Below are 112,382 nucleotides of genomic sequence, written 5' to 3'. Positions count from 1 at the left end.
TGAAGACATTATAAACCCACTAGCGAATGATCTGTCCTCAGTGACTGTGAGACTTGCTGTTCCTCGTCTTGACCGCAGTTCTTATGAATGGGCAATTACTAGGCCTAAAAATACTGTTTTCAAAACTAGGCTTGGTATTCATCCTTACTGTAATGTTTGATTGACATTCACACACATTTTCAGAATATGCTAAAAGATTTTGTGACAGAATGAAATATAATTAAGTCAGTACTGTACATGTACTGGTATGTCTCCATGTATAAAGACAGACATAGCAATAAACCAGCCCATAACTTTACTCCAGTGATAGTATCATTACTTTACTATATAACTTTACTCCAGTGATAGCACCATTATTGTACCATATAACTTTACTCCACTGAAAGCACCATTACTGTACTATATAACTTTACTCCAGTGAAAGAACCATTACTGCACTATATAACTTTACTCCAGTGAGAGCACCATTACTGTACTATATGACCTTATTCTAGTGACAGTACCATTACTGTACTATATAACATTACTCCAGTGACAGTACCATTACTGTACTATATAACTTTACTCCAGTGATAGTACCATTACTGTACTATATAACTTTATTCCAGTGACAGTACCATTACTGTACTATATGACCTTATTACAGTGACAGTACCATTACTGTACTATATAACTTTACTCCAGTGACAGCACCATTACTGTACTAAATGACCTTATTCCAGTGACAGTACCATTACTGCACTATATGACCTTATTCTAGTGACAGCACCATTATCGTACCTTATTCCAGTGACAGCACCATTACTGTACTATATCACTTTATTCCAGTGACAGCAGCATTACTGTACTATATCTCTTTATTCCAGTGACAGTATCATTACAGTGCTATATGACCTTATTCCAGTGACAGCACCATTACTGTACTATATAACTTTACTCCAGTGACAGCATCATTACTGTACTATATGACCTTATTACAGTGACAGTACCATTACTGTACTATATAACTATATTCCAGTGACAGTACCATTACTGTACTATATAACTTTACTCCAGTGACAGTACCATTTCTGTACTATATAACCTTACTCCAGTGACAGTACCATTACTGTACTATATAACTTTATTCCAGTGACAGTACCATTTCTGTAGTATATAACCTTACTCCAGTGACAGTACCATTACTGTACTATATGACCTTATTCTAGTGACAGCACCATTACCGTACCTTATTCCAGTGACAGCACCATTACTGTACTATATAACTTTACTACAGTGACAGTACCATTACTGTACTATATAACTTTACTCCAGTGACAGTACCATTACTGTACTATATAACTTTATTCCAGTGACAGTACCATTACTGTACTATACAACCTTACTCCAGTGACAGCACCATTACTGTACTATATAACTTTATTCCAGTGACAGTACCATTACTGTACTATATAACCTTACTCCAGTGACAGTAATATTACTGTAATATATAACTTTATTCCAGTGACAGTACCATTACTGTAATATATAACCTTACTCCAGTGACAGTAATATTACTGTAATATATAACTTTACTCCAGTGACAGTACCATTACTGTACTATATAACTTTACTCCAGTGACAGTACCATTACTGTACTATATGACCTTATTCCAGTGACAGTACCATTACTGTACTATATGACCTTATTCTAGTGACAGCACCATTACCGTACCTTATTCCAGTGACAGCACCATTACTGTACTATATCTCTTTATTCCAGTGACAGCACCATTACTGTACTATATAACTTTATTCCAGTGACAGTACCATTACTGTACTATATAACGTTACTCCAGTGACAGTACCATTACCGTACCTTATTCCAGTGACGGCACCATTACTGTACTATATCTCTTTATTCCAGTGACAGTACCATTACTGTACTATATAACGTTACTCCAGTCACAGTACCATTTCTGTAGTATATAACATTATTCCAGTGACAGTACCATTACTGTACTATATGACCTTATTCTAGTGACAGCACCATTACCGTACTTTATTCCAGTGACAGTACCATTACTGTACTATATGACTTTACTCCAGTGACAGTACCATTACTGTACTATATAACTTTATTCCAGTGACAGTACCATTACTGTACTATATAACTTTATTCCAGTGACAGCACCATTACTGTACTACATAACTTTACTCCAGTGACAGCACCATTACTGTACTATATAACTTTATTCCAGTGACAGCACCATTACTGTACTATATCACTTTACTCCAGTGACAGTACGATTACTGTACTATATGACCTTACTCCAGTGACAGTACCATTACTGTACTATATAACCTTACTCAAGTGACAGTACCATCACTGTACTATACAACCTTACTCCAGTGACAGTACCATTACTGTACTATATAACCTTACTCCAGTGACAGTACCATTACTGTACTATATCACTTTACTCCAGTGACAGTACCATTACTGTACTATATGACCTTATTCCAGTGACAGTACCATTACTGTACTATATAACTTTACTCCAGTGACAGTACCATTACTGTACTATATGACCTTATTCTAGTGACAGCACCAGTACCATTACTGTACTATATAACTTTACTCCAGTGACAGTACCATTACTGTACTATATGACCTTATTCCAGTGACAGTACCATTACTGTACTATATAACTTTACTCCAGTGACAGTACAATTACTGTACTATATGACCTTATTCTAGTGACAGCACCATTACTGTACTATATAACTTTATTCCAGTGACAGTACCATTACTGTACTATATAACTTTACTCCAGTGACTATACCAATACCGTACCTTATTCCATTGACAGCACCATTACTGTACTATATCTCTTTATTCCAGTGACAGCACCATTACTGTACTATATAACTTTATTCCAGTGACAGTACCATTACTGTACTATATAACTTTATTCCAGTGACAGTACCATTACTGTACTATATAACCTTACTCTAGTGACAGTAACATTACTGTACTATAAAACTTTATTCCAGTGACAGTACCATTACTGTACTATATAACCTTACTCCAGTGACAGCACCATTACTGTACTATATAACTTTATTCCAGTGACAGTACCATTACTGTACTATATAACTTTATTCCAGTGACAGTACCATTACTGTACTATGTAACTTTATTCCAGTGACAGTACCATTACAGTACTATATGACCTTATTCCAGTGACAGTACCATTACCGTACCTTATTCCAGTGACGGCACCATTACTGTACTATATCTCTTTATTCCAGTGACAGTACCATTACTGTACTATATAACTTTATTCCAGTGACAGTACCATTTCTGTAGTATATAACCTTACTCCAGTGACAGTACCATTACTGTACTATATGACCTTATTCTAGTGACAGCACCATTACCTTACCTTATTCCGGTGACAGTACCATTACTGTACTATATAACTTTACTCCAGTGACAGTACCATTACTGTACTATATAACTTTACTCCAGTGACAGTACCATTACTGTACTATATAACTTTACTCCAGTGACAGCACCATTACTGTACTATATAACTTTATTCCAGTGACAGTACCATTACTGTACTATACAACCTTACTCCAGTGACAGCACCATTACTGTACTATATAACTTTATTCCAGTGACAGTACCATTACTGTACTATATAACCTTACTCCAGTGACAGTAATATTACTGTAATATATAACCTTACTCCAGTGACAGTACCATTACTCTACTATATAACTTTACTCCAGTGACAGTACCATTACTGTACTATATGACCTTATTCCAGTGACAGTACCATTACTGTACTATATGACCTTATTCTAGTGACAGCACCATTACCGTACCTTATTCCAGTGACAGCACCATTACTGTACTATATCTCTTTATTCCAGTGACAGCACCATTACTGTACTATATAACTTTATTCCAGTGACAGTACCATTACTGTACTATATAACTTTACTCCAGTGACTATACCAATACCGTACCTTATTCCATTGACAGCACCATTACTGTACTATATCTCTTTATTCCAGTGACAGTACCATTACTGTACTATATAACTTTACTCCAGTGACAGTACCATTTCTGTAGTATATAACATTATTCCAGTGACAGTACCATTACTGTACTATATGACCTTATTCTAGTGACAGCACCATTACCGTACCTTATTCCAGTGACAGTACCATTACTGTACTATATGACTTTACTCCAGTGACAGTACCATTACTGTACTATATAACTTTATTCCAGTGACAGTACCATTACTGTACTATATAACTTTATTCCAGTGACAGCACCATTACTGTACTATATAACTTTACTCCAGTGACAGCACCATTACTGTACTATATAACTTTATTCCAGTGACAGCACCATTACTGTACTATATCACTTTACTCCAGTGACAGTACCATTACTGTACTATATGACCTTACTCCAGTGACAGTACCATTACTGTACTATATAACCTTACTCCAGTGACAGTACCATCACTGTACTATACAACCTTACTCCAGTGACAGTACCATTACTGTACTATATAACTTTACTTCAGTGACAGTACCATTACTGTACTATATAACTTTACTCCAGTGACAGTACCATTACTGTACTATATGACCTTATTCCAGTGACAGTACCATTACTGTACCATATAACTTTACTCCAGTGACAGTACCATTACTGTACTATATGACCTTTTTCTAGTGACAGCACCATTACCGTACCTTATTCCAGTGACAGCACCATTACTGTACTATATCTCTTTATTCCAGTGACAGCACCATTACTGTACTATATAACTTTATTCCAGTGACAGTACCATTACTGTACTATATAACTTTATTCCAGTGACAGTACCATTACTGTACTATATAACTTTATTCCAGTGACAGTACCATTACTGTACTATATAACCTTACTCTACTGACAGTACCATTACTGTACTATAAAACTTTATTCCAGTGACAGTACCATTACTGTACTATATAACCTTACTCCAGTGACAGCACCATTACTGTACTATATAACTTTATTCCAGTGACAGTACCATTACTGTACTATATAACTTTATTCCAGTGACAGTACCATTACTGTACTATGTAACTTTATTCCAATGACAGTACCATTACTGTACTATATGACCTTATTCCAGTGACAGTACCATTACTGTACTATATGACCTTATTCTAGTGACAGCACCATTACCGTACCTTATTCCAGTGACAGCACCATTACTGTACTATATCTCTTTATTCCAGTAACAGCACCATTACTGTACTAAATGACCTTATTACAGTGACAGCACCATTACTGTACTATATGACCTTATTACAGTGACAGTACCATTACTGTACTATATAACTTTACTCCAGTGACAGCGCACCATTACTCTACTATATAACTATATTCCAGTGACAATACCATTACTGTACTATATAACCTTACTCCAGTGACAGTACCATTACTGTACTATATAACTTTACTCTAGTGACAGTACCATTACTGTACTATATAACTTTGCTCCAGTGACAGTACCATTACTGTACTATATGACCTTATTCTAGTGACAGCACCATTACCGTACCTTATTCCAGTGACAGCACCATTACTGTACTATATCTCTTTATTCCAGTGACAGCACCATTACTGTACTATATAACTTTACTCCAGTGACAGTACCATTACTGTACTATATAACTTTACTCCAGTGACAGTACCATTACTGTACTATAGAACTTTACTCCAGTGACAGTACCATTACTGTACTATAGAACTTTACTCCAGTGACAGTACCATTACTGTACTATACAACCTTACTCCTGTGACAGTACCATTACTGTACTATATAACTTTACTCCAGTGACAGTACCATTACTGTACTATATCTCTTTATTCCAGTGACAGCACCATTACTGTACTATATCTCTTTATTCCAGTGACAGCACCATTACTGTACTATATAACTTTATTCCAGTGACAGTACCATTACTGTACTATATAACCTAACTCTAGTGACAGTACCATTGCTGTACTATATAACCTTACTCCAGTGACAGCACCATTGCTGTACTATATCACTTTATTCCCGTGACAGTACCGTTACTGTACTATATCACTTTATTCCAGTGACAGTACCATTACTGTACTATATGACCTTATTCCAGTGACAGTACCATTACTGTACTATATGACCTTATTCTAGTGACAGCACCATTACCGTGCCTTATTCCAGTGACAGCACCATTACTGTACTATATCTCTTTATTCCAGTGACAGCACCATTACTGTACTATATGACCTTATTACAGTGACAGCACCATTACTGTACTATATGACCTTATTACAGTGACAGTACCATTACTGTACTATATAACTTTACTCCAGTGACAGCGCACCATTACTCTACTATATAACTATATTCCAGTGACAGTACAATTACTGTACTATATAACCTTACTCCAGTGACAGTACCATTACTGTACTATATAACTTTACTCCAGTGACAGTACCATTACTGTACTATATAACTTTACTCCAGTGACAGTACCATTACTGTACTATATATCTTTACTCCAGTGACAGTACCATTACTGTACTATACAACCTTACTCCAGTGACAGTACCATTACTGTACTATATAACTTTACTCCAGTGACAGTACCATTACTGTACTATACAACCTTACTCCAGTGACAGTACCATTTCTGTAGTATACAACCTTACTCCAGTGACAGTACCATTACTGTACTATATAACTTTACTCCAGTGACAGTACCATTACTGTACTATATAACTTTATTCCAGTGACAGCACCATTACTGTACTATTTGACCTTATTACAGTGACAGTACCATTACTGTACTTTATAACTTTACTCCAGTGACAGCACCATTACTGTACTAAATGACCTTATTCCAGTGACAGTACCATTACTGTACTATATGACCTTATTCTAGAGACAGCACCATTATCGTACCTTATTCCAGTGACAGCACCATTACTGTACTATATCACTTTATTCCAGTGACAGCAGCATTACTGTACTATATCTCTTTATTCCAGTGACAGTATCATTACAGTACTATTTGACCTTATTCCAGTGACAGCACCATTACTGTACTATATAACTTTACTCCAGTGACAGCACCATTACTGTACTATATGACCTTATTACAGTGACAGTACCATTACTGTACTATATAACTTTACTCCAGTGACAGCGCACCATTACTCTACTATATAACTATATTCCAGTGACAGTACCATTACTGTACTATATAACTTTACTCCAGTGACAGTACCATTACTGTACTATATAACTTTACTCCAGTGACAGTACCATTACTGTACTATATCACTTTACTCCAGTGACAGTACCATTACTGTACTATATCACCTTACTCCAGTGACAGTACCATTTCTGTCGTATATAACCTTACTCCAGTGACAGTACCATTACTGTACTATATAACTTTACTCCAGTGACAGTACCATTACTGTACTATATAACCTTACTCTAGTGACAGTACCATTACTGTACTATATAACTTTACTCCAGTGACAGTACCATTACTGTACTATATAACCTTACTCTAGTGACAGTACAATTACTGTACTATATAACTTTACTCCAGTTACAGTACCATTACTGTACTATACAACCTTACTCCAGTGACAGTACCATTACTGTACTATACAACCTTACTCCAGTGACAGTACCATTACTGTACTATATGACCTTATTACAGTGACAGTACCATTACTGTACTAAATAACTTTACTCCAGTGACAGCACCATTACTGTACTAAATGACCTTATTCCAGTGAGAGTACCATTACTGTATTATATAACTTTACTCCAGTGATAGTACCATTACTGTACTGTATAACTTTATTCCAGTGACAGTACCATTACTGTACTATATGACCTTATTACAGTGACAGTACCATTACTGTACTATAAAACTTTACTCCAGTGACAGCACCATTACTGTACTAAATGACCTTACTCCAGTGACAGTACCATTACTGTACTATATGACCTTATTCTAGTGACAGCACCATTATCGTACCTTATTCCAGTGACAGCACCATTACTGTACTATATCACTTTATTCCAGTGACAGCAGCATTACTGTACTATATCTCTTTATTCCGGTGACAGTATCATTACAGTACTATATGACCTTTTTCCAGTGACAGCACCATTACTGTACTATATAACTTTACTCCAGTGACAGCACCATTACTGTACTATGACCTTATTACAGTGACAGTACCATTACTGTACTATATAACTTTACTCCAGTGACAGCGCACCATTACTCTACTATATAACTATATTCCAATGACATTACCATTACTGTACTATATAACTTTACTCCAGTGACAGTACCATTACTGTACTATATAACCTTACTCCAGTGACAGTACCATTACTGTACTATATAACCTTACTCCAGTGACAGTACCATTACTGTACTATACAACCTTACTCAAGTGACAGTACGATTACTGTACTATACAACCTTACTCCAGTGACAGTACCATTACTGTACTATATAACTTTACTCTACTGACAGTACCATTACTGTAATTTATAACCTTACTGTAGTGACAGTACCATTACTGTACTATATAACCTTACTCCAGTGACAGTACCATTACTGTACTATATAACCTTACTCCAGTGACAGTACCATTACTGTACTATATAACCGTACTATATAACTTTACTCCAGTGACAGTACCATTACTGTACTATATAACCTTACTCTAGTGACAGTACCATTACTGTACTATACAACCTTACTCCAGTGACAGTACCATTACTGTACTATATAACTTTATTCCAGTGACAGTACCATTACTGTACTATATAACTTTATTCCAGTGACAGTACCATTACTGTACTATATAACTTTACTCCAGTGACAGTACCATTACTGTACTATACAACCTTACTCCAGTGACAGTACCATTACTGTGCTATATAACTTTACTCCAGTGACAGTACCATTACTGTACTATACAACCTTACTCCAGTGACAGTACCATTACTGTGCTATACAACTTTACTCCAGTGACAGTACCATTACTGTACTATACAACCTTACTCCAGTGACAGTACCATTACTGTACTATACAACCTTACTCCAGTGACAGTACCATTACTGTACTATATAACTTTATTCCAGTGACAGTACCATTACTGTACTATATAACCTTACTCTATGGACAGTACCATTACTGTACTATATAACTTTACTCCAGTGACAGTACCATTACTGTACTATATAACCTTACTCTTGTGACAGTACCGTTACTGTACTATACAACCTTACTCCAGTGACAGTACCATTACTGTACTATACAACTTTATTCCAGTGACAGTACCATTACTGTACTATATAACTTTATTCCAGTGACAGTACCATTACTGTAGTATACAACCTTACTCCAGTGACAATTCCATTACTGTACTATATAACCTTACTCCAGTGACAGTACCATTACTGTACTATACAACCTTACTCCAGTGACAGTACCATTACTGTACTATATAACCTTACTCCAGTGACAGTACCATTACTGTACTATATAACTTTACTCCAGTATTACTGTACTATATAACCTTACTCCAGTGACAGCACCATTACTGTACTATATAACTTTACTCCAGTGACAGCACCATTACTGTTCTATATAACTTTACTCCAGTGACAGCACCATTACTGTACTATATAACCTTACTCCAGTGACAGCACCATTACTGTACTATATAACCTTACTCAAGTGACAGCACCATTACTGTACTATATAACCTTACTCCAGTGACAGCACCATTACTGTACTATATCACTTTACTCCAGTGACAGTACCATTACTGTACTATATGACTTTACTCCAGTGACAGTACCATTACTGTACTATATGACCTTACTCCAGTGACAGTACCATTACTGTACTATATAACCTTACTCCAGTGACAGTACCATTACTGTAATATATAACTTTACTCCATTGACAGTACCAGTACCATTACTGTACTATATAACCTTACTCCAGTGACAGTACCATTACTGTACTATATAACTTTACTCCAGTGACAGTACCAGTACCATTACTGTACTATATAACCTTACTCCAGTGACAGTACCATTACTGTACTATATAACTTTACTCCAGTGACAGTACCAGTACCATTACTGTACTATATAACCTTACTCCAGTGCCAGTACCATTACTGTACTATATAACCTTACTCCAGTGACAGTACCATTACTGTACTATACAACCTTACTCCAGTGACAGTACCATTACTGTACTATATAACCTTACTCTAGTGTCAGTACCAGTACCATTACTGTACTATATAACCTTACTCCAGTGACAGTACCAGTACCATTACTGTACTATATAACCTTACTCCAGTGACAGTACCATTACTGTACTATATAACTTTACTCCAGTGACAGTACCAGTACCATTACTGTACTATACAACCTTACTCCAGTGACAGTACCATTACTGAACTATACAACTTTACTCCAGTGACAGTACCATTACTGTACTATACAACCTTACTCCAGTGACAGTACCATTACTGTACTATATAACTTTACTCCAGTGACAGTACCATTACTGTACTATATAACTTTACTCCAGTGACAGTACCATTACTGTACTATATAACTTTACTCCAGTGATAGTACCATTACTGTACTATATAACTTTACTCCAGTACCAGTACCATTACTGTACTATACAACCTTACTCCAGTGACAGTACCATTACTGTACTATATAACTTTACTCCAGTGACAGTACCATTACTGTACTATACAACCTTACTCCAGTGACAGTACCATTACTGTACTATACAACCTTACTCCAGTGACAGTACCATTACTGTACTATATAACCTTACTCCAGTGTCAATAGGTGGCAGTAGGAATCTTTTGTAAAGTTCAGTTTTTTTGGACAAAAGAAGTTATTTTCATAATTCAAACTCTCTGCATTTTCTTTCTTTTCGTAATTTTATCAAATTACTATACTTCATAATACATGTATATACTTCCATAGTCTGAATGTTCGATTTTTATAAAGTGACAAAATGAAGTCATAAATGCTGTTGTGCCAAAGAATGGCTAAAATTGGCAAATGGAAATTTTTTTTTTAATTAAACTGTTCCTGCATCATCTACCTTATTATTCATTAATTATAATTAAATATGTATAATATAAATGGCATTGTGAAATATTTTAAGAGAAATCAAGCCGAAAGGTGAATCAAACACCTATATACTATGTAACATGTCTCATGAAAATATAACCCAACAACACTGTTCATATAAAATTGTAAGTTTATTATACAATATTACAGACGATTAAAATAAATGGCAAAGCATTATAATCTACAGTTCAATTGTACAACTATAGAGAAGAAAAGATTTAGTACAGAATTGTTTATCTTACATTCATCAATAATTGTATAACAATCAAAATCATTAATTGTTCTATACAAGTGGAACAATGCCTAACTTCAATGACATAATCTGTATTATGGTGTACCACCATTCTGTACAACAACATTCTGTACTTCTTGTCCCAGATGTCTAGAACCTGCTACAATATTTTTCAAATAGTTTTTGCACATCAGTTTTACATACAGTAGAACCTTTCTGAACCCAGATCCCCGAAAACTGAGTAAAACATCTTACAGTAAATGATTTACTAAAATCTAAATTTTATTTAGTACCAAGAACCCCTAGAAATAAGCCTCTGTACCAGAGGTATCTTTTCGGACTGGGCCTGTACTAGAGGTATCCTTTGTTCGGCTTGTGCCTGATCAACTCAGAAAGATTCCTCTGTATTTAACCTTATTTATTTAATGTTACAGTAGTATTGTTCATAAAAGTTTCTAGACAGTTTCTTATACATTTCAATTACCATTGTCTTCTGTTGCTTCTTTTTCCAGAAGAAATCAAAATTTTTATATCGTGTTACAATGTCAAGTGTGCTAAATAGTCAGTTAAATTAATAAAATGAAATTCCCAAAAGATGTAAATGAAGAAATTTCAATACAGTCTACGATGAAATGGTAAATTTTCTGGATAACACAGTAATATTACTGTTATATAACTCACAGATTTGAATCAAATTCAAAATTTGAAACCTGTAAGATAATATATATATATTATATGTGTACATATGTCCACAAACTATGTAGGTATTCAGTAACAAAATTAAAATTCTCGCATAGGCTAAACAGCTTTATGTGCTTTTAATATATGATAAAAGTTTTAAAGCTAGATAATCCTGTTCCACCTATTATTTCCATACCTGACTCTTCTCTATTAGATAAGTTTCATAATGAAATCGCCCGCTACATTAAGACATGGGTGTAAGGATAAATGAAATCCAAAAAATCTTCTCATGTGAAAATCATTCATGGAAAATAAATAAAATATGTACAAGAATGGTCAGAGTCACAAATATTACTTGATGCTTAACAATAAATATCAGACGTGAGTGTTCTATCAGTGTCCTTTCCTCTCACAATATAGATTAAGCTGTTTTTAGCCTATGTAAATGGCAACTCTGAAGAGCACATGTCATCTATAAAACAAATGTTTCTCAATGAATTTACCTCTATACAGCAACAACTTGTGCACAAGTATTGAGTTCCCCCAAGGGTGTTACACTGCAGAGTTGCACTGTATTCATATCCAGATAAATATACAATACATAAACATAATATGTAAACAAGGGTAACTTAACAAAAAAACTACAATGAAAGATTGATCTCAAAGTTTACAAAAGATAACAACTGTAACATGTGAACTATAACAAAAAATTGTCTAAAATTGGCAGCTTACTTCATTATTATAATGGTATGTATGTTTACTTGCCAATTAGACTATCATAGACCTGATAAGGCCCTGTGTATCATTCAATTATTAAGTCCAGATAGACAAGACCTGATAATAAAATTATTTGAACTCAAATTATTTTTGTTCAAAAATTTCGTGTCAATTTTCTGAAAAAAGTTTTAGGCCTTGAAATTTGAAATGATTAAAAGTATGTTTAAATTCAATCAAGATCCAGGTCCTACCACTGAAGACTAAGACATACAGCGTATATTTAGGACAATGTAAACTTATATCTTGAGAATCTGATGAGAAAAATCCAGGTATTAACTGTAATTTGTTTTGTAAGTAAAACATAAATGAAAAGACAGTACACACTTACCATGGCCTTAGCACATTTACACATAAAATGGGTCATTGTACAGATGAATACTGTATATATAAAGTTACTGAACACAAAAAGGAATGCTACAAACACTGAGCAAATTATGCCATAAAACATAAATTTAAAGGCGCTAACGCATAATGAAGAATTTTTCCTCCTATAAAAAAAAACAAAGTTAGGGTATACTCTACTTCATTTATACAGGGGCACCTTCATGTGCACAATTATGTAATTATAAGTATAATACCTTACAAAAAAATTTCTCTGTCATAAAATGCTCCATTCAAGGTATAACTGAACCGTTCTGCAGCAAAATGGCATCTAAAGGCAATTCTGACTGGGCACTGTTGCGATTAAAAAAAATTCTTCAATGGTCAGAATTTTTATAAGCCATTTTTGATTCACTGACCCTGTGATTTATCAGTACAATCCTAATCAACAGACAAAACATTAAACATAAACATAGCATAACATGTATCAGAATATCACACTGGGCTAAATCTTGCAAACTGACACCTATGGTGAAGTACCCCTTTACTCCATACAGATACAATAGTATTGATTATTGATACCCAATACACTCAGTTGCATTATCTGTACACTATCTCCATACAGGTTATTGGAGAAAAATGCAAAATTTATACCTGTGTTACTCAGATCAAAATTAGTTTATGAATACTTGTTTTAACCATTTAGCATCCAACATAATTTATTTTTAGAATTAAATTTCCTTTCTGATGGTATAATTTTCATAATTTTGTGATAAATATTTTTCACAATAGAAAGCTACAAACCTAAGACTTTAGAATATTATTATAATTTAGCTGTTTTATGCATGTGATACAACAGAAAAGAAATATTTTTACTGTTACAAATGCACAATTTTATTAATTGAAGGTAAATGAAAGACTAGAAAGGTCTGTATTAAGTGATTTTCAAAATAAGCAAACCCATTTAATTATAATCATTAAAATCTACACCCTACCAAACTTACAGAACTTCATAGATCATAAAATTAATTAATTACATAATGTTTTGATAAGAAGCACTGATCAAAGACACTTTCTATAAAATTTGTTGATCCACATCATAAATAATGATGCAAACAACACCCTAATTGCTTTGTTTTGACAGCTGTGCACAATAAACACACTTCCAAGGGGTCCAGGTCAATTAGCATAAATTCCATATGTTGACAAGTGATCTATGGATTTTAATGGTTGTTATGGTAACCACACCTTTTATTACACCAATCTTATGTCTCATTTTTACATAATTTGCCATAGTTGAATGATAGAATGCAAATAATAACTTGTTTTTGGGTCACCTATGTACTTTTCCATCCATCAATAGCTGTCCTAATATATATAAAGTCAGTGTGATTTTCAGAAAATGCCACCTGAATTAAAAGTGATAATTATCAATAAATTACAATTATAACCACAAGATTTTCTGAAACTGATCTTTTATTAACAGTTTAAACTTCACAAATATGCTTTTGTGGGCTTCATTGCCAATATATTTTATTGGTATTTTGCATTTAAACTATCAGTGTAGTAGAATGCGATAAAATGCGTATCTATGGAGTAATGCATAGATGCGTTAAAAGGAGTATCTATGGAGTAATGCATAGATGCGTTAAAATGCGTATCTATGGAGTAAAGGGGTACAATTTACTTTTTCAAGATGGTCAATAATGCTGGTGAACATAAACAGAAAGTACAGGCACCAATTTCACGAAAATACTCAAGTACATTATTGTATGTTAATTGACTAAAGTATGTTAATTTGCTTAAGTTTTTACTTTTCTTAAATTAACGTACTTAAGTCAATTAACAAACAAGTGTTTTCGTGAAATGGGGCAAGAAGTTGGCAGGTTTTTAATTTTTCTTTTTTATGTAATAGTTCTTTTCCTTTATACAGACTGGTCCTCAAACATTAAGGGAATCCCACAGCCCTCCGTCTTATTTATCATCCTGCATTACATATAAATCTAAAGATGTGCTCAAAAAGAGAATTCAGTTTCAGCTGGGGTTTTTTTAATCTGATATTATTTTAAAATTTGTATTCATCAGCATAAATAGATTCATATTTGAAATGGGAACTATAATCTCCAACTACTAGTCAGAAAACAAGGTTCATTTACAGATGTTTAGCTTATTTTGTAACAAGAGATCACAGAGTGATCTTGGCGCCCACCATTTAGCCATTTTTGAATGTTCCAAATTTCAAGACTAATATAAAAATCTCTCATATCAGAGATACACTAAAAATAAATACAAAAAAGTGTCTTACAGACACATGTGACGACAGAAAAATATATTTACTTTTTACATAGGACTTATAATAAGAAAGTTAGAAAAATGCCTAAAATATTGAAAATCTAAAAATAGAATTTCTAAAAAAAGACTAATTCTTGGAATTTAAAGGGAAGTAACTCAGTACAAAAGTTAACAAAAGAGATGACACCATTAATGAGTTATGTGCATTTTTTTTTTCTTATTACAGAAACAGAGAATGCACATATAATTATTTATTTTATAACTAATAATTAAACCCATACCCTAAACAAGAGAGATGACATCATTAATGAGTTATATGCAATTCTTATTTTTTTCTTATTATGGAAACAAAGAATGCACATAAAATTATATTATATCTAATAATTATACCCAGAAATTTCAGTACTAAACAAATTAATTATCAATCTACTAGGGTAGTCCATTCACTGCTGAGTTGTAATAGGAAAATAATGGACAACTTGAATCATTATCTCATTAGTGTCTGCAGACTTTATGACCCTTCTACAGGTAAGGCTATAAAAAACCAATTAACTACTTGGAGGGCCACTGGATATAAAATTATATTAGAAATCAAAATAAACAAAGGGCCATAACTCTAGTCTGATTTTTATGGGGACACAACTAGGGTACCAATACATCATTCTGACAAAGTTTGGTCAAATCCGCCCAGTAGTTTCTGAGGAGATGCGATAACGAGAAATTGTTAACGGACGGAATGACGGACGGACGGACGAACCACGGACACAGAGTGATTTGAATAGCCCACCATGTGAGGATGGTGGGCTAAATATGCCAATAACTATTTCTAACTCTTAAATATCATTTACAACATTCCTATTTACAAAATTAGTTTGGTTATTTAATATGCATATTAAGTTTTCAAATGATTCACTTAGAGATAAAAACTGTTTTTTAACACACGGCAATGTCAATTTAACCCAAAGTTGTTTTTTTTACATCCTGATATAAACTGATGTCAGTGACCTTTCTCTGCCAATATTACTTTTTCTACGAAAACAGTGTATTTAAAAGTCTAGGCAAAATAAAGCAACAAAACAAGTGACCAATGAATGGATTAGCTATTAACAAAGCTATGAAATAAATGAAAATATCTATACATAAATGCTAACAAAAGGAAAATGTATCTGTTTTCAACATGACATCATTTTTGCAGTAAGGAAAATTCTATAGCAGCTGCGATTTGAACTACCAAAGAAAAAAAAAACACTATAAAACCTTTTTAAAAGGTTGAACAAAATAGCAGCTAGTTATGTACAACTGAAACTGTATATGATATTTGTCAAGGATTCAACACAAAACTTATGTACTTTAATAGAAAGGAGAAAAAAAAAACTTCTTTGACTTTCTATTTTTGATAATGTTTTACTCATCATCAGTATTTTAATGATAACAAAGCTTGAATATAAAATTGTTGAGCATAGCTAGATAGAGGAAGTAAAATGATAGTGATATTTCACTAAAAACATCAAATATCCTAACACAAGTGTTAATCATCAAAAGGAAATTTCAAAAAATATGGATAACAATATTGTTGCTGTTCAGAAAGAAAAAAAAGAGTAGAATTTGATTTGTAGGGTTGTAGCCAAATAGGAAATAGCAATGAAAAGGGACCACATAGTTTGTATTTTACAGATTCTTAGAAACAAACTGTAACAGTTGCCTTGAAGTGCCTCAGCCGACATACTATTATTTTCACACAAGCAATGTGCCTCAGCTTAGCTATTGTTTTGGCATGCAACTGTGCAACATAATATGTGTATTATGGGTAAAATGACACAATGACAAAAATCCTTGTAGAGTTTTTGAAATTAGACATGAGCATTATGTTGAATCCTTAACAAGCCATACAGACCTTCAAACAAGTAGAATGAAGATGAAACAATCAAAAGGCATGTATGTTAATGTGAGGTAAACTATTACACATAATTATACACATGGTCATCCACATCTATGAATAGCTAAAATTTTCGACTGTTGCAAAATGGTTTCAAATGTAGGTTCTTTCATACAATTTTAAAGGCTTTTATAGCTTTACTGAGCAAGTTACCACTTCCATAAAACAAGAGCTGTCGGAGGGCAGCAACGCTCCACTATTCAACTGCCTTGTCAATTGAATGAATACAAAAGTCGAAAAAGGGGCATAATTTTGTAAAAATGCAAAACAGTGTTATGAAACCTGCACAGTGCTTATCAGCTAAGTTGAAAAAGGGGCATAATTTTGAAAAAAAAAAGCAAAGTAGAGTTATGGGACCTGCACAGTACATGTCAAATCATGACAGAGAACAAGTGTGTGAAGTTTCAATTCATTCCTATAAGTGGATACTGAGATACCAGCTTACATACAAAAACTTAACCAAACACTGTTAAGTGGAAAAAAGGGGCATAATTCTATGTATATTCGAGCTAATTACTTACAACTTCATGGACTTTTTTATGTCTAATTCTACATTATAAGCATATTTCTTGGTTCTGGCTTATGGTTAAAAGGGAAATGCCTTTACCCAGGGTGTAAGCAAGCTGGTATATGTGCATGTATAGAGAAAAAGATGCGTTTCATAATATAATTACACAGAAAAACTTGTGACCATGGCTGCTTGCAAGTCTTCACATGTATATAGTCGAAACTAAAGAACTCACTGCCATTTGTTCAATGTGACATAATTACATATTTTTCTGTAATAGCATGAAAAGAACAACTAATTGAGCTTTCCTAGTAAATAAAATTGCATCTGCTTTGGTTATCTGAAAGACTGAAAAACATCCCATGCCTGGACAGGCTACAAGACATCCCATGCCTAGACAGGCTACAAGACATCCCATGCCTGGACAGGCTACAAGACATCCCATGCCTGGACAGGCTACAAGAAATCACACCTGGACATGTTAAAGACAAATGGCTGTGTAGAAAATGGTAAAGAAAAAGAAAATATTAAACAGAATTCAAAAGAAAGTTGAGAAAGAAAATGTAGATAATAATACACATTTACTTTGAGAATATATACACTTAACAGAATGAAACAGAAATTATATCTCATTCAAATTCTTCTTTACTAGTCTGAACACCTTGAAATTATTATTATTGTTGGAGAATACTTTTGTGGATTTGCTAGTTGCATCAGCATGAAATTAAATGCCAGTAAACAAGGATGTGTCCAATCTGTGTTATCTTTAAATTATAGCAATGAATTCTTGTCCTAAGGAAACTGAATTCTTTTACGATTAATATTTTCATTGTTAACCACATACGAATTACCATTTTGTTTTAAAAAAAATCCAAGTTTTTTCTATCCCTATGTCAGCAAAACAAAATCTACACATACATAGAATTGCACATCTGTATAACAAGCACTTACATACCTAGAAATAAATGACTGAAAATGATAACTTTACCACAAATGATGTAAAAATAGTATGGCAATTCATGTAAGAGGATAAACATAAACAAAAAAGGTATAAAGAAAATGATATAATGAAAATTATACCATAGAAAATTGTAACAGTTCATTTTTAAAAAAGATAAACATACAAGTGAGCAAAAAACAAAAACTGACATTCAGTCGAAATCTTAAACTGCCAGTATTTGAAATAAATATAAGTCATACAACAGACTGTTATGTGACGTTAACGAAATGTACTCTCTATAGGATTTTTTAAAAAAAAATGACAATGCATCCATGAAGTCTATATTGTGTCCTTTTCTAAGGAGTACATTTCAAGCATCCATTCCCAGGAAGTATTTTGAGAAAGCTTCGTAAAAAAGACTGTTGCAGCTTGTTTTCTTTTTTATTGCAATTAGTTGTAACAGATTTCTATTACTGGTATATCCTGTCTCGCCGTGCACTTGTGAAGACTTTTTATTCTCATATCAAAATCATAGTCTTTGCCATCAGGGCTGTAACAGTATTTATATCTTATCATAAAAACCGTTAACTTGTAAATACTGCATATATTCTATTTTTAGCACATTTATTAGAGATCAAAAGTGATAGTAAACTAACAGAAACACAATATCTGAAAAACAAAGTACTCCATGCAATAAAGAATTGTATTACTATTTTATTTCTGTGTCAAAATATCATATAAAAAACAATTTAAATGCTAAAAACTCAATGGTTTTAAGTAATTGTACTAAGCTGAATAAATCATTCATTATTCTTTTCTTCTTGTGAATATTCAAAGTTGATTTTTCATAACTCAGAGGATACATTAAGCTCTTCAAACAGTTACACTATCAAAAGCACCCAAGTATTATTTCTAAAGAGAAAAACGTTTTAAAAGTACACTATGAAAGTTGCTAATTATAAAGGTCTGTAAATTACATGTAGCAATAATTATCTAAAAATGACACTGACTTTCCCAATAGAAGAACAAGAGCTGTCTGATGACAGCGCGCTCGACTATTCGAAGAATTGATTGAAGAATGGGGTCAAAATATTTCCACGGATATTCAGACAAAAGAAATAAATAGATTAGACAAACAATGTTCCTGTATTACTTTTGATGTCTTGCACCAAATGGCAATATATGAGCCAATTTCAAAGTCCAAAAAGGGCCATAATTCAGTCAAAATAGTTATGTACTCTTGCTACAGATGTAAATCATAATGATAAGCAAGTGTTCAAAGTTTAAAAGCCATATGTCAAATAGTTTTGACAAAACATGGACTTGTATGAAAACAGAACCAATTTCAAAGTCCAAAAAGGGCCATAATTCAGCCAAAATAGATGACAGAGTTAATATGTTCTCTTTCCTACAGATAGAGACTATTATACTAAACAAGTGATAAAAGTTTCAAAGCCATATGTCAAAGCTTTACAAAAAATATGAACTGGTACGAAAAACTTAACCAAGATTTCTAAGTCAAAAGGGGCCATATAATTCAGCCAAAATCCTTGATGGAGTTATGTACTCTTGCCTATAACTGGACATGGTGATGGTAAACAAGTGTTGAAAGTTTCAAAGCTTTATCTCAAAAGACTTTGTCAAAATATGAACTGGTACGAAAAACTTAACCATGATTTCTAAGTCGAAAGGGGCCATAATTCAGCCAAAATCTTTGATGGAGTTATGTGCTCTTGCCTATAACTGGACATGGTGATGGTAAACAAGTGTTGAAAGTTTCAAAGCTTTATCTCAAAAGACTTTGTCAAAATATGAACTGGTACGAAATATTAACCCAGATTTCTAAGTCAAAAGGGGCCATAATTCAGCCAAAATCCTTGATGGAGTTATGTGCTCTTGCCTATAACTGGACATGGTGATGGTAAACAAGTGTTGAAAGTTTCAAAGCTTTATCTTAAAAGACTTTGTCAAAATATGAACTGGTACGAAAAACTTAACCATGATTTCTAAGTCGAAAGGGGCCATAATTCAGCCAAAATCCTTGATGGAGTTATCTACTCTTGCCTATAACTGGACATGGTGATGGTAAACAAGTGTTGAAAGTTTAAAAGCTTTATCTCAAAAGACTTTGTCAAAATATGAACTGGTACGAAAAACTTAACCATGATTTCTAAGTCAAAAGGGGCCATAATTCAGCCAAAATCCTTGATGGAGTTATGTGCTCTTGCCTATAACTGGCCATGATGATGGTAAACAAGTGTTGAAAGTTTCAAAGCTTTATCTCAAAAGACTTTGTCAAAATGTGGACTGGTACGAAAAACTTAACCAAGGTGTGACGCCGACGCCGACGCCGTGGTGAGTAGGATAGCTCTACTTATTCTTCGAATAGTCGAGCTAAAAACCTATCGCAATTTGTGATTATGCTATATATCATATTTGGTCAACATTAAATAATTTCATTATGAAATTAATGACTTTCATTTATTTACAACAGATAATGTTTAATGTCTAATTTATAATTTTAGGTTTTAATTTGAAAAATCACTACATAATAAAGGCCCTCAATGCTTTCTCAATATCAATCTTAATGTAGCAACTATTCAAGGTAACTAAAAACTTGGTGCATAAAAAAATGAGCAAAAATAAAGTGCACATAACTCATGCACACAAAATAATTTACATAATCATCTTATATTAAATAATATATTTTAATACTTTGCACCAGTTAACATCAGCTTCTGATATGATATAATTCTGATTGGCTAAAAAGAAAGCAATCTGTAATTTGATTGGTGAATTTTGAATTTCACCATCATTTGGAAGACTTCTGATCTCTTTGTTCAAACTGCACTGTGTAGAAAAGATCTCAGCTGCACAGTCAGTATCTTCCAAGGATAAACATGTTCCCATGTGAAATGCTACAATCATGTGGAAGTCTATCGTACTATTCTTAAAGATTCCTATCTCGCAGAGTCTCGTATTGCTGAAAAAAGTGAAAAGTAAAGTTAGTCAGGTGAAGGAGTAATGAATTAGGATCAGTCAATACTACATTTCTAATGATAATATTGCTGTTGCTTGACGAATGTTAATATTGCTGTTGCTCGACTATGAAGGCTTTGTAATAAGAGCTGTCTGTAAAACACATATACCCTGATGATTCGTGTAAAATTTTCTCTATTAAGTATGCTTGATCTTATCAGGGTCATTTACTGAAAACAGACTATCATACTAAGTTTAATAGAAATAGGCCTAAGCCTTTAACAGTTAAATATCATAAACCATTAAGAGTCACAAGGTCACAATGACCTTGACCTTTAACCACTTAACCCCTAATACAACATGAGTTGTCTTTTTACCACTGGCTTTCATACTAGGTATCCCCCAGATTTCTGAAGCTATTGATTAGAAATAAATTTTAGTATGATAGTTACTGTGACTTTCACTTTTGACTTACTGCCCTTCAAAGAATAGGGGTTTCATATTGATGACCTTGACATTTGAACTTCTGATCCCCAAAACCAAAGATAAATATCATATGAGGTTTGACAGTCCAAGACCACAGCATTCTTTCAGTTATTAACCCAAAACCATTTTCAGTCTTAGGGTAACTGTGACCTTGGCCTTTGATCAACATAACCCTTATACAAACAAGAGCTGTCTGCTGACAGCGCGCTTGACTATTCCAAGCATTGATAGAAGTATAGGGTCAAAATATTACCCGAGATTTTCAGACAAAAGAAAAGGAACAGATAACAAACAATGTACCTGCATTTGTGGATTTGGTTGGGTCTTGCACTATATGGCAATGTGTGACCATGTTGGTAAGCAAGTGTTCAAAGTTTGAAAGCCATATATCAAACAGCTAATAGACAAAATATTGAATGGTATGCAAAAACTAACTAATTTCTTTGTCCAAACAAGGGCCATAACTGAGCTAAAGTCCTTGTCCTAGGTAAGTAGACTATGAAGGTAAAAATGTGGTCAAAGTTTCAAAGTCATATGACAAATACTTAGGCAAAATACACACTAGTACGAAAAACTTAACAGATTCCAAGCTAAAAAGGGCCATAATTAAGCCAAAATAGTTGACAGAGTTATGTACTTTTGCCTACAGATGGGAACTATGATGATAAACAAGTGTTAAAAATTTCAAAGCCACAGGTCAAATAGCTTAAACAAAAAGTTGAGTTATATGAAAACTGAACCAATTTCCAAGTCCAAATAGGGCCATAATTAAGCCAAAATAGTTGACAGAGTTATGTACTCTTACCTACAGATGGAAATCAAGATGATAACCAAGTGTTCAAAGTTTCAAAGCAATATGTCAAATAGTTTTGACAAAACATGGACTTGTACGAAAACTGAACAAATTTCAAAGTCCAAAAAGGGCCATAATTCAGCCAAAATAGTTGACAGAGTTATGTACTCTTGCCTACAAATATAAATCATGATGATAAACAATTGTTCAAACTTTCAAAGCCACATGTCAAATAGTTTTGACAAAACATGGACTTGTACAAAAATTGTACCAATTTCCAAGTCCAAAAAGGGCCATAATTCTGCCAAAATACTTGACAGAGTTATGTTCTCTTGCCTACAGATAGAGACTGTTATAATAAACAAGTGATAAAAGTTTCAAAGCCATATGTCAAACACTTTACACAAAATGTGACCTGGTACGAAAAACTTAACTAAGTTTTCTAAGTTAAAAGGGGCCATATTTCAGCAAAATCCTCGATGGAGTTATGCACACTTGCCTAAAACTGGACATGGTGATGGTAAACAAGTGTTGAAAGTTTCAAAGCTTTATCTCAAAAGACTTAGTCAAAAAGTGGACTGGTATGAAAAACTTAACCAAGGTGTGACGCCGATGCCGATGCCGTGGTGAGTTGGATAGCTCTACTTTTTCTTCGAATAGTCAAGCTAAAAATGTCATTTACTCACTACAGTCAAAAATCCTATAAGTTTGAGCTCTGTAAGCCCAAGCCTTTTCAAGCTATTGAACAGAAGCTGTTTTCAGCTTTAATATTGGCCTTTCAACTGTTGACCACCGAAATGATCAGATTCTACTGACCACACTTAATCATCCCTTGATGCTTGATGAGTGTAGGCTAGTCTGTGTTCAGACCCCATGTTTTGTTCACAGGAGGTAACTCCTGAGGCTATTCAAATTTTTTATAATTATGTCCCTTTTCTTCTCAAAACATTGGATAATCAGAGCCAAGAAAGACTGGTCAAAATACATGAGAAAAATTTAAAAAGATAAAATAAAAATGATTATCTAGTCTGTAGCCAGACTAAGTGTAGGCAACAGTGTTCTCTACTTATTGATTGGAAACCAAGTTACCTGCTGACAACCTTCAAAAGGGTTATCTTAGTAGCAATCTCACTGTTCTTTAAGCTCTTTTTCTAGCCACAATCAGAAACTTTGTCCATATACTAGTATGTTATCAAAGTCAAAGCAGAATTTTGCACTTGAAAACTTTCTAACCCAGCATTTACTTGTAAAGGAAGAGCCCAATTTGTTATTATTTCTATCAAACTAGGACACCTGACTTAGAACAGTGTATGTCACCATGACATTGTGTTAATCACTTAAAGAAGTTTATTATATTTCATTATTTCTTTTAAAACAAGAGCACCGCCTTGCGGATGCTGACGCTCATCTGATTTTTTTTGTGTAATAGAAATATTGTCCTACCCATGATTTTCTAAGTCTAAAAAGGGCCATCATTCTTGCAAAAAGCAGGATAGAGTTATGTTTCTTGATGTACAGTGTCCACTTATGATGGTGAAAAACTGTTGCAAGTTTTAAAGCAATAGCTTTAATAGTTTATGAGAAAAGTTGACTTAAACATAATACTCAACCAAGAAAATGATTTTCTAAGTCCAAAAGGGGCAATAATTATTGCAAAAAGCAGGATGGAGTTATGTTGCTTGCTGTACAGGGTCAGCTTATGATGGTGAACAAGTGTTGCAAGTTTCAAAGCAATAGCTTTGATAGTTTAAGAGAAAAAGTTGACCTAAACATAAAACTTAACCAAGAAATCTGATATTTTCTAAGTCAAAAAGGGGCCATAAATCTTGCAAAAAGCAGGACGGAGTTATGTTTCTTGCTATACAGGGTCAACTTATGATGGTAAACAAGTGTTGCAAGTTTTAAAGCAATAGCTTTGATAGTTTAGGATAAAAGCTGACCTAAACATAAAACTTAACCAAGAAAACTGATTTTCTAAGTCCAAAAGGGGCAATAAATCTTGCAAAAAGCAAGATGGAGTTATGATTCTTGACGTACAGGGTCTGCTTATGATGGTGAACAAGTATTCCAAGTTTCAAAGCAATAGCTTTGATAGTTTAGGAGAAAAGTTGACCTAAACATAAAACTTAACCAAGAAATCTGATATTTTCAAAGTACAAAAGGGGCCATAAATCTTGCAAAAAGCAAGATGGAGTTATGTTTCTTGCTATACAGGGTCAGCTTATGATGGTGAACAAGTATTCCAAGTTTCAAAGCAATAGCTTTGATAGTTTAGGAGAAAAGCTGACCTAAACATAAAACTTAACCAGGCAACGCCGACGCAGACGCCGACGCCGACGCCGACGCCGACGCCGACAACCGCTCAAGTGATGACAATAACTCATCATTTTTTTTCAAAAAATCAGATGAGCTAAAAATCATACCTTCTAATAATTCTTGTTTCATTTTATTCATTTCTTTCCTCATTTCTGTCAGTATTTCTTGTTTTAAAGCTTCTAAGTCACTGTTACTGATTGCACTGGCCTCTGTAGTTCCTCCTATATGTTCTTGTCCAGTTAGAGATGGATTACGCCTGTAATTGAGAGACGGCATACGTCAGTGCATCAAGAACAGCTTACAGCAGAAAACATGACAAACTAAACTTTGCAAAAATCTCTTATTTAGATGTTTGCCTTAATTGAATGCACATGTACTAAGTATTCAAATATCAGCTGCAGCTGTGAAATATTTTATTTAAGAATATATGTTCAAGTAATCCAAGCACCTTTAAGTTTACTGTAACATCTTAAAAATCACATAAATATTTGCAATTCAGGTGTGATACAAAGATATAATATGCCATTTCTTTATTTAAATAAAGCTGAAAAGCCTTAATAAGTTTGCAAAGCTAATACATTTCTAAAGCTTTCCAAAGGCTGCTGTGGTATCAATATTTTGTAAATAGGAAGAGAAATAGCAAAATTCCTGTACTTGTAAATGGTATGCAAAGAAGTTAAAATATTCCAAATAAATATCAAATCAACACCTACTCCTATTTCCTCCTTTAAATACCAACACCATTAAACATGCAAGGCTAAAGCCAATGCCAATGTATGGTGCTTTAACCCTTACCATGCTGGACACAATTGGTTCGGCCTTTGTAACCAGTGTAGATCATGATCAGCCTGCACATCTGTGCAGTCTTATCATGATCTGCACAGTTTGCTCTTCAGCCAGTATTTTTTTGGTATGCACCCTTTTTAACAGTTAATGGTACTGTCCAAATTGAAAGATGGACAAGTTCATTATAGAAATTTAGCAGGGTAAAGGTTAAGGTAGCGGACAGTTTATGACAGTGGGAAATTTTCATTGGATTATGTATTCTCCTAATGAGAGATTGGATTTTCCACTGGTACTGAAAGCCATGTGCTCATATGAGCTTTATATAATGTTAGAGAATGTCAAAACGCCATCTGAGAAAATGAAATTACATGTAAACTTCTTATCACCGTTACTACTTCATGATCTTAATCATATTAACAGCATGCTTTCATCTTTTACTCTCAAAATCTGAGTATAAAAATAATTCAAGGCTTACTTCTCTTCAACAACCTGCATGCTACACACAGGAAAAACAACAGAGGTAAAATCACTGTGTCTATTGCACATGCTTCCCCCTAAAAGGAACAGTCTGTTGATACCTGACAGGTCTGCGCATTTTACAGTACAGCACAGAACCCATGTCTTGTTGACACTGTTGTGTTATTTAACTTTAAGGTAGTTCTGCACATCTGATAAACCAGAAGTAATGGAGTAACATCATTTATCCGGAAAACTTGTGTGAGGTCCTAATTTTCCAAATCAGCCTAGCAAAAAATCAAGCACACGATCCCCATCTTTTTTATGTGCTGAATTTTCTAAGTATATTCTGAGGTTTTGAAAAATCAAAGTTAAATCAAATTCTACATTAAAGAAAAAATTTTGATCTGAACGTGCAGAACTACCTTAACTTAAATATTTTTAACAAAAGGCCATATTAATGCTTAGGATAATGATCCCTTTGAAAATTTCCTTTTTTATGTACATGTACACATCATGGAAGGCTATCTCGGAAAGTTTCTACAATATACAAATTTTACTCTATAACCTGTCATGAGTTTTACATAATTATACATATTATGCACTGACCGACAAGGACAAATCTATATCACCTTGCAGGGTACAAAGGTACAGGGGCATTTTAGATCCTTAAAGCAATACAATTTGTTAGTATCCTGCACGAAGAGTAGGAAAGTGCTTATTGCATTTGTGTGAAAGGGTACATGAACAAACAATATTTTCACGCTACTTCAGTTACTGCACACCATCTATACCTGTGAAGGGCTGGTGAACTGTGAATAAAAAATACAACAATAACTCTTGCAGTAATTGAATAAAACTGGTGCCAATTCTTAAATTGTGGGAAACATTGAGTTTCTCAAGTTCTTAAAATAATTTTACCCACAGGCTAACATGAATTTTTCAGTTCATTAGTTTAAACAATTACATCTCATCAGTTTTTAAATTTAATCAGCATTCATAAATAAAAGAAAGGCATTAATTGTCATAATATCAATAAAATTGTTTCTATTGAAAAGCAGATGCAAATATTCACATGCTGAGTAGTCAAGACTGCTTGATCTTACCTGTTGGAAAAATCAATTTTCTTTTAATTGAAAGTCTTTTCAATGTTATCACACTTTTACTTGCACCATGAGACAAAATTACAAGGGAAAATGTTGTGACTTCACAATGTTTATGTTTATTTTTTGATCTTTTAAGAATATAGAGTATATCTAAAGCTTTATTTAAGTATATTGTTGACAACTGACAGAAACTTCCTTGAACTATTACTCCTGTCCATACCCGCTAAACTCACTGAAAACATCTTTCACTGACATCTGATTCACAGAGTGTAACATTACAACATTTCCTGGAAAAGTCATAAAATGTCTAGTCTCTTATTTCCTTGCAAATAAATATTTATGTTTTTTTCAGTTTAATTATACACACTTTTAAAGGGATAACTAATGTTGAAAATACATGAAAGTCTAAAGGAAAATTCATAAAAGCTGTAAATAACACAACAAAAAATGTCAGCAGAGTAATTTTCCTAAATACTGTACATGCAATGCGTATTTGTTTTTTGCTTCCCTAATTCAGTATTTAATATATTAACTAGACGATGCTTTTTAGAAAAGCGCATATCTCCCCCAATGCATAGTCATATAGGCAAGAAGTCAATAGGAGAGAGGAGCAAAAGTCAAAGAGACACTGATGGTTGGCTGCAATAGGGATCATGTTGGCTACAATAGGGATCATGTACTTGGCATGTCCAATCATCCCACTCAAGTTATTGATTGCAAACGGTTTTCCATGTTCAGCTTCCTGTGACCTAGACCTTTAACAGAGTGACCCCAAAATCTTTAGGAGTCATCTACTCTGCATGACCAATCATCCTATGAAGTTTCAATGTTCCAGCTAAAGTGATTCTCAAGTTATTGATCGGAAATGGTTTTCCATGTTCAGGCCCTGTGACCTTGACCTTTGATGGAGTGACCCCAAAACAATAGGGGTCATCTACTCCATAAGCCTGCCAACCTATGAAGTTTGAAGGTTCCAGGTCAAATGGTTCTCCAGTTATTGATCAGAAATGAAGTGTGACGAAAGAACGAATGGACAGGGCAAAAACAATATGTCTCCCCCAGAGACAAAACAATAAAATACAAACTCCTGATCAATTAAATCAACATTTAACACTAGAGGTGATACTGAACAAAACTGGCAATCCTGAAAATATACAAGTGGGGGAGGGGGGAGTTGGGGAGGGGGCAGAATAGGGTGGTCCACAGAATTTTCTATTATTCATAACTCATATTCTTTCACAGTCAAATGTAGTTTTGTACCAATGAAAAATAAAAATGATATAATTATTCACTGTTTGAAACTGAAAATATCAATTTAATTTCACTGATAAATTTCAGTATTTCATTGAAAAGCATAAAATATTAAAATAAGAAATAATTTAAGGAAATGAGTGAACATATGTTCAAATCTTCACTTTTTCTTTTGATTTTAAATACATCATTTCTGTGCTGTTGTTTCTTCATTTATTTTGCTCATATAATAATTTTACTTGTGCATAATCAATAATACATCCACGTTAAATTTAGCGATAACAGAAAAAATTGTCTTCAGTAGTCTCTTTACATCTTCATTGTATAAGATACTCAAACCTTCAATTTAAAACTATAATCAATTTTTAAATTCAAATAAATAACAAGAAACTATATACTTTTGGAAAAATGTACATGCACTCCCCCCATACAGCTTCATTTAGATGGAGGTGGTAACTGATATGTAATATCTGGGTAAATGTTCAAATTTTCTATAAGCTATATGTTATAGGTCCAGACAGGGAAAAAACCCTATTGACCTTTGACTTTCATGTGACCTTGATCTTTGAGCTAGGGGTCTGACTGTTGTGCATAACATGTTGTCTCATTCTGGGAAATATTTGTGCCCAAAAATATTAAAATCCCCTGATGGATGGCAAAGTTATGGAATGCACAGGAAATAAACCTATTGAATACTGGTCTCTAAGTGTGACCTTGACCTTTGAGTTGGGGATCAGGGTGTAGCACATGACATATTCTCTCATTATAGGGGAAAATTTGTGTCCAAAAACAAATAAAAAATTAAAGATTAAAATAAAATATACTGTACTGGCCTTCTACAAAAATATTAATATCACTCTTTCACAGAAAAAGTAAACCATGACTGCATACTTGATATAGGGCAATACATATCCCATGCATAAAATGCCTCATGCCTGTTTCTAGCAAGTGATAGGAAAAATGAAGAAGTCATCAAACTAGCTGGAAATATATTGAATTTGTTTTAAAAAGTACTGGTAGCTATTTAATTTTTCCCTCATCTATTTTTCATTTTATCCTTTCACAGCAGAATTTTAAATACATTTTTAAAATTGTAGCTACAAAAATGGAGCTTATAATAAGAACTGTCAGAGGACAGCAACATTTGACTATTCAAAAGCCATGTCAACAGCAAAAAGGGGCATAATTTTGTATAAAAATATAACAGTGTAATGGAACCTGAGCATTGCATGTCAGTTCTTCACATTAAATAAGTATCTCAAGCTTCAATCCATTCCCGCAAGTGGTTACTGAGACATCAAGCTCACTTACAAAAACTTAACCAAAAAATGGGCAAAATTTTGGATACATATAGAGTTGTGGAACCTTGCAATGCAGGTCAGATTATCACAGCAAACAAGTCTGTGAACCACTGGTGATTGCTGACACATCAACTTACATATAAAAACTTAACCAAACTGAGACGCAGATGCCAATGCAGACAAGGACACTGACAGACAAGTGCAATAGCTCTACTTCATTCCTTGAATAGTCAAGCTAAAAACCTTTTTTTTGTATTTTTTCCTTTTTTCCTTTAAAATCGAACATCATTTAAACCAGGGAAAGTTATGACTGAACTGGATTTTCTGTATACAATATCAGGGGTTATCGGGACATAAAGGTCATAAGGTCAACCTGAAGCTGTAGTATCTTGTAAAAAGATGACCGCTAGTTGTGAACAGAAATAAGAGATTTATGTTTTTTCAAAAACAAACAAAAATAAGATGGATCGATATGTTCATAGATTATGAAAGAATACTTTAACCCTTAGCCTGCTGGCGGTAAGTGATTCTGTCTTTGCAACCAGTGCAGACCAAGATCACCCTGCACATCCATGCAGGCTGATCATGATCTGTACTGTTCAACATTCAGTCTGTATCTTTTTAGTATGCACCCCTTTTAACAGTTAATGGTACTGCCCAAATTAAAAGATGGACCAGTTCATTTTAGAAATTTAGCAGGCTAATGGTTAAAAACATATGATAAATCATGTTAGAGGAACTTACTTAATTCGACCGGGCAATGTGCTATGATGTACATGTAGATATAATGTGAAATCCTCAACATAATGTGGCATAACACAGATATATAACAAGAGGACCATGATGGTCCTGAATCGCTCACCTATCCCAACATGACCCAGTGTTGAACTGAGTATGACGTCGTTATTTCTATTATTTGACATAGTGACCTAGTTTTTGAGCACATGTGACCTAGATATCATCAAGATAAAAAATTCTGACCAATTTTCATGAAGATCCATTGAAAAATATGGCCTCTAGAGAGGTCACAAGGTTTTTCTATTATTTGACCTAATGACCTAGTTTTTGAAGGCACGTGACCCATTTTTAAACTTGACCTCAAGGTGAACATTCTCACCAATTTTCATGAAGATCTCGTGAAAAATATGGCCTCTAGAGAGGTCACAAGGTTTTTCTATTTTTTGATCTACTGACCTAGTTTTTGACCGCACATGACCCAGTTACGAACCTGACCTAGATATCATCAAGCTGAACATTCTCACCAATTTTCATGAAGATCCGTTGAGAAATATGGCCTCTAGAGAGGTCACAAGGTTTTTTCTATTTTTAGACCTACTGACATAGTTTTTGACCGCACATGACCCAGTTTCGAACTTGACTTAGATATCATCAAGGTGAACATTCTGACCAATATTCATGAAGATCTCATGAAAAATATGGCCTCTAGAGAGGTCACAACGTTTTTCTATTTTTAGATCTACTGACCTAGTTTTTAACCCCACGTGACCCAGTTTCGAACTTGACCTAGATATCTTCAAGGTAAACACTCTGACCAACTTTCATGAAGATCCATTGAAAAATATCGCCTCTAGAGAGGTCACAAGGTTTTCCTATTTTTAGACCTACTGACCTAGTTTTTGACCGCACGTGACCCAGTTTCGAACTTGACCTAGATATCATCAAGGTGAACATTCTGACCAATTTTCATGAAGATCCATTCAGAAATATGGCCTCTAGAGAGGTCACAAGGTTTTTCTATTTTTAGATCTACTGACCTAGTTTTTGACCCCACATGACCCAGTTTCGAACTTGACCTAGATATCATCAAGGTGAACATTCTGACCAATATTCATGAAGATCTGATGAAAAATATGGCCTCTAGAGAGGTCACAACGTTTTTCTATTTTTAGATCTACTGACCAAGTTTTTAACCTCACGTGACCCAGTTTCGAACTTGACCTAGATATCATCAAGATGAACATTCTGGCCAATTTTCATGAAGATCCATTGAGAAATATGGCCTCTAGAGAGGTCACAAGCAAAAGTTTATGGACGCACGGACAGACGCACGGACACCGCGTGATCACAAAAGCTCACCTTGTCACTTTGTGACAGGTGAGCTAAAAACACGACTTTGAAATTTATGTTATTTGTCAATTTTTACTTTAAAAGCTACCGCATACCTCTATAGGAGAGATCGTGTTTGTATATAAATCTGATGTATTTTCTATTTTAAGAACTGATAAGACAAAGGTTGGGTAAGCAGATGCCGAGCGTCCATGTTTTTCTAACGGCTTAAACTTTCTTAAAACACAAATGATATCAATAATTTTTTGATCAATGGAAAGGACATAAAACAAACAATTTATTGATTACTTCTAATTATTATTTTGAAATAAAATGGATTAATTATGAACGCTTAACTTACAGTGTTTTTTCTAAAGTTTGGAGCATCGTTACGCCGTTATTAAAATCATATGTCATTTAAAATGGTTTTTCATTTTAAAAAGATATTTACACAAGAAAATATGAGAATTGTAACCATTTCAAAACTTTTCGAATTTTTAAAATCCATAAATTAGCAGAAAAGTTATCAAAAATTAAAAATTCTGATCCCATACACAAACTATGTAAAAACATTTGTTTTGCCCAACACCAGATAAACAGGTGTTAATGTGCGACATCACGGCGATCTCTCCTATAGTAAATTCAAGCAAAACATTTCTTACTTAAACAGAATTTTAGTTAAAAGAGATAACTCTGAAAAAATGTTACTGGTCTAACTCTGTACCATTTAAATTTAATAGCTAGAAAATTTGAACATTATAGTATATAAAGACTTAGAGTAAAGCATTCATTTAAACTTACCACCATTTTTTGGCAGCTTCAGAATCTTTACTAAATACAAATGTGTGCAGAATTCATATAAACTTATTTTTCAAAATGCAATGAACTATTTTGTGTTTCTACTTGTTTTTGTATATAAACTCTTTTCATGTTTTCCTGTACAGTAAAGAAAATCTAAACCATGCAAAGTTAAAAAAGTAAATAAACTGGCAAAAAAAAAAAAATTAAAAAATACACTGATTTGATTCATGCAATAACTAATTACTGCTGAAAATATCTGAGTCATCATCAAGGTAAAGAAAGGACTCGATTTCTTTTCCTATTAAACAAAGAAGGCTGAAAATTGTGTGTTATTATGCAACAATTGAGTCGCGCCATGAGAAAACCAACATAGTGGCTTTGCGACCAGCATGGATCCAGACCAGATCTGCGCATCCGCGCAGTCTGGTCAGGATCCATGCTGTTTGCTAACAGTTTCTCCAATTCCAATAGGCTTTAAAAGCGAACAGCATGGAGCCTGACCAGACTGCGCGGATGCGCAGGCTGGTCTGGATCCATGCTGGTCGCAAAGCCACTATGTTGGTTTTCTCATGGCACGGCTCAATTCATTTTCCTGATGTCACAGTTATTATGTCATAGCGTCACATGGCATTACAACGCGCTGGAAAAGAAACTGACAGAAAACTAGTAAAATCACTGTTTGTCATTTAGATGCATATTATTATATCACTCAGGCTGCCCCCTTATGATCTAATAAGAGAGTTCGAATCTGAACTCCAAATAATGATTTTATTCAATGACAAACAAATGTTCGGGATATATTTCAGCCTACTGGGTAGCTACACTACTGACAGGTTTATAAAACAATATGCAATGGGTTTCGAAAGAAAGAAAGGACAAATACCTATAAATAAATAACATTTAAATGCACATGATGTAGCAACAAATTACACAAAGCAACATTTGATATACATAACTAAACTACTAGCAGTAATAGTTCTATAGATAGTTACTATTTACATAGCGCAGATACGATTGGCTTGACTCGTCACGTTGATGTTTGTGTTAATGTTGTAGTAAAGTGACAAGTCGCGGAAAATGCAAGTTGTTTTTTCATTTAGCAAGTTAAAAAAAATACCACTTGCGAAAAAATGCAGGTAGAAAATCTGGCTAAATTCGAACCCTGAGAACATGTCATATAACAGAGAAATGTTATTTAATGCAAAATATTTATTGCACTGAAAAGATCCTGCCCCTTGGTCCATACAGTATCGGCCATCATTAGTATAATTTTGAACATCTATCCTCAGAAGATGACTCTAGTCATATTTTTTAAATTCAATAATATGGCTTAGGGTAAAGAAGCTGCTTAATTCTTTGACATAGGGGCAGATGCCACATAATTACCAAAGTTGACCATGGTCCTTCTGACACAGGCAAGTTAAAAAAAAGCCCCGAGTAGAATATAAAAGGGACATTTAACTGAATAACACTTCTTTTCAGAGATTAAAACCAAATCAGTTTCTTTTACATATTTCCCTTATGCAGCATATATGAAATTGTAAGCCTTTAATTTATGCAAAACTTTTGAAAATCTTGTCATACACACACATATACATCTAAAGCTCATTTCCTATGAACACGGTACTAACAAACACAGTATCAACTATACCTTCTAGCTAACTTTGGCGAGCCTGTTCCATTTGTAAGTTTATTCCCGTTAGAGGGTTTTTCCCAAGGTCTGCTTGCTCCTGGCACGGCATCCCGATTTTGGACTGGCGTGGGCGATGGACTCACATTTCTTGGTGAGGTGTCCTAAAACACAACATAACTGAGGATGCATGTTGGTAAATGGAAACAAGAGTGCCTTCCCTTTTAAGTTATATTTAATAAATTTATAAAATTAAGCTTTAGATTTAAAACCTTTTCCATAAAAGGAAGAAAGTATACGAAAATACAAGACTTGCTCTCAAATAGTCATGTCTATTGACAAAATCAATTAATATTAATAATCTGTTATTATCCAAATTTTAAAGCTCCCAACGATTTCTTAATTTCACTTCAATGTATAGGGTATGCGTAGCCATGTGGTAACCCCCGATATACCCATCATCATCTTGTTTTAAACCCTTTATATAGCCAAAATGCTAAGGAAGTTACCAGTATCATGATTTGTAAACTGTAGAACTTTGAGAAAAAAATCTCCAGCTTCTGTAGCTGAGGAACCCCCCACCCACACCCCCACTCTCTGGATGCATCTCTATGCGCTATACAAGACACATCCAAGCCGACCATAAATCTTTCGCAAGACAGTTGAATGGCTTCCTAACATGGAAGTTGAAAGCATGGCTGATAGGTTTTCATGTGATGTATCTACAAGGATAAGCTTGACTTATAATAAAATCTTACTAATATCTAATAAATTTATTAAATATAAGTAATTAAATCTTCTTAGACTAGGTGTATGTTGTAAATTAGTGTATACAAATAATAAAATCTTCAAGTTTATCTTGTTTTCTTCAAGAGTGAAGGGAAACTCATCTTTCACGTTGATACAACAGCTGCTACCAATAACATTAACAATGAAATGAAATGTGAGATCAATCAAGTTTCCAGTCACAGTTAAAAAATAAAATGTCATTCCTTGTAACAGATGTTTAATTGCTATCTTAAATCATCAGAATCAATTAAAGACAAAAATATCTTCAGCAGAAAGATTTTGATATGTTTAAAGGAAAAAATCTCAAGACACAACTAGGGGTGAATTCAGATTTTTAGGTTAGCAGGGGCAGATTTTCCCCTTTGTTTCCACTAGTTTATATTCAGAGTCTTTCATATAAGAATGCTATACAGTTAAGTTGAGGAAGGTCAATGTATTATACAGGGTGTCCCATAATATGTGATACCATTCCTATGTTTATATTGTCTATCAAGAGCGTTATATATACCATGAAGTCAATATAAATTTGAAACAGGTTAACATAAGACTCATATATACCGGTAGGTTTTTTAGAGTATATATTTACCTCCTGTGTAGCTTTGGTTGCTCGTAACGCAATTTTCCTCTGTAACTCATTCATATGGTCCATTGGTCCACCTCCTATAGGAGGTTTGTTACTTGTGTTTGAAGCAGCCCCAGGTTCTCCCTCTGTCTTTTAATGTAAATAGAAAATATCTGTACATTCAGTTTTAATTCAAATGGTCAAAATGCCATACATACTCAGACTGAATTAGTTTTCCAAATATAATACATTTTTGTATTTTCTATTTCAAGATTACAGAATTAGTTTCTCACAACCTTGTAACATGGTTTTCGCTCGTGTTCTGAAATATTGCATAACATATAATGTAACATGACCAGCAATAATGTTGACAATTAAAATATGCAAAATTAGAGGTTTTATATATGCCACACATACCAAAATTTTCACCAAAAATATTTACTGTGATTTTAAATTGGTCATCACTCCGACTTAACAACAGTCTTACCTCAGGCTTTTTTGTTTTCTTCAGTTTGGCAGCCTGTAATGCTGCAGCCAATCCTTGTGGTGCAGCACCTCCCTCTTCACTGGGACTGCTTCCTCCAACTGGTGGCAGTGGAGGTGCAGGTGGAGCTCCACCCCCTACAGCTGGCGGAGGCGGTGCAGGTGGTGCCCCTGGTGCAGGCGGTGCTGGAGGAGCAGCTGGTGCTGCAGGTGGAGCGGGTGGTGCAGGAGGAGCCGCTGGCGGGGCTGGAGGTGCTGCGGGAGGAGCTGGAGGTTGAGGGGGTTGAGGTGGCTGGGGAGGCTGAGTCACTGGTTCCTGCTGTTGTACCTGTGGTGCAGCATAGGGAGCAGGAGCTGAAGTTACAAAAAATACATACATTCAAAATACCCAAACTCCATTCCAATAAGATTTCTGTAATGCATTTAGGCAGTACTGAAGAAAATCAATAAAAAAATATTTAGCTTTATTTTTAAATAGCCAAAATGAAAGCTATTGGACATGTGTAACTGAAACTTGCACCAATATTTATTTCAATTCATAAGTCAGATGTATGAAAAATTAATCTATGTATAACTTTTTCTAGTTTTGGAAAGTTCAACAAAATGGCATCACATTAAAAAAAATACATAATTGTTGACAAGGAAAGTTGTTTATGAAAAACGGTTTCTGACAAATGTATACTTCTTACTTTTAACAATGAAAAATATATTATGAAACTGTGCAATAATCAATGGAGGCTTAATTAGATTTTGGTATCAATAATATAGCCAAATAACTTTACAGGTAAGTTTGTAACAAGTACTGTAAAATCATTTAATTTCGTGGGCATGAAATTTCGTGGTTTTGGTCAAAACGGCAATTTCGTGGGGATAAGAATTCGTGGATTTCAACTTTTGAACATAAAATGAATGGGAATTTTACTTGTTCATTGGGATTAAATTTCGTGGATTGACTCAACCACGAAATCCACGAAAATTAGTCCCCCACGAATATTAATGATTTCACAGTATAACCTGAGACAATTCAAATAGATTCAAACCCTGAGCAACAAAACAACAACAAAAATTTGTAACAAATTAAACAAATTATTGAACTATGGTCCACTGTTGCTTACAATATACTGGCTGCAGTATGTTTGCTAGAAATATATGCAAATCATTCATATTTTGATGCATTTTAACCTGCTTTGATACCTCAATTATTTGAAAATTTTGTTATTCTAAAAAGACTAAGTTAAGAAATAAACTAGAAGGTGTTTTGTCACAAAAACATATGTCTCCCCCCTATGTAAACCTTTAGCTCTGGTGGCCATTTTGTGCAGCGAAGCAGAACGTATTGGCGATATGCACAACTAGGCTTGGTATTGATCACTCCTGTGAAGTTTCATCAAAAGTTTGACCTGTGAAAGCCAGACAAGATTTTTTTATTTTGAGCTCTGCAGCCATTTTGTGCAGCGAAGCAGAACGTGCCAGCGATATGCACAACTATGGTTGTGCTGATCATTTCTGTGAAGTTTCTTAGAAATCCAGCCAGCAGTTTGACCTGTGAAAGCCAGACAATATTTTTCTATTTTTAGCTCTGGCGGCTACTTTGTGCAGTGAAGCGGAAAGTGCCAAAGATATGCACAACTACGGTTGGTACTGATCACTCCTGTGAAGTTTTGTTGAAATCCAGCCAGCAGTTTGACCTGCGAAAGCCGGACAAGATTTTTCTATTTTTAGCTCTGGTGGCCATTTTGTGCAGCGAAGCAAAACATGCCAGTGACATGCACAACTAGGGTTGGTACTGATCACTTCTATGAAGTTTCGTTGAAATCCAGGCAGCAGTTTGACCTGTGAAAGTCGGACAAGATTTTGCTATTTTTAGCTCTGGCGGCCATTTTGTGCAGCAAAGCGGAACGTGCCGGGGATATGCACAACTAGGGTTGGTACTGATTACTCCTGTATATTTTTGTTGAAATCCAGCCGGCAGTTAGACCTGTGAAAGCCAGACAAGATTTTTCTATTTTTAGCTCAGGCGGCCATTTTGTGCAGCGAAGCGGAATGTGTCAGCGATATGCGCAACTAGGGTTGGTACTGATCACTCCTGAGATGTTTCATCAAAATCCGGCCAGCGGTTTGACCTGTGAAAGCCAGACAAGCTTACTGCAGACGGACGGACAGACGGACGGCAAAGGCAAAACCAATATGGGGGAGACATAATCATAGTTTACCATTTACATTCTGGTAAGAAAATTTACTGACTGCATAGTGAACAGTGCAGACCATGTTCAGCCTACACATCTGTGCCAACTCATCTTAGTCTGCACTGGTCACAAAGGCAAAATCTGACACTTATTGCCAGCATGCTAGTATTTATGTTTCTACATAATGCAAAATTTCACAACATACACTTTTAACAAATTTTTTTAGAGACTAGAATGCTATCCCCAAAAGGTGAATAAATTTCTTTCACATAACAATGACATGTCTGTATCAAAATAGTATAAAATGTATTGATTATGACTATTAAACCATATTGAAACCCAGACTGTGTATAACGTTATAACTCAAAATCTTACCTCCTCCAGATGGGTAACGTCTGTGTGTCTGAAAGTCTGGTCTTGAACTCCTTAAAAGTACAGAAACAGCAAATTTGAATATACAGAAATATTTTTGTAACAAAACGAAGCAAAATGAAGACCAAGTCTTAAATGTTTTTTTTTTCATATTCTCTATTAAAATTTACACACAACTACAACTTATGAAAGCTGTCAGCAGTCCAATGTCAATGATATTTTAAAATTTGTTTTTGTCAATCGATAAAATTTACAAACTTTCTTTGAATATTAATGATGCCATGGCATCTTTTAAGTATTGCTTGCATTAAGTGTATAAAAACAGACATATTTATGGGAAAACATCAATTTGTCTTAAAAATGGTTAAACAATATCCTGTCTCACAGTAATTTTTAATCATGGTCTAACAGATGCTTTATTTTTCAGTGTAGTCTCAAAATGTACACTGTTAAATTAAATCTTACGATCAAATACAATATTAAGTACAACAAGAGCACCGCCTTGCGGGTGCTGACGCTCATCTGATTTTTTTTGTGTAATAGAAATATTGTCCTACCCATGATTTTCTAAGTCTAAAAAGGGCCATCATTCTTGCAAAAAGCAGGATAGAGTTATGTTTCTTGATGTACAGTGTCCACTTATGATGGTGAAAAACTGTTGCAAGTTTTAAAGCAATAGCTTTAATAGTTTATGAGAAAAGTTGACTTAAACATAATACTCAACCAAGAAAATGATTTTCTAAGTCCAAAAGGGGCAATAATTATTGCAAAAAGCAGGATGGAGTTATGTTGCTTGCTGTACAGGGTCAGCTTATGATGGTGAACAAGTGTTGCAAGTTTCAAAGCAATAGCTTTGATAGTTTAAGAGAAAAAGTTGACCTAAACATAAAACTTAACCAAGAAATCTGATATTTTCTAAGTCAAAAAGGGGCAATAAATCTTGCAAAAAGCAGGACGGAGTTATGTTTCTTGCTATACAGGGTCAACTTATGATGGTAAACAAGTGTTGCAAGTTTTAAAGCAATAGCTTTGATAGTTTAGGATAAAAGCTGACCTAAACATAAAACTTAACCAAGAAAACTGATTTTCTAAGTCCAAAAGGGGCAATAAATCTTGCAAAAAGCAAGATGGAGTTATGATTCTTGACGTACAGGGTCTGCTTATGATGGTGAACAAGTATTCCAAGTTTCAAAGCAATAGCTTTGATAGTTTAGGAGAAAAGTTGACCTAAACATAAAACTTAACCAAGAAATCTGATATTTTCTAAGTACAAAAGGGGCCATAAATCTTGCAAAAAGCAAGATGGAGTTATGTTTCTTGCTATACAGGGTCAGCTAATGATGGTGAACAAGTATTCCAAGTTTCAAAGCAATAGCTTTGATAGTTTAGGAGAAAAGCTGACCTAAACATAAAACTTAACCAGGCAACGCCGACGCCGACAACCGCTCAAGTGATGACAATAACTCATCATTTTTTTTCAAAAAATCAGATGAACTAAAAATGCAATAGGATATGCTGCAGGTCGAAATATAAAATTTCATCAAAACTTTCAGAGATCGCTTCAATTCTGTAATTCAATTTTTTATTTACTTAAAATTATGGAGTACATGCCGATTTTTTCGATCGAGTACTCGGTTTTTCGTTAAAAGTGGTTTCCGTAACCGTAATAGGCCAGAATCGGCCGTATTTAGCATTTGTTCACTATTAAAGGGAGATTATTCAAAATTATTTGTTGTTTCATTATGACTCCAGTAAGCAGCGATATAATGTTTCAAAACCATTTTTTGTTGTTGTTGGATACAGTTGTAAATAATTTCTTTGTGCTAAATGGAACTTGAGAATGTAAAACCAAAACAGATGATAACAGTTTATTGATATATTACAAGTAACTTTTTTGTCCAGGTAATAACCTAACATAATCAAAATATCAAAACAAAATTATAAAGGATATGTTCTTTATGATGTACCGTTAATTTTAACATTTACACATAGGTGTGGTGTGATTTTCTAATTGTTTATGGTATAAGCGGTACTGCAATAAGCAGCATAATTACAATTTACAGCGATTATGACTTTGCAAACACGTTTTACCTGTGCATCAATTCACACCTTCATGTTTGTATAATCTAGGTAATTGATCGAAAAGATGACAGGTAGACACTTTGATGTCGTTTAAATGGCCACATTAAAATCGACGTGTATCTAGTCTTTTTTTCTTTTCTTTTTTTTTTTTTGAGTACTCGATTACTAAATTTCGTAATCCATACACGGAATACTAAGCGAGAACTCAGTTAACCAGTTAACCATTGCCATCCCTCCTAAAAATGTGACAGTTGTTTAAAATTCATAAAATTTATGGAAAAGGAAGACAGAAACCAAACAGACCAATTAAGCGATCATCTGTCTTAAGCAGCCATTTTGGTTGTTTCCCTTGACCAGCTGCTTAAGTGGCAGGGGCCAGTTTCGCATTTGGCCAGGGTACGTTTTTTAAATAAAATAGACAGATGCACTTTAAAGGCATTTATATTCAACTGGTTATTTATGATTTTTATAGAACTGAGGATTCCTGCGTACGAGTAGTTATTGTGTAAAGTACATATGTGTACTTGAATCGATTTTCCTAGCTCCGTGTAGACGGCCGGGTCTAAAGTCTTACCTGAGGTAACGGAATTCAGACGAAATGGAAACAGTCATTCATCCATCCAGATTCAGCTCAAAATAGCGGAAAAAGTAAACGGTTATGAGATACTTTTCTTCCCACCATTATTTTCGTCTGGCCACATGCTTTAAAAATACGCATCTGTTTTAGGTCAGTCATTTGCAGATAATACGGTACAGGGCACGCAAGGTGTGCATTTTGGGCCATTTTTGCCTGAAAATTTAGTGTCCTGAAACCTGTGTTTTACTCGTTTTTATCACAGAAGCAACAGAATCGGCAGGCTGAAAATGTCACACAATGAAGTGCTAAGTCTATGCAATACATTCGCTCCACACTTGCATTGAATTTATCAAAATTGGATTTTTCATGATTTTTTTCGCACTGGTATCAGCGCAGATTTGTGGAATGTTCAAATTAACTGTCCCTTGCCCCCATTAACACAGACTTGACTGTGTCATCAAATGTGAAGAATACAAGAGGCAAAACGGGCTTAAGCGTCTCCACTGAGGAGGACCTTGACCTTTTGACCTTACTTCTATCCATGTTTGGTGATCATCCATTAAGAAATTCATTCAAAGTTATAATTAAAAGCTTTTTCTACTTTTTGAAGTGGTTCATGAGAAGTAGTTTTTTTTTTTAAAAAGATTTTTCTATTTTTAGCTCTGGTGACCCATGAAGGGGTGTGGTGAAAGGTCAAGTGGAAGAATGATGCAACCATCTGAATATCGTATTTGAGGTCTGTGCACATGCTACAGGTTAAGTTTAGTGAAGATCCATTAAGCAGTTCATCAAAAGGTTTTTAAAGGTGTTCCTATTTTCAGCCCCTAAAAGGGATAAAGCAGAACCATTTGAACAAACTTGAGAGAGGACCCTTCATGGACGCTACAGACCAAGTTTAATGAAATACATCAAGTGGTTCAAAAGTTGTTTACAGGTTTTTCTATTATTAACTCATGCAGCCCTTAAAAGGGTCCAATGCATACCAGCTGAACAAAACTGAGAGAGGTGCAGGTTATATACTACAGATCAAGTTTGGTGAGAAGTTGTTTAAAAGCTTTACCTATTTACAAAGGGACAAACAGAACCATCTGAACAAACTTGATGGAGGACCATACGATGATGCTACAGACCATGTTTTGCAAAGATCCATTAAGTGGTTCCCAAGAAGAGGCCATTTAAATGTTTTTCTATTCTTAGCTGTTGTGGCCCTTTAACCCTAAATAGAGCCAAGGGGAAGTTGAAGAAACCTGAGAAAGTGGCCAGGATGCCACAGGTCAAGTACCAGCAGTTTGAGATGAGAAGATGCTAAACTAAAAGTGCTGACACAGAATAAGATGGACTATAGACATCAGACCATCCACTTATACGAATAGCTCTAAGTTCAGGTGAGCTAAAAAGGAAATCAGAGTGTTTTCTTTCTGTTTTGGGAACATAGCCTTTACCCCCAATATTGGGAATTTTGACGCGTAAATGTTCCATATTGGGAAATATTTAGTCCCATAGGATATAGTAAGGATGTGTTTAAGCACTTTCTCATACACATGTTTCATGTTGTACAACCTCTTTGACATACTGCCATTACAAAATTGTCCTTAATTTGGTCAATGTTTGTGCAATTTTGATGAATTTTCAGAATGTAGATTGGGAATTTTTGCACTCATTTTGGGAAAAATACATACTTTTTGGCATTGGGAATATAGCCGAATAACGGCTATAAAAACGGCCGGAAAAAAACCCTGGAAATTAAGACATTTTATCAGACTCTTTCATCAACATATCATATTTGTGTAGCACAAGCTAGGAATTAATATAAAACAAGAGCACCGCCTTGCGGGTGCTGACGTTCACCTGATTTTTTTTGTATAATAGAAATATTGTCCTACCCATGATTTTCTAAGTCTAAAAAGGGCCATCATTCTTGCAAAAACCAGGATAGAGTTATGTTTCTTGATGTACAGTGTCCACTTATGATGGTGAAAAACTGTTGCAAGTTTTAAAGCAATAGCTTTGATAGTTTATGAGAAAAGTTGCCTTAAACATAATACTCAACCAAGAAAATGATTTTCTAAGTCCAAAAGCGGCAATAATTATTGCAAAAAGCAGGATGGAGTTATGTTGCTTGCTGTTCAGGGTCAGCTTATGATGGTGAACAAGTGTTGCAAGTTTCAAAGCAATAGCTTTGATAGTTTAAGAGAAAAAGTTGACCTAAACATAAAACTTAACCAAGAAATCTGATATTTTCTAAGTTCAAAAGGGGCCATAAATCTTGCAAAAAGCAGGATGGAGTTATGTTTCTTGCTGTACAGGGTCAGCTTATGATGGTGAACAAGAGTTGCAAGTTTTAAAGCAATAGCTTTGATAGTTTAGGATAAAAGCTGACCTAAACATAAAACTTAACCAAGAAAACTGATTTTCTAAGTCCAAAAGGGGCAAAAATTCTTGCAAAAAGCAAGATGGAGTTATATTTCTTGATGTACAGGGTCTGCTTATGATGGTGAACAATTATTCCAAGTTTCACAGCAATAGCTTTGATAGTTTAGGAGAAAAGTTGACCTAAACATAAAACTTAACCAAGAAATCTGAATTTTTCTAAGTACAAAAGGGGCCATAAATCTTGCAAAAAGCAAGATGGAGTTATGTTTCTTACTATACAGGGTCAGCTTATGATGGTGAACAAGTATACCAAGTTTCAAAGCAATAGCTTTGATAGTTTAGGAGAAAAGCTGACCTAAACATAAAACTTAACCAGCCGACGCCGACAAACGCTCAAGTGATGACAATAACTCATCATTTTTTTTTCAAAAAATCAGATGAGCTAAAAAGTTACCTATTATCTTCAGAGATTTGTTGTTGTGGTCCATTCTGTTGTTGTGGCTGTGCTGTAAATTGTTGCTGGTATCCTACTGGTGGATGAGAAGGGGGAGGATTTGGGGGAGCCATAGGAGGAGCCATCGGAGGAGCCATCGGAGCAGCCATCGGAGCAGCCATCTGTCGTCCTTGATCTACAAAATAATGGCTTTGTTAATTTCATTCTAAGATACCTTTTACTTTTATCAAACTTTCATTTAAACTGAAACAAACAAGGGGGTCATGATAACTCTATATCGCTCACCTGTTAAACTTGGCCTTGGAATCATCAAGATAAACATTCTGATCAAGTTTCTTAAAGATAGAGTCATAAACATGGCCTCTAGAGTGATAACATGCTTTTACTTTGATTTGAGCGGGTGACCTAGTTTTTGATCCCACATGACCTGGTTTCAAACTTGGCATAGGAATCATCAAGATAAACATTCTGACCAAGTTTCATGAAGAAACGGTCATTAATGTGGCCTCAAGAGTGTTAACGTGCTTTTCCTTTGATTTGACCAGGTAACCTAGTTTTTGACCCCATATGACCCAGTTTTGAACCTGGCATAGGAATCATCAAGATAAATATTCTGACTAAGTTTCATGAAGATAGAGTCATAAATGTGGCCCCTAGGGTGTTAACAAGCTTTTCCTTTGATTTGACCTGGTGACCTAGTTTTTGATCCCATATGATCCAGTTGCGAACTTGGCCTAGAGATCATCAAGATAAACATTCTGTGTGAGTTTGTATCAAATCAAAGCATAAATGAAACCTCTATATGGCTGAAAGGGTCAAAATAGAAAATTTTAGAACCCATGATGGAATCTAGCCGGTTTTCGAAAGGAACTGAGATCTTATTGTGACTTAAGCTGTGTGTAAGTGTGGTTAAAATCAAATGTAAAATATCACTTCTATCGTGTTCACAAGGTAAAACTTGAGCAAATTTTGGCTCTTTCAGGGGTCAATTAGGGGCCGTAACTCCTGAACCTATGACTGGATCTGATGGATTCATCATGGGATACAAGATCTATTGTTGTTAAAGATATCTTGCAAGTTTGTATCAAATACAACCATAAATGAAGTCTCTATATGGCAGTTTTCGAAAGGAACAGAGATATTATGCCAGTACAAGTTGTGTGCAAGTTTTATTAAAATCAATCACAAAATCTTGTTCACAAGCCAAAAATAGCAAATTTGGCCTTTTAAGGGGCCATAACTCTGGAACCCATGATGGGATCTGGCCAGTTTTCAAAAGAAACCGAGATATTATTCCAATACAAGTTGTGTGCAAGTTTGATTAAAATCGGTTGCAAAATGTGGTCTCTATCGTGTTCACAAGAAATTGTGGACGGACGGACGGACGATCACAAAAGCTTACCCCGTCACTACATGACAGGTGAGCTAAAAACATCATTACAAGGATCTGTTGTTTATTCATGTTAACAAATACCTATCTATACATTTTTTAAAATCATATATTCACACAAAATATTTTATTTTGCACATACCCAAATGATTAAAATGGTTAACATTTAAGTCTGAGGTACATCCCTAATACTCACAGCCCATACGCCAAAGACAATCTATCCCCACCTCTAATTACTGCAAGAAAGTTGTAGGTGAATTGCAAAGAAGAATTTAGTACTGGCATGCAACCCTATCTAACAGACCACCATTACATTACTAAAATACTGTTTAATCTTTAGCATGCTAGACACGATTGGTTCTGCCTTTGTGACCAGTGTAGATCATGATCAGCCTACACATCCATGCAGTCAGATCAAGATCTGCACTGTTCGCTATTCAGTCAGTATCTTTTTGGTAAGCACCCCTTTTAACAGTTAATGGTGCTGTCCAAACTGAAAGATGGACAATTCATTATAGAAATTCAGCAGGGTAAGGGTTAATAAATGATATTAAACCCATTGTCTACAAGACAACAACACATCAACTTAATATTACATTTTCACAAATATTTGCAAATACTAATCTTCATCAAATCATTTGTCAGTATTAATCTACATTATGTCCTTAAACACAAACTACTTATGTCTTGCGAATTCTTAACACCACCAATGATGCTGCTACCCGTGAAATCACTAAATAAAATCTATGCAAAAATTACCCATCTACAGTATTGCTTATATAAGCTAATGAACCGAGTACCAACACTCATTTAACAAAAGTATTTAGAGTAGTCCAAAAAAAGATGTATTTCTGAATTGTATTCAGAAACAAAACTGCGACAGTATTCAAGAGTTACAGTTCTTGTTATACTCAACCTCTTACAGATGATGTTGAAGTATAGGAATTTAGTTACAAGGCTGGCCCCAATTTCACGAAAAAACTAAAGTAATTACTTAGTTAAGTCTGTAATTTTAAAATCGTGTTATTGCTTAAGCTATTGTTACTTGATGTTGAATTTTTCTATACCAATGTATTTAAAGCTAAAATAAACTATGGTTAGTAGTATTTGTCTGCAGTACTTATTTCAGTCACGCAAATATGATATTTCTATTTAAGCACGATATAACACACTTAAGTATTTGCTTAAGCATATTTCTTTTTCTTATACTTCATTTTCTGTAAAATTAAGAATTGTTGTGATTTGATCTATGAAATAGTCATGTACGGGTCTGATATAGATGAAAAAGTCAACATTGAAGAGGCATGAAGGGCAAAAACAAGCATTTGAAATAACTGACTTAGCTAAGCAATTACTTAAGTTTTTTCATGAAATTGGGGCCTGGTACTCATTTAGTGCTTAAGATGAATAACTCTTGTTTTACTAAAAACTTACTGTTCAGTGTATCTAATGCTGCAAGCATGGCATTGGCAAATATTTCTGAGTCTTCCTTGTTAGCAAAGTTGAGACCATACACATGTCGGCTGTCCCTCCACTGATGAAATGTGGGCGTAGCCTGATTATATTTCAGATTCTTTAAAATGGCACAGTTGATCACGACCTTGAGTAGAAATAAAGTAAAATAATGTATATATAATACTGAGAAATATACATGTTAAGACATTGTACATGTACCATATATATAATAGACATATACAACTTGTAAACTTAATTTTAGCTTCCAAAACTCATTTGTATTCCAAGACTGTAGGTCTCCATTCAGGGCATGACACAAAGTAAAATTCCATGCCCATTTTTATAGTCCTTGATTTAGTATGCCTAACATGGCAGCTAAATAATTTACTAAAACTTTCTAAAATTTGCATCAACACATTCTTAACAATCCATCTAGACAATACTAAATCTTGTAGCTTTACTATTATGCACACATAAATTACAAATCGTTTGAAAATTCATTTAAAATGCAGTAATTCTTATTTAGGTCCGACTATCATACCTTTCCATCCCAAATGTAAGATTAGGGAACTTAAAACATACATATTTCCTTACCCCTTCCCAATCAAAATATGAAACAGGAAATAATTCTGTTTATGTCAATTTTTATAAATGAGGATATTTAATTCTCCTCTTTTTTTTTTGTAAAAAACAGACACCTAAAACATCAAACATTCTTTAAAGTCAATGCAATAATGCACATGATTTTTTTTTCTTTTTCTACTTCCTGTTACAAAATACTTGGAAAGAATAATTCAATTTTAATTTCATAACTTTGTTTAAATGAAGCTAGAAATGCTAAAAATAAAATTTAATCCACTCAAAGAAAATCAGAAATTAGTAAAGATTACATTAAATTTTATCAGATGTTTAATTAGGTATAAAATAATGCAGTGCCAATATGAGGGAACAAGAAGTTATCACAATAAAATCACATACAAAAACTTTAATATCTTACCTGAAAATACAAACGCCATTCACAGAAAAAAAATCAGAAGATTTAAAAATGGTGTGACAAGCGCATCTAGGAGGATCATGACTCATGAACGACACTGATCACTCATTGAAAAAGCTTGCATTTTTCATCAATACATTTGCATAGCATTGCATGTCATTCAAGGTTACATTATCTAAAGGTAGCTAATGGAATTCTTAGTATTGATTTTGACTCATAACTCATCTTTTTAAAAACAATCTGATATTCTGTCCGCTTAAAATTTGTTTCAAAGATAACATGACAATGCATCAATTAACAATTTAAAGCCTCATGATGCTTTTAGTTTTACGAAGTTATTTCCCGAAAAGAGATATTTTCATAATTACACAGTGTCAGAAAATAACTTCTGTTTCAGAGTAACAAAAATTATACTGTAAAACCGACAGAAATATTAAAATATAAATTTCTCTACTTTACTGGCCAAATAATAAAAATTTAAGTCTTACGGAAACAAGAAAATATAGGTAAAATTGATGGATGCTCCCCAAAATATAATTATTGCATATTAAAAGAACAAATGTGGAATTCACTGACTGAGCACATATAGTTTACTATGTTTAAACCCAAAACAAGAGACCATGATGGTCCCGAATCGTCACCTTTCCCACATGACCAGTTTTGAGTATGAGTCGTTTTTTCTATTATTTGACTAGTGATCTAGTTTTTGAGCTCATGTGACCCAGTTCGAACTTGACCTAGATATTATCAAGATAAAAATTTGACCATTTCATGAAGATCCATTGAAAATATGGTCTCTAGAGGGGTACAAGGTTTTTCTATTATTTGACTGTTGAACCCAGTTTTCGAAGGTACGTGACCCTGTTTTGAACTTTACCTAGTATCATCAAGGTGAATTTCTCACTAATTTTTTGAGATCTCATGAAAAATATGGCCTCTGAGAGGTTCACAAGGTTTTTCTATTTTTATACTACTGGCCTAGTTTTTGACCGCACGTGACCAGTTTCGAAACTGACTAGATTCATCAAGGTGAACATTCAGATCAATTTTCTGAAATCCATGAAAAAATATGGCCCCTAAGAGTCAAAGATTTTTAAATTTTAGAAACCCACTGACCTAGTTTTTGACCGCAGTTGACCATTTTCAAATTTGACCTGATATCATCAAAATAACATTCAGACCCAAATTTCATAGATCCATGGAAAGTATGGCCTCTAGAGAGGTCAAAATGTTTTTTTATTATTTGACCGGGCTGACCCAGTTTTTTATGGCACGTGACCCAGTTTCAAACTTGACCTGATTTTCATCAAGGTGTAATTCTGACCAATTTTCTATGGGAAACCATTCAAAAAATTTCGCCTCTAGAGAGGTCACAAGGTTTTCTATTTTTAGACCTACTGACCTAGATTTTGACCGCACATGGACCCTGTTTCAAACTTGACCTAAATATCATCAAGATGAACATTCGACCAATTTTTTATACAGATCCCCTGAAAAATTTGGCCTTTTTGAGAGGTCACAAGGTTTTTCTAATTTTTTGACCTATGACCTAGTTTTGAAGGCACGTAAACCCATTTAACCTTACCTAGATATCTCAAGGTGAACATTCAGACCAACTTTCATACAGATCCCATGAAAAATATGGCCTCTAGAGAGGTACAGGTTTTTCTTTTTTTTTGACCTACTGACCTAGTTTTGATGGCATGTGACCCACTTTCGAACCTGACCTAGATATCATCTAGGTGAACATTCTGACCAATTTTCATGAAAATCTCATGAAATATGTGGCCTTAGAGAGGTCACAAGGTTTTTCTATTTTTAGACCTACTGACCTAGTTTTTTACCGCACAAGACCCAGTTTCGAACTTGGGCCTTTGATATCAACAAGATGAACATTCAGACCAACTTTCATACAGATCCCATGAAAAAAATGGCCCTTTAGAGAGGTCACAAAGGTTTTTCCATTATTTGACCTACTGACCTAGATTTTTAAAGGCACGTGACCCCGTTTCGAACTTGACCTAGATATCATCAAGGTGAAATTCTGACTAAATTTTTATGAAGATCTTGTGAAATATATGGCCTCTAGAGGGTCACAAGGTTTTTCTATTTTTAGACCTTTCTGACCTAGTTTTTGAAGGCACGTGAACAGTTTCGAACTTGACCTAGATATCTTAAAGGGGAAAAATTCTGACTAATTTTCTGAAAATCTTGTGAAATTTTTGGCCTCTAGAGAGGTCACAAGGTTTTTCTATTTTTAGACCTTTCTGACCCAGTTTTTGATGGCACGTGACCCAGTTTCGAACTTGACCTAGATATCATCAAGATAAACATTCTGACCCACTTTCATAAAGATCCCATGAAAAATGTGACCTCTAGAGTGGTCACAAGCAAAAGTTTACGGACGACGCACGGACGGACTGACGGACGGACGACGGACACCGCACGATCACAAAAGCTCACCCCTTGGGCACTTTGTGACAGGTGAGCTAAAAACAAATAGCATACTGAAAACTAGAAAAAAGCTTTTGTAAAAAAGCGCATGTCTCCCCAATGCAAGTCTATAGGCAAAGAAGTCAATGGGGTCAGGAGCGAAAGTCAAAGAGACACTGATGTGGCCTGGGGTGCAATAGGGATCATTACTTGGCATGTCCAGTCATCCCGTAAATTTCAACACTCGTGGCCTAGTGGTTCTCAAGTCACTGTTCTGGTCCTGTGACCTTGACCTTTGATCAAGTGACCTCAAATAAATAGGGGTCATCTATCTGCATGTCCCAAACATCCTATAAGTTTCAACATTGTAGGTCAAGTGGTTTTCAAGTTATTTCCAAAAAATGATTTTACATGAACAGGCCACAGTGGGCCTTGACCTTTAATAGACTGACCCAAAATCAATAGGGGTCATCTATTCTGCATGTTCAATCATCCTATGAAGTTTCAACATTCTGGGTCAAGTGGTTTTTCAAGTTTTTGATGGGAATGGTTATCCAATGTTCAGGCCCCTGTGACCTTTACCCCTTTAAAGAAGTGACCCCAAAAACAATAAGGGTCATTTACTTGCATGAACAATCATCTAAGAAGTTCAAATTCTGGGTTTGAGAGGTTCTCAGTTATTGATTGGAAATGGTTTTTCATGTTCAGGCCCCTGTGGCATTGACCTTTAACAGAGTGACCCTAAACTCGTTAGGGTTCATTACTTGCATGACCAATCATCCTATGAAGTTTCATCATTCTGGGTCAAGTGGTTCTCAAATTACTGACCGGAAATGGTTTTCAATGTTCGGGCCCCCGTGACCTTGACCTTTCACAGAGTGACCCCCAAAATCGTTAGGGGTCATCTACTCTTTATGACCAATCATCCTATTAAGTTTCAACATTCTGGGTCAAATGGTTCTCAAGTTACTGACCAGAAAGGTTTTTTAATGTTCAGGCCCCTGTGACTTGACCTTTAATTGAGTGACCCCCAAAAACGATAGGGGTCATCTACTTTGTGTACAATATCCTATGAAGTTTCAAATTCTGGGGCAAGTGGTTCTCTAGTTATTGATCAGAAATGGTTTTCAATGTTCAGGCCCTGTGACCTTGACCTTTGATGGAGTGATCCCCTAATCAATAAGGGTATCTACTCTTTATGACCAATCAAACCTATCAAGTTTCACAATTTTGGGTCAGGTGGTTCTCTAGTTTGATTGGAAATGGTTTTTTAATGTTCAGGCCCTGTGACCTTGACCTTTGACGGAGTGACCCCAATATCAAAAGGGGTCATCTACTCTTCATGGGCCATCATCCTATGAAGTTTCAACATTCTGGGTCAAGTGGTTCTCTAGTTATTGATCGGAAATGGTTTTCAATGTTCAGGCCCCTGTGACCTTGACCTTTGACAGAGTGACCCCAATATCAATAGGGGTCATCTACTCTTCATGACCAATCATCCTATGAAGTTTCAACATTCTAGGCCAAGTGGTTCTCTAGTTATTGATCGGAAATGGTTTTTAATGTTCAGGCCCCTGTGGCCTTGACCTTTGATGGAGTGACCCCAAAAACAATAGGGGTTCGTCTACTCCAGCAGCCCTACAACCCTATTAAGTTTGAAGGTTCTAGGTCAAATGGTTCTCCAGTTATTGCTCGGAAATGAAGTGTGACGTACGTACGGACGGACGGACAGGGCAAAAACAATATGTCCCCTGGGGGAGACATAATTAGAGCTATCACTGAAGGTGATGAATGTACCCCTGACCCACCCATCCCCACATGCACTGACTCAGTACATTGCAATTTGACACACACAAGAGTGACAAGACTGCACAATTATGTGGACTGTATGTATATAGACTTTATGTAGATATATAGACTTTTTGTATATAGAATAGTAACAAAAACAAAGTGCCATAACTCTGGAGAATATTTTTCTGAAAGAACCTAACATGCACCATGCACAAGTAAGGATGGTACTGATCACTTGTGTTAAGTATCATTAAACTGTGTGCAATGGTTCCGGAGATTAGGCGTGCACAAGATGCATATGCAGACTATATATATAGCATAGTAACAAAACACAAAGTCCCATAACTCTGCAGAATATTTATTTAAAACAATGTAACATGCACCATGCACAACTAGGGTTACTACTGATTACTTGTGTGAAGTTTCATTCAATTGCGTGTAAGGGTTCGGGAGATTAGGTGCTCACAAGATTGCATAATCCATATCTGTGCAGAATTATTTTCTGAAAGAACCTAACATGCACCATGCACAACTGTAGGGTTACTACTAATCACTTGTGTTAAGTTTCATTCAATTGTGTGCATAGGTTCAGGAGATTAGGCGCGCAAAAGATTGCAAATGCTGACTCTATGTATATAGTATAGTAACAAAAACAAAGTCCCATAACTCTGCAAACAAAATTCCAGAAAGAACCTAACATGCACAATACACAACTAGGGTTGGTATTGATCACTTAATAATAATGTGTGAGGTTTCATTAAATTGTGTTAAGGGGAAGAAGAGTGTTGGTGCGCACAAGATTGCATATGCAGACTATATGTATATAGCACATTAACAAAAAACAAAGTCCCATAACTCTGCAGAATTTTTTCTGAAAGAACCTAACATGCCCCATGCACAACTAGGGTTATAGAGAATATTAGGTTATTGTCTGATAAATTTAAATCTATTAGGTGAGTTGAAGAAAATATATTAGGTGAGGCTCTGCCGAGCCTGATATTTTTTCGTAGACAAGCCTAATAAATTAAAAACATTTCAGACAGTAATCTAATATTCTATTTATCCTACCTGCTCAGAAAATTGAGAAAAGGTTGTTGGAAAGAGCAAAGTGTAGACTTGACTTCATATATGATGTTTGCAAGTACAATTCAATTTGTGGATAAAATTGAAAAAATGCAATAACTTTTATGTTTCTGGATAGAAACTTTTGACATTACCACTTATTTTCTTAGTTAGAACATTTCCAATACAATGATAACGGTTTCAATGAAAAATTCGGAAAAAAACTATTTTCAAAATTTCCGGCTGAAGTGCTGTAAAAGTGAAAAATAGCAATAACTTTTTTGTTTCTGGGTAAAAACCTTTGATTTGACCACTCATTTTCTAAGTTCAGACATTTCCAATACAATTGTGATGGTTTCAATGCAGAACTTTGATAAAATATGTGATTTCAAAAGTTCCCGCAAAAGTGATTTATTGATACTGACTAGATAAATCGAAGTTTATTAGGCAGGCCAATCTTGTATGAGGGTAGGATAAACTACTGATCACTTGTGTGAAGTTTCATTCAATTGTGTGCATGGGTTCAGAAGATTAGGCGCACACAATATTGCATATACAGACTATGTATATAGTATAGTAACAAAAATCAATGTCCCATAACTCTACTTTTTTTTTCTGAAAGAACTTAACATGCCCCATGCACAACAAGGGTTGGTACTGATCACTTGTGTGAAGTTTCATTAAATTGTGTCAAGGGGATGAGGAGAGTTGGTGCATACAACTGGTACAGACAGATGGACGGACAGACAGACAACCTGAAACCATAATTATACCCCACTGACAACTTTGTTGTGCAGGGGTACAATAATACTAACGGAATATGAAGATAATATGCACACCTCTTCTTGAGAGTTAAGCACCCTATGAATTTTTGCTGAATTCCAGCCAATGGTTGCTGAGAAATACTCCTGGCTTGGATGACACTATAGTTTACTAATGCTGAATAATCAAAGGACAATAACTCAGTGAAAATCATCCAACTACAACATGAAGATAATATGCACATATTCTTATGAGAGGGAAGCTTCGAAGTTTCGATATATTCTATCTAGTGGTTGCTGAGAAATACTCCAGACAAGAATTGCGGGATGGACTGAAGGACAGACGAAGCTGAGATTATATGAATCCCCTATTGGGAGCACAAAAATTGTAAACTGAACTTTATTTGCATTTTTTACAATCATTTTACAATAATCTCTATTATCTGGAGCATAACAATTCTTTAGATGTAAAATAATCTGACTTATATACTAGAAGTGGGAGGCATAAAGATGTAATGTATACAATGTGATTTCACACTAAGTAGCATCAGAATTTTGTCCTCATATTCAGTCAAATACAAATAATGACAGTCTTGCAAATTGGCCTTAAATATAAGAAGTGGCCAGATCTTTGATGTACTTACTGACTTTCATATCAGATGGTCAAACTGATAGACAATACATCAATCAAAAAGTAACAAAAGTATGTTAATTCTCGCCTACAGGCAATATGGCACACAAGCAATAATACAGCCCACAGAAAGTCATGGATCAGTGTTCTCCGGAGGCTTGCTAATTTAACTTACCAACAACCAAGACCATAATTACTTCCTTACGATGATAATTTGACAATCATTTTCGCTCTTCCAGCATAAAAAGGCAAGACGGTTATTCTTCTATTGGCGGAATCATGCAATCATAGAATTAGGCCAGTCACAAGATGCGGACGGTGATTATACACTTAAGTCAATTTATCTATTCATTTCCCTTGAAGGTATATTAGTATGTCACTCACTTGTCAATGACATGACTTTCCCTAGTAATTTACCAATATAAGACTGAGTGGAGGAAATACACTGACAGTAAGATGTTAGAAATTATCGAGTCTGTAAGCAACTTTTCCATACTGTTCCTAGGTATTGTATTAGCAGATTAATACCACTGAAGTCAAGATGATTATGAATAGAAAGAAAATATAAATTATTCAGTCTGAATTTGTTTTTTTCCCACTCTGTAACAGAGCTATCGTGATAGGTGAATAACTTGACCAAACAAACGCCACTATGGCCTGGGTCAATACGAATTATGAGAAACACAATAACTAAGGGAAGATACAGACAATAACATTATGACATGTGAAACTGAACACTTCCTTACGAAATGGTCAGCTTTAAAAATGCTATTTGTCTAGCTCAAAGCCAGAGTAGATTAAATGCCAAGTTCCATTTTTTTTTTGCACAATTGGCAAAATGTAATATTTTAACAGACAACAATAACTCCTTCTTAAATAGCAAAAAACTTAATACCTGCCAATTCTTCACTTTCATCTTAAAATACATTCTGCAACAGCCTGATATAATATTATTTTCAGAACAAAATTTTCCAGCACTCATGACATATGGGCAGATTAACTAGAATTAGTAATCTCATGGATCTATGCATGCACATTAGCATGAATAACTCATTCTTCCTGCTCTTTCTATAATACTGTTCCAAAATTTGACTAACAGGAAAGTCAGTTAGTACAGTTTGTAAATTTTCACTATGTCCTTTCTATTAAAACTAGAGCTATCACCTGATAAGAGGTTAATATATGGTTTGCTTTGGCATTCTTGTCATAATTCTTGCCATAATTGCACACCTAGGATTTAATTGCCCAATGGCTTTATCCAGATGACCATTATGAAACTAGGTGTGCCATTACCACGGTGTATATCCAGTGATACCAATATGTGCAAGTAACAGATCTTTTTGCAAAATATAACACTAGAATGTACAAATAAATGGTGGAAATTGCCGCTGAACAAACACACTATGAGTAAACTGGCTAATCTTTTTTACTAAAAAATGCAGATATGGCTGCAATGACATTGTGTCTCAATCAACAAGAATTAGATGCTCTTGAAAATAACTGTTTTGTTTTCAAGATCATTTGTGAGAATGATCTGTGAACCATTTTAAAGGCAGATTTTGTTTCATGAGTAATGCATCTTTTACCTCATTTTATATTAGTTGGGTGACTAATTAAATGAGCTGGACAACTTGTGGCATTTAATAATGAAGGGGAATAGATAAAATGTGTTTCATGCACTTTTTATAAGGTAACACCAAGATATGTGCAGAAAGGATCAGCGTAACACTAAAAATGTGAATTTTTAGTATTAAACTATTGAATCTTTACGCATTTTGGTAACTTGAGTTAACCCTAAGCATGAGGTACCTTTATTCCAGCTGTTTATTGACCTTTTCAGTATACACATTTTCTTTTATTATTATCTTTCATATTTTCGGCACAGTATCTATATTTGAGAAGCAATCTGGAACAGATACAGCACCCTTTCACCCACTTTAATGATGTTGCTACATGACACCTACGTCAAGATGTGTAGACGTTCCATTACCTAGAGCCATTAATATTTTGGCACTGGCGGTACACTGTGTAATGGTCATTCTCAACGGCGTTTTTGTTACTATAATACTAATGTATATAATAGATATGATTAATATTCTAGCCACTGCTTTGATACAAAAAAGGTAACTGCTGAATATGTCATCTTGTTTAACTCAACTTTACAAAAATAACTTTTTCCAGCTGTCTTACCTTTGACCTCCCTGTATGACCTTGGCAAAGTGACACAGGTAGTGAGTGGAATTATGACAATGAATATTTATGTGTAATTTCTTTTATTTTACTTAACAGTTTCGGTGACATGCATTCAGGAAGGAATGATAGGTAAGACCAACCCACAACCTGACCCTTAGATGGATATGATTCCAACTGAGACCCTCTGGGTGTAGGGAGGTGGGGTTTACAAAAATAATCTTCAGCTGATGTGAGATACACCTGATCTTACCTCATGGTCTTGCAGTTTACGCCCCACTACCCTGAACGTGTTGTTCACTGTATGTCGATAGATCTGAACCTTTGACAGTCCTGGTGATGACCCACTGGGGATCCATTTCCTGTTCATGTCATCATACGTCATAACATTTGCCCTAGCCTGGCAAACGGGTATTTCACTGAAATTACAAGAACAAGAAACACATTAAATGAGGAAAAGTACATATATTGTGTACACTTCATATTACAAAAAAAAAGTGATGGATTGGAAAATACTTCAGTAATTGTTCACAAAAATAGTTAGGGATAATTCACTTTTAGTCATCAAAGTAACATGTGATGATACACAGTTTGTAGATGGACAAGTATTTTGTTTCCTTGCTGACTTAAAAATTATCCATATCTCTGCCATAAAATAAAAGTTCTACACTTGAAACCAAGTTGGATAAGTAATTGTAGACACCATAATTATTAGATTCATTCACTTTCCAACTCAAATCAGGACATACTTCATAAAAAGATTTGGTCAATCTATCCATTTTGTGAGAAGTGTTATTTCAGAAAATAAGAGGGTCATGATGACCCTGAATCGCTCCTATGAGTAATTATGAGCTACATGTTTAAAATGGCAAACTGATGCTTAAATATTACAAAGTAGGTCAGTGAGGTCATATTCATGGTCACTGAAAGTCAGTTTTAAGATAGGTGCGCAAAACTGTACATGTCATCCAAATTTCAAGGCTGTATCTTAAACTAGAAATGTGTCCATGGGACACAGATGCCCCCACTACATGACATTAGTCAGGGGCCAGAACTCCTACAATACTGAATGAATCCAGATGCGAAACCCCAGGTGCACAGCTACACATGCTGACCAACATTCCTGTAAACTTTGGTGATTCTAGGTCAAATACTTTTGGGGCTATGCGCGACACAACATTAAAATGACCAATTTTTTACTAAGTCAGGGGCCATAACTCCTACATGACTGGATGAATCCGGACGCGAAACCCCAGGTGCACAACTACACATGCTGACCAACAGGCCTGTAAAGTTTTGTGACTCTAGGTCATATACTTTTGGAGCTAGGCACGACACAACATTAAAATGACCAATTTTTACAAAGTCAGGGGCCATAACTTCTACATGACTGCATGAATCCGGACGTGAAACCCCAGGTGCACAACTACACATGATGACCAACATTCCTGTAAACTTTGGTGATTCTAGGTCAAATACTTTTGGAGCTATGCGCGACACAACATTAAAATAACCAATTTTTTACTAAGTCAGGGGCCATAACTCCTACATGTCTGGATGAATCCGGACACGAAACCCCAGGTGCACAACTACACATGCTGACCAACATCCCTGTAAAGTTTTGTGACTCTAGGTCATATACTTTTGGAGCTAGGCACGACACAACATTAAAATAACCAATTTTTACAAAGTCAGGGGCCATAACTTCTACATGACTGAATGAATCCGGACGCGAAACCCCAGGTGCACAACTACACATGCTGACCAACATTCCTGTAAAGTTTTGTGACTCTACGTCAAATACTTTCAGAGCTACGCGCGACACAACATTTTCGGAAGGACGGACGGACGGACAAGAGCAAATCTATATGCCCCCCCCCCAAAGTGGGGGCATAAAAACGAGAAAGTAGGTCAGTAGGTCAAGGTCACAGACAAGTGACCCTTAATCACTTGGGGTCATCAGGTAATTATAATTAAACAGTCTAGGAAATATGATCTGATAATTTTTGAAGTATTTATTCCTATATAACTCATATAGCAAGTGACCCCCAGGGCCGTACCCCTTTTCACCCCAGGGGAATTATTTGAACACTCTTCTTAGATATCCACTAGGCAATGCTACATACCAAATATCAAAGGCCTAGGCCTTGAACTTTCAGACAAGAAGATTTTTTTCCCTATATAAGTCTATGTTAAATTTGGGACCCCCAAGGCAGGGCCTCTTTTCACCCCAGGAGTATAATTTGAACAATTTTGGTAGAGGACTACAAGGCAATGCTACATACCAAATATCAAAAGCCTAGGCCTTGCAGTTTCAGGCAAGAAGGTTTTTAAAGTTTTTTCCTACATAAGTCTATGTAAAACTTGGGACCCCCGGGGCGGGGCCTCTTTTCACCCCAGGAACGCAATTTGAACAATCTTCATAGAGGACCATTAGATGATGTCACATGCCAAATATCAAGGCTCTACACCTTGCGGGTTTGGACAAGAAGATTTTTATATTTTTAAAGTTCTTTCTTTTGGTTCCCATGGCAATTTGAAAGGGGACCACCCAAGGATCATTCCTGTGAAGTTTGATGTAATTCTGTCCATGGTTTTCAGGAAGATTTTTTTAGAAAATGTTGACGGACACACGACACAAGACGCACGACGGACACTGAGCGGTCACAAAAGCTCACCATGAGACTCTGGCTCAGGTGAGCTAAAAACAAACAAATACAGTGCATCTGACATTATTATCACAACCCAGTACCCAACATCCTGCATCTCTCCTTCAATAGAGAGATGCCCTTACAAAATCAAGTGTGCAGTAAGACCAGATTTCATAACAAGTGCTATATTGTCTATAATTAACACTAAACATAAAGATTTTCATATTGATATAAATCCTTTCAGACTGAGTCATGCACCACAGCGGCAATTTGAATCTGAAGAATTAATAACCCATCTGCTTTATTGGCTGTTGCAGAAATGCACATCATATAAAGGAATTATTCACTTGCTAATGCAATGGCAGCTGACTTACCACCATTGAAGTTCTATACATCAAGACTATCTTTGGTTAAGTCAGCTGCTACCTTATTGTAAAGTCTTACATTTATTAAAAAAAACAACATGCATGTTACATAGTAACGCAAAATCTTGGAGAATAAAGGCGCTCTGATTTTATACTCAAATCGAAGGAACACGACTCTTAATTAGACTGGGCATTTATTAACATATGCATAATACATAGAAACAATGTTTTACCAAATGGCGGTAGGACAAATTTACTGCAAAAAAAATAGTGTTGCAAGAAATATGTTTTTTCGACAACAACAACAATAATAGAAGTGTAAGATGAAATTTCAATAAATTACAAAAAGATAGTATAGTTGCTAGGAGCAGAAATTATCGAAGAACAAGTAGTTATGACAAATGAGCCGCCCCATGAGAAAATCAACAGAATGGGTTTGCGACCAGCATGGATCCAGACCAGCCTGCGCATCCACGCAGTCTGGTCAGAATCCATGCTGTTCGCTAAAGGTTTCTCTAATTGCAGTAGGCTTTAAAAGCGAACAGCATGGATCCTGACCAGCCTGCGCATCCCTGCGCAGATGCGCAGGCTGGTCTGGATCCATGCTGCTCGCAAACCGACTATGTTGGTTTTCTCATGGCACGGCTCAAATGTACAAAGAGAAAGCTGCTAATCAATTAAGCCGTCAATCATACATTCCAAAATAGGATTTCATAATCAATAGCTTCTCACAGGAGCATCATGTTTATTTTGGACAGTCCAATTTCCGAGCATAATCATTACGTCCATCCAATAACAGGACGAGAAAAAACTGTCTAGTCTATTTAAGTCGAAACCCAGCAACATCATTTTTTATCAAAGAAATAACTTCCGGATTATTCATATATTACATTTTTCCCTATATCACATAACTTGCTTGACATTGTGTTTATTTAACATGATATATTGCAGTTTGTTTATTAGGTACCTTGATACCTGAAAATATTCTTTAAATGGTGAAAAGATGAATACAGAGAACAAACAATTGGAAAACCTCGGCCTGCTACTTATGAAACTACTGTATCTTACTAAATTCTAAATTTGGATCTACAATGTACCATTTTCAGGCAATTTTCATTTACTAGAACAGTAAATACTAAACAATATAATTGCAATCTAAGATATTGTCAATTTATTTCAAATCTCCTAAGTTGTGTCAAAATTATAAATTTAAACAAGAGGGGTCAGTTAAACAAATACGCCCCCACCTATAATGGCTTGAGGTAATTGGTATGTAATTTTCATTCTCTAGTATGCTGTGACACTGACCTTTGACCTAATAACCCTAAAAACAATAGGGGTCATATACTGACCATTGGTACCCATATTACAAAGTTTGACCGTTGTAGGACAAAGCATTCTACAACTACTGACTGGAAACAATATAACTTATAGCCATCAAACTTTATCATAGTCTTTGGTCAGTAGATGACCCTTAATTCTTTTTGGGTTAGTATGTCAGAGGTCAAAGTCAGAGCAACTTTGAGCTGAAGAAAACTTGGCATAAAGTAGTAACGCTTCATAAGTTAAGATAAGATAAGATATAGGATAAGATTTATTTAAAGTCGGCAAGATAGCAAACAAGATAGCAAGTTGATTGCCTGTGGTCGTTTGATGACCCCTACTATTTTGTTACTCACTTTCTGAAATGTCAAGATAACCTTCATATTAAAAACTGTGCTGGAGAACACTTCTATAGTCTACAGCCATCAAACTTCATTATGTAATTGCCTATGGCCATTAGATGACCCCTAGTGTTTAGGGATTAGTATGTCAAAGGTCAAGTTGACCTTGAGACTAAGAAGTGTTCTCCAGTTATTAATCAGAAACCATTCTAAGTCTCAAGCTCTCTATGATCTTGACATTTGACCTATTAAATCTAAAAACAACTAGAGTTGTCACAGGAGTGACGAATTATACCCCCATAATATGGCTTTGTCATAGAACTAAGCCAATTTCAAAGCTGAACTTGCTCGATCTTTGACCTACTGACCTCAAAATCAATAGAGGTCATCTGCTGGTCATTATCAGCCTCCCTATAAAGTTTCATGATCCTTGGCCCAAGTGTTCTCAAGTTATTGTCCGAAAAAGGTTTAAATGACCTTTGACCTTTGGAACCAAAAATAGTTATGGGTCATCTGCTGGTCATGACCAACCTCCCTATTGAATTTCTTGATCCTAGTCCCAAGCTTTGTGAAGCTGTTGTCCGACAACTGTTTAAGTGTTCCAGGTCACTGTGACCTTGACCTGTGACCTGCGGACCTCAAAATCATTAGGGGTCATCTGCTGGTCATAACCAACCTCGCTATCCATTTTCATGATCCTAGGCCCAAACAATCTCAAGTTATCATCTGGAAACCGTTTAACTGTTTCGTGTTATTGTGACCCTGACCTTTGACCTACTAACCTCAAAGTCGAACACGACATGTATTTAATCATGTTACACCGATGTACAAAAATTCAAAATCCTAGACCCAAGCTTTCTCAAGTTATCATCCGGAAACCATTTAACTGTTCCGAGTCACTGCGACCTTGACCTTTGACCTACAAACCTCAAAGTCGAATTTGATATGTATTCCATGATGTTACATCTGTGTACCAAAAATTATGATCCTAGGCCCAAGTGTTCTCAAGTTATCATCTGGAAACCATTTAACTGTTCCGAGTCATTGTGACCTTGACCTTTGACCTACAGACCCCAAAGTCGAACCTGACCTGTATTTCATGATGTTACACCTGTGTACCAAATATATGAATATAGGCCCAAGCGTTCTCAAGTTATCATCCGGAAACCGTTTAACTGTTCAGGGTCACTGTGACCTTGACCTTTAACCTATTGACCCCAAATTCGAACCTGACCTGTATTTTCTAATGTTACACCCGTGTACCAAAAATAATTTAAATCAGTCAAGCCTTTCATGAGTTATCATCTGGAAACCACAAAAACCAACGGACCGACCAACCGTCCGCCAAGCTCATTCCTATATACCCCCCACAAACTTCGTTTTGTTGGGGTATAACAAGGCAGTCTGAAAGACAGCTATATCCCCCCGCCATTGTTATGGATAGTGAAAGGGTTTATGGTATTGGGTGAAACCATTAAACAATCAAGTTGTGACCTTGACCTTAAGCTGGCAGGGGTGAATTTTGAATTCTGCACATTGTCTTGATAAATGGAATACTACAGCTAAGACATATTAAAATCCTTCAAGGGGTTAGGGAGATACAGAGCAGACATAAAATGGAAGGCTCAAACCTTTGACCTTGAGTTGTGACCGTGACCTTGAGCCAACAAGGCTGACTCATGAGTTCTGCACATCGTCTTGGTGATTAACTGACCCAAGTTTCATGAAAATCCTTCAAGGGGTTTAGGAGATACAGAGCGGACACAAAAAGGAAGGCTCAAACATTTGACCCTGACTCATGGGTTCTGCACATTGTCTTGAAGAGGTGATCATTTGACCCATTTTTCATGAAAATCCTTCAAGGGGTTTAGGAGATACAGAGCGGACATGAAATGTTACGGACAGACAGAAGGAGACCATTCCTATACCCACCCCGCCCCACCACTTGTGGCGGTGGATTAATTAGGATGATCTTCTGACCTCAGGCAATCATCCTGAAGTTTGATCACTATAAGCCCAAGTGTTTTTCAGTTCTTAACAAAGAACCATTTTCAGTCTCATGGCGACTGTCAACTTCATTTTTGACCTACTAACCTCTAAACACCCCAGGTCATTTACTGACCAGTAGCTAACAAACTGGAAACTTTAAGGTAAATACTTACTAGAAGTATATTGTTAAATTACATTGGAATTTTAACTAGAGTCTGTATTTTAACAATTTTCAAAACTTAAAGTATTATAGGGAATTATAATATATTATATACTGAAAGGTCTGTTAACTGGTCATGTTGGGACGGTATTGTATTAATCATTTTCCAGAAGACAATGTTTAATATATGGACCAGACTGGTTATTGAATGAACATATGAAAGTTTAATGAAGCTTGGGCAAGTCTGCTACAATTATCTGACATCTGTTTCATAGATTAACATGAGAACTTCATTTTGTCTGTTTGTTTGTTTCTTATAGGTTTAACCACTTCCCAAAAGGCAGTATGTTCTCGAATTTCTACCAGTATTAATTTAACCAGTGAATCATCTAGATTTTGTTTCAAATATAACAATATATTTTATATTAAACAAGAGTGTCAGACAGTCACAAAATATGCCCGTCAAACTTGGCCTAATTCAAGGGGCATAATCCAAGAGCGTTTGGGGTGATTTGGCTGGTTATCGAACTTGGCCGAGATATTATGCCCACAAACATTGTCAGCAAGTTTGGTGAAGATCGGATGAAAACTGTTTGACTTTAGCGAGCGGACAAGGCTAAATTTGCAGTTTTTCGAGTAATTCAAGGGCTATAATCCAAGAATGCCTGGGTCAATTTGGTTGGTTATCGAACTAAATTGGCTGAGATATTATGGTGAAGATCGGATGAAAACTGTTCGACTTAGAGAGTGGACAAGGCTAAATTCACAGATTTCGAGTAATTCAAGGGCCATAATCCAAGAGTGCCTGGGGCGATTTGGCTGGTTATTGAATCTGGCCGAGATATTATGCCCACAAACATTGTCAGCAAGTTTGGTGAAAATCGGATGAAAACTGTTTGACTTAGACAGCAGACATGTTTCAGAGACGGGCGTATAAAATTTGTTAAAAAAATTCTTAGAAAATATTGGCTCGCCCTCTTGACCTTGAATATTTAACCTTGAGTAGAATTATACCTAAGCGCAATATTTAATGAAATGAAACTATTAAGTGTGGATTTAGCCGGACAATAAAGTTTCATGAATATCCAGTCCAAAATATGATTTCTATAGTGTTAACAATTCTTTTCTGTGATTTGACCTACATGCCTAAATTTAATGCCATACTAACTCCATCTTGATATAGCCACTAATTTTTTAAAAAAAACACGACATTTCAACAAGATTTTGTGTCAATACAGAAGAAAATAAGACCTCTACAAAAAAAATGTTTTGTTTTGAACTAGTGACCTAGATTTTTATCCACATGTCAAAGCTGACCTAGATTCTGCTTAAAAAGATGTTGTTCAATACAGTGCCCCTAAAGTGACATGTTACACACTTTTTTTCACTTAAGTAATGTCAGACTTTTTTTATTTCCTCTAAACGAAATGATTTCATTTAAACGAAATCATTTCGTTAAAACGAAATAAGTTTAAACGAAATAACTATTTTCGTAATAAGTTTAAACGAAATAACTATTTCGTTCAAACGAAATCATTTCGTTTTAACGAAATAAATATTTCATAAAAACGAAATGATAGTTATTTCGTTTAAACTTATTTCGTTTTTACGAAATAAATATTTCGTTAAAACGAAATGATTTTGTTTAAACGAAATGAATGTTATTTCGTTTAAACAAAATAGTTATTTCGTTCAAACGAAATGATTTCGTTTAAACTTATTTCGTTAAAACAAAATGATTTCGTTTAAACGATATAAAAAAAGTCTCGCATTACCTAAGTGGAAAAAAGTGTGTAACATGTCACTTTAGGGGCACCGTAGTTCCATGATGTATATAACATTTCTCTATGCTAGTTTTTACCGAAGATTTCATGAGAATCAGGTAGAAAATTCTTATACATATTACAATATTTTTGAAATCAATCTCACAAGTTTGACCAAAATTTCAGAGGCCCATTTTCATTAATAAGAAATTGACTAGAATTTCATTCACTCATGAAATATACCACTCAAACTATTTCAGACATAAATCACTTTTCCATTACCTAATTCATTTCTGATTATTTTTTCTCTATATACTGATCCAGCACAGACACCATGCATGTGTTTTTCAATTATGACAACATGTGGAGTTTCCCCCTAAACTTAATGAATCCTAAACCCAGCAGGAATATTATCCTTCAACTTGGAAACACATTTCTGATTTACATTCCAAACCAATATTTGATTATAATTTTCCCTGGAATAATATCTATTCTACTGCTTAAAACTGTATTAAATCACTACTTGATTTTTTCTCAACTTTTAATGTAAATTATTATGTAACTAGGACCTTCACAATCTTCAGAAATATCATCAAAGATACTGGTTCTCTGTTATAAAATTTAAATGTAAATTATCAGGTAATCAGGACTTTCACAATCTTCAGAAAGATCATCAAAGATACTAGGTTGTCCTGTTCACTAAAGGCCATAACTTTGGTCAATCCAGAAAAAATCCTAGGAACATAAATTTCACATGCTGAATAATATTCTTATGATGTTTCATGACCACACTGGATAACCGGCTATCCTGACGCCCGCTGGAAATGTAACCAAGCTGTAAATCAGTAGGTAAAGTTTTTCATTTATTTCTATTAAAACAAAGCCAATTCTTACAAATCAACTTGACAGTTTTGTCAAGGAATGACAATTGCTTACATTTACAATTTCTGGGCCAAAAACGATTGTTAAGATTTGAGATATTCGCTAACAATTTCTTCAGTTTGAAAAATCGAGCAAAAATCCAAAGTTTTACGCAAATTGTTTTGTTTATGAACAACCTGTGAAAACTTTTATCACCTGGTTTAACAGATGTGTCCTTTCGGAACACCTGTGTGAAGTTTCCGGGTTCTACGTTATTCCTGAAAAGGTATATTAGCCGTTAAATAGGCATGGTCAAAAAAAAAAAAAAAAGACTGTCGAAAACGGCCGCTAGTGCTGTCATTGAACTCGGATGTTAACATTTACAGACTATCCTTTAACTCCGATGATTTTGAATACTTTTGTATGTAATATCCAATATGGACTTGTATAAAAAATTTAACTAATTTCCAAGTCCAAAAAGGGTCATATTTAAGTCAAAATAGTTGACAGAGTTACAACACTTGCCTACAGATGGAAATCATGTTGATATACTAGTGTTAAAAGTTTCAAAGCCACAGTTCAAATAGTTTTGACAAAAATTTCAAAGTCCAAAACTAAGGGCCATAATTCAGCCAAAATAATTGTCAGAGTTATGTACTCTTGCCTACAGATGGAAATCATGTTGACATACTAGTGTTAAAAGTTTCAAAGCCACAGTTCAAATAGTTTTAACAAAAATTTCAAAGTCCAAAACTAAGGGCCATAATTCAGCCAAAATAATTGTCAGAGTTATGTACTCTTGCCTACAGATGGAATCATACTGATAAACAAGTGTTGAAAGTTTAAAAGCCAATGTCTAATAGTCTTGACAAAAAATATACAAAAGAACCAATTTAGTCAAAGGGCCATAATTCAGCAAAAAAATGATAGAGTTATGTACCTACTCTTGCCTATTGATGAGACATAATACTGAAACAAGTATAAAGTTTCAAAGCCATTTGTCAAAACTTTAAAAAAACTGGTTCGAAAAAAAATTTAACCAAGATTTCTAAGTCAGAAGGGCCATAATTCAGCCAAAAAGCTTATGGGGTTATGCACTCTTGCCTACTAATGACTACAACTGCACATGTGATGGTAAACAAGTATGAAAGTTTCAAAGCTTTATCTCAAAAGACTTTGTCAAAATATGAAATGGTACGAAAAATTTAACCAAGATTTCTAAGTCAAAAAGGGGCAATAATTCAACCAAAATGCTTGATGGAGTTATATACTCTTGCCTACAACTGGACATGGTGATGGTTAACAACTGATGAAAGTTTCAAGGCTTTATCTCAAAAGACTTTGTCAAAATATGAAATGGTACGAAAAACTTAACCAAGATTTCTTAGTCAAAAAGGGGCAATAATTCAACCAAAATGCTTGATGGAGTTATGTACTCTTGCCTACAACTGGACATGGTGATGGTAAACAACTGATGAAAGTTTCAAAGCTTTATCTCAAAAGACTTTGTCAAAATATGAAATGGTACGAAAAATTTAACCAAGATTTCTAAGTCAAAAGGGGCCATAATTTAGTAAAAATGCTTGACAGAGTTATGTACTCTTGCCTATAACTGGACATGGTGATGGTAAACAAGTGTTGAAAGTTTCAAAGCTTTATCTCAAAAGACTTTGTCAAAATGTGGACTGGTACGAAAAACTTAACCAGGGTGTGAAGCCGACGCTGATGCCGACGCCAACACCGTGGTGAGTAGGACAGCTCTACTTATTCTTCGAATAGTCGAGCTAAAAATGTTAGAAAAAAACAACAACAATGAAAAGTTCTCTCTTATTGTCTAATCCTTTCTTTTTCACAATAATCTTTGTTTATAGATTATTAGTAATAAATGAGTATTGAGCCACTTAACATCATCTCAAGTCGTAAGTGTACTGAGAGTCATTTTCCCAATAATGTGTGTTTGGATGACAAATAAAACATTCTTTCTCTTTGCATGTCAAAAGAACACTTAAGAATATATTCATCATCTATTTCCTCAACAAAGGGAAAAAACTGATGAAGAATTTTTTCCTGTAATGCAGACAATATCTTACTTCAAACAGGGTATTGCCTATTATGTTTTGACACTTGGAAATTGAGACATAATTCTGGCCAGCATAAACAACTAGAAAAAATGGTAATATTGTGAATAATGCCAATGAAATGTACACCCTGTTAAACGCGCTCATGCAGACCAAACAATATGAGCCGCGCCATGAGAAAACCAACATAGTGGGTTTGCGACCAGCATGCATCTGCGCAGCCTGGTCTGGATCCATGCTGGTCGCAAACCCACTATGTTGGTTTTCTCATGGTGCGGCTCATATCATTTTTGTTGTTGTTGCTTTTGGGTTTAGAGTCACAAAGACACAATTTAGGGAATATTGCATTTTTTCCAGCGTTGACCCCATGGAGGTACTCACCAGGCATTGTTTCAAGGACAGGTAGGCACCTGGGTAGAGCCATCAACCTTCCATAAACCAGTCGGATGACTTGCACATGTGAAGAAATCTATAGCTTCGTACCTACATCACTGGGCAAACAATGTTAAATCTGCAGTGGTACTCCTGTTTGTTGGGTTTTAAGTCACACTGGGACAATTTGGATCATATGGTGGCTTTCCAGCTTTAAATCATGAAGCACGAAACAAGGTGCCCCTTCTTTACAATAACTGAAAGGTGTCCACCCCTGTAAATGTCAGATCTGAAATTTGTTCTTACTTCTAACAGCAAGTGCAGTACTTTACTCTTTTAGTAAAATTTTTGCTGACAGCATGTCCTGTTTGACACTTGGCCAAGAAGATAACAAGATTATTCTTCATTTAGATTCTTTAATTTCTGGACCAGAAAATGAGGGTTATAAGCAGTCACATTAAAAACAGGGGTTAGATATGACCACAGTGAATAGAAATGAAATCCTTGTATTTGCCAATAACAAAAGCAGAGTCACAACCAGACTCTGAGAAAAGAAACAGATCAATACAAACAGGTGTCATGTTGTGTAATTATATCAAGAATTGAACCCCCTAATAGAATAACTGCTGTAAATATATCTTGAAGGCTAATAGTAATATGATCATTTAATATATGTGTTACTTTCATGTAGGGACCTTGGCCTTAAGCTTACCGAATTGCTTCATTATCACAGGTACTCTGCAGCTGAACATAAAGCCGTCGTGTTGACTACCAACAGTGATTTGATCATTATTTCTCTTATTTGAAATTCTTTACATATATAGTCAACAAATAACCCACAGCTTTCGATTTAAATGTTTCTTTAAAATATTCAGAATCTGCCAATGATATCAAACAAAATGCCCACGGGCAACATGTTCAGCCCGCCGGGGTCTGCCACGACACTGTCTCATCGAGGCAAACATTTATGCCAAATGAAAAAAGATTGCTTTATGCATGGCAAAGTTACAGTCCGAACAAGCTCTAAAATGACCTTTGACCCTCAAGTGTGACCTTGACCTTATGCAAGTGGGCTCGACAAAAAATGACGAGGTAGCTCTCATGCCATTATTTCAACCAATGGAAGTGGACTGAGGCGGGGTTGGCACTAAAAATGCCTGCACACGCCGGGAATCTCGCTCATTAAACCTATCCTTGTGGATTTTGTCATTTTCATTGCCAAGCCAGATTCAATCCACTTCCATTGGTTAAACAAGAGCTGTCTGATGACAGCGCGCTCGAATATTCGAAGAATTGATTGAAGAATGGGGTCAAAATATTTCCACGGATATTCAGACAAAAGAAATAATAGATTAGACAAACAATGTTCCTGTATTACTTCGATTTCGATAAGTCTTGCACTAAATGGCAATATATGAGCCAATTTCAAAGTCCAAAAAGGGCCATAATTCAGTCAAAATAGTTACGTACTCTTGCCTACAGATGGAAATCATAATGATAAACAAGTGTTCGAAGTTTAAAAGCCATATGTCAAACAGTTTTGACAAAACATAGACTTGTATGAAAACAGAACCAATTTCAAAGTCCAAAAAGGAATATAATTCAGCCAAAATAGATGACAGAGTTATGTTCTCTTTCCTACAGATAGAGACTATTATACTAAACAAGTGATAAAAGTTTCAAAGCCATATGTCAAACACTTTACAAAAAATATGAACTGGTACGGAAAACTTAACCAAGATTTCTAAGTCAAAAGGGGCCATAATTCAGCCAAAATCCTTGATAGAGTTATGTACTCTTGCCTTTACTTTATCTCAAAAGACTTTGTCAAAATATGAACTGGTACGAAATATTAACCCAGATTTCTAAGTCAAAAAGGGCCATAATTCAGCCAAAATCCTTGATGGAGTTATGTGCTCTTGCCTATAACTGGACATGGTGATGGTAAACAGGTGTTGAAAGTTTCAAAGCTTTATCTCAAAAGACTTGATTTAAAATATGAACTGGTACGAAATATTTACCCAGATTTCTAAGTTGAAAGGGGCCATAATTCAGCCAAAATCCCTGATGGAGTAATGTACTCTTGCCTATAACTGGCCATGGTGATGGTAAACAAGTGTTGAAAGTTTCAAAGCTTTATCTTTAAAGACTTTGTCAAAATATGAACTGGTACGAAAAACTTAACCATGATTTCTAAGTCAAAAGGGGCCATAATTCAGCCAAAATCCTTGATGGAGTTATGTGCTCTTGCCTATAACTGGCCATGATGATGGTAAACAAGTGTTGAAAGTTTCAAAGCTTTATCTCAAAAGACTTTGTCAAAATGTGGACTGGTACGAAAAACTTAACCAAGTTGTGACGCCGACGCCGACGCCGACACCGACGCCGACGCCGTGGTGAGTAGGATAGCTCTACTTATTCTTCGAATAGTCGAGCTAAAAAATGATGTGAGAACTACCGAGTCATTTTTTACATATCATCTGCAAATTATAGATATTTTAAAGAAGCTTTTAAATCGAAAGGTGTGGGTCCTTTAAACCACCCAACATATGCAGGTCGAATACTGATATAGGATACACACCCATAAGGCGTTGTGTAAGGATCCTCATCATCCATGTCATGTATCGTCGCATAAGGATTATCACCCATCACATCAATCATTATCATCATCAAGGTATTTGCCAATTATCTCAAGTTCTTTTGTTCTTTTTAAACAACGTTTATCTTTTCATTCACTGACTTTGTGATTTCAAGTCTGACTTGTATTTCTGGTAAGAAAGACTGCCATATTTTAAGCAGTGTATGGGCAGCTCATATTCAGAACAGACAATTTACCATCATATATCTAGGATGTCATTATCTAGCCAGCATGAGATAGTATGCTTTTTCCCACAGAAGTATGTATTGTAACAATGAAGAAAAAAATAGGATAGAATGCCATCAATCATTTTCTGATACCATCAATTTTCAAAATAGTTCTCCATTTTGTACATTCCAACAAATATTCATTGAGCACTTACTGATCCAATATTTATTCAATTATAGTAAACAATCAATTTTCAACACAGTTCTTTTTCTACATTCAAATAAATTTCATTTTGGCACTAACTAAATGTACATTGATTTCACATTTTTTCAATTAATATTCAATTAATCCTCCGTTAAATACAGCTGCGCTTTTTGTTTACAAACCAACTCTGAATACATGCATTAAATGTTTCCCATTTGATGTGCAGTATTACTTTAAAACCCGATATCACTTTAAACAGCATCAGAAATCTTGTACATGTTTTCAGATGTTCACATTCTGAAGAGATCTTTTATCAATGGAATCCTAGATTTTTCTCTCAGGCTCTTCATCCCATCATCATCCATATGTTTTTTTATCAGATTGCAGAAAAGAATTTTATTACATTGAAGCCACTAGTAAAAGCAATTTTAACCCAGCTTTTTCTGGCACATTGCAGTTTAATCTTATCTTTTAATTCCCAAAGGAAACTGACGCATTCATTCTAAATTGATATTTCCTTTAAAAACCACATGTACACAAAAACAGACCTAAAAATACTTGAACCACTTTCTTTTTTAAAATAAGTCAGACACTTAAAATGGTTCAGACAATTTGCTCAACAGCAATAACAAAATCCAAAATGTGTTTTCTGTATGATCATTAAAACATAAATATCATATAACAAAGCAACAGTATCATCAGCCTCCTACTATATGCCAACAAATACTTGAACTGGGCTTAAACTGGTCAACCATTATAATAATCTGTAAGGCCAACAAAAATAATGCTTAGTTTGTTAGACAGGCTATCTTAAATAAACCTGTGAATATGCCATACTGCTAGTTTCTTGTCTCCTTATGTACTTTCTCAAAGTAAAATTCATCATCATCATCATCATCATCATCATCATCACCGACCTTGTTCATAATGCTATATGTGTCACTAATTATACATATTTGGTGGTTTAAAGACAAAATTTGTTTGTGTTTATCAATAATGACATATAAATATAAATAAAATATATATCTGAATTCTTAAGTTATTTAGAACATTGTGATATAATGATAATGAAATTAGATATCAAACAATGCAACAAAACCATTTTTTAGTATTCATGTCTACAAAAAAGAAAACATTTAAAGGGGACTGAGAAACTGAATATTAATTCTAGTAAAACAGTAATAGTTGTTCGAACAATTTTGCAGAAAAACCACAAGTATGCAGGAGATACAGTCATCTTAAACATAGAAACTTGAACCATTTTTATAAGATTGTTATAAAAAAATAATGTCAACAGTGCTTTTTGTAACCTTGAAAATCTACCTTAAGTATTTTAATATCAATTTCAATAGACTGTGACTTAAAGAAGTAACACATTTATGTTGTAAACAAAATTATAACACAAATATTTTGAAAACAAGAATGCCATAGTGGCCCTAAGTCGCTCACCTGAAACTGACCAGTAGTTCTTGAACAAATGTATGACACACTGAATCATGAATGGTAACAACTGTGTTAATAGGTCAAATGCCCCTATTTGAACAAATATGAAAAGATGCCCGGGACTAAATTAAATGAAGATCTGCCGAAAAAAGCCATTTAAATATACTTCTATTTTTTGGTATTAAAAGTGTCCCCTTAACGGAGCTAAGTGGAAAAGAAATTTCACAGCAGACTTTATAGGCTACTGACCAAGTCTCAAAAATCTGTAAAGCACTTCATGAGAAGTGTTAGTTTTTCTTGTTTAAAGGTATTTCTTTTTTATGTTGGTTTAAACATCACATTGATACAGTAACAGGTCATATGGCAACTTTACAGCTTTTGAGGGTGGAGAAAGACCCCAGGTCCCCTTCCATGGATTATTTTATCATGGAGGCAGGGGAGGAGGATACCTGAGTAGAACCACCGACTTCCCACAAGCCAGCTGGAAGGCTTCCTCACAGGTATAATACAACACAACAAGCAAGGCTCGAATCCACATGGCTGAGGGACAAGTGATTAAAAGCCAGTGACATTGGCCATGGAGTCTCCTTCAAGGTTTTCAAAAAGTGTTTATAAAGCCTTTTATAAACACTTTATGAAAACTATGAAGGAGACCTCCCTTTAATAATGGGTCAACATGACCCCTTTGTGTTTAGCTCTGGGGGTCATTTTCAGTTTGCAGGGGGTCATTTCTTATAATTATTATTATTGTTTTTCAGTAAAACAAGAAAAGAGAAATAAATGTAAATAAACATGCTTTTGTGGAGTTGCTCTTACAGGAGTTTATGTGCTAACTCAGCCATTTTGTTGAATGGTAATGATGCGACACACTAAGTTTGATGAAGCTCCATCAAGACTTAGTGGTCAATGAGCTGAAACTGTTTAAAGGCTTTCCTTATATCTAGCTCTATCAGACACTTTTGTTTTGTTTTTGTTGGGTTTAACGTCACACTGACACAATTATAGGTCATATGGCAACTTTCCAGCTTTTGATGGCAGAGGAAGACCCCAGGTGCCCCTCCGCCATTATTTCATCGCAGCCGGGCCAGCTGGATGGCTTCCTCACATGAAAAATTCTACACCTCAAGTGAGACTCGAACCCACATCGGTGAGGGGCAAGTGATTTGAAGTCTGTAAATGGGCCAAAGTGCACCCATTGAAAAAATTTAAAAGATGACCAACTTTCATGAAGATCCATCAAGGAATTAATGAGAAGTTGTTCAAAGGATTTTCTTTTAGCTCTGGTATCCCCTAAAAGTTACCAAGTGCCCCCATTTGAACAAATCTGGGAGAAGACCTTACAATGATGCTACAAACCAAGTCTGATGAAGATCCAGAAGACCTCATAAAGTAGGTGCTACAAATGTTTGAGGAAAAGTTATCAAGCAGTTCATGAGAAGTTGTTTCAAGGTTTTTTTTTTCTATATTTTGCTCTAGTGGCCCCTAGAAGAGGCAAACTGCCCCCATATGAATAAAGTTTGAGGAGGACCTTATCATGAGAAGCAGTTGTTTACAGGTTTTTCTATTTCCAGCATTAGCAGCTCCTAAAAGGGGCCAAGACAAGCAAAATGTGTTTTTAACACTTAAAGTGGCATCATAATGCACAAATTACTGCACATTGTTTTTTGTGAATGTTTTATAAAAGCAACGATCATGCCACATAAGTATTTGAAGCTGATCCTTTAGAAATAAGAAACTGGATTAATAAGATAATAAAATGTAGTTGACTTTTCTTCCTTACATATAGGTAGAGATTTCTGAAGTTGCAGGGAAGCAACTACTGCATGTAGTTTGACTTTTATTGAAAAGACTGCCCCAGTCAAAATTAGAAAAGTCATATTTGGAAACTTATTATTTCGTACTGGTAACAGGAAGAGTTTGGTATATTGGGTTAAAAGCTATAATTTCCTCCACCCTCTTTACACACACATCTATTTCAGCTTGATTTTTACTTGAAAAATGTGCATAATTCCACTTTAAAAGCACTTACCAGTAAATATATGAAATAAAATGAATTGCTATGGTTCAATAAATCTGAATCTACCATGGTTACAATGTATACCACATCCTTAACAAATTTAAGTAGCCAGTATTCATCAAACTCAAAGTCACACTATTTTCCGTTGTTGTATTGTCATTTTATTGAACTGTCAAGGGCATATTGATTAAATGGGCGGTGCATAGAATATTTTAATCTTCGGTTGATTTTCGGTACATTCCGTTTTGTATACAGAAAGTAACCAGCAATTAAAATAGTTTATTTTTAAAGCATTTATACGTATATATGCAAGACACGATAGCTCAGTGGTCATCGTCAATAGCTTGAAACCTGGAGTTCGTAAGATCAATACCATTCAGTATCTGAGTTTTTTTCCACAAATTTCAACAAATACTCTGTACATGTACATTTTTATCCAGTATTTCCTTCATTTTATTTTCACAAGTATTTTTTTTTTCATTTTTATCTCTTTTATTAATTTCTCATTTATATATATATATATATTTTATGTACTTTTTTTCACAGTTGATTTCACGACTATACAAATTTCATAAATATGAATTACAACTAGCTAAATTCATCATTCAGTTTCATTCGCGGTGTCCGTACTGCTGTCATCGAGTCATATAAATCATATAAATAATTGAAAATTAAAAATGTGCTCGCTAATGGGCTCAAACCAGCGATTTCCCACATTCGAGCCAAATGCTGTAACCACTGGGCTACAGATACGATCGATGAGAGTGTGTTTCACTTACAATACTTATAATGATATTTAGACACTTTACCAAAATTTCTTTCCGTAAAACATACGGATAGCACTGAAGTTGGGTCGAATATTATGATGCGTGTAATGTATGCATATTTGACAGGTTAAAATAATAGCACAATAGCATTGAATGCAACATGTCTTTCAATAGCCTCCCTACTCAATGACCACATCTACCCACTCAATGACATGAACTGATGTGGCTGACACTCGGTATATTCACAGAATTTTAAATACAATAGTCCAGCCTATTTGAGAATGATGAAAAATATGTACCATATTACAAATTGAGTAAAATTATTTACTTACGTTCTTTTTCCTTTAGGCTTATCCATCATTTACTGTTTAAACCATATTCCAATACTCTACACGATTATCTAATTTATTGTAGAATTTCTACTCTACTTTCTCCTGGATACACCCAGGATACACCATTATATTCTAAATGTTTACTTATTTTGTCAGAATCAAGCATCTTTCAGAGATTTGCATCAAGCAAAAATAGTCTAGGCTGATTCAGTTGAAGATGTAACTAACAACAGTTAAAAATGATCAAATCCATTTCCACTACATCTTTAAAATTAACTGGTACATTTTTCTTAAGTTTTAACACTTTTCTGTTAACTGAGTACAGTTTCTTACATATTCAATTAATAAGCCAGCTGTGACAGATTTTCCTAATTAATTAAACAAGAGGACCATGATGGTCCTGAATCGCTCACCTCTTCCCACATGACCCAGTTTTGAGTATGACATCGTTTTTGACCAGCTTTCATGAAGATCCCATGAAAAATGTGACCTCTAGAGTGGTCACAAGGTTTTTCTATTTTTAGACCTACTGACCTAGTTTTTGAAGGCACGTGACCCAGTTTCGAACTTGACCTAGATATCATCAAGATGAACATTCTGACCAACTTTCATAAAGATCCCATGAAAAATGTGACCTCTAGAGTGGTCACAAGGTTTTTCTATTTTTAGACCTACTGACCTAGTTTTTGACCGCACGTGACCCAGTTTCGAACCTGACCTAGAAATCATCAAGATGAACATTCTGACCAACTTTCATGAAGATCCCAAGAAAAATGTGACCTCTAGAGTGGTCACAAGGTTTTTCTATTTTTAGACCTACTGACCTAGTTTTTGAAGGCACGTAACCCAGTTTCGCACTTGACCTAGATATATTCAAGATGAACATTCTGACCATTTTTCATGAAGATCCCATGAAAAATGTGACCTCTAGAGTGGTCACAAGGTTTTTTCTATTTTTAGACCTACTGACCTAGTTTTTGACCGCACGTCACCCAGTTTCGAACTTGACCTAGATATCATCAAGATGAACATTCTGACCATTTTTCATGAAGATCCCATGAAAAATGTGACCTCTAGAGTGGTCACAAGGTTTTTCTATTTTAGACCTACTGACCTAGTTTTTGACCACACGTGACCCAGTTTCGAACCTGACCTAGATATCATCAAGATGAACAATCTGACCAACTTTCATGAAGATCCCATGAAAAATGTGACCTCTAGAGTGGTCACAAGGTTTTTGTATTTTTAGACCTACTGACCTAGTTTCTGAAGGCACGTGACCCAGTTTCGAATTTGACCTAGATATCATCAAGATGAACATTCTGACCAACTTTCATGAAGATCCCATGAAAAATGTGACCTCTAGAGTGGTCACAAGGTTTTTCTATTTTTAGACCTACTGACCTAGTTTTTGACTCCACGTGACCCAGTTTCGAACTTGACCTAGATATCATCAAGATGAACATTCTGACCAACTTTCATGAAGATCCCATGAAAAATGTGACCTCTAGGTTGGTCACAAGGTTTTTCTATTTTTAGACCTACTGACCTAGTTTTTGACCACACGTGACCCAGTTTCGAACCTGACCTAGATATCATCAAGATGAACAATCTGACCAACTTTCATGAAGATCCCATGAAAAATGTGACCTCTAGAGTGGTCACAAGGTTTTTCTATTTTTAGACCTACTGACCTAGTTTTTGAACGCACATGACCCAGTTTCGAACTTGACCTAGATATCATCAAGATGAACATTCTGACCAACTTTCATGAAGATCCCAAGAAAAATGTGACCTCTAGAGTGGTCACAAGGTTTTTCTATTTTTAGACCTACTGACCTAGTTTTTGACTGCACGTGACCCAGTTTCGAACTTGACCTAGATATCATCAAGATGAACATTCTGACCAACTTTCATGAAGATCCCATGAAAAATGTGACCTCTAGAGTGGTCACAAGGTTTTTCTATTTTTAGACCTACTGACCTAGTTTTTGACTTCACGTGACCCAGTTTCGAACTTGACCTAGATATCATCAAGATGAACATTCTGACCAATTTTCATGAAGATCACATGAAAAATGTGACCTCTAGAGTGGTCACAAGGTTTTTCTATTTTTAGACCTACTGACCTAGTTTTTGACCGCACGTGACCCAGTTTCGAACTTGACCTAGATATCATCAAGATGAACATTCTGACCAATTTTCATAAAGATCCCATGAAAAATGTGACCTCTAGAGTGGTCACAAGCAAAAAGTTTACGGACGCACGGACGCACGGACGCACGGACGGACGACGGACGACGGACACTGCGCGATCACAAAAGCTCACCTTGTCACTTTGTGACAGGTGAGCTAAAAACAAAACAAAAAACAATGTTATGATTGCAGAACTATTTCCTTGTCAATTATTTTTTCTAATCCTTTAGTTTTGAATTCACAAACACTTTCTCTGTTATAAAAAACTTCCTTTTTAGATTTTTTCTATAAAACCACAACAACTCTCAGCAACAAATAATAAATAATTAAAAATCGTCTTTCATGTCGTCACTTGAACAAAAGAAGATACTCCATGTAATATTTATGTAAAAATTTCCCAGAAACTTATCTATCAGTATCAGTGAGATGCCCTGCTCTCCAAGCACCATCAATGAAAAATCAGTAGTATAGGATTTCCATAATTGGGACAATATTATTCCCAATTATAAATATGATATCTAATAGAATTGATCAAATCTTCTTGCTTTCTCCAAACACAGCAACATTTTGACAGATATTGATGCAGCGTGATTTATCAGCTTTTCATCACAAAAATCAGTCTGTTTTTTTCCTATGTACCTAGTAACAGTGTTTGTAAACTTTGCAGAAGAAAGTTATATGGCTTTTCAAGAGGAAAATCAGTCTATTTTTCCCAGTTCCCAAGTTCAACTGATAAGTAACATGAAAAATTCTGCCAAAGTCATAGTTTTGCCCTGTGTTAATAGATCAAATGTGCCTTTATACCCCCATGTGTATTTCTAGCTTTCATGAACAGTGCATTGTGGTCATATATATCAAGCGACTCTGTTTAATTCCGTGTGCCTAACTTGTCAAACACAAATGTTTGGAAATTGGCAACACCAGAAATCAATAAGTATATAGCATACACTGTTATTATTTCTTATGCTCTATTACAAAACTGTCTCTAGTTGCAGGAAAGAAACAAAATATTCTGCAAGTAAAATGTATAAAGTAATACTGCAAAATAGCTCCCTCTGATAACACTCGGCCAATCTGAAGATTGAAATATTGCTGGTTTTTTTTTTTCCGTTTCGTTTTGGTAAAAAAAAAATACTTTCTTTGGTAGAGAAGATGGGTATTTCTAACAATCAGCTAAAAAGTCTCAATGTGACAAAACTGGTTGTATGTTGAAACATACGTAAAAACATGAAAAATTTAAGTGTCCAGAGAACTCCAATTTTCAACTTCCAGATAACAATCAGTATTGATGAAATGTATAAACTGTACAATTAAATATGCACCACAATAATGAAATTACATCAGGGAATATACAGTATTAAATACTTTTAACACTATTTGCAAAAAAAAAAATTAACATAAATGAGGAGACATTCAGCTTTAAATATTTCAAATGATGGGAGGTCATATTTGTCAGATTATCACTTCTACATCATTATTTATGAGAGTTTCTGATTGTGATCATCCTGAACTGAAACTGAAACATTCTACAGCAAAAACACAAAATGCAATGTCAATATAATGGAGAACTTTTCTAGTTCCAGACACCTAACATTCCCTGGAGATAAAAGATGTGTGAGAAAAAAATTCTTTACTTTCAATGATGAAGAACTGGGAGGGAATTTAATGCTTATTTTGTAACATTGATAAAAGAGCTGTTTACTAACAATATTCTGACATTTTTCCCCCCAAAGGTGACACTAGTAGTTACTCAGGGATTGCCATTCAAACTGTCAAGTCCATCAAAGCAAATAACTTTTGACTTTAAAAATAACCTACTTATTGAGCGGAGTAGTTGTCCATTTTCCGTATACATGTTGTATCAACTAATTCAAGGGCCATAACTCTAGGGCAATAAAGACTATCCAACTGGTTATCAAACTTGGCGCATTGATTTGGTTATTGAACTTATTGTGACATGATTGGTACAATGGTTATAATTCCCTGGATGTGCCTCGTAGTCCTCTTGAATGTGGTCCATATCAGAATGTAGTGCCATTTTCCCCATCTAGTTAAGGAAACTTTTGTGCCAGAAAGAAGCTTTATTGGTGTTTTAGTGAAAAGAGAAAATGTCAGTGGAAGATTTTGAGCAACTTTGTTTATGCTTCCAAGTTTGTGTTGAAACTGCTGGGTAAAAGGAATGTGAACACTCAGGGACTTCTTGATATCTTTCTATGCAATATCAATGTTTTATCTCTTGACCATGGTTTCTCTTAATTATGTTCAACACAATATTATTTTTGCATTTTCATAGTCAGTAGACAGACCTTCAAAACAAGAGTAATCTCACTTGAAATGCTAATATGTAATACATGGAAAATAACAGAAAAGACATTTCGTACTATCTAACCTTTATGCCCATAAATGATAAACATTGTGATAAGGTTTAGTAAAACATTGGATGAGAGTTAATCAAACTAGAGAACAAAAAGTTTCACAATTTTCAAAGGTTGTGACTCCAGAACCAAAGGGACAATCCTAATGGTTATAAAACTTGGTCAACATATTATGTCCATAAACATTGTGAATAAGTTTGGTGAACATTGGACTGCTCAAGGTTGAGAGGTTTGTAATTTTGAGTAATTCAAGGGCCATTACTCCAGAGAGACTTGGAGGTTCAAGCTAGTTATGGAACTTGGCTGAGATATTATACCAATACACATCTGATCAAGATTTGTTAACACTGGACACAAACTACTGAAGTGAGTGGACAACTTCTGTTGACGGTGGCTGCTGCCCACTGCAGGTGTTCCCAAAAATAATAATGTCCTGTTTCACTGACGTGCTGAGGTCCATGAAGGCTCTGAGTTATATATGTGGCATTGACTACTATGAATCTAATGGGGATGCATGCATGGGCACTACAGAGAATGTTTGATGTACTTCAACCTTGCAGTAGGGACCTAGTTTCTGACCCCATGTTCTGAGTAAGTTTTGTAAAACTGGATCAAGATTGTGGCCTCTTCAGTCTAAAATAAATACAGATGGAATCAGATATTCAAACATTGAAATATATTTGTATTACTGAGAAATATTTGAATAAAATTTTCGAATTTGATTATTTGTAAAAAAAAGCATTTATTCGTGTTTCTTCTCTTTTTAGCAATTTCAGTTTTTAGATAAGAAAACCAATTATACTTCCATCAATCAAAGAAATATAGCAGCTACAACTGACACCATTGTCCAATGAACGAAGATGTAGCTTAAGTAAACAAAAAACAACAAGAGCCATGTTACACATGGCTAATCCCCCCGCTGGGCATATTATAATTGAAGGCTAAAGTTCCTGGCAAGTTAGTGTCTGAAAGTATTAATTTTGGGGAAAGCTTTGAAGAACCGTTTAGTTGTGGTCCGCATCAGGGGTTTTAAGATGTAGAAGAAAGAATAAGTCAGTTGTGAGGGGGTTACTGCTAAATTTTATTAATTTTCATGAACAGTATAGCTATGATGTTTTTTTATATGGCTACTGTAAAAAGAAGGAGTGGAAATTTAACAGGGAACAAGAGTGCCAGAATGTCAAAATATATGCCCGTCAAAGCAAATTTCTTTACTCTAGCACCTGTATTTGCAAATGGAATGTTAATTTTGTGGTTGTTTAGTACCGGTAATCATTGTAAGTCTTTTGTTTTTTAAAGTCCACAAAAAAACTCCTTACCAGGTAGAGATACCTTATATATAATAAAATACACCTAAAATTGGAGAGTAACATCTATGTTGTATCACAGAAAAGTGGTCTTGTTTTTTCCCTAGGGTCAATTATAAAAATGTTACAATATAAGTTATTTATAGTAACAACTAAGGGAAGTTAATCTTTATAGAAAAAAAAAAAAAAAAAAAAAATTGCAAGCCCATACAAAAATCTTTATCAGGTAGAGATTGATCAAAATACACCTCAAAATTGGTTTAGCATGCTTGTTGTACTAGAGAAAAGTGGTCTCGATTTTTCCCTACGACTTCTAATGAAAAAGTTACAATAAAAGCTATTTAAAGTAACAACAAAGGGAAGTAATTCTAAAGAAGGGAACTGCGCATGACACTTCGTCTCATGATGGTGTATAATTGTGCCAAGTTACATCAAAATCCCTCCTTGCATGAAGAAGAAATGCTTCGGACTAAGTCATTCTTGTATCTGACCTTTGGCCTCTAAGTGTAACCTTGACCTTAGGCCTAGTGACCTGGATCCTCCATCTCGTGGTGGACATTTGTGCCAAGTTATATCAAAATCCCTCTATGCATGAAGAAGAAATGCTCCGGACAAGGTTTTTATTCTTGTATGCTTTGACCTCTAAGTGTGACCTTGACCTTACACCTAGGGACCTGGTTCTTGCGCATGACACTCCACCTCGTGGTGGTAAACATTTGTGCCAAGATATATCAAAATCCCTCCATGCATGAAGAAGATATGCACCGGACAATTTTTTTTAAGAAAATATGATAAAGGGGAATAACTCAAAAAACAGGCAAGGTAGAGTTATTGTTCTTGCACACTGCACTTCCTCCAAATGTGTTCTATCAGTGTATGAAGTTTGAAGAAAATCCCTCCAGTACTTTTGGGGTTATGCTCCGGACAAAATGTTTTAAGAAAATAAGATAAAGGGGAATAACTCAAAAAATAGGCAAGGTAGAGTTATTGTTCTTGCACACTGCACTTCTTCCCAATGTGTTCTATCAGTGTATGAAGTTTTAAGAAAATCCCTCCAGTACTTTTGGAGTTATGCTACGGACAAAATTTTTTAAGAAAATATGATAAAGGGGAATAACTCAAAAAATAGGCAAGGTAGAGTTATTGTTCTTGCACATTGCACTTCCTCCCAAGGTGTTCTATGAGTGTATGAAGTTTGAAGAAAATCCCTCCAGTACTTTTGGAGTTACGCTCCGGACAAAGATCGTTGCGAGACGCACGGACAGAGAGCATTTCTAATATCCCCTTCCCCTTTGGCGGGGGGATAAAAAAAACAACCAAGATGGCATGTTCAATAAAACTAAAACCTTGAAAATATTGCTCGAATGAAGGCAATTAATTGCATTGTTACAAATTTGAAGGTAAATCGTCCGATTTTTCTAAGATCAGCTTAATCAACATCTTATTACTGCTAACAAGAAATATAATTATCAACATTGTATCGACACATGTCCCTTTAAAAAAATTTGACGGAGAAATAAATGAAGACTACAACAGGACCAGAACCCAAGAAATACAGTAAAAAAATCCCTGCAGCTTCTGAATACATGTTTTTTAAAAAGAAAAAAGTTTTAAAGGCTTTAGATTTCAAAAATGCTAACAACAAGCACTGGTGGCAAATTCATCTTAGTATATTGTAACGTTCCAAATATATGCTATTTCAGAAACCCAATTTTGAGACAGAAGTTCAGTAAAAACTAAAAAGCACTGTACATGAATATTTGAAAACATTAAAGGCACTCGCTACAGTTTTTCCGGACGAGTCGATATTTACCTCAACACCGTGCCCATTTGGTTTCGATGTAGCTCACTGCAGACTTGGTGCGGTCTTCTGCGCATGCCCTGAAGTGATTATCTAATGTCGCATACGGCAAACAATCGCAAATTATTGTATGTTCGCATGCATTTAATGTACAAAATGTATAATATACTGACTAAAGGTAAGGGCAAGTATCACCATGATTACAAAATATACACATTTAAAGTACTTTTAGTTCAAATAGCTTCAATCCGACATATACTGGAGTCTGTTATTTATACCAGCGCTCAAACTCTGCATTGAGTCATAGCTGTTTCTAATCCCGTACCGTACATTCGTAAACGATAGGTTTTGTTAACAAAAAGGGGCGGAAACTTTCATCGTTCTATGCCATCAAAATGCTTTAGAAACACCTTAAAATCCACTTATTAAGAAACCTGCCGTTTGATAATTTTATATATATATTTCTAAGTCATTTGCTCAAACACTGAATGAGTATTTCGTACCAACCTGCGTTGTATAAATGCCCAGCACACCCCACCTTGTAATCTGATTTAAGCGAAATCTAATATGGTGACCTATCAATTTTCTTTTTGTTTTAAATTAGGCAGACATAACCAAAGGTATGTGCAGAATTTGATTAAATTCTATTATGTGAAACTCGATAAAATAGCAGAAGTACCAACTTGAAATTGACAAAAATATGCAAAAATAGCCCTTGGGTCTGCTGAACAAGTATTCCTTGCCTTACAAAATCATGTTCTTTTGATTTCTCTGAGTATGTTTCAAATAGATATATTGTTTTCCGTTATAAAAATGCTTAGATAATCAAATTTATGCTGATTATTGTACTTTACTGAAATATATTTTAGGATTACAGAAATTTTGAAAAATGTTTAAAATAGCACCATATCTAGGGACAAATTAAATTGAAACAAAGCTGGTGACCTAGTATTTTTATTTCATTTTTCAATACATCATAACATGATCTTTTAATACAAAACATTTCATCAAAATCTATTATTGAGAAAAAAATTACGAAACTGTAGCGAGCGTCAGTGAAGAAAAACTGCTGTACTGTCTATCTACACTAACAGCTCACCCTGAACCTTTCATTCAGGTGAGCTAAAAGAATATAGTAGTGCTCATTTTCTTCTGAATTTTAATAAAAGAATATTGCCATGGTGTCAGTTTTACTTTAACTGTCAACAAAAAATAATTATTAAGGAAGAAAGATAACTCTCAGTTTTACCCTCAGTAGTAGGGTGATTAACAAACATAATTCTTCCTCTTTTTATCTCTTAAACTAGCAAACTCTGATGGTGTGAGATTAAAGTTGTTTTGCTATAAGCTGTAGTTAAGTACCACAGTGTTGTCTCCAGAATTTTTCCTTAGCTAAACATCCCAGTGTTGTCTCCAAGATTTTTCCACAGCTAAACACCTCAATGTTGTCTCCAAGATTTTTCCACAGCTAAACACCCCAGTGTTGTCTCCAGGAATTTTTCCCAGCTGAACACCCCAGTTTTATCTCTAGGAATTTTCCCCACCTTTGGTGTCCAACAGTGCCAGTATAACTATTTTTGATGATCAGGACTGTTTTCAGTTTTTCATTTAAATCTGTAACATTAGTGTGTGTTCAAATGCCACTGTTTACTAGGAGAAGAAATACATATACCATATATTTTGTGCAATAAATCTGACATTCTGTTGTCACAGTGATTTTCAGGAACTGCCAATAAACTCCTAAAATTATTGAGCAGACAAATGTTTTCAAGCAAAACCTAGGCAACTTAGCCTCTAGCACTAACACATAAATCACCCATTCTTATTATCTAGATAAATTCTGCAATACACACACAAATGATCTATGAGCAGCCAAACAGCCATTTTCCTGCCTCCATTAAAAGATTTTTGTAGTTTGTAACTTGTCTGGTTTTACATTACACTAACTCAATAGAAACTTTACTGCAACCCTCCAAAAGGACAGAAGATGCAGATCCAATTTTTTTTTACAGTCATCGATAGGTATCCAGGTAACAACAAGAACTCCAAAAAGCCAACTGGACGGCTTATTATGTTTTTGTTAGAAAAAAATCGTGACTGAGCTGAGTACGGCTCAAATCCACAGGGATTCAAAGTCAGCAGTATAAGGTGGTCAAAAAAAAATATTTTGTAATATTGAATTAATTCAATTATATGCACATTTGTCAGAGGAGATAGAGCACTATCTAGAACTATCGTGTTCAATATGTATGCAACAATTGAATTCAACAAGAGGCCCCCCTGAGGAGGACCTTGAACTTTTGACATTGCCTTTGACCAAGTTTCAAGAAAATCCATTTGGCAGTCCCATTAAAGTTATTTATGCCTTTTCTAAGTTTTGCTATGATGGCCAGAAATGTGCAACAAACCTGAGAGTGATTCAATCAATGAAGAAATTGGTTAAAGTTTTTTCTTTTATTTTGAGCTTTGGCAGCCCCAATTAAATGGGGAAAGGTCCATCAAGGATACTATAGACAAAGTTAATAAGCAAAGCTTTTTCAAGCAGTTCATGAGGAGAAGTTGTTTATTTTGCAATCTTATGAAGTAGGCCAAAGCGTTCTTTAGTTATTTAGTAGAAACAGTTTTCAGTTTCAAGCTAATCAAGGTAATCATCTGATCAACAGTTCTCTGCAGTTCTAAACTTGACCTTTGACCTACTGACAACATGAAGTCATCCTACAATGATTGACCACTCTGAGACCAAGCATTCTCAGTGATTTTTTTTGCGCCGATTTGACTCCGAAATTCGGTGTCTTCCCAATTGACAAAAATGGTCAAAATTCCCAAAAAATGCTTAAAAATTCCCAAAAAACGAGATGATTTTTCCCAATTAGATTGATTTCTTGTGAAAGTTGAACAAAAACAATGCAAATAATCATAAAAATTCCGACGCTAATTATGGTTTATTCGCAGAATTTTGTTGCCAATTCGAAGCGCGTTGTTTACATAAAACGGGTTACGGCATAGTACGGCATTTAGTATGACTTTCGTCACGGTCGCTAAATGCTTTTTCATGCGTCAAAATGAGTCGGAAAAAAATTGTTAGAAAATTACCCAAATTATCGAAAAATGTCGCATAATTTCAAATATTATAATAAGAAAATAAAACTTAAACACGCCATCGGTACTACGGACATTAGAACATCTTTTGATAAAGTTAAAGAGAAATCAAATTCAAATCAAACGTCAGAAAAGCAAAGTGATCTGTCCAAGAAATCCGAGTCCCTACAAAATGACCCTCAGAAATTAACAGATTCAAGCTCATGGCGACCCTAAGCTATCTGAGCTATCAGATCTTGTGACATCAGAAAATAACCTGTCTGTTCAACCTCAGTGCTCTCAGCTGGATGTAACCTTTTCCATCATTTCATTATAAACTTTCCAAAATGATTTTTTTATTAAGTTTTGTTAATTTTTCCCAATTTTGAAGTTAATCGCGCTAAAAATTCCCAATTTAAAAGGCATGGGCTGTTGCCAAAAAAGTAAAAAAATCACTGATTCTCTAGTTATTGATTGGAAACCAAATGGTCTACTGACTGACTGACCATAAGCAAAACAATATACTCCCTCTTCTTCAAAGGGGGGGGGGGGGATAAAAATTTCAATTAAATTACACATTAAATCATATTTGTAAGCCAAATGTTAGAATTCTGCTATTGGAATAGCTACCATTAGCAGGCTATTCTGCCAATCCAGAGATCTATTCAACAAAAAATCAAAATAAATCAATGTGAAAGAAAGAACAAGAGGACCATGATGGTCCTGAATCGCTCACCTCTTCCCACATGACCCAGTTTTGAGTATGACGTCGTTTTTTCTATTATTTGACATAGTGACCTAGTTTTTGAGCTCATGTGACCCAGTTTTGAACTTGACCTAGATATTATCAAGATAAAAATTCTGACCAATTTTCATGAAGATCCATTGAAAAATATGGTCTCTAGAGATGTCACAAGGTTTTTCTATTATTTGACCTATTGACCTAATTTTCGAAGGTACGTGACCCTCTTTTGAATTTTACCTAGATATCATCAAGGTGAACATTCTCACTAATTTTCATGAAGATCTCATGAAAAATATGGCCTCTTGAGAGGTCACAAGGTTTTTCTAATTTTATACCTACTGGCCTAGTTTTTGACCGCACGTGACCCAGTTTCGAAACTGACCTAGATATCATCAAGGTGAACATTCAGATCAATTTTCATGAAGAGCCATTAAAAAATATGGCCTCTAGAGAGGTCAAAAGATTTTAATAATTTTAGATCTACTGACCTAGTTTCTGACCGCAGTTGACCCAGTTTCAAATTTAACCTAGATATCATCAAGATGAACATTCAGACCAACTTTCATACAGATCCCATGAAAAGTATGGCCTCTAGAGAGGTCACAAGGTTTTTCATTATTTGACCTACTGACCTAGTTTTTGAAGGCACATGACCCAGTTTCAAACTTGACCTAGATATCACCAAGGTGAACATTCTGACCAATTTTTATGGAGATCCATTCACAAGTATGGCCTCTAGAGAGGTCACAAGGTTTTTCTATTTTTAGACCTACTGACCTAGTTTTTGACCGCACATGACCCTGTTTCGAACTTGACCTAGATATCATCAAGATGAACATTCAGATCAATTTTCATACAGATCCCATGAAAAATATGGTTTTTAGAGAGGTCACAAAGTTTTTCTATTATTTGACCTACTGACCTAGTTTTTGATGGCACGTGACCCACTTTTGAACTTGACCTAGATATCATCAAGATGAACATTCAGACCAACTTTCATACAGATCCCATGAAAAATATGGCCTCTAGAGAGGTCACAAAGTTTTTCTATTATTTGACCTACTGACCTAGTTTTTGTCGGCACGTGACCCACTTTCGAACTTGACCTAGATATCATCAAGGTGAACATTCTGACCAATTTTCATGAAGATCTCATGAAATATATGGCCTCTAGAGATGTCACAGGGTTTTTCTATTTTTTAGACCTACTGACCTAGTTTTTGACCGCACGTGATCCAGTTTCGAACTTGACCTAGATATCATCAAGGTGAACGTTCTGACCAATTTTCATGAAGATCTTGTGAAACATATGGCCTCTAGAGAGGTCACAAGGTTTTTCTATTTTTAGACCTACTGACCTAGTTTTGAAGGCATGTGACCCAGTTTCGAACTTGACCTAGATATCATCAAGATGAACATTCTGACCAATTTTCATAAAGATCTTGGGAAATATATGGCCTCTAGAGAGGTCACAAGGTTTTTCTATTTTTAGACCTACTGACCTAGTTTTTGATGGCACGTGACCCAGTTTCAAACTTGACCTAGATATCATCAAGATGAACATTCTGACCAACTTTCATAAAGATCCCATGAAAAATGTGACTTCTAAAGTGGTCACAAGCAAAAGTTTACGGACGCACGGACGGACGGACGACGGACACCGCACGATCACAAAAGCTCACCTTGTCACTTTGTGACAGGTGAGCTAAAAAAACTGTAAATATAAGGAATGAAATCAGAATTGTGGTTATATAGTTACCATCCTGATATAAAATGCACAGGGCTGTTTAATGTAAATGTGACTGCATTTAGCCTCATCACACTTTAAACAGCCCAATGTATTTTTTATCCTTGGCTTCACATACACCATCCATGAGTCCCTGCTGAAACCTACTGACTGCACTAAATACCTCAAAAGTCACAATAATACCTAACCTCACTTGGTAAACCCATATTTAACAAGAGCACTGCCTACAGGTGCCATCCCTCGTCTGCAAGTGCTGGACAATATGTAAGTACAAAAAGGGCCATAATTCGAATAAAATGCATATAAGAGTTATGGGTCTTGGCCTACATAGTTCCCTAATGATGATAAACAAGTGTGAAAAGTTTCAAAGCTGTAGCTCTTATAGTTTTTGAGAAAAGGTGGACCTAAACAAACAAGAGGACCATGATGGTCCTGAATCGCTCACCTCATCCCACATGACCCAGTTTTGAGTATGACGTCGTTTTTTCTATTATTTGACATAGTGACCTAGTTTTTGAGCTCATGTGACCCAGTTTTGAACTTGACCTAGATATTATCAAGATAAAAATTCTGACCAATTTTCATGAAGATCCATTGAAAAATATGGTCTCTAGAGAGGTCGTAAGGTTTTTCTATTATTTGACCTATTGACCTAGTTTTCGAAGGTATGTGACCCTGTTTTGAACTTTACCTAGATATCATCAAGGTGAACATTCTCACTAATTTTCATGAAGATCTCATGAAAAATATGGCCTCTAGAGAGGTCACAAGGTTTTTCTATTTTTATACCTACTGGCCTAGCTTTTGACCGCACGTGACCCAGTTTCGAACTTGACCTAGATATCATCAAGGTGAACATTCAGATCAATTTTCATGAAGATCCATTGAAAAATATGGCCTCTAGAGAGGTCAAAAGATTTTAGTAATTTTAGACCTACTGACCTAGTTTTTGAACGCAGTTAACCCAGTTTCAAATTTGGCCTAGATATCATCAAGGTGAACATTCTGACCAATTTTCATGGAGATCCATTCACAAGTATGGCCTCTAGAGAGGTCACAAGGTTTTTCTATTTTTAGACCTACTGACCTAGTTTTTGACCGCACATGACCTTGTTTCGAACATGACCTAGATATCATCAAGATAAACATTCAGACCAATTTTCATACAGATCCCATGAAAAATATGGCCTTTAGAGAGGTCACAAGGTTTTTCTATTATTTGACCTACTGACCTAGTTTTTGATGGCATGTGACCCACTTTCAAACTTGACCTAGATATCATCAAGATGAACATTCAGACCAACTTTCATACAGATCCCATAAAAAATATGGCCTCTAGAGAGGTCACAAGGTTTTTCTATTATTTGACCTACTGACCTAGTTTTTGATGGCACGTGACCCAGTTTCGAACTTGATCTAGATATCATCAAGATGAACATTCAGAACAACATTCATACAGATCCCATAAAAAATATGGCCTTTAGAGAGGTCACAAGGTTTTTCTATTATTTGACCTACTGACCTAGTTTTAAATGGCACGTGACCCAGTTTCAAACTTGACCTAGATATCATCAAGGTGAACGTTCTGACCAATTTTCATGAAGATCTTGTGAAATATATGGCCTCTAGAGTGGTCACAAGGTTTTTCTATTTTTAGACCTACTGACCTAGTTTTTGAAGGCACGTGACCCAGTTTCGAACCTGACCTAGATATCATCAAGGTGAACATTCTGACCAATTTTCATGAAGATCTTGTGAAATATATGGCCTCTAGCGAGGTCACAAGGTTTTTCTATTTTTAGACCTACTGACCTAGTTTTTGACGGCATGTGACCCAGTGTCATACTTGACCTAGATATCATCAAGATGAACATTCTGACCAACTTTCATAAAGATCCCATGAAAAATGTGACCTCTAGAGTGGTCACAAGCAAAAGTTTACGGACGCACGCACTTACGCACGGACGGACGACGGACACCGCGTGATCACAAAAGCTCACTTTGTCACTTTGTGACAGGTGAGCTAAAAAATTAACCCATTAACCTAGAAACTCAAATTTTCTAAGTACAAAAAGGGCCATAATTCTGACAAAATGCACATCAGAGTTATGGTTCTTGGCTTACATAGTCCCCTAATGATGATAAACAAGTGTGAATAGTTTCAAAGCTGTAGCTCTTATACTTTTTGAGAAAAGTTGGAGATAAACAAAAATGTTAACCATGAAACTCAAATTTTCTTAGTACAAAAAGGGGCATAATTCTAACAAAATGCATATCAGAGTTATGGTAGATAAGTGTGCAAAGTTTCAAAGCTGTAGCTCTTACAGTGTTTGAGAAAAGGTGGGCCTAAACAAAAATTTTAACCAATGCCGACGATCAAGTGACAACAATACCTCATAGATTTTTTTTAAAAATCAGACAAGCTAAAAAGTAACCAGTGATTTTTTTACTTTTTTGGCAACAGCCTATGCCTTTTAAATTGGGAATTTTTAGCGCGATTAACTTCAAAATTGGGAAAAATTAACAAAACTTAATAAAAAAATCATTTTGGAAAGTTTATAATGAAATGATGGAAAAGGTTACATCCAGCTGAGAGCACTGAGGTTGAACAGACAGGTTATTTTCTGATGTCACAAGATCTGATAGCTCAGATAGCTTAGGGTCGCCATGAGCTTGAATCTGTTAATTTCTGAGGGTCATTTTGTAGGGACTCGGATTTCTTGGACAGATCACTTTGCTTTTCTGACGTTTGATTTGAATTTGATTTCTCTTTAACTTTATCAAAAGATGTTCTAATGTCCGGAGTACCGATGGCGTGTTTAAGTTTTATTTTCTTATTATAATATTTGAAATTATGCGACATTTTTCGATAATATGGGTAATTTTCTAACAATTTTTTTCCGACTCATTTTGACGCATGAAAAAGCATTTAGCGACCGTGACGAAAGTCATACTAAATGCCGTACTATGCCGTAACCCGTTTTATGTAAACAACGCACTTCAAATTAGCAACAAAATTCTGCGAATAAACCATAATTAGCGTCGGAATTTTTATGATTATTTGCATTGTTTTTGTTCAACTTTCACAAGAAATCAATCTAATTGGGAAAAATCATCTCGTTTTTTGGAATTTTTAAGCATTTTTTGGGAATTTTGACCATTTTTGTCAGTTGGGAAGACACCGAATTTCGGAGTCAAATCGCCGCAAAAAAATCAATGGTAACATCACCGAAACAGTCAACTTCGCCATGGTCTTTATCTGCATAAACATTGATTCCAGTTCATCCAATGCCAGAGCAACAGCCTACAAGCATCAGAGCATGTGTTCACTGTTTGGTCCCCCAAAGGCTATACTGACAGCCACATCAGCCAGTTGGAGATGACCAAACACCTAGCCTGTCCTTTATGGGTCTACTAGGTGTCTGGTAAATAAATGGTAGTGAAATGAGTGAATTAAATTTATCATTTTATGTTTGCCTAAGAAAGCAAACTTTATATTTTAAATTTTAAAACAGGAGTGCCAGACTGTCACAAAATATGTCCATCTAAATATTCAGTTACATATCATAAAGAGATTTAGAGTAATTCAAGGGCCATAAACCAACAGTGCCTGGGGCAATTTGGCTGGTTATTGAACTTGGCCGATACATTATGCCCACAAACATTGTCAGCAAGTTTGGTGAAGATCGGATGAAAACTGTTCGACTAGAGCAGACATGCTTTTGGAAGCCGACCACCCGCCCACCACGGGTGTTCACATAATACATGTATGTCCGTTCTTTCAGAGATGGGCGTTTAAAAAGAGAAAAAAAAATGCTTTAATGATCACTTTCATGTTATAAAATTAAGCCATTAAAAGAGGAATTTCTAACATTTCTTATTATTTCCAGTGCAAAATATCCTGTAACGTAATATTTCATCTTTGCCATCTTCACTGTGGGTAATCACATGATCAAAATAATCTCTAAACAAAAGTTATATTTTGAAGAACTTGAATACATAATTTCCTATCAGGATAAAATATGAGATTTAAATATATTATTATTATTATACCACATTTATATAGCACTCTTTTCATGCACTTGTACACGTTCAAAAGTGCTTTACAGAATAAATTGCAAAAATACAAACAAATACGTAAATGAAGATAATGCATTCCACATTAACAAAAATCATGAATGAAAACAAGTATAATTTAAAAACAAGATAAAACAAGAGCACCGCCTTGCGGGTGCTGACGCTCATCTGATTTTTTTTGTGTAATAGAAATATTGTCCTACCCATGATTTTCTAAGTCTAAAAAGGGCCATCATTCTTGCAAAAAGCAGGATAGAGTTATGTTTCTTGATGTTCAGTGTCCACTTATGATGGTGAAAAACTGTTGCAAGTTTTAAAGCAATAGCTTTGATAGTTTATGAGAAAAGTTGACTTAAACATAATACTCAACCAAGAAAATGATTTTCTAAGTCCAAAAGGGGCAATAATTATTGCAAAAAGCAGGATGGAGTTATGTTGCTTGCTGTACAGGGTCAGCTTATGATGGTGAACAAGTGTTGCAAGTTTCAAAGCAATAGCTTTGATAGTTTAAGAGAAAAAGTTGACCTAAACATAAAACTTAACCAAGAAATCTGATATTTTCTAAGTCCAAAAAGGGGCCATAAATCTTGCAAAAAGCAGGATGGAGTTATGTTTCTTGCTGTACAGGGTCAACTTATGATGGTGAACAAGTGTTGCAAGTTTTAAAGCAATAGCTTTGATAGTTTAGGATAAAAGCTGACCTAAACATAAAACTTAACCAAGAAAACTGATTTTCTTAGTCCAAAAGGGGCAATAAATCTTGCAAAAAGCAAGATGGAGTTATGTTTCTTGATGTACAGGGTCTGCTTATGATGGTGAACAAGTATTCCAAGTTTCAAAGCAATAGCTTTGATAGTTTAGGAGAAAAGTGGACCTAAACATAAAACTTAACCAAGAAATCTGATATTTTCTAAGTACAAAAGGGGCCATAAATCTTGCAAAAAGCAAGATGGAGTTATGTTTCTTGCTATACAGGGTCAGCTTATGATGGTGAACAAGTATTCCAAGTTTCAAAGCAATAGCTTTGATAGTTTAGGAGAAAAGCTGACCTAAACATAAAACTTAACCAGGCAACGCCGACGCAGACGCCGACAACCGCTCAAGTGATGACAATAACTCATCATTTTTTTTCAAAAAATCAGATGAGCTAAAAATGAATGTATCGGTCAGTTAATAAAATATTGTACAAAGAAGTGGGTTTTGAGCAGGCTTTTGAAAGCAGCTAGCGTGTCAGCTTCCCTGATCTTGACAGTAAGGGAGTTCAAAAGCTTTGGAGCAGTGCATGAAAAGCTGCGATTGCCATACATCATGGTTTTAGATTTTGGCATAACCAGTGACAGCGTGTCTTGTGATCTTAGGGTCCTGACCGGTTTATACACTTCATATCCCTAATATAGGCAGGGGACTGACTGTGTAAAGCCTTAAAGGTGTGGGTCAGAACCTTGTACTGCACCCTGTATTTCACTGGCAACCAGTGAAGCTCCTTCAGAACCGGTGTTATATGATTGCAACGGGCGTCTTAGTGATTACGCGAGCTGTAGTGTTCTGGACATGTTGCAACTTGTTAAGTGTGCTGTTTGGTATACCACTTAACACCACTTAACAAGGCATTACAGTAGTCTATCTGTGAAGTAACCAGGCTGTTTATAACGGTTTTTGTGGCATCACTGGTAAGATACCGTCTGATATGACCTATTCTGCGAAGTTGTGCATATCCAGCCTGGCACACAGAGTTGAATTGTTGTTCCATATCCATACCACTGTCAAATACTGCTCCAAGATTCCTAACACATTTCGTGGATTTTTACAGAATCACCGACCTTCACAGAAACGTCATCAATGTACTTGGAGTTACGCTTTGATGTCAATAGCATTACCTCAGTTTTATCAGCACTGAGCTTCAGCATGTTGGAATTCATCCACGAGACAATTTCAGCCAGACAGCTCTCAATGCGGCGCAAAGCTTCACTTCTGGCCACAGCCTCTATCGGCTTAAAAGATAAGTATAATTGAGAGTCATCAGCGTAGAAATGATAAAGAAGTCCATGACGTCTGCATATGGCACCCACGGGCTTAGTGTACATGATATAGTTCTTTGGACCAAGCACTGATCCCTGGGGCACACTGTATTTCATCAACGTAGGCGTCGACAACTCACCATCAACGCATGGCTACATGGCTAACATATGACTAATGAAAGTTGTTAAAGTATCATGTAGTTGACAATAATGATAGATATCCTGTAATTACAAACACTTAAGTAAAATTAGAAGTCTCAGTTTCTTGAAGTGTTCCAGATAATCAGAAAGTGATTGTGATTGAAATCTGTGTAGTTTTAGGATACATCTATGTTGCTATATGATAGGCTATATTTTAGATTTACAGCAAAAGTTGCTTCAATATTATCCCATATTATTCATAAATTTATTTTGGTTTAGAGATTATTTTGATCATGTGATTCCCCACAGTGATCTTGTCTGAAACTTCTGTTTGTCAATATTTCTCTTGGCACAACTACCACGCACAACAACAACAACAAAAACAGTAAAAGTAACTTCACAATAAGCATCAGTCTTTTTACCACAAATACAGGTTACCAACTTATTATGTAAAGTACTGTAAACACTCCAATATATTATAACGCTTTTTTTTACCATTTTATTCATTTTCACAAAGGAGTGCATCATATAGTACCAAACTAGAGCTTCATATATTTTTTCCCAGCTTGATAGCACGTGACTATTGGCGAAAATTGGACAATTTTTGTCAGCTTTCTGATATTTACATTTTTTGCACTTTCTATTGAAGAGCGCTTTCATTGGCTGGGTCTAGCAGCAAGTACGGACCAAAACCTATGGTGATGTACAGTAAAGTTGGTTTTGATTGCATGTTTTCTTTTTTAATTTTTAAACTTCAATTAATCATTCAAGCGTCCATATGGTGACACTGTCTGTCAATTGTCACACATATCCAAAAGCAATGGATAATAGGCCAGTACAATTATTACAAGAGCTGTCAGTGGACAGCGTGCTCGACTATTCTCAGTGCTTGATAGTATAATATAAGCAATGTATGAGTAAAACTTGAACATTACAATAAGCATATTCTAAGTCGAAAAGGGGCCATAATTCAGTCAAAATGCTTGATAGAGTTGCCTCCTCCTTTTAACAGACTGGGGTCATGATGGTAAACAAGTATGCAAAATATGAAAGCAATATCTCAATGGACTTTGAAAATATTTGGGGTGGTACGCAAACTTTAACATTTATTCTAAGTCGAAAAAAGGCCATAATTCAGTCAAAATGCTTGATAGAGTTGCCTCCTCCTTTTTACAGACTTGGGTCATGATGGTAAACAAGTATGCAAAATATGAAAGCAATATCTCAATGGACTTTGAAAATATTTGGGGTGGTACGCAAACTTTAACATTTATTCTAAGTCGAAAAAAGGCCATAATTCAGTCAAAATGCTTGATAGAGTTGCCTCCTCCTTTTTACAGACTTGGGTCATGATGGTAAACAAGTATGCAAAATATGAAAGCAATATCTCAATGGACTTTGAAAATATTTGGGGTGGTACGCAAACTTTAACATTTGTGTGATGCTCACGCTCACGCTAACACCGACGCCGGGGCGAGTAGGATAGCTCCCCTATTCTTCGAATAGTCGAGCTAAAAATGAAATGCAAATTTTAAAGTGTGCTGAAGTGTTGACAGTTTGAGAAAGTTTCATGTTCTCTCAGTACCTTTAAATATTGATGACATTTTTGAGATGTACGCAACTGGTTAAGCCCATCTGACTGAAGTACTTGATCTTCTAAACGAAGATCTGAGAACGACCCATTCACATACGTCTTCTGTATATTTTGGATTTCCAGTATTGCTATTTTTATTTTAACCAATGAGACGACTTGTTTGAATGTCAAAGAGTAAGAAAAATGTGCAGTTATTCCAGGGCTCGAACCCGGGACCCCTCGATTACTAAGCTAGTGACCTACCGACTGAGCTAACCGGCTATCTAACACGTTCCGACATAAGAATTGTAAATAAAAAAAGTCAAGGCTACAGATAGATTTTCTACATTTTGTAAGTTAAGCTCTGATTGGCTAGCGAAAGGGTCGTCAGAACGAGGCTATGAATAGGTCGTTCTCAGATCCTATGCGTAGCGTAATAGGAGATGTACTTTAGTCAGATTGCTGGTTAAGCAGCGATTGCAATTTTCACACGAAGTCATTGTTACATGAACTGTAAATGGCAGACTGTAAACAAAATTCTCTGACTGATTTTCAGTGCGTATCATATTCCAATGCATGTGTTGTTCCAAAGATTTTGATACAAGTTTGGGGGTGCGTAATATACACACTAGCATTATATATCAAAGTGTTTGAGGTATAATAAAATATCAATAAGAGCTCGTAGAACATGAAATGCCTCCCTTGATAATGATGCATTCAGTAATTGCAAAAGGAACAGAAATTATCTGGTTACTGTACACAAAAGTTCTAGTATTATGGGTCAAAGTGACCTTGACCCTTGACCTATTGACCTCAAAATCAATAGGGGTCATCTGCAGGTCATGATCAACCTCCCTATTAAGTTTCAGGATCCTAGGCCCAAGTGTTCTCAAGTTATCGTCCGGAAACGGTTTAACTGTTCCGGGTCACTGTGACCTTGACCTTTGGCCTACTGACTTCAAATTCAATAGGGGTCATCGGCTGGTCATGACCAATCTCCCTATCAACTTTCATGATCCTAGGCCAAAGCGTTCTTGAGTTATCATCCGGAAACGGATTGGTCTACATACCGACAGACATCTGCAAAACAATATACCCCTCCTTCTAAATAATATAATAACAGGGCTTTTCCCTCTATAAATCTAACTCCAGTAAAAGGAGGCAATTCCAAAGCAAAAAAGCATGTTTTAAATTCCCAAATGAACGATAACTTTTGATGTTCTTGCTGTTTGACAATAGTATTGCTACTTTATCATAATAATCTATTTATTTTGGTTCTGAAAACGACACTTATAATATACTTATAATATACTGTTGAATAATTATTAAAATGCGACCTCACATCTGGAAATATTACACACAAAAAACATCTTTATAGATTATGGTAATTTTCAATTTTTCCCCTTTAAGACAATGTCCGAGAGTATTTTCCCACTTCCACTGGTGTTGTGGGCATTCCCAAAATGATGCAAAACTGGCTTGTAATATAAATAATATAAAAATAATAATAAAATACTTTCATTGAAAAATACTAATTTATAAACAAATTGATTACCAGACAACTAGAAATCTAGTTCTGGCTACTCTAACTTAACTGTGCTATGGTACAACCCCATTTGCTTACCTAACCAGTGTTGAACCGCAACATCTGCATACTGACTTTTGTAAGAAACTAATGACTTCATGTGAAGTTTGTAGCACATGGTTATTTTTTAATATCAAGATCAATGTTTTGTTTATTAATCAATTTAACTGAATTATAAATACCAACATTTTCAACAAAGTTTATGAAAAATATACCTTAGCAAGTTTAAACTTGTGTGGACATCCATAGGTCCCTAGCATTTTATGAAAAATATACCTTAGCAAGTTTAAACTTGTGTGGACATCCATAGGTCCCTAGCATTTTAATAACACAGTTTCTTTTTTAGCAATGACATTTGGTATTATCATATTAAAAGTATGCAAGTTGTGATACTGTGCTATTTAATGTAATAGAATTGTGATTTTTTTAGAAAATATGTTTTATGAAGTCTTGTCTGTGATATTTATGTATTGTAATCTGTTCTTTTATGCTATGACTAGGGTTGGATATCGTTAAGGACGAAGCGGTCCAATACCAATACCAACGAAACGATACGGTATTTTTAATGATACTGATACCAAGCTTTGAAGTACCTAACACTGATATACACTGAAAGACCCGATGTGTGTGGACATGCCTTTTTGTGCTCCTCCAAAATAATGCTTTAAAAATGGATATCATGTGAATATATTGGATATTTTTACATCACTGGATTTCTTAGAATTTTCTTAATAAGACTACCTTTTCATAAATTTTAAAAAATCAACAGAAAACTCATAAAGTAGTGAAAACTGTTCAAAAACAAGTGCTATGGAAAATAACAAAATTTATATTGGATTAACAAGGACTTAAATCTACATACACAACATTCCTTTTGATCATTAACAACAGATTGTGCTAAAAGGGATCTAAATTTTTAATAGGATTAAGTGCAAAAATCAACAATGGCCAATCAGTCTTCTATTGATATGGGCAGTTTTGAGGGATTTTCCCAAAGTGACTTAATTGAAGCAGAAGAAAATAGACCAGGCACAATAACAGTGGACAATATGTTTGACTTATATGTAAGTCCATCAAGTGATAACATAACAATAACATTCTTTGATCTATCAACACAAGAAAAAATGCGAAGCATTCTACAATCAAATTACAATATGACTGAAACACCTGACAGAAAGGGACTCACAACCACAATTACACTGTCTGGGAAGAAAGTTGTGATACGAGTTTATCACAACACCTTGACTATGACCATTCAAGGTGCTGGCTGCAGAGACTGGATAGAAACTTTTCTTGAGAAGTGCAGAGAGGAACTGAAAACACACAAATTAAATCTGCAAGAAAGCACTTCCATCATGTCCAGTGATGACGAAAGTCAAACAACATCCCCCAAGCAAATCACTGCAAGTAAACAGTCCATCAATATAAACTCTGATGATCTGCAGAATAAATCATCATCAAATCAGCAAGAGTCAACAAATGCAACCCAGTGTATGAGAACAGGGAACAGTTTTGGTGGTTATATGATGACACCTCAGCCTAAACCAAAAAAGAAAAAGAAGAAACTGTTTAGCTTTAGTTTTGGAAAATCAATCACATCCACCCCAGCTAATAGACTCTTTTACCGGACTCAAACAACAACAGAATCAAATGATCTCCCATCAGACACAATATCAATAGATAGTCAAAATTCTGATGACTCAATGCAAAATCATACACCCTTAACATCTGAGCAAACAAAATCACTGAAAATTTCTACATGTGAAAAAACCACAAAAGTGGAGCACACAGATATTATCAACATGAATACTGAACAGTGTAAAAAGCTACAAGAACAAAATGAACAACTTGCAGCTGAAAATACCAAACTAAAACAACAAACACATATCTTTTATGGAATTAACTCTACGAATGAGAATATGAAAGTACAAAACCTTCAGCTTACAACAGAAAACAAGAAACTCCAAAATGAACTGGACGAATTGAAGAGTAGAAGCAATGCAACTGAGCAATCAAAGAACACCCTAAAAAAAGAAATTACTAATTTAAAGACACAACTAAAGAAATCAGAAGAGCAGGTGGCTGAACTCATCAAGAAATCTTCCAAAAACACTGACAATAGTGACTTATTTTCACAGATTGTAACACAGGAAGAAGAAATATCAAAACTGAAACAAATAAATCAGACAATAAAGCAGGAAAACAAAGTTCTTCGAGAAAAAGTGGCATACAATGAGAAAGAGAAAGAAAGTATGGACACAATCCAAACAGATATAACAGAAATTAAAGATACAATTTCACATTTTTCGTCAACGCTGCAGCTGCTACAGAACAGAACTAACAATTTGCCAACAAACACAGACTTGTATCTACTTCAAGCTGAAGTTGTACAGCTAAGGAAACAACTGTCAAGTGAAGATGAAAATGACTTGAGAAAAACTCAAACCCATCTGCTGGAAAATGAAACAACAACAAGTCAACCTTTGACCGAAAAAGGAACTTCGTCAGAATTAAAAGGAAACTCCAATGTTATATCAACAGAACCCAACCAAAAACCTAAAATCTGTATTCTTGGAGACTCTGTCACAAAGATAATTAATAGAAAGAAATTCTCAGGAGAAATTTTGGACACTCAAATTAAATCTTACCCAGGAGCCAAAGTCCAAGACATCATTAACAATCTGAACTCTGGAAGTACAAAAGAATACATATCTCAGAGTGATGTAACTATAATTCATGTCGGTATCAATAATGTCTCAGAGGCAGAATCTACTGATAGAGTTATTGATCATTTCAAGGCTCTTACACAAGAAGTGAAATCAATCAATCAGAATACAAAGATAGTTATGTCTTCCATTTTACCAAAGAAGCATGATAAACTCTCCACCAAACCAATCACTGAAATAAACTCAAATCTAGCTGAATTTTGCAAGGTCAATGACCACGTGTTCTTGGACAACACCAGTAGTTTCATGAAAAATGGTTCTGTGGACAAATCTCTGTACCATGATGAAGTACATCTTACACAAACTGGGGCAGCTACTCTAGTTAAAAACATGAAAAGGACACTCTTTGCTGAAATCAAAATCTCTGCCAACCTTAAGGAAAATTTTCACAAGCAAGGCCTCCCATACAACAAGAGTCACCAAGGATACAGAGGGCGACCTCCAATCAACAGACAGCCCTGGAAACAACCGTATATCAACAGCCACAAGGGGAGACATCAAACGAAGCACTGGCAACAAGGAAAAGGCTGTCATCAGCTACCAATGATGATGCCATTCTGGTGGGCATAAATGAACACTCTGTCAGAAGTTACATTAGTAATAATTTCTGTGGTTCTAACACTCTAAATAACTCTCATAAACTCTTTTCTAGTAATCTATTTGATAAATCAGGTTTAAACTTTATGCATCTAAATATTTGCCATATAAGCAACAAATTTGATGAATTTAAGCATACAATTGATAGTGTAAAAGAACTCGATTTTATTGGCTTATGTGAAACATTTCTTAATGAAAATTATTCTGACAATGAATATGTTTTGGAAAATTATCAGTTAATCCGTAATGACAGAGGCTCAAATGGAGGTGGTGTTGTACTATATGCAAAATTGTGTTACTCTTGCTATCAAAGGATAGATTTGAATAAAACAACAATAGAAGCAATATGGATTGAGGTAAAATGTGAAAATCAAAAATCTTTCATTATTGGATATATCTATAGACCTCCTTCATCACCTGCAAGCTGGAATGATGATATTGAAGAAATACTTGAGAAAATTTTTATAGAGGGGAAAGAAGTTATTTTATTTGGAGACTTTAACTATAATTATGTCAATTCAGCAACAGTCAATACCACATGGAATCATGTAACAGAAACATTTAACCTTAAACAACTTGTTCAATCACCAACCAGAGTTACTTCCACTACCTCTACTATAATTGATCATGTCTATTCAAATGTTCCTGATAACATATATAAAATACATGTACCAGTCCTCACACTGAGTGATCACTATCCTGTCTGTTTTGTGCGCAAGTCTAGAAGTAAGCCAAAACATGGACCTGTACATTCTGTAATAACTTATAGAAGCATGAAAACATTTAATGAAGACAACTATTTAACTGATTTACAAAATCAACCTTGGTCTGTCCTTGACATATTTACAGATGCTGATGATGCCCTAGACTATTTTACTAATACTTTTACGTCAGTTTTAAACAAACACGCACCACATATAACAAGGCGAGTTAAACATGCTAATCAACCTGATTGGTTCAATAATACAGTAGCTGAAACAATTAAAGAAAGGGATAAAGCAAAGAAGTCTGGTAATTATGAGAATTATAAAATACTTCGTACAAAAGTAAAGCAACTAACAATAGATGCTAAAAAATCTTTTTCAACACAGTGATCAACGAAAATAAAAAAGACACAAAGAAAATGTGGCAAAATTTAAAGCACTTATCTGGGAAAAGTACTAATACTCAAACTCATTACATAAATGATGATAATGGAGATCCAATTACTGATCCTTATCAAAGTGCAGCGCAGTTTAATGAATTCTTTACCAATATTTTCAAAAGAGCACCTAATGTTGATAGCTATCCTGAATCATACAAAACCCTATTAAGAAATCATAATTCACATTGTCTAAAAACTGATCAAAAGTTTCAAATTCCCCCAGTCTCTGAAAAATTTGTGAGGAACATGCTTGAAACCCTTGACTGTAGCAAAGCAACTGGCCTTGACCAAATAAGTGCTCGTTTCTTAAAACTAAGCTGTCATGTTATTTCAAGACACTTAGTTAAAATCATTAACCTCAGTATTGATACAGCTAAATTCCCTACTGCATTTAAAATGGCTAAAGTTATCCCAATCCACAAAAAAGGGTCTAAATCTGATAAAAATAACTATAGACCCATTTCTATTTTACCTGTTTTATCAAAACTCATTGAAAAGCATGTCTCTGATAACCTTAAACAATTTCTTGAAGACAATAACCTTTTTCATAAAAAACAATCTGGGTTTAGAACAAATCACTCTTGTGAAACTGGTCTAACATCCATAGTAGACAACTGGATTGAGCAAATCAATAACAATAATCTTGTTGGTACCATATTTCTAGACTTAACAAAAGCCTTTGATCTGGTAAACCATACACTACTCATTGAAAAACTTAGTTGTTACAATATCTCAAACCATACGCTACAGTGGATTCAATCATACTTAACAGAAAGATCTCAGAAAGTATCTGTGTCAGGCACCTTTTCTGAGGCTCTGGATGTATCTTCTGGAGTCCCTCAAGGATCTGTCTTAGGACCCATCTTATTCCTTACCTATATAAATGATTTACCCCTACATCTTGAACACTCAGAAATGGATATGTTTGCAGATGATGCTACCATAAGTGCTACGGGGCATTCAACTGAAACATTAAACTTAAAACTTCAAAAAGACCTAGACTCTATTCAAGAATGGTGCAATCATAGTGCAATGATACCTAATACAGACAAAACCAAAGCTATGTACATATCAGCCTCCAAAAAGACCCAAAATGACATTCAAGCACCAACAAATGCACCTCTTCGGTTACTTAACACTGATATAGCGTTCACTAAATCTGAAAAACTTCTTGGAGTTCAAGTTGACAATTGCCTAAACTGGAAACTACAAGTGGAACAAACAATAAAGAAATGCAACAGTAATCTCTATCTTCTTTTACGGATAAAACAATTCCTTAATATACATGCCAGGAAATTTTTCTACAATGCTTACATCTTACCCCATATAGACTATTGCTGTTCAATATGGGGAAACTGCTCAAATGAACTTCTTGAGAGAATGATAAAATTTCAGAAACGTGCAGCTCGCATTATTCTTGATAAAGAGGCAGATGAACCATCTGACCCTCTTTTCAAAGAATTAAAATGGATAAAATTTAACGACAGAGTTGAGTACAAAAAAGCTGTTTTAATTTACAAATCATTAAATGACGAAAACTCGCCATGCTACATGAAAGAAAAATTTCAATTTGCTTCAACTCTACATAACCGAAATCTCAGATCAACAAATAATCTTAATCTATATATTCCTAAGCCTAATCTTGAGTTTTATCGAAAATCACTTTCTTATTCTGGAACTAAAATCTGGAATAATATACCTCTCTTTGTACGCCAATCTGAAAATACTGAAAATTTCAAAAAAGCTTATTTAAAGTGGAAGTACTCTGGCTAACTTTCCTTCAGTCAAAATTATTATTCCATGCTTATATATAATTTTATGTTTGTAATTTTGTTTCTGTGATTTTTCTTACTACTGATTAACATTTTGTGTTTATTTCATTTTGTAATTGTTTAATTCTGTATTTAATATTATTGCTACTGTTATTTGATGTAAATGTTGTAAAAATGTTGAGGCACATATGGAAGATCGTTTTGGCGAATATGTAGCCTCGTTAAATAAAGTCTTTATTATTATTATTTATTATTATTATTAAGTACATCACATAAGCAATGATTTGGTTAGTATTAAATACACCCTTTTAAGTAGTTATACAGGAAAATTTTCTTTGATATATAAACATTTTAAGTCTGTTAATTTGATGTTGTACTAGAACTATGAAAGAGTAAAAAAAATAAACATATCTTACAAACTAGAGTTTTCCAAAATAAAAAAAAAACAGAGTAGATACGTCGCTCACTGTGCAATTTAAATCTAGGACTCACTGACTGTGGTAATGCTTGCTCAGCACTGACGAGAACTGTTAAATTCAACACTTACTAGCTTTCAAATTAACCCATTTAACAAGTCAGAATCATTGTCACTCATGATAAATCTTCAACCAGGTTAACTAGTAATGTATTTAAAGTGCAACATTTTTTTCAACACAATTTTCATTGAAAAATAACCCTCAAAACGCTTGAAACAACCAACAATAACGTATTTCTATTAGTTCGCGAAAACCGATGACTTGTTTACGTAGGTTACAGCTTAGTTTCGTAACTTTTTATTCAAATCATTTTTTTTTTCATTTGTTTTGATAGAATATGACAAAGAGCAAAAAAAGGTCGTACATTTTGCAATTGAGTATGATTTACGTAGTTTAAAACGACGGGAAAAGAAGTTTTTATAAAAATATTTAGCATACGAAATTATTCGCAAGGCCAGCTCTCCATGTTACTCGGAGCGGTGTCACAGTAAACAATGTCGATCGCGTTATTACTTCAAATTCACATAAAAGGTCAGTAAAAAGTCAATAAATAACAATTCCAGGGCGTTCGGTTGACCTGAGGTCCCGGGTTTTGACCCGCGAAAATAGAGAAAAACTTGTATTTGACCCGCATAAAATATGCCCCGTGCGTCGGCTTGTCTCGCAGAAATTTACTTTGATGCGTCTCGAGTTAGAAAGTTCTGCCCCGTATCAATCAAATTCTCAGTGAATTTTAATACTGTTGCCAGCACAAACGGAAGGATGGCAATAGGCGGAGCGTCGTATGTTAATTAGCTACTGACAGATGTCAATCACGCCACGCGCCGACTGACACGTAATCATCTCGCGGTTTGTATTGAGTACAATAATGACCCGTCATTATCAAAGGTGTTTATTGATCAATGTGTAAATGTTAATTGGTAAACAATGCAGCCCAAGATTAACATGTTTGTATTACTTGGTAATTATTTTGTGTGCTTGACACGATTACATGAGCCGGTCGGCCGTCACGGTCTATAATAAATTCATTATCATTGCCGAGGTTTTTCTTTGGGCAAAAAAAATAAATGCTTTAAATAAGCAGAAATTATACGTGGTATGGTGAAAAAATTGAAATTTAAAACAGGTATTTTAGCAAGAATTTTTAATGTTTACTTTCGTTTTCCGTATTTGTCACTCGTTTTCACGACCGCCATTTTCGGACATTTTTATCATTTCTTAAGACTTTTCTAGTACAATTTAAATAAAAAGACAATAAAAAGTCTGCATTTAAGAAAAATATGATCACTCTTAGTTCTAATTTAGAAGAATTTGCCAAGAATAAAGTGAAACACCAAACCCACGCATTTCTAGGCAATGTGCAAAATAAGACGACTAAAATATGAATTTGCTGAAGAAAATCTGTAATGACTAATGTACTTGTTTTAGATAATGTCTATGAGAGTTGCATTAATAAAAGTATAGCTTGACCCCTGAAAAGCTGATCTTGAATCTTGACTCTTGAAAATCTGACTCTGACCCTTGAAAATCTGATTTTGACTCTTGAAAATTTAGGCTGAAGAGTCAATGACTCTTGAGTTTCAGAACCTACCGAAAGCCCTGAATTCTATATACCGCTCATTTGATTTCAAAATGAAAAGTGCCTCAATCACGTCACAACGGGCAAACTATTGTAGACAGTGGTACCCATTTGAAACTTGTGTGTATAACTCGTCTTTAGATTGTGTTGCATGGCGTATTTTATGTTAGATCAAAAGAAAAATTGATTAGGAATATTCCATATTTTAAAGTAGGCTCCCTGAAAGTAAAAGTTGAGTCCATGGCATTTTATTTGATGGAATTATAGGGCGACAGATTTCTGGCACGATTCTGGATAGGTTTCAATACCAAGGTCAGTTCCGGCTCAGAGATCTGTAACATATATAACATCTCTGAAGATGAAATTTTTTAGTTAGACTTGAAAACAGGGTAGGCATCCAGTAAGATCTACCAGACGGCTAGACACTTCCTAGATTTTTTCAAAATGTAAAACATGGTTTCCTAAAAGCTTACTTAGAGCCTTTGTCTTATTTCATATTAACAGTCTTGTTAATTAGCAATGCATGATAAAAATGACTCAACAACAAAAATATTATTCACATTTAAAAGCATTATGACTGATTTTACTGTTAAAAATCCTTTATTCTTACCTCATTTTACTACCTTCTCTGACTTATACCGGTGTATTTTTTTCTTTCAGTGATCAAAATGATAAATGTGTTGAAAAACCAGAAGGTTACAAAACACAGAATCTAAACATTAACATAGATTAACTGCTTTTTCCCTTGTCTTCCGTGTTGACAATTAGATCGACGCCATCTTTGAAGACTGGAGTATAGTCTATTTTACACGTAGGGTATCCGTACTGATTCGACAGCAACCCCTAGTAATTATAGATTTTTTTCATGATACTAGTGGAAATACTGGTTTTACACGGAGTACAGAAATGAATAATGTTTTTTTTTCAATGTGTTTTTGCAATAATGATATGTTACTGCAAAATATAGTGATGGTCAAAAAAGTCGGTTAAAAAGCTCTTATTCTTTCCGCAGCCTTAACGTACTAAAACGTATTAGCGTCTGATGGCCCTTTCACGCTTCCGTAGAAACAACATTTATTACACGAAACTTATTTTGAAAACATTTCTGAAATGTCTAGGTCTGCAGCTCTAAAATACGGTTATATCTTACATCTGAGGCATATACTGACACTCTCAGACAACATCAAAAATAACATTTTGAGCGATTTGATGAAGTTCCATTATTATGAATGTACCCTTGATCCGTTACGGAGCCCTGTGGGATTTCTGTTTATCCAGAGCTAAAATATTTTTTTCGTAGATTAAAAGCAGACATGCTGTACTAAAGCCCAGGTAATTTCAAATCGTAATAAAGTGCTGAAAATTGGCTCCCAAATAGCAAAAAAAAAAAGTCCACGCGCATACATTTAGACGGGGTGACCCCTGCGCGTGACCCTGACTATCTACGAACCCAAACTGCGGCTTTTTTTTTTCAAGTTTAGCATTTCTACTTTCTTTTTTATTTACTTCCGGAAATAGCTGAAGGTCGAGTGACGTCATTTTCTGTGTTGTCAAAAACATACATATGCCTGGCGAGATTGCATAAATATGTGCTGGCCGTCCTAAGGTTATGAGCTTATGTTGTATCCTCTTGCCGACTTTAGATAAAGCTGACTTACTTACTTACTTAAGTGTGAGTGTGCTCTCTTTTTATTTCCAGAACTAACAACTCTAAACTGGTTAGGTTCAAAACTGCAGGATGAAATGTCTACTGTCGGTATGTACATATGTAAACATGTCTTAGATGGCTTAATATAACGCTTGTTATTTTACTACAATGATATAAATATGTCCTAACCAATGCTTATACATATATTTTCTTTTAGCTTATCTCTGTTTAAAATTTGTTTCGCGGAAAATAACTCATGAGCTTGTGTGTGTCTGTCTGTCTGTCTTTCCTCATGTATGCATACGCTGTTGTGGGGTTTTGTTTTCGAAGACTGCATTCATTCCCATTTCTGATATTACCTCTGTTGTAAATATTTTTTATGAAAACTGAAAATAATATTAGATTATTTTTGTAATAAAATAAAATGCAACGATAACAGTTGTAAGTAAAGTCATTGAGCTGGAACAGTTGAAATAATTTAAGAAGCTAACCCTGAAATTTAAAGTATAATAATCAGTAAATCCTTAATTACTACGTACACTGCATTAAACTGTACACTTTAATGTGTGGGGTTGATGTAATTCATACTGTCATACATGCATTCTCTTCATTTCTTTTTATATCTTTAATGCTTTTATTTGATGTCTTTTTATCGTTGCTTTACTTATTGAACAAAACAGTTCACCCGCCACTTGCTATTTTGTCAATATAGGCATAGTGTTTATTTGATTTTATCCTGTCACTTGCAATATTTTCGACCCGATATCAGGGTGTCGTATATCTTTCTTGATATACGGTCAGTTGATCATGTGACCTTATGATCGATATTGTTGTCATAAGAAATTTTGCAACGAAACCATCATCATTGTGTTGGAAATGTCCGAACTAAGAAAATGAGTGGTCAAATAATGATTTTTTATTCAAAAACGAAGAAGTTATTGCGATTTTGCCGGTAATCACGTCATTATATAAGTGACGTCATCACGAATATGACGTCATTACGAATATGACGTCATTAAAGCGGTTGTCGCACACTTATTTTTGTAAAATAAATTGCCAAATATCGGAAAATGAAGTAATGACAAGATAAATAGAATAATAGGTTAGTGCCTAAGATGGAGAAAGTTTATCTGGCTCGGCTCCGGACGTTATCAGGTTCGCCTTCGGCTCACCCGATAACCTCCTCCACCTCGCCAAATAAACTTTCTCATCTACGGCACTAACCTATTATTCTCTATAAGTATACATCCAGACCAATTGCGCCAACATATAACTGTATTCATTTTACGACTACTTCCCATTTTTAAAGGTAGTCAGCCACATTAAAGAAACATCTTTTATCATTTTCATTAATAATAATTTTAAACTTGCATTTGTAATGGATTTCAGCTAAATATTTAATTGTGAATGCAAAAATATAGTACAATAGTATTTATATTTATAATACTCCAATCTCGCATACCAGATGTTTACCATGGTTCCCTAGCTGTTCGTCTCCGAATTTCAACTAACCTTTGATTGATGAGAATGCTAAAACACAAAAGGTCTTGGTCGTTTAAAACGTGTGTCGGTTACTAAAATTTTACGGACAATGAAATAATGTTCATTTATGACTCTACCAGTTATTCTAAAACATCAAAATAGCATATATTTCGAAGTAAACAGTGGTATAGAACTTTCAAAAACGTGGTCCGGGTTGTCCTAAAACGTGGTCCATGTGGTCCGGGTTGTCCCTAATATAGTCCGGTTTGTCTGGTCCGGGTTGACCCTGATTCTTTTTTAACTTGCTATAGCTCTAAATCCACTACCAAGGTTCAACCTCGCGTTTGAGTTTTCCTTCTAAATTCTATGTGACTGCATTACACAAATATTCTGGACTTGTAAAAATAATAGTTCCATAATTATATTTTATAATCTTGGTATTGGTGAGTGCGTAAGCAACTGAGGACTACTGTTTTAAACAACAAAAACGAGCAGCAACGGATTCTAGAATAATTATGAACTTTATATTCGCATTCGAAATATTCATAATCACTCCGCTCTCACTGTCTTGTGTATCAGTTTTTCTACATGAACCTACTCTCGCGCATACCTAAAATTCTACTCGTAATGCAACACGAATAAATAAAATTCCGCGCCCTTTGATTGGTTAAGAGCCTGGAGAGACGGCGTTTTGACTGGTTTACAGCATAAAGTGGCGCCATATTCTAGGAAAGTCAAAGTTAACCCTAACCCTTACCCTGAAATATCACTCAATAAGCACTAGCTATCAGTCCTTTCAGGACTTTGATTTTCCAATTCCGTTAATTTGAAATGGAGCGTCCGTTATTATCATTTTATACGTTTAAATGAAAATTCAGCAAGAAAAGGTAATAAGTTTTCCATTGAGAAATATGCATACATGTATGTTCTTTAGCGGGTTAATATTGCGCCCTTAAAATCGTGTAGTACCTCCCCTGTATAACTCGTACATTTTCTCGAGTATGTATTATAGCGTTGCGCTTTTTATCTTTGGATGCATGTGTAATAAAGATAAATGTGTCATATCCTTTAGCGTGTCTGAAAATCATCTATCAAGCAGATTAATAAAATATGTAAAAAATCTTTTGGAAGTAAAGAATGCAACCAAGAAGAATAATAGCAGACTCGGTTTGATTGAGTCTGTTCACGAGAGGTAATGAAATGTGCAACACCTCTCACGCCCCTAGCACCGGCTTAAGCGGAATCTATTATACATATGTTGAATGGACTCCATGATCCTAAAGGACCAGAAAATATAACAACACCGAATAAGACCAATTTGTCAG

The 112,382-nt window shown here is 35.1% G+C and overlaps 1 protein-coding gene across 7 annotated transcripts; it reads right to left on the bottom strand.

Annotated features, from left to right (window-relative positions):
- Positions 1–15,291: 15,291 nt before the first annotated feature.
- On the bottom strand, positions 15,292–77,031 carry LOC123527502 (vasodilator-stimulated phosphoprotein-like). Of its 7 annotated transcripts, none has more exons than XM_045306992.2 (12): positions 76,991–77,031; positions 57,772–57,937; positions 47,636–47,801; positions 44,812–44,986; positions 39,329–39,378; positions 36,772–37,121; positions 36,309–36,434; positions 34,955–35,097; positions 33,304–33,333; positions 31,180–31,200; positions 25,643–25,791; positions 15,292–21,944 (listed from the first exon to the last, which is right to left on the bottom strand). In XM_045306992.2, the coding sequence occupies exons 1-12, from the start codon at positions 77,017–77,019 to the stop codon at positions 21,922–21,924; spliced, it is 1,428 nt and encodes a 475-aa protein (XP_045162927.2). In that variant the 5' UTR covers positions 77,020–77,031; the 3' UTR covers positions 15,292–21,921. The 7 variants fall into 7 exon arrangements, with proteins under 7 accessions (XP_045162927.2, XP_053375905.1, XP_053375898.1 ...); XM_053519930.1 differs by lacking the exons at positions 31,180–31,200; positions 76,991–77,031 and adding exons at positions 27,572–27,589; positions 72,003–73,137; XM_053519923.1 differs by lacking the exon at positions 76,991–77,031 and adding an exon at positions 72,003–73,136.
- Between the last annotated feature and the right edge of the window lie 35,351 nt (positions 77,032–112,382).

This window comes from Mercenaria mercenaria, chromosome 1 (genome assembly GCF_021730395.1).
Source record: "Mercenaria mercenaria strain notata chromosome 1, MADL_Memer_1, whole genome shotgun sequence".
In the NCBI taxonomy this organism is placed as follows: Eukaryota; Metazoa; Mollusca; class Bivalvia; order Venerida; family Veneridae; genus Mercenaria; species Mercenaria mercenaria.
This window is presented reverse-complemented; position numbering and strand designations above follow the sequence as displayed.

Bases quoted from the DNA above. Each gene is read 5' to 3' on its own strand.
- LOC123527502 (XM_053519923.1), bottom strand. From the start codon at position 72,091: ATGATGATAATGATTGATGTGATGGGTGATAATCCTTATGCGACGATA. The intron at 57,938-72,002 runs GTGTGTATCCTA...TTGTAATTTCAG, and splicing joins CCTTACACAACGCCTTATGG to TGAAATACCCGTTTGCCAGG. The intron at 36,435-36,771 runs GTAAGACTGTTG...TTACATTAAAAG, and splicing joins AGAAAACAAAAAAGCCTGAG to ACAGAGGGAGAACCTGGGGC.